Source organism: Anomaloglossus baeobatrachus, chromosome 5 (assembly GCF_048569485.1).
Source record: "Anomaloglossus baeobatrachus isolate aAnoBae1 chromosome 5, aAnoBae1.hap1, whole genome shotgun sequence".
Classification (NCBI taxonomy): Eukaryota; Metazoa; Chordata; class Amphibia; order Anura; family Aromobatidae; genus Anomaloglossus; species Anomaloglossus baeobatrachus.
Genome location: NC_134357.1, coordinates 393,947,725 through 394,091,903, shown reverse-complemented (window position 1 = coordinate 394,091,903; position 144,179 = coordinate 393,947,725). Strand labels below are relative to the sequence as shown.

At 45.4% G+C, this 144,179-nt stretch overlaps 1 long non-coding RNA gene across 1 annotated transcript; it reads right to left on the bottom strand.

The window, feature by feature from the left end:
* Window positions 1-31,292: 31,292 nt before the first annotated feature.
* Window positions 31,293-143,726, bottom strand: LOC142310190 (uncharacterized). The gene is made up of 3 exons (XR_012754105.1): window positions 143,660-143,726; window positions 130,365-130,433; window positions 31,293-31,534 (listed from the first exon to the last, which is right to left on the bottom strand). It is a non-coding gene; the product is annotated as an uncharacterized LOC142310190 (long non-coding RNA).
* Window positions 143,727-144,179: the final 453 nt, after the last annotated feature.

Below are 144,179 nucleotides of genomic sequence, written 5' to 3'. Positions count from 1 at the left end.
GGACTCGTGGGCAACCTCCTCATTGCTGTCCACAGCACCGTCCTCCCTCTCTTCGGCTCCTGCCTTAGCATTGGCCAGTTGCATAGCTCTGCTCCTGGTGCCATCAGCCATTCTTGCAGACTTTTGGTCACTGACACAGAACTGACACCTGATGCCTCCACACACCTTACAGTATCTGCACTCTGACACTCTAGTGTTGAGCTAGTCTGAAGACCCCAGCAGCCACAGCTGCTGCAGGCAGTCTTTAGTGTCTGGGAGTATGGGTCTCACACTCACACACACTATTATCTCGATCCCACCGCTATGCCACCAATATGTCACAAACCACCGGGGGGGTCACTCAGAAATCCCCCGCGCTGGCTACCAGTACGTCACAATCGGGGGGTAACAAGTGGGGGTCACCCCTCCTTTATACCTCCCGACCGACAGACAGAGCACGTGACGCGCTCTCTAGCGCCCCTCTTATAGTCAGGCCAATTATGGAATTGCCCGACAATAAGCAAGGAGGCCGCTATACTACTTATGCCGATTATTGAAGGGTCCCCGGTGAGAGTAGGGTATATATTCCCCCGACCTCCGCGGGCGGAATATATAATATCTTCCCGAATCTCACTGGCCTCCCCACAATAATCCTTGGCACAACTCGCTGCCACCAACCGCTTCACGGTAACTATTAGCCGAACACACAGACGTGGGATTCAAGATCGAGATAACAGAACAGCCCAAGATTAATTATATAATTTAATCAGCCTAAAGCACACTAGAAACTACAATATATACAATAGGGAATCTACAGAATATACATATGTCAGAGTACAGTTACAATCAAAGCATGGGTTACAAACAGGCATACACAGTTCCAGCAGTTACCTTGTTGCGTCTGGCCACAGGGGGGCGCTGTAGACCAGGTTTCCAGGAACTCCCTCACAGGTCTTTCCCAACCAGGCCCCCGAGCAGAAGAACACTGGAAAATGGCCGAAGTAGGGTTATCAACCTGGGCAATCCAGGTCCCCTCCTACCTTAGTGACCTCACAGGGAAGCACTGCCACTCCCCCTGCATGGATCAGAATTATCCAGCAAAGGGGATATTGGCCATAACTTTGCCTGGGAGCGTCGTAGGCGGACGCCAATGCTCTCATTGTGACAGTTATGAATTTAGCTACAGAACGAGGGGACTCATGACCTGTCTGCCAGTTCCCCATTGGCTGATATCACGCCTGGGGCATTTCCCAATGTCCTGCTCCCATAAAAAGGGGGTGCCGGCATCGTCCACATGCGGAGACACCATTTTTATGGTTGCCATATTTATCGGAAATATGGCTTGCGAGATATGAACCATTTTTTACTGGAGTCGTTCTGTCTGGCTATTTCCATAGCCTTGCTAACTAGCTAGCAGCTCCTACTACAGGGTGACGGCAGGGAGTCATCCTGTGTCCATTGTCCTAAAGCCACCTAATTTCCATATCACAGGACATGGCCATGGGATTTGTTGCTAAACCAGTTGTGTGAAGGAAAGGGGGGGGTGACACCAGGAGAGGGCTTCCTGACATACTTGAATATCATGATTTATCGTCATATCTCCGGATTTACCTCACATTTCCATTGTTGTGTTTGCATATATCGGACTGCACTTGGATGACATCCTAGTCCACTCCGATGATTTGCATGCAACCATAGACTTGTATTGGTGCACACTGTCTGATATACGCTGCCAATAGCAGCATGCAACAATTTTTTTCACATGCCAACTTGGTATGAGAAAAAAAAAGGTTGTTTGCCATTGCCCCATAGGTATAACACTGGGTTGGGGGCAATCCAATTAAACACTGGATAGCATTCAACCGTGCTATACTCCTGTTTGAGTGAGCCCTAAAGCTGAGAGTCTGCACTTTAAGCCCATATTGATTATATAACTGTATCTTGGATATGTGTTGGTAAACAGCTAAAATGTTAAAACTTGTGTCACTGTCGAAATATTTCTGGACCTAACTGTATGTGACACACGTACGTCTGAATGAGGCCTTAGCCAGAGTCTTTTCAAGCCACAGTTTTGGAGATCACTGGTCTAAACTATATCTAGTTCTGTAGGCACCTTACAACATGACAAAAGCAAATTACTTTTTATCTGACCACAGGCATTATCAGAAAGAAGATGCTGGTGGTCACCAAAGCATTTAATACAGCAAACGTTAGAACGTCAAAGACATGCTGATTACGGACCTTAGATTGTGATCCCCAATGGAGACAGTAATGATGTCTGTAAAGCGCTGTGGAATTAATAGCGCTATGTAAGTGAGTAAAATCTGGCAACTAAGGATTGAAACTAAAACACTGCTGAGCTATACAGATACTAATGCTAGGGTCCCAGTAGTGACCGCCACACGAGTAAACGAGTCGGGTAAGTCTGTGAAGCAGTCAGCTTTTAGATGTACACACATGGTTAAAATTGTTGGTACCCCTCCTTTAATGAAATAAAAACCCACAATGGTCACAGAAATAACCTGAATCTGACAAAAGTAATAATAAATAAAAAAATCTTTGAAAATGAACAAATGAAAGTCAGACATTGCTTTTCAACCATGCTACCACAGAATTTTAAAAAAATAAAACTCATGAAAAAGGCCTGGACAGAAATGATGGTACCCTCCTTAACTTAATAATTGCTTGCACAACCAATCAAACGATTCCTGTAACTGTCAATGAGACTTCTGCACCTCTCCACAGGTATTTTGGCCACTCCTCAAGAGCAAAGTGCTCCAGCTGTCTCGTGTTTGAAGATTGCCTTTTCCAGACGGTATGTTTCAGCTCTTTCCAAAGCTCAATAGGATTTAAGTCAGGGCTCATAGAAGGCCACTTCAGAATAGTCTAATATTTTCCTCTTAGCCATTCTTGGGTGTTTTTAGCTGTGTGTTTTGGTTCATTATCCTTTAGCAAGACCCATGACCTGTGACTGGGACCAAGCTTTCTGACACTGGGCAGCACATTTCTCTCTAGAATCCCTTGATAGTCTTGAGATTTCATTGTACCCTGCACAGATTCAAGACACCCTGTACCAGATGCAGCAAAACCGGCCCCAGAACATAACTGAGCCTCCTCCATGTTTCACGGTATGGACAGTGATCTCTTCTTGATATGCTTTATTTGTTCATTTTCATAGATTTTTTATTATTACTTTTGTCAGATTCAAGTTATTTCTGTGACCATTGTGGGTTTTTCTTTCATTAAACGAGAGGTATCAACAATTTTGACCACTTGTGTATAATTAAAAATTAGATATAAATTGTTGTTTATAAGCGTTACATTTGTAATACATTTCTTGTGTTACCGTAGACAGACTGTCACTTTGATGAAGCCGCCACATGACAGTTGTGCCTTGGCCATGTGCTAGATGTACATCACACATCAAATGAAACCCCCAGCCTAAAGGCCGCTTTACATGCTACGATTTATCTGACGATCTCATGAGTGATGTGACACCCCCAGATCGTACTTACGATTTGCTGAGATCGCTCATAGGTCGTTTATTAGCGGTCACACGTAATAATCTCACAAACGACGTAACATCGTTCAGCGATATATTGTTTGACCAAGGCGGTCGTGTGGATGTTGTTCGTCGTTGGCAGGGTGTCAAACGTACCAATATGTCTGCTGTGTTCCAAAAAAACCACAATATTTTGAAACTGAACGACGTGTCAACGATCAACGATTTTCAACCTATTTGCGATCGTTCGGAGTCGCTCGTAGGTGTCACACGCAACGACGTCACTAACGATGCCGGATGTGCGTCACGGAATCCGTGACCCCGACGAGATATCATCAGATAAATCGTATCGTGTAACGCCGCCTTAAAGCAATTGATTGTTATAGTCAATAGCATTAGCCAGTATATTGGTTCAATAAAAAAAAAATTCTCAAACTATTCAGACTAGTTTTAAATAAATAAATAAAAGAAGCCATTTTCACCCCTTCAATACCATTTCAACAAATATATATATATATATATATATATATATATATATAAAAATATTTTAAAAGCCTGTTAAGGCTTCAGGATGATGAATAAAATCGATCTGTAACCTAGACCATTCAACTCAGGCAATCTTTGCCATCTTTCATGTCTTTTAACAGTCAAAGTGAATTTTAGCTTTTCATCCACTTTCTCTAAAAATACATTTCCAGGCCTTTAACTAGCCACGAACTGTGTACAGTTAGAGATGTTCCATTATTTCTTCAATGGTGCAGAGAAAATCCCTGATTGCAAAGAAAAAGCTGACGTGATATGGCAAATAAACGCCTCAAAAGACTTTTATTAAGATGATAAAAGGCTAAGTGGAGTCCTTGGGTGACTGCTGGAATTTCTTCTTCACACACAGTCAAGTCATGGGTATACAATATTATTGTTCTTGGTTCATTCCTAGACCTCGGACAAGGAATGAATCCCTGGAAGAATGACAAGCAAAAGCCAAAAAAAAAAAATCACATCTGAAAGAAAGGAAAATCAAACTGTAAGCAGCCGGGCTCCTGAGGCTTTTAGCTCTCCCATACAACGCTGCATAGTTGCAGTCTCACGTCACGGAGAACACCAGACTTCCTTGGTGACTATAACCTGCTAATCTTTGAATTATAATTATAAGATATTCACTTTCCTGCTTCCAGCATGCAATTCCTCGATAGAGTCGCACATGGGGCAGCACGGTGGTTCAGTGGTTAGCACTGCAGTCTTGCAGCGCTGGGGTCCTGGGTTCAAATCCCACCAAGGACACCATCTGCAAGGAGTTTGTATGTTCTCCCCGTGTTTGCGTGGGTTTCCTCCGGGTTCTCCGGTTTCCTCCCACACTCCAAAGACATACAGATAGGGACTCTAGATTGTGAGCCCCAATGGGGACAGTGATGCCAATGTATGTAAAGCGCTGTGGAATGAATAGCGCTATATAAATGAATAAAATTATTAATTATTATTATGTTCTGTTCTACATCTGCAAGCACGGACAAACTGACGTTACACACAACATGAGGCAATATAAAATGGTTACCGGTATCATGTACATATATGTGGTCACTATCTCTTTATCTGCTGTGCAATGTTTATATAATTTGCTAAATAAAAGAAATAACTTCAAACTCTCTCTTATTCTGGAAGAATTGATCTAAAAATATATGCAAGTGCAGGAACGATGGGGTTAACTTGAGGGGGCCCCTGCAAATTTTCCCTACGTGAGGTCTGAGTGTCTATAAAACGCCAGGCGGAAGGAAGGCATCTTTACGATGGTGCTTTGAGGCAGAGAGAGATGGGGGTCAGAGGTCAGTAGGCCCCAAATAACTTCATACTGCTTTTTATAAAACCCAACCCAGTCCTATTATGGATGGGGTCACAACTCTTAGAGAATGAGTGGGAGAGGGGACCCTGAGAGGGGGACGTATAGGCACACTACTTGAAACACAGAGGGGTAAAGGGAAAAAAAAAAAAGAAAAAGAATCTATAAACTGGAATGCATGTATAGTAAAATATTATACAGGAGATAAAACAGGAGTCTAGACAGCTATAGCGCAGGGAATATAAACAGGAGAGCATTAAAGAACTGTCTAAGGATGTCTTTGGAGGAAAATGAACAAAAATGACCAAACTTGACAATTGTTGCTTCAGATGACTAAAAGAATAAAGAAATACAACTTTGTTATCTGATGGGAAAACCCCCCAGATAATATCCAAATAATAATGCTCTTACATTCAGTGCTGTTCTTTGTGTTGTAAACAGAATCCACAATGTAATGCCATAATTTTCCCCCAAAAAATCAGGGCTATTTTTCAGTGAAATGTGGTGGAATCGGCAGTAGAGGCTCCAGGCACAGTCTAAAGCAGATGTGAACGGAGACTAAATATCAAAAAGCATCATGGATCTCCACAAGATGCTATATGTTACTCACAGACATATAAGTAAAGTAGTAGCCATGGAAGGACAGAGGGTCCCATGTGAAATATCTGTTTTATTATTCATTCCATGCCAAGGAAAAAAATCACTTAAATATTTAGAGGTTCTGGAAAATGCGGCCGTCAGAAATAGACTGGGGAAATGAACTGCAGCCACCTACAGAAAAGAGGACACGCTGCTAGAATTGCCTTCATGTGCACAGAAGGTACAACTGTCACACTGTGCCCCCTGCCAGTATATCAATAGACGGGAGGAGGAAACGGAAAAAAAAAGCTCTCTCCCTTGTCACTCTGTTATCTTCTGCAAGTAAAGTCGCCATGGTGTACAGGAATCCTGTGGATGACACTCAAAAGTATCCAAGAAAGTCTGCAGACTTTTTTTTCTTTTACATATCAATAGTGCACGTCTGGCAAAAGCTCAAATTGTCTGAGCCCATTAAAGATTAGTTTTTGCAATGTAAGAGGCATTGATGAGATATTAGACTTATTCAGAATACTATTACATAGTGTCATGCTGGTGGGTGTGCGCGCCACAAGCAAGGTTTACCCTGGAGGGGCGTAAGTAAGTGCCTACAGGATATTCATCAGAGACTCTGATGTTGAGGTTGGACTTGGCTGCCGTTAGACACCAGGTACTATTCCAGGGCAGTCTGTGGAACTGCAGAAGCTGAACCCAAGAGTCAGGGACACAGGCGCAGAATGGCTGACGGGACAGATTCAGAGTGACAGGCAGGACGAGTTCAAGGTAAGGGTATGTTCATACTAATGTATAAACAATTGGTCCGATTTTCATCCAGAATAGTTGGTTATCATGCGAATGTCATTCCACATGTCATGTGACTGCTAATTTTTTCTCGCCTATAATAATAATAATTTTTATTTATATAGCGCCAACATATTTCGCAGCACTTTGCAATTCAGTTGGGACATGTATAGACAACATGAGACATTACAGAATAACAAAATTCTAGTACCAAGAGGAGTGAGGGCCCTGCTCGTAAGCTTACAGTCTATGAGGAAATAGGGGAGGCACAAAAGGTGAATGGGGGGGGAGCTTGTCATATATGGTCCAGCCATCCATTTAGTTGAGGACTCAAAACCAGCTGAATGTGTGGCACCTCAAGGCTTCAGTCGCCACAGGGTACTCTCATTTAAGATGTAGTACTCATCCCAGGTAAGGAGAGGTTAATCGCTGGTGTTTCTCACATTCACATAGAAAACACAGTTAGCTGCTTTCCCACCAGGGGTTGGCCTGGGGTAGATAGGGGGGTGGCCATCATGAAGCATGGGACTTTCCAGGTCACTGGGACAACCACCTGGGGGCGGGCACCACTTGGGGAAAAGGGAAGGAGCGTCTTGACACATAGCCAGTTAGCCTCGGGTACAGCTTGGGGTGAGACACACACTGGGACCTCGGTCCAATCTTCTTTTACTTCACACTTCTGGAAGCGCCATAGGACCCGTGGCTTGGAGCATACAGCGTAGCCCGGGTTCTCCACAGCTACATGGGATTCCAGGGTCTGCGGAGAGTGCAGGAAACACCCACAGCCCGTTCCCAATTCCACATACACCGGGATTGGAGGGACCCCGACCAGAAAGGACTCACAGTAGAAACACCGGCGGTGACCTCGAATTGCTCGGGATCGGCTGGGGCCCATCACGGCGGTGACCGGCATCTTCTGGGTAAATCCAGGACTGTAAGTAAAGAAAACCTTGAACCCGCAGAGACTGTGTCCGTCTGCCCAAGCCGGCGCCTCCGCCCCGCGCTTCAGCGCCCGCCATTACTACTCCCCTCATCATCCTCCCAGGGTCCGCTCCACCTGTGGGGAGCAGAAACATCTTAGCTGCTACTACCATCTGCCCCGGAGGATAGTGACAGCAGCGGCGGCTATTCCCTGGCCGCGTACTGCAGGTGGCATCACAAAATCAAACCTCCATCACCACCCCTTCCTTTATTGTACACCGGGCATAAGGACCTACTTGTGACATCCCCAGACCTGACATCACCAGGCCCAGCGATGACTAATTTAATTTGCCCCAAGGGTGCTACACAGGGAGGTGATAGGCTAGTCTAAAGAAATGCGTTTTTAGGGCCCACTTAAAGGTGTGGATGTTGGGAATTAATCGGAATGTTCTTGGTGGTGTCTTCCAGAGACTGGTGCAGCTCGTGAGAAATGTATTATTATTATTATTATTATTATAGCGCCATTTATTCCATGGCGCTTTACATGTGAAAGGGGTATACATAATAGGGACAAGTACAATAATCATAAACAATACAAGGCACAGACTGGTACAGGAGGATAGAGGTCCCTGCCCGCGAGGGCTCACAGTCTACATGGAATAGGTGAGGATACAGTAGGATAGGGTAGAGCTGGTTGTTCGGCGTTATATCAGACTGAGGGTTACGGCAGGTTGTAGGCTTGTCGGAAGAGGTGGGTCTTCAGGTTCCTTTTGAAGCTTGTCAAGGTAGGCGGAAGACGTGAGTAGGAGGTTCGAATTGTTGAGGATGTCAGTCTTAGGTCATTATGGAGGGCACGGGTAGGGTGATAGACAGAGATGAGGGAGGAAATGTAGGGCGGTGCGGAACTGTGGAGGGTTTTGTGGGTCAGAGTAATAAGTTTATATTGGATTCTGTAGCGGATAGGAAACCAGTGCAATGATTGGCACAAAGCAGAGGCATTAGTGTAGCAGTTCAGCATTCAGAATGGATTGGAGAGGGGAGAGTTTAGTAACAGGGAGACCGATTAGTAAAGAATTAAAGTAATCCAGGCGAGAATGAATAAGAGCGACAGTAAGGCTATGTGCGCACGTTGCGTACTAGCCCTGCAGATATTTCTGCAGCGAACTGCATGTTTTTACGCAACGTGCGCACATAGCCTAAGACTGTGCGCACTTTGCGTTGAGTTTGTTGCAGTTCTAAACGCATCCTCTGGCAGAAATTGTGTTTGTCAAATTTGGTTTTGACCACAAAAACGCTAAAAATACGCTTGCGTTTTGACCGCGTTTTACATGCATTTTCCCTACTTAAAGTCAGATGCGTTTCGAATACAAATACACTACTAAATAAAGTTTAAACATACAAACACTATGACAAAAATGATAACAAATATCATGATTAAAATCATACACAAAATAGCTAATTTTATTAAAATTATAACTTTGTTCTAATATTTATGTATAAAAGAACGTTAAATTATGGATTTTCACGGACTATGTGTGTGTGTAAAGGGACATATCATGCCCTTAATATAAAGTAAAAAAAGTATGCGTTTATTTTGTCAAAAAAAGCATGTTTTCTGCATCAAACTACCATGCAAAATGCTAGGATTTTGATTTCAGATGCAATTTGAAAGTTCTCATTGACTCTAATGTTAGCAAAACGCTGCCAAAATGCCAAAAACTATTCACATGTTGCTTCTTTAAGCGCAGAGATTTTGACAAATTTTCTGCAACTGAAACGCTCGTTTTTAACAGCATTGGGCGCACAAGAAAGCCCAATTTCCCATAGACTTTGCTTGAAAATCAAAACGCATGCATTTTGGCATTAAAACGCTGCAGTTCAAAACGCTGCGTAAACGCATGAAAGAAAGCAAAGTGCGCACACAGCCTAAGAGTTTATGCAGAGTCAACGGTAAGAAAAGGTCGAATTCTAGCGATCCATATGATATGCATATTTTTTCTCAGCAGCTATTATTCAACAATCATTTAGGGTATGTGAGTATTTGGTTGCAGAAATTTCTCCATCTCTTGACTGGAAAAAGGCAACGGCAAAAATGCATGTTTTTTGTATGCATTTTTCAAATTGAAGTCAATGGGTGAAAAAACACTGCAAAAACGCTGAAAGTATTGAAATAGAGCACATTCTTTTCTGCACCAAATCTGCAAGGAAACTCAACCTGTGCACTATACTTCAGCATTCTTATTGACTTTGCTGGCATCAGGATTTACTTGCAATTTTGTGACAAATCTGCATTCAAAAATGCATAAAAAACCCCGATAAAAACATGTGTGCACACAGCCTCATAGGACCAGTTACAGTGTTCTATGCTTCAGAATGGTAATATATCACTAAAAACTGGATGCCACTAGAATAGAATGTATGACGTCCGTTTTTTTCTCACACCCATTTACTTGCATTGGTGAGTCTTGTCCGATATTCAAAGTCAATCGTAGCATGTTGACATTTTTTCCTCAGTCTGATTTGAGCTGAAGAAAAACTTGCAAATCTGACCTGATTAATTTCCATTGGTCTGAGTGCAATGCATTTTTTTCTCACATTGTACTTGTCTGTTTATATGCCAGTGTGAGCATACCCTAACAGGCGGGATGGATACTGGATCACAAGCAGGACGGATACTGGAACACAGACTGGTCAGGGTCGGAGACACAGGCAGGTCACAGGATGGGTACAGGTTTGCAGGCAGGCAACGGGACAAGTTCAGATTCAGGTAGGCTACCAAACTGGTACTGGTTCAGGCATGTACAAGACGGGTTCTGGTTCAGGGGCCAGACAATAGTAGTAGTAGTCAAGAACTCACTAGGACTAAAGTTGCTCAGGCACTTCCCTACAGGGAAGGGTGTTTAAGTACCCTGTGCTTCCCAGCCATAAGATGAAGACATTTGCAGACTGCGCGCGCAACCCCTTTAAGAAGTGGAGTGTGCGCGCACCCTAAGCAGGTTACCAAGAGACCTGCGCAGGCCTTGGGAGCTGAGGACTGTGGCGGAAGCCAGCAAACGTTGGAACTGACGTTCCGGGGCGGCCGCAGAGGTGAGCATGTCAGCATAACTGCTGGGAGGAGGGAGAAAAACCATGATGCCGGTGTTACTGTACCCCCTCCTTACGCCCCCTTGTCCGCAAGCCCAAAACCCGCAAATAATCTCTTCAGGAGAAGTGGAGCATGGATATTTTTCCTAGGCTCTCACAATCTCTCTTTGGGACCAGCCAGTCCACCAAGAATAAGGTTTGCCCTCTAACTTTCTTCATGGCCAGGATGTTCTTCGCTTTGAAGACATCCTCCAAGCAGACTGGTGAAGGCGGGGCACTAGGGTCATTGAAGAATAGACTCAGGACGACTGATTTGAGGAGAGATACGTTTAATTAGGTATACTTAACGAGGAGGGAAGCTTGAACTTGTAGGAGACAGCATAAATTTGCTTGAGGACCTCAAAAGGACCAATAAAATGAGGACCCAGCTTGTAATTTGGTATCTTAAGATGCTTGTACCTTGAGGAAAGCCACACCTTATCTCCTGGATGAAAACATGGCAGATACAAGCAGCTCTTGTCCGCATGCCTCTTTATTCATTCGGACGACTTCACAAGAGTAACTTTGGTGTCCTCCCAGATTCTGAAGAATTTCTTAGTGAGAGCATTAGCCGCAGGGATGCAAGAAGTGGTAGTCACAGGAAAGAGAATATTGTACTGTTGACCATACATAATGAAGAATGGAGAACTCACTGATGCCTCACTTACATGATTGTTATGTGAAAACTCTGGCCAAAGCAAAGCTTGACCCAGTCGCCGTGGTGTACATTAGTGATGTGCCGAAGGAATTTACTCAGGATCTGGTTAACCCGCTCCACCAGGCCATTGGACTGAGGGTGGTAAGCAAAAGAGACATCCAGGCTTACATTCAAAAACTTATATGTACTGTAGCTCTCTAGAACCTGGACGGACGTGAATTGGACGCCCGTAACGGACATTATGTGAAGTGGTAACCCGTGAAGGCAGAAGGTGTGCTGAATGAACCTCTGTGCGAGCAAGGCAGCAGATGGAAGGTTGGACAGAGGAGTAACATGGACCATTTTAGCGAAATAGTCCAACACCACCCAGATGACGGAACATCTAGAGGACACACGAAGGTCCGTGATGAAGTCAATTGAGATGTGTTGCCAAGGAGCAGAAAGAACTGTCTAGACAGAAGATGTTTAGAGGTTTTGTTTCATGTGCATGAAGGACAGTCTGTAAAGCCGGCATCTCTGCCCTGCTCCATTCCCTCCACTTGGCAGAGACGCCGATGTACTCACCGCCGCAGCCACACACATGTCCCTTCTATTCCAGCTCACTGCCATAACCTCCCTGCTGCTTCTGCTCCGCATGCGTGCGAGGGCCTGCGCATTCCGCTCTGGTAACCTGGTATGGCCATGAGTAACCCTGCTTCCTAAAGTGGCAGCATGTGCATTTCAATAGACTTCTCCAGCCTATTGCTGGGAGCCTCAGTGTATTTATAATAATAATTAATATTTATTAATTTATATAGTGCTATTAATTCCACAGCGCTTTACATATATTGGAAATACTGTCCCCATTGGGGCTCACAATCAAGAGTCCCTATCTGTATGTCTTTAGAGTGTGGGAGGAAACCGGAGTACCCAGAGGAAACATGGGGAACGCAAACATGGGGAATACATACAAACTCCTTGCATGTTGTCCTTGGTGGGATTTGAACCCAGGACCCCAGCGCTGCAAGGCTGCAGTGCTAACCACTGAACCACCGTGCCGCCCTATTTATGGCACCTTCCCCTTCTGGGAGGTGCCTGTTCAATGTTAGTTGCTAATCCCTGTTCCCTGTTAGTTGCTAGTCCCTGTGTCTCTGTACCTGTGACCCTGCCAGTACCTTAACCTGTACCCAGCCTGTGTGACAGTTCCTATCCACCCTGTGTCCCAGTACCTGCCCAGTCCTTATAACTGTACCCGTCTTGTCTGAGGTCCAGCCTGTCTGTACCAGAGTCCATTCCTGCACATGGCACCGACTCATCTGCTGCAAGTCCAGACTCCCGCCTGTGGCTCTTACTCCCTCTCATCTGCTGCCAGTCGAGACTCCGGCCTATAGCTCCAACTTAAGCTCACCTGCTACTGTTTGGGTCAGCTACTGCAGACCCAGGGACTGCTTTGGATTGGTACCTGGTGTCTATCAGAAGCAAAGTTCAACCTCATCATTTGAGGTCCTGGTGAATACCCGGTAGGTACTTAGTCTCACCCCCTTCAGTGTAAGCTCAGGCCCCGTGGCTCAGTGGGTCCATATCCTGGTCTCGGTCGTTAGACTTAGGGTGGCTTGGCCCACTACGACATCGCAGGTGCGATGTCGGTGGGGTCAAATCGAAAGTGACGCACATCCGGCGTCACTTGCGATGTCGTAGTGTGTAAATCCTAGATGATACGATTAACGAGCGCAAAAGCGTCGTTATCGTATCATCGGTGCAGGCTCTGACATTTCCATAATGCCGGTGCCGCGACAGGTACGATGTAGTTCCTCGTTCCTGCGGCAGCACACATCGCTGTGTGTAAAGCCGCAGGAGCGAGGAACATCTCCTTACCTGCCGCCGGCGGCTATGCGGAAGGAAGGAGGTGGGCGGGATGTTTACATCCTGCTCATCTCCGCCCCTCCGCCGCTATTGGCCGCCTGCCGTGTGACGTCGCTATGACACCACACGACCCGCCCCCTTAATAAGGAGGCGGGTCGCCGGCCAGAGAGACGTCGCAGGGCAGGTGAGTGCATGTGAAGCTGGCGTAGCGTACCTGCGACGGGGGCGGGGAGCTATCACGTGCGACATCGCAGCATCGGCTTGCGATGTCGCAACGTGCAAAGCCCGCCTTACTGTTGCTACAGATGTAACAATATGAACAGGCCATTGATCCCGCTGACTGCATCACTCTTCCCCTGTCTCACATGTGGAACAAGGTCAAATCTTGACCCACCACCTACAGATGGTGAATGAATGTCTGCCTGCCTGAATGCTCCAGCTCCAAATGTATCTGGACCTCATCTGTCTGCCACACCACGATTCGACGGTGACCCAAAGCAATGCCGAGATTCATCAACCAGTGCACGCTGTACTTTGAACTGGCCCACCAGTTTTCTTGAGACCGGGCCAAAGTGGCTTTCTTAAAGGGAACCTGTCACCAGATTTAGGGCCTATTAGCTGGGGCCACCACCAGTGGGCTCTTATATACAGCATTCTAACATGCTGTATATAAGAGCCCAGGCCGCTGTGTAGAACGTAAAAATCACTTTATAATACTTACCTAAACGGTTGCTTTTGGTGGAGTTGGGTCATATGGGCGTCTCCGTTCTCCGGTGAATCCTCTTTCAGCCATCTTTTTCATTCTTCTTCTGAAGCCGGGATTCATGATGCATCTTATGTTATCCACACTCGCCGGCACTGAGGTCCTGCGCGGGCGCACTTTGATCTGTCCTAAGCAGGGCAGATCAAAGTATTGTTGTGTGCCTGCACGGGACCGGCGAGTGTGTATGACGTAGGACGCGTCATGCACATAGGTTGATAGGAAGCAAATCTTGCTGTGGGGGTCACCCTTCCAAATCAACCACTAATGCTGGGCGAAGAAAGAAAAACCTTTCAACTAATCATGCAGCAGTACAGTTGGCCCTCCATGCATAGGGATATTCTGGAGTTTGTTTCTTCCTGTCCGTGTTGTGCTCGGCACAAGGCTTCCAAGTTATGACCGTTATAGGTTGGGTAAAGAGGAGGGACAAGGAGGGGGGTACTGTAACGCTGACGTTTTTGCCCTGCTCAGTTTCCTCCACCTGACCATGACGCCGACGTACTCACCACTGCGGCCATGCATATGTCTCTTCTCTTTAGCTTCTGAAGCAACCACCCAGCTGCTTCTGTCCTGCTCTATTCTGTCAGCGTGCCAGGGCCTGCTCACACCACGCAGGTCTTCTAGTATGGCCCTTAGGGTGCACGTACACCCTGCTTCTTAAAAGGGCAGCTCACGCACTCCAATAATCTTTCACAGTTTATTGCTGAGAGCCTCAGTGTATTTAAGGCACTCTCCCCTTCTGGGAGGTGCATGTTCAATGTTAGGTGTTGGTCTATCCTGTGCATACCAGTTATATTGTCAGGTCCCTGTGTCTCTGTACCTGTGACCCTAGCAGTACTTTATCGTGTACCCCAGCCTGTGTTCCAGTACCTTCCCGGTCCGTGTACCTGTCTTGCTGAGGCCTGTACTAACCGTGCTGCTTGTACCAGAACCTGATCTGATCCAGCCTGTCTGTACCTCTACCCATGGTCTTGTCTATACTTGAGTCCGTTCCGCACCTTATCTGCCTGTGGTTCTGACTTCCTCTCATCAGCTGCCAGTCCAGAATCCTGGCTGTGGCTCCGGCTCTGTCACATGGTTTTGCACAAACTGTCATGATGGTGTTTAGCGCTGTTCAGCTTGCAGATTCGGACACTCCGCACTATGGTTTTTCTGGTGTCTGGGATCAACACAGGCAGACTCGGGTATTGACCTACTGTGTGCTGATTCATAGGCAGGCTAGCAAGAGTTAATCTCTGCTGATCTGATTTCTCCTTTGGCACTGGTTGTGGGCAGGCCTATCTCATCTGCTCCCCTCCAATTTATGCTGGTTGAAACCTTCTACCCAGGTATAGCTTATTCTATATTGGTCTGTGAGGTGTGGTGTCCCAGACTTAATGGTGAAAGTTGTGCTCTTTGTTTGGTGCAGTTGTGGTGTTTACCCCTGTTGTTTTGTGGCTTCCTTCATGCTCTTGTTTTTCCTCCTGAACCTCATATTGTCTTTACTTTTGTGTGTGCGTGCAGTGTGACAGAGTTAAGATTTTCCCATGTCTGTCTTTATCTGTGGGTTTCATCACACTCCCTGGGGGAGTGGGAATCAGATCAGGACAGGTGAGGAGCAGTTTCAGGAAGGAGACTCAGGCCCCTTCATCATCAGGAGTAACCCTGAGGTTAGGGATAGCATAGGGCCCCCTAGCTTGAGGGACTCCTGTCCCCTGCTATCCTATAGTCATCATAACAGTCTCATCTGCTGCATGACCAGACCCCCATTTGTGGCTTCAACTCTGTCTTGTCTGCTGCCAGTCCAGACTTCCGTTTGTGGCTCTGATTACATCTCATCTGCTGCCAGTCCACACTCCCTCCTGTGGCTCCAACTTCATCTGCTAAAGTTCAGGTCTGCTACTGCGGACCCGGGGATTGCCTTGGATTGGTACCTGGTGTCGACCAGCAGCAAAGTCCAGTTTTACAATCTGAGGCTCTGGTGATACCTGGTAGGCACTTAGTCACACCCTTCCAGGATAAGACTGGGTCCCATGGGTCCACAACCCCATTTGGCTGTTATGCTTAATTCTGTCTAGCTGTAACATAACAAAACAATCACTGATCTCGGGGAGACCAGCCAGAGAAAACACCACTGGCAGCCAGCGAGGGCGCTCAAGACAGTGAAATCCTAGGTACATTGCCCCCTGGGAAATATGCAAATCAAAAGGGTCCGTGGAGTCTCTGTTAGGAGTCTCAACACAGAAACCAGCCAGATATCCCTCCGGGAAGGGCCCGGCCAAGGGGTGACTCTTCTTAGGAGACCACCATAACCACCATATTAAGTGGCCCTTTTAGTCAATATCCAACTTTTTGACAAGTTTGAAGATATGACAAGGGAAATACCTAGGCCAGGTATCCATCCACAGACAGCCGTTTCGGGGTATTGCCCCTCATCAGTGTGGAGTAGGATTCTGGCTGGGTGGGAGCAATGCCTAGTAGACCAACAAAACAAAACAATCACTGATCTCGGGGAGACCAGCCAGAGAAAACACCACTGGCAGCCAGCGAGGGCGCTCAAGACAGTGAAATCCTAGGTATATTGCCCCCTGGGAAATATGCAAATCAAAAAGGTCCGTGGAGTCTCTGTTAGGAGTCTCAACACAGAAACCAGCCAGATATCCCTCCGGGAAGGGCCCGGCCAAGGGGTGACTCTTCTTAGGAGACCACCATAACCACCATATTAAGTGGCCCTTTTAGTCAATATCCAACTTTTTGACAAGTTTGAAGATATGACAAGGGAAATACCTAGGCCAGGTATCCATCCACAGACAGCCGTTTCGGGGTATTGCCCCTCATCAGTGTGGAGTAGGATTCTGGCTGGGTGGGAGCAATGCCTAGTAGACCAACAAAACAAAACAATCACTGATCTCGGGGAGACCAGCCAGAGAAAACACCACTGGCAGCCAGCGAGGGCGCTCAAGACAGTGAAATCCTAGGTACATTGCCCCCTGGGAAATATGCAAATCAAAAAGGTCCGTGGAGTCTCTGTTAGGAGTCTCAACACAGAAACCAGCCAGATATCCCTCCGGGAAGGGCCCGGCCAAGGGGTGACTCTTCTTAGGAGACCACCATAACCACCATATTAAGTGGCCCTTTTAGTCAATATCCAACTTTTTGACAAGTTTGAAGATATGACAAGGGAAATACCTAGGCCAGGTATCCATCCACAGACAGCCGTTTCGTAGTATTGCCCCTCATCAGTGTGGAGTAGGATTCTGGCTGGGTGGGAGCAATGCCTAGTAGACCAACAAAACAAAACAATCACTGATCTCGGGGAGACCAGCCAGAGAAAACACCACTGGCAGCCAGCGAGGGCGCTCAAGACAGTGAAATCCTAGGTACATTGCCCCCTGGGAAATATGCAAATCAAAAAGGTCCGTGGAGTCTCTGTTAGGAGTCTCAACACAGAAACCAGCCAGATATCCCTCCGGGAAGGGCCCGGCCAAGGGGTGACTCTTCTTAGGAGACCACCATAACCACCATATTAAGTGGCCCTTTTAGTCAATATCCAACTTTTTGACAAGTTTGAAGATATGACAAGGGAAATACCTAGGCCAGGTATCCATCCACAGACAGCCGTTTCGGGGTATTGCCCCTCATCAGTGTGGAGTAGGATTCTGGCTGGGTGGGAGCAATGCCTAGTAGACCAACAAAACAAAACAATCACTGATCTCGGGGAGACCAGCCAGAGAAAACACCACTGGCAGCCAGCGAGGGCGCTCAAGACAGTGAAATCCTAGGTACATTGCCCCCTGGGAAATATGCAAATCAAAAAGGTCCGTGGAGTCTCTGTTAGGAGTCTCAACACAGAAACCAGCCAGATATCCCTCCGGGAAGGGCCCGGCCAAGGGGTGACTCTTCTTAGGAGACCACCATAACCACCATATTAAGTGGCCCTTTTAGTCAATATCCAACTTTTTGACAAGTTTGAAGATATGACAAGGGAAATACCTAGGCCAGGTATCCATCCACAGACAGCCGTTTCGGGGTATTGCCCCTCATCAGTGTGGAGTAGGATTCTGGCTGGGTGGGAGCAATGCCTAGTAGACCAACAAAACAAAACAATCACTGATCTCGGGGAGACCAGCCAGAGAAAACACCACTGGCAGCCAGCGAGGGCGCTCAAGACAGTGAAATCCTAGGTACATTGCCCCCTGGGAAATATGCAAATCAAAAAGGTCCGTGGAGTCTCTGTTAGGAGTCTCAACACAGAAACCAGCCAGATATCCCTCCGGGAAGGGCCCGGCCAAGGGGTGACTCTTCTTAGGAGACCACCATAACCACCATATTAAGTGGCCCTTTTAGTCAATATCCAACTTTTTGACAAGTTTGAAGATATGACAAGGGAAATACCTAGGCCAGGTATCCATCCACAGACAGCCGTTTCGGGGTATTGCCCCTCATCAGTGTGGAGTAGGATTCTGGCTGGGTGGGAGCAATGCCTAGTAGACCAACAAAACAAAACAATCACTGATCTCGGGGAGACCAGCCAGAGAAAACACCACTGGCAGCCAGCGAGGGCGCTCAAGACAGTGAAATCCTAGGTACATTGCCCCCTGGGAAATATGCAAATCAAAAAGGTCCGTGGAGTCTCTGTTAGGAGTCTCAACACAGAAACCAGCCAGATATCCCTCCGGGAAGGGCCCGGCCAAGGGGTGACTCTTCTTAGGAGACCACCATAACCACCATATTAAGTGGCCCTTTTAGTCAATATCCAACTTTTTGACAAGTTTGAAGATATGACAAGGGAAATACCTAGGCCAGGTATCCATCCACAGACAGCCGTTTCGGGGTATTGCCCCTCATCAGTGTGGAGTAGGATTCTGGCTGGGTGGGAGCAATGCCTAGTAGACCAACAAAACAAAACAATCACTGATCTCGGGGAGACCAGCCAGAGAAAACACCACTGGCAGCCAGCGAGGGCGCTCAAGACAGTGAAATCCTAGGTACATTGCCCCCTGGGAAATATGCAAATCAAAAAGGTCCGTGGAGTCTCTGTTAGGAGTCTCAACACAGAAACCAGCCAGATATCCCTCCGGGAAGGGCCCGGCCAAGGGGTGACTCTTCTTAGGAGACCACCATAACCACCATATTAAGTGGCCCTTTTAGTCAATATCCAACTTTTTGACAAGTTTGAAGATATGACAAGGGAAATACCTAGGCCAGGTATCCATCCACAGACAGCCGTTTCGGGGTATTGCCCCTCATCAGTGTGGAGTAGGATTCTGGCTGGGTGGGAGCAATGCCTAGTAGACCAACAAAACAAAACAATCACTGATCTCGGGGAGACCAGCCAGAGAAAACACCACTGGCAGCCAGCGAGGGCGCTCAAGACAGTGAAATCCTAGGTACATTGCCCCCTGGGAAATATGCAAATCAAAAAGGTCCGTGGAGTCTCTGTTAGGAGTCTCAACACAGAAACCAGCCAGATATCCCTCCGGGAAGGGCCGGATATTTTTGTTGGTCTACTAGGCATTGCTCCCACCCAGCCAGAATCCTACTCCACACTGATGAGGGGCAATACCCCGAAACGGCTGTCTGTGGATGGATACCTGGCCTAGGTATTTCCCTTGTCATATCTTCAAACTTGTCAAAAAGTTGGATATTGACTAAAAGGGCCACTTAATATGGTGGTTATGGTGGTCTCCTAAGAAGAGTCACCCCTTGGCCGGGCCCTTCCCGGAGGGATATCTGGCTGGTTTCTGTGTTGAGACTCCTAACAGAGACTCCACGGACCTTTTTGATTTGCATATTTCCCAGGGGGCAATGTACCTAGGATTTCACTGTCTTGAGCGCCCTCGCTGGCTGCCAGTGGTGTTTTCTCTGGCTGGTCTCCCCGAGATCAGTGATTGTTTTGTTTTGTTGGTCTACTAGGCATTGCTCCCACCCAGCCAGAATCCTACTCCACACTGATGAGGGGCAATACCCCGAAACGGCTGTCTGTGGATGGATACCTGGCCTAGGTATTTCCCTTGTCATATCTTCAAACTTGTCAAAAAGTTGGATATTGACTAAAAGGGCCACTTAATATGGTGGTTATGGTGGTCTCCTAAGAAGAGTCACCCCTTGGCCGGGCCCTTCCCGGAGGGATATCTGGCTGGTTTCTGTGTTGAGACTCCTAACAGAGACTCCACGGACCTTTTTGATTAGCTGTAACATATGCAGATTTGAACTACACTATGTCTTGACACAGGGTTCACCACAAATAATGTCGCAACGTAAGAGTTGTCATTCTGCCCAACATGACCAGCCAGCTTAGAGAATCTGGATAAGTAAGTGGCGGACCAACTGCTCTGTTTCATTGACCAACATTGGTCCGAGTGCAATGAGAGATTTTCTCGCATTGCACTCGTCCGATACATGCGCTTGTGTGAGCGTACCCTCAAGAAGATTACACCACTCCTCCAAAGCCATCTTTATTGCCAACATCTCAGATTGAATAGTTGCGTTCTGGCGCAGAAAAAGCCTTGGAGAAGAAATCGCAGGAAACCATTCTCTCGGAGTGAGATTTCTGCGAGAGATCTGCTCCGGCCCAGTTCATGAAGCAGCCACTTTCAGGAAGAATTACTTGTTGATTTCTGGTCTATGCAGAACAGGAGCAGAAGAGAATGCTTGTTTCAAGTTGAGAAATGCGTTCTCAGCCTCCGGAGTCAAATGCTCAGATTGGCACACTTGCAGATCATTGCAGATATTGGGGCAGTTTGATACGAGAAGTGAAATGGATGCAGACACGTTTTCAGGATCCATTCTCAGTCCCGTGTCAGAGGTGAAGGAAGGGAAGCAAAGTCTGCTCAAAAATGCAGATCTCAAACTTGTCATACAACCAATTTCCCCTGAGTCTCTGCAAGACCTGGAGAACATTCCTTCTATGTGTAGGCAGATTAGGTGAGAAGACCAGGCTGTCGTCCAAATAAACCACCATAGAAAAGTAGAGGAGGTCTCAAAAGATGTCATTCACAAATTCTTGGAAGATGGCTGGGGCATTGCTGAGCTCAAATGGCATAACACAGTACTCATAGTGACTGTCCAGGGTGTTAAAGGCGATCTTCCATTCCTCCCCCTGGCGAATGCTGATCAGGCTGTATGCTCCACGCAGATCGAGTTTCCTGTCAGATGATCAAACAATTGCAGAATGAGAGGCAACGGATATTTGTTCTTGATTGTGATCTGATTGAGACCTCTATAGTCAATTAACATCTAGAGAGTTCCATAGTTTTTCTTAACAAAGAAGAATCCAGCTCCTGCCAAAGAGGAAGACTTCTGGATGAATTCCAATGCCAGATTTTCCTTGATGTATTTGGACATGGCTTGGATCATGCCTGAGACAGAGGGTAGACACAAGCTCGAGGTAGTGAGAATCACGATAGCAGATCAATAGGACAATTGTACAACCAATGTGGGGGCAAGGTCTCAGCTTCCTTCTTATAGAAGGAAACCCCTGCTCCTACTCTAATACTTACTCGCTGGCATCTTCACCTTTCATCGATGCCACTCTAGTTCCGAGGTGCCGTCTTATGACCGCTACTTCGAACTGTCCGGAAATCAGAAGTTATGTCACAAGTGCTCAACGCAAGTTTATGAGAGCCAGAACAAGGCCAGAATGAGGCTCTTACAGACTTCCACTGAAAAGTGACCTACAGGGCACTCCTTGAAATAATGACTAATGAAGCAGCCAAAAAAGTAAAAAACTGCAGAAGATAAACTGGAGCGGCTTGATAACAGATAAAAATACGAGAGGGTGACTATAAAGCTGGGTTTACACACTGAAACTTTCTAGCGATCCCACCAGCAATCCCAACCTGGCCGGGATCGCTACAAAGTCTCTGGTGAGCTGTCAAACAGGCAAACCTGGCCAACGACGCAACAGCGATCCGGACCTGCAGAGCGACCTAGCTGGTTGTTGGGGACGTTGTAAAGCAGCTTTTTGTAAGGGAAGTCGCTGTAAAGTCCCCTTTACACACTGAAACTTTCTAGCGATGCATGCTGCACAGCGGGAAACAAAGGACCTAAGAATGGTCCTGAACGATTTGTAGCGATCACAACTTCACAGCAGGGGCCAGGTCGCTGATGTGTTTCACACACTGCAATGTCGCTGGGGAGGTCGCTGTAACGTCACAAAACCGGTGACGTTACAGCGATGTCGTTTGCGATGTTGCAGTGTGTAAAGCCACCTTAACAGTAAGGCCTGGGACTTAGATTTAAAGTGTAAGGAAATAGACATACTGCTCCATTCCCCCTGGAAGACACCAATGTTATTGTTAGAATGTAAAGTGTAATGTGTATTATGTTGTGCATGTTGTAATGTGAATTGTGTTGTGATGCATTGCAATCTTTTGAACTGTACTGTGATGAAGCTAAATTCTGCCCAGCAACAGGCAGTGATTAGATTAGAATAAAAAAAGAGTTAAAGTTTGGGACTAGCCCTTAGGGGGAAGGGCCAGTGCAGGGACAGTGTAGAGTTTCCTATCAGAAGTTCTTATAGTGTCCAGTGTAGGACAGAGTCAAATCTAATGTCTGGGTAGTTAACAAGTCCACATGATGTGGGTGTCCATGAAGTGAGAGTAGCCCGGAGTGAGCGAAAACATGAAACAGAATATAGAAACAGAGAGAGGTGACAGAGACACAGAGTGATCTATTGGAGTCAAGTCAAATGGACTGACTGAAGGAACAAGTGAGATTGGTTGTTAGATAGGATGACTAGCAGCGAGGCCCTAAGCAGCTTACCACTCTTAAAGGTAACAGGACGGAATAGAAAGTGAGGCGAAGCGAGTTCCTCTGGGAGGGAATTCCCTAAGCATCAGAGAGCTTGAAGCCGAACTTCTTCCATATTTGCAATACAGCTCCTTTACCTATACCCTATCCCCTCCTGTGATATCTATTCCCCACACTCTCCAATCTGTATATGTGCCCCATCCCCTCCTGTGATAAATAAGCTCCAGCCCCTCCTGTGATGTGTATGTCCCAGCCTCTCCTGGGATGTTTATGCCCACAGCCTCTTCAGTAATGCATAAATGCCCCAGTGCTGTATATGCCCCCAGCCTTTCCTGTGATGTACAGTTAGGTCCAGAAATATTTGGACAGTGACACAATTTTCGCGAGTTGGGCTCTGCATGCCACCATATTGGATTTGAAATGAAACCTCTACAACAGAATTCAAGTGCAGATTGTAATGTTTAATTTGAAGGTTTGAACAAAAATATCTGATAGAAATTGTAGGAATTGTACACATTTCTTTACAAACACTCCACATTTTAGGAGGTCAAAAGTAATTGGACAAATAAACCAAACCCAAACAAAATATTTTTATTTTCAATATTTTGTTGCGAATCCTTTGGAGGCAATTACTGCCTTAAGTCTGGAACCCATGGACATCACCAAACGCTGGGTTTCCTCCTTCTTAATGTTTTGCCAGGCCTTTACAGCCGCAGCCTTCAGGTCTTGCTTGTTTGTGGGTCTTTCCATCTTAATTCTGGATTTGAGCAAGTGAAATGCATGCTCAATTGGGTTAAGATCTGGTGATTGACTTGGCCATTGCAGAATGTTCCACTTTTTTGCACTCATGAACTCCTGGGTAGCTTTGGCTGTATGCTTGGGGTCATTGTCCATCTGTACTATGAAGCGCCGTCCGATCAACTTTGCGGCATTTGGCTGAATCTGGGCTGAAAGTATATCCCGGTACACTTCAGAATTCATCCGGCTACTCTTGTCTGCTGTTATGTCATCAATAAACACAAGTGACCCAGTGCCATTGAAAGCCATGCATGCCCATGCCACCACGTTGCCTCCACCATGTTTTACAGAGGATGTGGTGTGCCTTGGATCATGTGCCGTTCCCTTTCTTCTCCAAACTTTTTTCTTCCCATCATTCTGGTACAGGTTGATCTTTGTCTCATCTATCCATAGAATACTTTTCCAGAACTGAGCTGGCTTCATGAGGTGTTTTTCAGCAAATTTAACTCTGGCCTGTCTATTTTTGGAATTGATGAATGGTTTGCATCTAGATGTGAACCCTTTGTATTTACTTTCATGGAGTCTTCTCTTTACTGTTGACTTAGAGACAGATACACCTACTTCACTGAGAGTGTTCTGGACTTCAGTTGATGTTGTGAACGGGTTCTTCTTCACCAAAGAAAGCATGCGGCGATCATCCACCACTGTTGTCATCCGTGGACGCCCAGGCCTTTTTGAGTTCCCAAGCTCACCAGTCAATTCCTTTTTTCTCAGAATGTACCCGACTGTTGATTTTGCTACTCCAAGCATGTCTGCTATCTCTCTGATGGATTTTTTCTTTTTTTTCAGCCTCAGGATGTTCTGTTTCACCTCAAGTGAGAGTTCCTTAGACCGCATGTTGTCTGGTCACAGCAACAGCTTCCAAATGCAAAACCACACACCTGTAATCAATCCCAGACCTTTTAACTACTTCATTGATTACAGGTTAACGAGGGAGACGCCTTCAGAGAGAATTGCAGCCCTTAGAGTCCCTTGTCCAATTACTTTTGGTCCCTTGAAAAAGAGGAGGCTATGCATTACAGAGCTATGATTCCTAAACCCTTTCTCCGATTTGGATGTGAAAACTCTCATATTGCAGCTGGGAGTGTGCACTTTCAGCCCATATTATATATATAATTGTATTTCTGAACATGTTTTTGTAAACAGCTAAAATAACAAAACTTGTGTCACTGTCCAAATATTTCTGGCCCTGACTGTACATGTAGCGCCTCATGGGGCAGGTATTTTAACCTACTCATTGCCAGGCTCGGGGTGCAGATCCTCTGCATCATCACGGGGTGGCCTGGCCCGGTTCTGTTGCCCCGAGACGTACAGAATGGAGGGTGGTAGGGAGGCAGGATAGAGGATAGGAGGGGTAGTGATGATTAGGAAAGTCTATTAGATGATCGTGACGCCATCTGTGGTACATGGCCAGGGATGGGGGCAGCCGCTGCAGGGTCTCTCACCGGGGCAGATATTAGGTGCAGCCGGGATAGTGTCACTCCGAACAGGTGGAGCTGGATTACCCTGGGGAAGATGACGGGGGTGATGGTGGTCCCCGTTGACGCCGTAGCACTGGGCGACGGTGCCAGTAAAGGAGAGGCAAAGGCAGGGGCTGCAGTTCCAGGTCTTTTTACTCACAAGTCAGTCAGGTGCTGCCCCACCACGATGGTCTCCAGCCGATCTCAGATCCGTGAAAGATCAAGTCCGGTGTGTCAGCCTGTGAGCGCTTTCCTCCTTTGATGCGCTAAGTATCAGACCCCCGTGGCGTGAAGCACTTGAGGGTCCCGGTGTCAGTAAAGTGTCCCGTTCTGTATGCTGATAGCGCGGTTCCGTTGTGGGACCGGTCCTCAACCCCGGATCCTATATGCTATTTGGCTGCAGACTCGTTGGGACGGGTCCGGTGACTGCTCTAGCCGTTCCCCGCGACCCTTGCAGAGTTGGTAGATAACGTAGAGTATATCTGCCCTAGGATTCTGTATCCCGCCGGTCCTGTGGAAGCAGCCGCCTGCTTCTCCCCAGCAACTGTGTTGAACGCCCTGGCCCACAGAGCTGCTCGCGGCACATCCGCTCTGCGTCTGAAGCTGTTCTTTTTTATTGTAGTTGTGTTGTGTGTGCTAAGCTGTTGCCCCCAGCTGCTGCCACCGGCTGGTTCACTACTCTCACTAGATCAACCTGCTCTTCCCACTGTATGCTCCTGACTCCCCCTGGTGGTTACTTCTCCCTGACCCTGAGTACCCGGTTCCAGTGGATCGGGGAGCCCCTGGTGCGGTGGCGTCCTGTGAACCCACAGCTGTGGTGACCCCCTACTGTGATCCGACCCTGGCCCAGTCTTTCCTGTGATGTACAGTTAGGTCCAGAAATATTTGGACAGTGACACAATTTTCGCGAGTTGGGCTCTGCATGCCACCATATTGGATTTGAAATGAAACCTCTACAACAGAATTCAAGTGCAGATTGTAATGTTTAATTTGAAGGTTTGAACAAAAATATCTGATAGAAATTGTAGGAATTGTACACATTTCTTTACAAACACTCCACATTTTAGGAGGTCAAAAGTAATTGGACAAATAAACCAAACCCAAACAAAATATTTTTATTTTCAATATTTTATATATAATAATACTTATATTATTCATTTCAACCCACTGACTGTATGTGTACAGGGGTCACTTCACTCTGAAAGGGGTGCTGGGCGCTTTTGGAGGGGGTAGGTAGGTGCACGGCCGGAGCCGTGTTTGAGTTCGTGACGCCACCCACAGGTTGTGGTGAAGTTGGACACCGCTGAGATTACTGGGCACCCCGGCAGAGATGGTGGTGCAGCAAGATGTTAACCCCTCCGTGGGTAGGGGTGATGGCCCCGGGACCCATTGGGGATAGCTGGGCGGTGCAGGGTGGTGCGCGGCCGGATGGCACTGTTGTACTCACGGTTATTGACACACACAAGTCTCTGGTAAACCAAGTTGATGGTCGTCGGTGCCCGCAGCCGGCTGCGTCTGGTCCCCCACCTGGTTCGGTGGTCTTGGCCTTTCTCCTGCACCGTGTTGTGTACTTGGGCTGCCTGCGCTTGCAGCGTCAGGAGTCCGCTCCCTGGCTTGGTAGATGTCGGGAAAGCCCTTTTGCCCGCAGACTCTGGCTGTGGGATCTCTCTGCCTGTGCGGTGGCTTTCTATCCCCCTCGGTTGGCTGTTGTCTTCAGTCGGGACTTGGGTGGGAAAGGACCTATAGTCAAGAGCAATCAGTTAATTAACTCAGTCCAGTGGATTCTGGACCTCGTTTCAGGGTCTGAGTACCCCCTTTGTGCTCCGGTTTCTGAGTCGGTTCCCTGGGTCGGTACCGGTGGGCCACTATCCTGTCCCGGTCCACCATGGTTCCACTGAGCCGTCTTCCCGGGTCCTGCAGGCTAAGGCCACCGTTTGCCTCCTAGCCAAGGTACCAGGGCTCCAACCCTGGCACCTGTCAGACTGATGCAGACCTGGGCACAGGCCTGCTTCCACTGCTGACCACTGACTACACACTCTCTCCTCTGCAACTCACAACTGTGTTTTTTCCTGCCTCAGGCCCTCTGAACTCCTCGGTGGGCATGGCCAACTGCCTGTGTGTGCATCAAGCAGTGAGAGAGGTGACTAGGGTTTAATTAGTTGGCTGATGACACCTTATTGGGGGACAGGTGTAGTGTGGGGGTCTATCTGTGACTACCTGGCTAGTCCAGGGCGTCACATATGTCTGTGTGAGAGGAAACCGGCATTGACCTTCCCTGGACCCGGGATAAGTACTACATTCTAATGGGGGTGCAGTACCCTGTGGCGCCTGAAGCCGCAGGGGAGCCACAGATATGCCCCAGACCTTCCTGTGATGTATTTGCCCACTTCATCAGCTGTTTATGTCCCCAGCTCTACCTGGGATGGTTTTGCCCTTAGCATCTGCTATGTGATGCATATACAGCAGTTCCAGTGTCTCCTATGTGATGTATATACCAATCTTATTATCACAAATAGTGATAACCTATATAAGCAGTTGTGAGAAGCAACATGATCAATATCATCTAACATCACAGCAGCACCAAATAGAAACAGTTCCTGCCACCACAGTATGGGTGAGTTACAGTGCCTACAAGTAGTATTCAACCCCCTGCAGATTTAGCAGGTTTAGACATTCGGAATTAACTTGGCATTGTGACATTTGGACTGTAGATCAGCCTGGAAGTGTAAAATGCACTGCAGCAAAAAAGAATGTTATTTTTTTTTTTTTTTTTTAAATTGTGAAAAGTTTATTCAGAGGGTCATTTATTATTCAACCCCTCAAACCACCAGAATTCTGTTTGGTTCCCCTAAAGTATTAAGAAGTATTTCAGGCACAAAGAACAATGAGCTTCACATGTTTGGATTAATTATCTCTTTTTCCTGCCTTTTCTGACTAATTAAGACCCTCCCCAAACTTGTGAACAGCACTCATACTTGGTCAACATGGGAAAGACAAAGGAGCATTCCAAGGCCATCAGAGACAAGATCGTGGAGGGTCACAAGGGTGGCAAGGGGTACAAAACCCTTTCCAAGGAGTTGGGCCTACCTGTCTCCACTGTTGGGAGCATCTTCCAGAAGTGGAAGGCTTATGGAACTACTGTTAGCCTTCCACGGCCTGGACAGCCTTTGAAAGTTTCCACCCGTGCCGAGGCCAGGCTTGTCCGAAGAGTCAAGGCTAACCCAAGGACAACAAGGAAGGAGCTCCGGGAAGATCTCATGGCAGTGGGGACATTGGTTTCAGTCAATACCATAAGTAACGTACTCCACCGCAATGGTCTCCGTTCCAGATGAGCCCGTAAGGTACCTTTACTTTCAAAGCGTCATGTCAAGGCTCATCTACAGTTTGCTCATGATCCCTTGGAGGACTCTGAGACAGACTGGTTCAAGGTTCTCTGGTCTGATGAGACCAAGATCGAGATCTTTGGTGGCAACCACACACGTGACGTTTGGAGACTGGATGGCACTGCATACGACCCCAAGAATACCATCCCTACAGTCAAGCATGGTGGTGGCAGCATCATGCTGTGGGGCTGTTTCTCAGCCAAGGGGCCTGGCCATCTGGTCCGCATCCATGGGAAGATGGATAGCACGGCCTACCTGGAGATTTTGGCCAAGAACCTCCGCTCCTCCATCAAGGATCTTAAGATGGGTCGTCATTTCATCTTCCAACAAGACAACAACCCAAAGCACACAGCCAAGAAAACCAAGGCCTGGTTCAAGAGGGAAAAAATCAAGGTGTTGCAGGGGCCTAGTCAGTCTCCTGACCTTAACCCAATTGAAAACTTGTGGAAGGAGCTCAAGATTAAAGTCCACATGAGACACCCAAAGAACCTAGATAACTTGGAGAAGATCTGCATGGAGGAGTGGGCCAAGATAACTCCAGAGACCTGTGCCGGCCTGATCAGGTCTTATAAAAGACGATTATTAGCTGTAATTGCAAACAAGGGTTATTCCACAAAATATTAAACCTAGGGGTTGAATAATAATTGACTCACACTTTTATGTTGAAAATTTATTAAAATTTAACTGAGCAACATAACTTGTTGGTTTGTAAGATTTATAACACCAAAAAAAACTGAGCTGTGACCAATGTTCAATAAACATGCAACATTAGAAGCATGTGAATTGCAGCCTCAAGACTAGAAAAAAAAAAAAACAAGGAGAAAATTGTAGAAAAAATACCCTGACTATAAATAAATAAATTGCAAGTGCTCAATAAACAGGGTACTTAGTATATACATTTTTGCAAAAAGGTAAGAAGCTGTCTCACCTCGTCACGGTGTACCCATCTGAGACAGTCCCTAACCTACTAAAGTTAAAAACATATTCTGTACCTGACTTGTGTCATGTCAAAACTTCAATATGGATGGTAAAGTGGTTAGCTGGGTCCCAGATTAAATACACAGCAAAAAGTGAGAAGCAGGTAATTGTTCAGCCTAGTCTTGAGGCTGCAATTCACATGCTTCTAATGTTGCATGTTTATTGAACATTGGTCACAGCTCAGTTTTTTTGGTGTTTTTTGTCTGTTATCTTGCTTTAATGCAAGTTGGGGGTGCAGCCCTCCTGATACTGAGGCTGAACAATTACCTGCTTCTCACTTTTTGCTGTGTATTTAATCTGGGACCCAGCTAACCACTTTACCATCCATATTGAAGTTTTGACATGACACAAGTCAGGTACAGAATATGTTTTTAACTTTAGTAGGTTAGGGACTGTCTCAGATGGGTACACCGTGACGAGGTGAGACAGCTTCTTACCTTTTTGCAAAAATGTATATACTAAGTACCCTGTTTATTGAGCACTTGCAATTTATTTATTTATAGTCAGGGTATTTTTTCTACAATTTTCTCCTTGTTTTTTTTTTTTTTTTTTTTTCTAGTCTTGAGGCTGCAATTCACATGCTTCTAATGTTGCATGTTTATTGAACATTGGTCACAGCTCAGTTTTTTTGGTGTTTTTTGTCTGTTATCTTGCTTTAATGCAAGTTGGGGGTGCAGCCCTCCTGATACTGAGGCTGAACAATTACCTGCTTCTCACTTTTTGCTGTGTATTTAATCTGGGACCCAGCTAACCACTTTACCATCCATATTGAAGTTTTGACATGACACAAGTCAGGTACAGAATATGTTTTTAACTTTAGTAGGTTAGGGACTGTCTCAGATGGGTACACCGTGACGAGGTGAGACAGCTTCTTACCTTTTTGCAAAAATGTATATACTAAGTACCCTGTTTATTGAGCACTTGCAATTTATTTATTTATAGTCAGGGTATTTTTTCTACAATTTTCTCCTTGTTTTTTTTTTTTTTTTTTTTCTAGTCTTGAGGCTGCAATTCACATGCTTCTAATGTTGCATGTTTATTGAACATTGGTCACAGCTCAGTTTTTTTGGTGTTTTTTGTCTGTTATCTTGCTTTAATGCAAGTTGGGGGTGCAGCCCTCCTGATACTGAGGCTGAACAATTACCTGCTTCTCACTTTTTGCTGTGTATTTAATCTGGGACCCAGCTAACCACTTTACCATCCATATTGAAGTTTTGACATGACACAAGTCAGGTACAGAATATGTTTTTAACTTTAGTAGGTTAGGGACTGTCTCAGATGGGTACACCGTGACGAGGTGAGACAGCTTCTTACCTTTTTGCAAAAATGTATATACTAAGTACCCTGTTTATTGAGCACTTGCAATTTATTTATTTATAGTCAGGGTATTTTTTCTACAATTTTCTCCTTGTTTTTTTTTTTTTTTTTTTTTGTAAGATTTATGCATCTGTTAATAAATCCTGCTCTTGTTTGAAGTTTGAAGGCTCTAACTTATTTGCATCTTATGAAACCTGCTAAATCTGCAGGGGGTTGAATACTACTTGTAGGCACTGTAATTAACTCTTTGACCAAATATAGCAGGATCATTTTCAAGTTGATAATTTTGTGCGGCCCCTGGAGTTTGGTAGAAATTTTCAAATGGCCCTTGGCAGAAAAAAAGGCTCCCTACCTCTGTTCTAGGTATATAATACGATCACATAACGGATAACAATAAATTACTCATAGATTAGAATGTTTAAATAAATGAAATTTAAAAAAAAAAGTCTATTTTGTTTGGTCCTTTTTTCCTAATCCCCCCAAAAATTATGGCAGATGGAACAGATGCAAAGTGAATTTAGGAAAAATTAAACCTATTCAAATGAATAAGTCCTGTATCTGAAGGTTTTATTTCCATTTTAATGCTTCCTAAATGGATCATAGAAAGGAACTTATTATGGTATGTGAACACAGCATATTGTTTAGGCAGAATTCACCTACAACCCTCTTGAAAAAGCTTAAAAATTGCAAAATAAATATGAACATATGCACTGTAATGTCAAAACGACTTGCTGTTTGTAAGCTCCATCCTTTGTCACTTCTTTCAACTTCTTTAGGCTTTGAAAAAGACTTGTCTTCATTTTTGAGCACACACAGACAGCAAAAATCATGAAAATATGAATATCTTTATGTATGGGTTTGTGTTCGATCTGTGAAAAACACATAAAGAGCACATACGTAAAAAATGAACATATGAATGAGGCTTTAGTATAATATTCCCAAATTCAAAGTAAATTTTCCTATAATTTGGTCATTTTACAAGTACAGTGCATAAACATAGTGCCATTGAATTTGGCCCACAAAGTGACTACAACAGTTTAACTAACTAAAGACTAAGGCTATGTGCCCACGCTGCGGAAAATGCGCGGATTTTGCCGCGGATTTCTCGCGGAAAAGCCGCGGATTTCCCGAAAATCTGCAGCAGCGGCACTTCCCAGCCATTTCTATGGCATTTTGGAAATGCTGTGCCCATGCTGCGGATTTTTCCGCGGCGGATTTGGTGCGGATTTTGATCCGGAAAAATCTGCAACATGTCAATTATTGTTGCGGATTTTGATCCGGATTTTGGCTTCAGAATTGGGGAAAAAAAAAAATCCGCACCAAAATCCGCGGCAATTCCGTGGTAAATCCGCGGCAAATCCGCACCTTTGAAAAGGTGCGGATTTTGCGGGAAAGCCGCGGATTTTCATGCAGAAAAATCCGCAGCAACATTCTACCGTGGACACATAGCCTAAATGTTTTTTAATGTAAAGGCATAATGTTGTAAGGGGTTAAAAATATATACATAACCCTAAATTCATAGTATAATCTTCCCCCAACCCTATGCAGGGAGCCCCTCTCTTGTGCTGCCATTCAGACCTAGGTGGGCCTCTTCTAGATCAAAGAAGTTTCGGCTCCCGAAACCCTGAATTCATAAATCTGCATCCCACCGCATCATGTCAGATCGAGAAAGAAAAAAATAGTATTTAGTCAGATCCCCCAGGACTAAAGGCCACTTTACACACAGAGATAAATCTTTGGCAGATCTGTGGTTGCAGTGAAATTGTGGACAATCAGTGCCAGGTTTGTGACTGTGTACAAATGGAACAATATGTCCATGATTTCACTGCAACCACAGATCTGCCAAAGATTTATCTCTGTGTGTAACGGGGCCTTAAGGCATAACACACAATCCAAACAGTAACAGGGGGCATAGATTTGTGTCTATAATGTACATGTGTGATGCTAGCGTGACCATGTCTGTACCTGCATTTTTCTTTGTGAGCTCATATGTGACCACAGAAACACACCTTCATTTACAAAGCGAAATGTAAAAGGATATAAGATATATCAACATCCCACTTGGCAGAGCTCCCAGAATGTTACTGCAGCAACTATGGTCAGGATTTTCCCTGATTTATGAGGAGTGTCAGGACAGTCTTATATCTGTCACCGGATTGAACTATAGTATAAATTTGTAAGAGGCTCCATACAATGCACCGTGATCTTCAGAGGACCATGATCAGAGCAGAAGTATGGATTTCCATAAAAACAATGCTAGCTTAAAGGGTTCTTCCTAATATTAAATGGCGTATTCGAAGAATAGGTGATAACTTTCGGAGAGGTAAGAGGGATATACGTAAAAAGAAAATGCTTGTAGAAGTTTGAATCGATTTGGGGGAGATAGATCGACACTCCAGGCCTTCCCACTCTGCTGTAGTTGGAAACAGGTTAGGTTTTGCCATCACATCTGACAGCAGCATGATGTAGTGGCAGAGACCCCGATTCTGGTGATGTATCACTTACTCGCCAATCTACTGTAGTTTAGATAAAATCCGTGTTTTATCTGCAAGAGGTCTACCAGTTTACTGAATGCTGAACTCTATAAAACCCTACACACATCACTGATTGAAAAACCAAAGAAGAAAATAATATAGACATATACCCTGGTGTAACTAATTAAAAGCATAGTGAATATAAATAAATATAGGGTACTTAGTAAACAACATCTTTGATCAAAAAAGTGTAAAGCCTTCCCACCGCGACAAGGCGTACTCAAATCGGGATGGTACCTACACTCTCTAATATTAAAACCTCACCATGTGTCAGCAGTTATCAATCTGTATAAGGGCTGAGAGTGGCTGGGTCCTAACTGGAAACACAGTCATGGGATGCCTAAGATGAAGTGCCCAGCTCACTGAGAAGGGGGCCGCACCCTATTTGTACTAAGTAGAAGAGACTGCAAAATAAAAAAAATGAACCGGAGTATGAGTTGGCATACATGTAGCTTGTAAGCTCATGTTCACACTGGCCATAAGACATAAAAAAAAACAAAGACGAAAATAATATGAACATATACCCTGCGGTAACTAAATAGAAGCATAATGCATATAAACTGTCCCGACTGGGTACACCTTGTTGCGGTGGGATGGCTTTATACTTTTTTGATCAAAAATAGTGTTTACTACGTACCCAATGTTTATTTATATGCACTATACTTCTATTTAGTTACAGCTGGGTATATGTTCATATTATTTTCTTCTTTGCTTTTTTATGTCTTATGGCCAGTGTGAACATGAGCTTACAAGCTACATGTATACCAACATACTTCGGCTCACTTTATTGTAGTCTCTTGTACTCAGTACAAATAGGGTGCGGCCCCCTTCTCAGTGAGGCGGGCATTTCATGTTATGCTTCCCATGGCTGTGTGTCCAGTTGGGACTTAGTCACTCTCTGCCCTTAGGCCGGAGTTACACTTGCAAGTGCCTCGCGTGTAACTTGAGCAAGTCTCTCATTGCATCACCAGTCACGGCCGCACACTCTCCGGACAGGAGCGGGTCGGTTGCATGCATCCCTTGTCTTGTCGTGGTGGGATGGCTTTATGCTTTTTTGATCAAAAATAGTGTTTACTAAGTACCCTATGTTAAATTATATGCATTATGCTTCTATTTAGTTACAGCAGGGTATATGTTCATATTATTTTCTTCTTTGTTTTTTATGTCTTATGGCCAGTGTGAACATGAACTTACAAGCTACATGTATACCAACTCATACTCCGGCACACATCACTGATTGGCAACTTTTGTTTATACTGTGCATAGGCAGAACGCTGCCAATCATTGTTGGGAGCGGAGGTATACAGAGATCATGAATATGGAGGTAGTAGGTTTACCAGTCCTCTAGTGATAATCTTCTGCTGATAAAACGGTGAAAGTTGGTCTAAAACAAGTAGGAAATGTCTGTACTAATGTATAGTTTGAATTATCTTTTTAATTTTTCTACTGGAAAAAAAATGCTGAATCATTCTTATCCAAAAATTGCTGGAACTTTTTTTTGTACTCATTTTATCAAAACTACAGCAAGCAGCCCAGTAAGTGACAAATCACTGCAATCAGGGTCTCTGTCTCTACATTTTGATGCTTTCAGTTTAGGTGAAAAATACCTGCTCACAGATTCCCTTTAAGCCTAGCAGATTTGTTCACATAACAATCAGATGGTATATAGCATAGAAAAATTGGCCTATATCTGATCACCTTTTCCAGGAATCTCATTCTCACAAGTAGAATCACATTCTCTCATTTTGGATGATTCTTCTCTATTCATTTTTTAGTCTGCATATAAATGACCTAATTCATTCCTAGTTGTCTATTTGGATATTTTTGACTAATAAAAAACAATATAGATATATGCACGTAATCAAAGTTACTTGCTAAACAATTATTGCATAAGTGGATTTTGTTGTCTCATATGGGGATGGGTTTGGGACATTACTAGATTTGTCTATTTTTGTAATATTTGGGGCTGTTGTGTCTTTTTCTTGGTTGGTAATTTTTATATGTATAATTCAATAAAACTATCCTATAAAAAAAAAATCCTGAATCAGTGAAGGTTCGATCCGTAGGGCCACTACTAATCCTAAGAACGAGGCTCTGAAATGCCATATTTGGCTATCTCCTTAAAGAGAATCTGTCAATAGATTTTTGCCACCTAATCTGAGAGCAGCATAATGTAGGGGCAGAGATCATAATTCCAGCGATGTGTCACTTACTGGGCTGCTTAGTGTAGTTTTGATAAAATCACTGATCAATCAGCAGTAGATTATCAATAGAGGACTACTTGGTGTGCTGGAAGGTAGTCCAGCATACTCATGAGCTCTGTATAACTGCTAGATCTGCAGCAGAGAAAACATTGATTTTATCAAAATGACAGAAAACAGCTCAGTGAGTGACACATTGCTGGAATCATAGTCTCTGTCTCTACATTATGCTGCTCTCAGCTGAGGTAGCAAAACCTGGTGACAGATTCCCTTTAACTCCCATAGAAAATGATTGGAACAGTGGCAGGCATTATGTTGAGACATTTCAGAGACCATTCTGAAGATTGGTGAGGACCCAAGCACTCGGACCCCCATTGACCATTTAATGTAGGAAACAGCTCTTTCAGTATTAGACTAGTGTATACAGTCACATATCTCCTCACTTGTATTCAATATTGTTCTAACTTCCAGTACTTTAAAGGGAACTTGTCAACAGTTTTTTCAGTATTGAACCAAAAGTCTCACCTTCTGCAGCTCTCGGGCTGCATTCAATGAAGGTGCACCTTGTTCCCTGACTCCCCTTGCAGACCCCATAAATAACTTTATAGAAACTGACCACCACGTATGCAAATAACCTGTTCTGGTTGGATGGGCATACTCTTGTTCTGCTCCTGTCCCCCCTCCTGCCGCTGTTTGCCATCCTCCTTTGAAGATTGACGTGTCTGACACCTCCATCATCATCCATGTAGCGGGGCTGAATCTCGCGCCTGCGCAGTCATTGCTGGCTAGTCGTGATCCTGGGCATTCTATGGGGACTTTACATTGATGTGGGACTGAAGCTGGGCTACATCCATTAGGCGTGTATACCTCGGGAACTGAGCTACCTCTATAGCATTTACACTTTAGGTAAGAAATTGAGCCCTGTTCCTTTTTGACTATTAGCCTATGTTTTAATGTGGATACCTTGACCTTTAAAAGACCCCTCACTTGGCGGCTACTTACGTAGTGTTGAGGTCATGAATCAATAATCACCATGGCTTCCCCTTACCACTGGTCGGAGAGGCCATGGTGATTTGAAGCTCAGCCCCAGTCCCCGGCATCTGTATATTACAGCATTTATGGGTCTAGTTTGGTATACTCTTCCCTCAGGCAGCACTCACCCTCATATTTTAATTAATGGTACATCAATTCTTGTCTTTATATGAGGGCTATTATGTTTTGCAATCTTATGACCCACTGCACACTTTATTCCCCTTTCTGATATGGTAGAATTCTATTTTTAATAATTCCTCTTGTGTATGTCTCAATAAAGTTTTCCAATTTTGCACAAATACTCTTGTTCTCCTGTTTCTATAGTGTATACAGTCACATATCTCCTCACTTGTATTCAATATTGTTCTAACTTCCAGGACTTTAAAGGCAACTTGTCACCAGTTTTTTCAGTATTGAACCAAAAGTCTCACTTTCTGCAGCTCCTGGGCTGCATTCTATGAAGATACACCTTGTTCCCTGACTCCCCTTGCAGACCCCAGAAATAACTTTATAAAATCTGACCACCACGTATGCAAATGACCTGTTCTAGTTGGATGGGCATACTATTTTTCGGCTCCTGTCCCCCCTCCTGCCGCTGTTTGCCATCCTCCTTTGAAGATTGACGTGTCTGACACCTCCATCATCATCCACGTATCGGGCCTGAATGTCACGCCCGCGCAGTCATTCCTGGCTTACACAGGCCCACTTTGCTCTGCCCCATTGCGGGCAGAGCCAAAAACATAGGTGTGCTTGTGCGAGTCAGTGAGCTCTCTGCGCAGACGCGAGATTGTGAGCGAACTCACTGGCTCGCACAAGCGCACCTATGTTTTCAGCTCTGCTCGCAATGGGGCAGCGAAGGCAAGGCGAAGTGCGCCTGCGTGAGCCGGGAATGACTGCGCAGGCCAGAGATTCAGCCCAGTACGTGGATGATGATGTGTCAGACGCATAAATCATCAAATGAGCCCAGGAGCTGCAGAAGGTGATACTTTTGGTTCAATACTGAAAAAAACTGGTGACAGGTTCCCATTAAAGGAATATGAAGGCCCCTTCCAGCTCTCAGCATAGCCTTCTCTACTTTTAGTTGGCTGCCATCTCTCTCTCTCCATGGCAGAGAGCGAGAAATGCTGGGAAGATGCACCCAATGGCCTTATCCCTCATTCATTACTAAGTAACAGTCTGAACATATCAGGGCAATTTCTTAGATATCAGCACAACTTAGACATTATTCATTTTGACTCCCCAATGAATAATTACAGTGGAAGCTCCGGTTAATTTTAAAGTGAATGTCCAACTTTTAAAACCACATAATTTATTATTATATCTTTACAGCAGTCAAAGCTCAAATAATTTATGAAAGTCAAACTCTCCTGCCTAGCCAGACATTGACGCTAAGAGATAGCTGTCTATAGTCACCACTAGAGGGAGTTTAGGGGATAAAGGGTTATTCCTGTGTCTAGGCTCCAACCACTGGAGGACAAGCTGAGCTGAGAGTGCCTGAGCTACACTGTTTCATCTTTGTGAATACCAGGAGCTAAAGTTCCTCAAAAAACATTGCCCACAACATCACACTGTCTACGTCAGCTTGTCTTCTCCTCATAGTGCACTTGAGGTGCACTCCGTACGCATCTACGCCCCCTCCAACCTTCAGCTGGCTGTCATTTACCGCCCTCCAGGGCCAGCCACTGCCTTTTTTGACCATTTCACCACCTGGCTACTACACTTCCTTTCCACCGACATCCCCACCATCGTTATGGGTGATTTCAATATCCCCATTGACACTTCCCACTCATCTGTCTCCAAACTTCTAACACTCACTTCCTCCTTCAGCCTCACCCAATGGTCTTCTGCAGCTACTCACAAAGATGGCCACACGCTGGACCTCCTCTTCACTCGCCTCTGTTCCCTATCTAACCTCTCTAACTCACCTCTCCCCCTGTCTGACCACAACCTACTCACATTCTCTTCCCTCTCTTCTCCAAGTATGCAACCCCCCCTCCACAAATTTTCATACCCTCGCAGAAATATCAAACACATTGATTTACACGCCCTTTCTCAGTCCCTTCTCCCCCTCACAGACATTGCATTTCTACATGATGCAGATGCCGCTGCAACTTTATACAACACTACAATCTCTGCAGCTCTCGAATCAGCTGCCCCCCTCACACACACCAAAACCCGCACAATCAACAGGCAACCCTGGCACACAAGGCAGACTAAAGAACTTAGACGGGCTTCCAGAATTGCTGAGCGCAGATGGAAGAGGTCTCATTCCACTGAGCACTTCATTGCATATAAAGAGTCCCTCACCACTTTCAAGTCCACACTCACTGCTGCAAAACAAACCTACTTCTCATCCCTCATATCTTCTTTCTCTCACAACCCTAAACAGCTATTCAACACTTTCAATTCTCTCCTCCGTCCTCCGGCACCACCTCCCTCTCCTCTCATCTCAGCTGAAGACTTTGCCTCTTTCTTCAAGCGGAAGATTGACAACATCAGAGCAAGCTTTGGCCCACAATCACCACAGCCCCTCATCATAGCTACTCATCCCTCTTCCTCCAAATCCAGCTTCTCCACCATGACAGAAAACAATCTCTCCACTCTACTCTCAAGATCACATCTAACCACCTGTGCACTGGACCCGCTCCCATCGCACCTCATCCCCAACATCACCGCAGTCCTCATCCCAGCCCTAACCCATCTTTTCAACCTATCACTAGCAAGTGGTGTATTCCCTTCATGCTTTAAACATGCCTCTATTACACCCATCCTCAAAAAGCCCTCCCTTGACCCATCCTCTGCGTCAAACTATCGCCCCATATCCCTTCTCCCCTATGCCTCAAAACTACTGGAACAGCATGTCCATCTTGAATTGTCCTCATACCTCTCCTCCTGCTCCCTCTTTGACCGGCTTCAATCTGGCTTCCGACCACATCATTCTACCGAAACTGCCCTAACCAAAGTCACCAATGATCTACTAACCGCCAAAGCCAAGCGACACTACTCTATCCTCCTCCTCCTGGACCTGTCCTCTGCCTTCGACACAGTAGACCATTCCCTCCTACTACAGATTCTCTCATCTCTGGGCATCACAGACTTGGCCCTATCTTGGATCTCCTCATACCTAACCGACCGAACTTTCAGCGTCTCCCATTCTCACACCACTTCCTCAGCTCGCCCCCTATCTGTCGGTGTCCCTCAAGGCTCAGTTCTTGGACCCCTGCTGTTCTCCATCTATACCTTCGGCTTGGGACAGCTCATAGAGTCCCACGGCTTCCAGTATCATCTCTATGCCGATGACACACAGATCTACCTCTCTGGACCTGACATTACCTCTCTACTAACCAAAATACCACAATGTTTGTCTGCTATTTCATCCTTCTTCTCTGCACGATTCCTAAAACTTAACATGGACAAAACAGAGTTTATTGTCTTTCCTCCTCCTCACTCACCTCCTCCAACAAGCCTTTCCATCAAACTTGATGGTTGCTCACTCACCCCAGTCTCACAAGCTCGTTGCCTTGGAGTAACCCTCGACTCTGCTCTATCCTTCAAGCCACACATCCAAGCCCTCTTCAACTCATGCCGATTACAACTCAAAAATATCTCCCGGATCCGTGCTTTTCTTAACCAAGAATCCTCAAAAACATTAGTGCATGCCCTCATCATCTCCCGCCTCGACTACTGCAACCTCCTGCTCTCTGGCCTCCCTTCCAACACTCTTGCACCCCTCCAATCTATCCTAAACTCTGCAGCCCGCTTAATCCACCTCTCCCCTCGCTACTCCCCAGCCTCGCCACTCTGCCAATCCCTTCACTGGCTTCCCATCGCCCAACGACTCCAGTTCAAAACATTAACCATGACATACAAAGCCATGCACAACCTGTCTCCTCCCTACATCTGTGACCTAGTCTCCCAGTACCTACCTGCACGCAACCTTAGATCCTCACAAGATCTCCTTCTCTGCTCCTCTCTTATTTCCTCTTCCCACAATCGTGTACAAGATTTCTCCCGTGCATCCCCCATACTCTGGAACGCTCTACCTCAGCACATCAGACTCTCCACTACCGTGGAAAGCTTCAAGAGGAACCTCAAGACCCACCTCTTCCAACAAGCCTACAACCTACAATAGCCCTCAGCCCAGTAGACCACTGCGCAACCAGCTCTGTCCTCACCTATTGTACCATCACCCATTCCCTGTAGACTGTGAGCCCTCGCGGGCAGGGTCCTCTCTCCTCCTATACCAGTCTGTCTTGTACTGTTAATGATTGTTGTACGTATACCCTCTTTCACTTGTAAAGCGCCATGGAATAAATGGCGCTATAATAATAAATAATAATAATAATAATAATAATAGTGCGTAAGTGATGCCCACAAATCCAACTCTCCACGTGATACAAGAGAAAAACAATTGGCCACTTTATTCCAGCATAGCCCCATAAACTTTTTTTCCCACCAATTTGGGCAGCAGTATCTCTTCTGTGAATTTGCTCACTACGAAATGAGCTTGGGGCATTTATCACCCAGGTCAATTACACATTTTTTTATTACATGTGATTACTTGTAATATTTCTGTATTTCAGTAAATTATGCCTGTCAGATTGCTCCTATCATACTTCTTGCTTATCAAAAAGGACACATCCTTTGTTCTACATCCTATAGAGGGAATGCAAAAATGGGAGAACACAGGAGTATGATACAAATTGTATAGTTTAATACATGTATAAACACAGAGACAGACGGTTAAAAACAAGAAAAAAATGTGTAACACTGCGAGGGGTCATAAATGGCAACTATTACCAGGCAGCAAATGAAAAGGATTCCTGTAAATATACAGTGATGTATTGATTTATAATAGGTTTGTAATAAAGTGCAAGTGCAGTAAATGAGGTTCCAACACATCACAAAAGCCCAAGAAAAGGTGCACGGAGTACAAAGAACACTGAATAGCATAGGAAAAAAGCTGCGTTTAAATGAATGAATATGGGTATGGTGAAAATGCTATAAAAGACAGGGAGGAATAGAGCAGAGTCAAAGAATGTCTATTACAATGCAGATAAGAATAACGACACTGAGAACAGTCATCCCAAAAGTATAAATGGTGTAAGAGTTGGAGGCATGGTAGATGGTAACAAGACCACAATACTAGTGTTACAGATGTGCAGATGGCTCCAATATACGTTTCGCTGTTTAGTTAGATGCTTTATCAGTGGGGAGGAATAAAGTAAAGTGCTGCATTCTGTGGTCTAGGGGGATATTTATATCAGCTGGGCATATCACATGACAATTGTCCCATTTTGAAAATCGCCGCTCGTAGTGGCACATGCGTCTATAACTGTCATCCCCCTACACCATCATCCAAGCAGTCAAGGTACTCAGTGCATGCCCCGGACCGTATCATCATGGCTCTCGAGTATGCTCCGACATTCGTAAGATGCCGGCAGGGAGCAGCCACAAGTCACGCGCACATCGGGATGGGTGCGGTAAAGTTATTGCAACGCAAATGCAACAATTTAAATACATGTGAAGGTGTGCTGAATGTGTGCATTCATAATATTCATGCATATAGTAAAAAAAACATTAAAAAATTAGAGATCTGACCATAGGAAAACACCACATATCAATCAGTGTAAATACTGTAAGTACTTGAATCATGATTATGAACTCACAGTTGTTTGAGCGAGCGAGGTGCTGAACTGAAGTAAAGTGCTGAATTTAAGATAAGTGCATAGTTTCAACACAATTACATAGTTTGACACAAGAACATAGTTTGAATTTATCCTTATACGTTTCCCATTGGGTTTCTTTCGTTTTTTTTCTCTTTGTTTTTCTACTTTACTGTTGATCCCCATTTGATAGGTGCTCCATGGACAATGCTACCAGGTGTGTGTCTTGTCAGATGTATGCATGCCTTGAGCAGCCGTTCGAGGGTGACTATGTCTGCACTCGATGCAAGCATGTTGCGTATTTGGAAGCCAAGGTAACTGATCTTAATAAGCAGCTTGCAACACTAAGGGGCATTGCAAACCTGGAGAGGAGTTTAGAGCTCACTGAGCTTTCTCTGGCTGGGGCCAGTGATATGGAGGAGGGTGGAAGTGGGGAAGATCAGGACCCAGAGGTAGGTAGCTGGGTAACAGTTAGAAGAAGAGGTAGGGGGAAAAGTGTCAGGGAGCCTAGTCCTGACCTGGCACAACCTAGTAAATATGCCTGTTTGGCTGATATTAGGAATGAAGGGCCTGGACTAGAGTCACTACAGTAGGATGTTGCTCCTAGCAACCAGGAAAACAACTGCTGTAGGAAGGAGGGAAATAGGAGTGCAGCAAAGCCCAGACAGATGTTGGTGGTAGGGGACTCTATAATTAGGCGGACAGACAGGGTCATCTGTCGCCGAGACCGTGAATGCCGAACAGTGTGTTGTCTGCCGGGTGCTCGGGTTCGGCATATTGTGGATCGGATAGACAGATTGCTGGGTGGGGCTGGGGAAAACCCAGCGGTCATGGTGCACATTGGTACTAATGACAAAGTTAGAGGCAGGTGGAAGGTCCTTAAAAATGATTACAGGGAACTAGGAGAGAAGCTGAAGTCCAGGACCTCCAAGGTGGTGTTTTCAGAAATACTACCGGTGCCACGAGCGTCACTAGAAAGACAGCGGGAGCTTAGGGAGATAAATATGTGGCTTAGAAATTGGTGCAGGAAGGAAGGGTTCGGGTTCATGGAGAACTGGGCCGACTTCTCAGTCGGCTACAGGCTCTATGGTAGGGACGGGCTGCACCTCAATGGGGAAGGTGCAGCTGTGCTGGGGGAGAAAATGGTCAGACGGATGGAGGAGCTTTTAAACTAGGATCGGGGGGGAGGGAGGGTAGTGGAGCAAATAAGGGGATAGATAGAGCAGATAGAGACAGGGAGACGGTAGGGGTCAATGAAGGATTAGGGGGGGATGGGACATACAAGGAAGGTAGGGAGGCTAGGAGTAATAAAGGTGTTAATAGGATTAAATGTCTACTGGCAAATGCAAGAAGTCTGGCAAACAAAATGAATGAATTGGAGACTCTTATGTCAACCATGGATTTGAAATGAAACCTCTACAACAGAATTCAAGTGCAGATTGTAACGCTTAATTTGAAGGTTTGAACAAAAATATCTGATAGAAATTGTAGGAATTGTACACATTTCTTTACAAACACTCCACATTTTAGGAGGTCAAAAGTAATTGGACAAATAAACCAAACCCAAACAAAATATTTTTATTTTCAATATTTTGTTGCAAATCCTTTGGAGGCAATCACTGCCTTAAGTCTGGAACCCATGGACATCACCAAACGCTGGGTTTCCTCCTACTTAATGCTTTGCCAGGCCTTTACAGCCGCAGCCTTCAGGTCTTGCTTGTTTGTGGGTCTTTCCGTCTTAAGTCTGGATTTGAGCAAGTGAAATGCATGCTCAATTGGGTTAAGATCTGGTGATTGACTTGGCCATTGCAGAATGTTCCACTTTTTTGCACTCATGAACTCCTGGGTAGCTTTGGCTGTATGCTTTGGGTCATTGTCCATCTGTACTATGAAGCGCTGTCCGATCAACTTTGCAGCATTTGGCTGAATCTGGGCTGAAAGTATATCCCGGTACACTTCAGAATTCATCCGGCTACTCTTGTTTGCTGTTATGTCATCAATAAACACAAGTGACCCAGTGCCATTGAAAGCCATGCATGCCCATGCCATCATGTTGCCTCCATGTTTTACAGAGGATGTGGTGTGCCTTGGATCATGTGCCGTTCCCTTTCTTCTCTAAACTTTTTTCTTCCCATCATTCTGGTACAGGTTGATCTTGGTCTCAGCTGTCCATAGAATACTTTTCCAGAACTGAGCTGGCTTCATGAGGTGTTTTTCAGCAAATTTAACTCTGACCTGTCTATTTTTGGAATTGATGAATGGTTTGCATCTAGATGTGAACCCTTTGTATTTACTTTCATGGAGTCTTCTCTTTACTGTTGACTTAGAGACAGATACACCTACTTCACTGAGAGTGTTCTGGACTTCAGTTGATGTTGTGAACGGGTTCTTCTTCACCAAAGAAAGTATGCGGCGATCATCCACCACTGTTGTCATCCGTGGACGCCCAGGCCTTTTTGAGTTCCCAAGCTCACCAGTCAATTCCTTTTTTCTCAGAATGTACCCGACTGTTGATTTTGCTACTCCAAGCATGTCTGCTATCTCTCTGATGGATTTTTTCTTTTTTTTCAGCCTCAGGATGTTCTGCTTCACCTCAATTGAGAGTTCCTTAGACCGCATGTTGTCTGGTCACAGCAACAGCTTCCAAATGCAAAACCACACACCTGTAATCAACCCCAGACCTTTTAAGTACTTCATTGATTACAGGTTAACGAGGGAGACGCCTTCAGAGTTAATTGCAGCCCTTAGAGTTCCTTGTCCAATTACTTTTGGTCCCTTGAAAAAGAGGAGGCTATGCATTACAGAGCTATGATTCCTAAACCCTTTCTCCGATTTGGATGTGAAAACTCTCATATTGCAGCTGGGAGTGTGCACTTTCAGCCCATATTATATATAAAATTGTATTTCTGAACATGTTTTTGTAAACAGCTAAAATAATAAAACTTGTGTCACTGTTCAAATATTTCTGGACCTAACTGTAATTTGCTAGATCTGGTCCTGTCAAATAGACCGGATACAATTTCAGATCTACAGGTCCGGGAGCACTTGGGCACCAGCGATCATAATATGGTAAGCTTCGACATAATATTCAATAGAACATTTCAAAGGGGGAATGCTAAAACCTGGAATTTTAGGAGAGCGGATTTCAACAAATTAAGGGAAGAGCTTAAATGTGTAGATTGGGACAAAGTCATGGTAACTGGGGATACCGAACATAAATGGGGTAAGTTTAAGGATATACTACTAGAGTCCTGTAAAAAACTTATACCCTCTGGTAATAAAATGTCCAGGAATAAAAAGAAACCACTATGGATAAATAAGACTGTACAAAGTATAATAAAACAAAAACAAAGGGCGTTTAAAATCTTAAAGGCTGAGAATACAGAAATAGCATTGCAGGAGTATAAAGATATCAATAGGCAATGCAAAAAAGAAATCAAACAAGCAAAACTAGCTACTGAAACAAAAATCGCCAATGACATTAAAATAAATCCCAAAATCTTTTATAAATACATTAATGCCAAAAGGAAAACAAAGGATAGTATCTGACCCTTAAAATATAATAACAAGTTAGTTATAGAGGACAAACAAAAGACTGAGATATTAAATAGGCATTTCTCATCTGTATTCACCAAGGAACTGACTGTACCAGGGATCATTCAACAAGTGAAAAATCAAAGTCCACCACCCGATATAATTAATTTAACACAAGATGAAGTACGCCTACGTCTGAGTAAATTAAACATTGACAAATCCCCAGGGCCAGATAGCATTCATCCACGAATATTGAGGGAATTGAGCTCCGTAATCGACAGACCGCTGTATCTCATCTTTTTAGACTCACTTGTAACAGGGTTGGTGCCTCAGGATTGGAGGATTGCTGATGTGGTACCGATATTTAAGAAAGGTAAGAGGGTAGATCCAGGCAACTACCGTCCAGTAAGCCTGACATCAGTAGTATGCAAAGTTTTTGAGGGCATTTTAAGGGATGACATGCAAAAATATATTGCAGAAAATAATATGATAACTGACAAACAGCATGGATTCATGAAAGATAAGTCGTGTCTAACCAACCTGTTGGGGTTCTATGAGGGGGTAAGTTCAAACCTGGATATTGGTAATGCAGCTGATGTGATTTATTTGGACTTTGCAAAGGCATTTGATACTGTACCACATAATAGCCTTATACTAAAGCTCCAGAAGCAAGGACTAGGGGACACAATATGCAACTGGGTAAGGAATTGGCTAAAAGATAGGAAACAAAGAGTAGTCATAAATGGTACATTCTCTAAATGGGCTATAGTCAGCAGTGGGGTGCCGCAGGGATCTGTGCTTGGACCGATTCTTTTTACTCTCTTTATTAATGACCTTGTGGATGGGATTGATAGTACAGTGTCAGTCTTTGCCGATGACACCAAACTATGTAGGATATTAAAAACTGACCTGGATAGTACAATATTACAAAAAGATCTGGATAAGATGTCAGAATGGGCAGATACTTGGCAAATGAGATTTAATGTTGATAAATGTAAAGTAATGCACCTAGGACGGAGTAATCCTATAGCTGCGTATACATTAAATGGAAGTAAACTCGGGACTACAGAACAGGAGAAGGACTTGGGTATTCTCATTACAAATAAGCTGAGCAGCAGCACTCAATGTCAAGCAGCAGCTGCTAAAGCAAACAAGATTTTAGGGTGTATAAAAAGAGAGATTAGATCCCGTGATCCCAACGTATTGTTACCCCTCTATAAATCACTTGTAAGGCCACATCTGGAATACGGGATCCAGTTTTGGGCTCCACATTTTAAAAAGGACATTCAGAAGTTAGAGTCAGTTCAAAGGCGGGCAACTAGACTATTACAAGGAATGGAAGGCCTCCCATATGATGGCAGGTTGAAAAAGTTAGATATGTTTAGCTTAGAAAAAAGACGTCTCAGAGGAGATCTCATTTATATGTATAAATACATGTGTGGTCAATATAAAGAACTGGCACATGACTTATTTCTTCCGAAAACAATACTAAGGACCAGGGGGCACTCAATGCGAGTGGAAGAAAAGCGATTCCGACACCTTAATAGGAAAGGGTTCTTTACAGTTAGAGCGGTCAGACTGTGGAATGCCCTACCACAAGAGGTAGTAATGGCAGATACTATAACAGCTTTTAAAAAAGGGCTGGATGATTTCCTCAGTACACATAACATTGTTGGTTATAAATGACTTAGTGACTAAATGTAGAACTGGTGGAGGAAGGTTGAACTAGATGGACCTAGGTCTTTTTTCAACCTAAGTAACTATGTAACTATGTAACTATGACAAAGTAAGTACATCTGTAATTAGAGCATAACATAACAATACAATTTCACAAATGTGGATTAAGGAGGTTTCCAATAGGTAGCTTGAATTCGGTATGGTCCATTTACTGCAAAATTTCATTAGAGAGATATCTTTAACACTAGAACTACTGCACTATGTATTTCTGTCGCGGGCGGAGGAGGGGACGCTGCGCTCTCCCACTGCTCGGGTCCGGCTGCTGCTGCTCGGTGGTGGCTCGAGCGGTAGGCCGGATCCCGGGGACTCGAGCGGCGTTCCTCGCCCGTAAGTGAAAAGGGGATTGATTTTGGGGATGTTTGGTTATTGTCCGTGACGCCACCCACGGTTGTGGTGATACTGGTGACACCACCGCTGCTCTGGACGGGGATCCCGGGAGCGGTGACAGGGAGCAGCTTTGTTGTTAGTTCTCCCCTCCGTGGGTAGGGGGTTGGTTGTCCCGGGGCCCGGTGATGGGGTAGGGATGGTTGGCAGGTGGGTTGCGGGGCCTGGCGAGGTGCAGGGTCGCGGGGGCAGCGCTGTGCCGCACTGCACGGTGGTACTCACTCAGCCCAATGATGAAGACACAGTTCTCGGTAAAACACACGGCTGGATGGACGGGTCCCACAGACGGCTGCGGTGTTGTTTCTCCCGGCAGGTTGATGGTGACTGCCTTTCCCTGCACCTATGTACGGTTGATGGTTCCAATGAGTTCCCACCGGTAACCCGCTCCCCAGCTTGGATATGGGCTGGAGGAGCCCCTTTTGCCCGCAGGGTCTGGCCCTGGGAAACGGTTGCCTTGGCGGTGGCGGTGTCTCCCTCCCTTGGTTGGACGGTTGCCTTCTTTCGGGACTTGGCTGCTGGGAAACCCAGGAGGTTCCCTTCGCTAACGGATTTGGCAACTTCACGGCGACTCCTAGCCTTGCCGGGGTCTGTAAGCCCCTGCCAGATGGTGCTGACTTCTCTTTGCATACCGGTCCGGTACCGCCGGGCCACCGCCCGTCCACGGTCCTTACGGTAAACTCCGATAGGCCACTCCTGCAGACGGTCACCACCATCTGCCAACCTTGCTGGACGTGCCCGGTCTCCAACCCGGACACCTGCAGTAGCTCAGCACGCTGTTACTCTCTGCACTTAACTCTGCTCTGCACTCAAGCTCTGCCTGAGATAAACTGACTACAGTTTCCTGCCTCCAGGACTGTGAACTCCTCGGTGGGCGGGACCAACCGCCTGGCCCACCCCCTGGTGGGGACATCAGCCCCTGGAGGAAGGCAACAAGGGTTTTGTGTCTGACTTCGGTGTGCCTGACCGGGAGTGTGGGGTGTGTTGTGCTGTTCTCTGTGGCCCCTGGCTTGTCCAGGGCGCCACATTCCCCCTTAGTAAAATGCAGACCGTCCGCGGGCTGCCCGTCCATCACCGGTTTTATTTTCACCAACTGAAAAGTAGAAAAACGGTAAACATATACAATTATATTAACATCTTCCCACAACGGGAGGTACTCTTACTTAAACGTTACGGTTACGGCTTCCGCTCTCTCCCACCCAAGCAACCTGGCCCTGATGCTGCCCCTAAGAAAACAGGCAACACCCCTTGACCCCAGTCCATCACAAGTTGCCCGAGCGGGTTCTGTCCTTTTCAGGGGACCCACGTCCATGAGGAACCCCTGAAACCCCCAGAGGATTGCCACCGGTTCCGATGGTGGCTGGGCCCCAGCCTACTCCACTGCGGGCCCTTCCTCCAATCTGCCTCTCCGGAGGCGGCAACGGTGAAAGCCACAGACAGAATTATTTACAGACCACAAGTTCGTGGTTGCCCTGCAAGTTCTTGGGCTTGTCCATAGTAGTCTCTACGCAAAACTTTTCAAACGGTCCCCACGGGGACAACGGTGCCGGCAACGACCGGTTTCAATCACTTTTCAATCTGGTAACTTCTACGGCTTATTCATTAACTTATCATTCTTTTACAACAACCTTCAAAAACGGTACTCTCTTAACACACACTTTTTCCTTTGTCAAAGAACAGTTTCCCTGTACCTAAGTGGGGGTCTACCTAGGTTGGGGCGAGTGGACCTCCGGGGTCCAGTGTCAGTGGGAACAGGCAGTGGGGCAAAGGGAGCAATCAGTCCCTCTTCCCTGCTATCGTGTGGGGCAGGCGGAGGCATAGGGGAGCTGGGTACAGGTTCATCCCTGGGCACTGGCTCACGGTCGACCACTTCCATCACTTACTCCTCCACGGGTTGTGGGAACAGTATCACTGGAAGAATCACCGCGCCATTCTGTGTGGGCCAGCCCGCTGGGAAGTCACCCATCACAGTGTGGATCACCTCTTTTGCCTTCTCCACCGGTTGAGGAACCGGAACTTCAGCCGCTGCCCTCAATGCTGTTGGGCCCTCTTTAGATGGTCCCGGGAAACCGTGGCCAAAGTGCCCCCTTGGTCACGACTGATCTGGTAGGCCTTCCCATCTTCCCATCCTGTGGGCTGTATGACATACGGGGTTTGCTCCCATTGATCATCCAGCTTGTGGGTCCTCCTCTTTCGCTTCAGCACCACATCTCCAGGCTGGAAAGGTCCAGCAGACGCCTTCTGGTTGAAGCGCTGCTCCTGTTGTTCACGACTTCGACTCAAGTTCTTCTCAACATATTCCTGAATCTGTCGGTACTGCACCCTCCGCCGAGCGTCCCATTCAGCTGTCGAAGGGAGTGCTTCTGGGGCTTCCAATCCCATGTCCAGATCCACCGGTAGCCGGCCGGGGCGAGCCCTCATCAGGTACGCTGGGGTGCATTTCGTTGAGCTGGAGGGGATATTGTTGTACATATCGACCAAGTCAGGTAGCTTCTCCGGCCACAGGTTCTGCTCTTCTAGCGGCAACGTCTTGAGGAGGCCCAGGACCAGGTGGTTCATCTTTTCACACATGTCGTTGGTTTGGGCATGGTAAGGTGTGGTCCGGATCTTCTTGCAGCCGTACAACTGACAGAATTCATGGAACACCTCCGCTTCAAAGGCTGGGCCTTGGTCAGTAAGCACCTTCTCCGGGTATCCATGTGGTCGGCAGAAATAAGCCTGGAACGCTCTAGTGGCAGTACGACCAGTTAGATCTTTGACTGGGACAACCACCATGAACCTTGAATAGTGGTCTACAATGGTTAGAGCGTAGGTGTACCCACTTCGGCTGGGGGTGAGCTTTACATGGTCCAGAGCGACCAGTTCCAGCGGTTGGTGTGTAACGATCGGGTGTAGGGGCGCCTTCTGGCTGGCCTCGTCCTTCCTTCTCAATGTGCAAGGGCCACACTCTCGGCACCAGGCCTCTACAGATTCCCGCATCCCACTCCAATAAAACCGCTCTCTCAATAACATTTCCAGTTTCTTCCATCCGAAGTGTCCAGCACCATCATGGTACGCTTGTAGAACGGTGGACACGTTAGCTTGGGGAATCGCCAACTGGCGGATTTTCTCATGAGTCTTTGGGTTAATCAGCTCACAGTACAACTTCCCCTCGTGAAGATACAGCCGGGTCCGTTCTCGCCACAGGCGTTGGGCTTCAGCTGGGGCAGCAGGGTCTATTCCAGCAGCACCTTGCTCCACCAGGATCTTGACCAAGCGAACAGCGGGTGCCTGGTCCTGGGCTTCTTGCCACTCCTGGCTGGGCAGCGGGTCCAGGTTTACCCGTTGTTGATAGATATGCACCTTCTCAGTCGGTGGTTGATGAAATGCGGGCAGCTTGATCTCTTCGAGGTCATCATCCTCAGGCCCTTCTTCCAGCAAGTGGGGCATCCGTGAGAGGGCATCGGCATTAACGTTGGCACGTCCGGCCCTGTACTTGATGGTGAAATCGTAGTTGGCTAGCCTAGCCACCCACCGCTGTTCCAACGCGCCCAGCTTGGCGGTGTCCAGGTGGGTCAGTGGGTTATTGTCCGTGAAAGCGGTGAACTTAGCCGCTGCCAGGTAATGGCGGAACCGTTCGGTGATAGCCCACACCAGTGCCAGGAGTTCTAGCTTGAAAGAGCTGTAGTTTTCAGGATTCCTTTCAGTCGGTCGGAGCTTCCGGCTGGCATAAGCAATCACCTTTTCTTTTCCGTCTTGGACCTGGGATAGGACTGCCCCCAAGCCTACATTGCTGGCATCGGTGTAAAGGATGAAGGGGTGGTTGTAATCAGGGTATGCTAGGATTTCTTCTCCGGTCAGGGCCGCTCTCAGCTGACAGAAGGATTCCTCATGCCTTTCTTCCCACACCAATGGGGCTCCTAGGAGTCTACCACCTTTGGTCTGTCCCACGAGGAGATCTTGCATGGGGGCAGCCATCTTCGTGTACCCCTTGATGAAGCGACGGTAATACCCCACCAGGCCCAGGAACTGCCTCACCTCCTTCACCGTGGTCGGCCTCGGCCAGTCCTGAATGGCGGTGATCTTCTCAGGGTCAGGGGCAACACCCTCTGCACCGACCACATGCCCTAGGTACTGCACTCTGGGTTTCAGCAGATGGCACTTTGAGGGCTTCAACTTCATCCCATATTTGGCAAGGGACGCAAACACCTCAGCCAGGTGTTCCAGGTGGGCTTCATATGTCTGGGAGTACACAATCACATCATCCAGGTACAGCAGGACGGTCTCAAAGTTTAGATGCCCCAGACAGCATTCCATCAGCCGTTGAAAGGTCCCAGGGGCATTGCACAGCCTGAACGGCATGCTATTAAACTCGCAGAGTCCCATAGGGGTGGCAAATGCAGTCTTCTCCCGGTCTTCTGGTGCCACAGCCACCTGCCAGTACCCAGTGGTGAGGTCCAGGGTGGAAAAGTAATTAGCGGTTCTTAGCGCAGCCAGAGATTCTTCAATGCGGGGCAGAGGTTAAGCGTCCTTATGGGTTATCTGGTTAATTTTCCGGTAATCCACACACATCCGCATGGTACCATCCTTCTTCTTGACCAGCACCAACGGGGTGGCTCAGGGACTACAGCTGTCCCTGATAACCCCTGCCTCCTTCATGTTCCTCAACATGTCCTTGGCACATTGGTAGTGCGCAGGGGGAATGGGCCTGTACCTCTCTTTGATAGGGGGGTGCTCACCGGTGGGGATATGGTGTTGGACCCCTTTAATCTGCCCAAAGTCTAGGGGATGTTTGCTAAAAACCCGTTCATACTCCCGTACCACCCGGTATACCCCTTCTTTGTGATGTGTAGGGGTCTCGTCAGTGCCTACGTGTAGCTGTCGGCACCACTCGTCTAACTCCCCTTGGGATGGGTGAGTGCTGGCAGTAGGTGGTGAGATTGGGGGAGTAGCCTCGTGGATGGTGTGGGGATCCAAGGTGAACAATTTGGCAAGGGTAGCGTACTGGGGAAGCCTGACTTCCTCCTCCCCGCAGTTCAGCACCCTCACGGGTACTCTCCCCTTCTTTACATCTACCACCCCACGGGCGGCCATTACTGTGGGCCAGTTTTCTGAGGGCAGGGGCTCTATCATGGCGGGGTAGTCTCGCCCCTGGGGTCCTACTGCTGCCCTACACCAAATCATCTCACTCCTGGGAGGCACAATCAAAGGGGCAACATCCATCACTCTCACCCCACCAATCTCTCCTCCTGTCGAGTTCACGTGTTGGCGGTACATCAGGGCTCGGATCTCACGCTGCACCGCTCTCTGTCGGCTCCCCGCCGCTGTGGCGGCCAGCTGCTGCAGTAGGGTCAGCACATCACTCATACAGTGCTCCATCACGTTAGTCCCTAGCACTACCTTCGGGTTATGATCACTGGGTTCATTCATTATCACAATCATACCCTGGTGTTGCAGTTCAGCTCGTCCCACAGTCATGGCCACTTGTTTGTACCCCACTTGGGTCAATGGGAGTCCATCAGCAGCAATCAGTGTCATACTGGCGTCTGGGGGAGCCAGTTCGTCTTTTCCCCAATACCGTTGATACAGTGTGTACGGTATAGTGGTTACCTGTGATCCAGTGTCCAGGAGAGCCATCACCGGTATGCCGTCCACGGGCACGGGGATAATAGGTCGGGCTCCGATGTTCCGGTCCTGCCAGTCTGGGGGGCCATGGGGTTCTACTCCTGAGGATTGGCCCGTGGCCCCAGGGGTTGCTCGTTTAACGGACACCGTCGGGAGTAGTGGCCGGGCTTGCTGCACCTGTAACAGATTGGGGGTCCATACCGTGAGTCATTGGCCCTCCTCCGCTGCATCCAGGGGACGTCCTCAGGGCTATCGGCGAGCTGCATCTTCACTGGGGCCTGGGATCTAGTCGGAGGCTGGAGTGCGGCGAGGATCTTAGCGAGGTCGCCATCCATGCGGCGAACCTGAGCAGCAAGTTCTTCCATTGCTCCGCTTGGGGCTGCAGGTGCTGGTGGAGTAGGGGCCACCACGACGGGAGCAGTCTCAACCGGCCATGGGGCTAGCTCAGGGGCTTCAGATGCGGGGGGTTGCAAAGCTTTGATGGCCCGTTCCTTTAACACGGCAAAGTCCACATCAGGGTGTTCTAGGGACCACAGTCGAAGTTGTTTGCGGTCCTCTGAGGACCTCATCCCCTGCACAAACTGCTCACTCAGCATTTTGTTACTGTCCATGCTGTTGATGGTGTCCACCCGCTTCAATGTGCGGAGTGCGGTTTGCAGGCGCAGGGCATAGTCCCGAATGCTATCTGCGGGCCGTTGCCGGCATTGGTAGAACTGCATCCGCAACGCTGCCTCGGTACGGGTCTCGAAGGCAGTCTGCAGCTTTTCAAAGATGGTGGCTACAGAGGATCGGTCCCCCTCGGCCCAGGTCTCTGCCTCCTGCTCAGCCGCGCCGGTTAGCTACCCTAGCACTAGCGCTGCACGTTGCTTATCAGTCAGGGGGTACAGTTCCAGTAGCGGACTAAGCTTCTTCCGGAAAACCTGCAAGGCATCAGGTTTCCCATCGTACTGCGGCAGCCAGGCAGCTCCGGGCACATAGGGCAAGGAGAACGGCATCACCTGAGCGAGGGCTGGGGCCGCGGCGCCCCCCGCCAGTGCGGCCGGGACCTGAGCGGGCCCATTCCCATCTACGGGTGCCCCTGCGGCTGCGACCGCCGCGCCTCCAGCGGCTTCACTGGGCGCAGACATCGTGTTTCCGTCCCCCTTAGTCTCTTTCCGGCCCCTCCTCTATCGGGGCGGGGTTTTGGCCTTCGCGCCTGGACTACTCGAGGAGACGCTCGAGCGGGAACCCTTCGCGCCAAAGATGGCGGCTTCTCAACTTTTCCGGCTGGACCCCTCTGGCGGTCACACAAGGCGCACTTCCACCAGTCGGTAGAACGGTAGGATCCTGTTCACAGCGCCAAGTTGTCGCGGGCGGAGGAGGGGACGCTGCGCTCTCCCACTGCTCGGGTCCGGCTGCTGCTCGGTGGTGGCTCGAGCAGTAGGCCGGATCCCGGGAACTCGAGCGGCGTTCCTCGCCCGTGAGTGAAAAGGGGATTGATTTTGGGGATGTTTGGTTATTGTCCGTGACGCCACCCACGGTTGTGGTGATATTGGTGACACCACCGCTGCTCTGGACGGGGATCCCGGGAGCGGTGACAGGGAGCAGCTTTGTTGTTAGTTCTCCCCTCCGTGGGTAGGGGGTTGGTTGTCCCGGGGCCCGGTGATGGGGTAGGGATGGTTGGCAGGTGGGTTGCAGGGCCTGGCGAGGTGCAGGGTCGCGGGGGCAGCGCTGTGCCACACGGCACGGTGGTACTCACTCAGCCCAATGATGAAGACACAGTTCTCGGTAAAACACACGGCTGGATGGACGGGTCCCACAGACGGCTGCGGTGTTGTTTCTCCCGGCAGGTTGATGGTGACTGCCTTTCCCTGCACCTATGTATGGTTGATGGTTCCAATGAGTTCCCACCGGTAACCCGCTCCCCAGCTTGCATATGGGCTGGAGGAGCCCCTTTTGCCCGCAGGCTCTGGCCCTGGGAAACGGTTGCCTTGGCGGTGAAAGTGTCTCCCTCCCTTGGTTGGACGGTTGCCTTCTTTCGGGACTTGGCTGCTGGGAAACCCAGGAGGTTCCCTTCGCTAACGGATTTGGCAACTTTACGGCGACTCCTAGCCTTGCCGGGGTCCGTAAGCCCCTGCCAGATGGTGCTGACTTCTCTTTGCGTACCAGTCCGGTACCGCCGGGCCACCGCCCGTCCACGGTCCTTACGGTAAACTCCGATAGGCCACTCCTGCAGACGGTCACCACTGTCTGCCAACCTTGCTGGACGTGCCCGGTTTCCAACCCGGACACCTGCAGTAGCTCAGCACGCTGTTACTCTCTGCACTTAAAGGGGTTATCCGGCTTCTTTGACTTTTTTTTTTTATTTCCCTATTGGGCTACATTGGGGCAGGTAAGTAGATAGAGACCACTTACCTGCCCCGCTGTCAGCCCCCTCTCCCCCGGCTCAGAGCGGTCATGTGACCGCTCCTGCCGCGATTTTGCTGCTTCCGGTCTTTGCACGTCTACATGGGCAGGGCCATGTTGACATGCAAATGTGGAGCAGCATGTCACCTCCCTGCTGGGCGACTACAGTGCGAGGAGTCACCGCCCCCCTTCCCTGCACCCTCCCACACATTCCCCTGCACCTCCAGTAACCTCCCCCTGCACTGCTGTGGGGTCCGTGATTTGGGGGCGGGGCCTGGCGGCAGCTGCCGTAGTGTCAGCTCCAGCACCGGGCCCCCTGCCCAGGATCGCACATTCAAATGTACCGGCATCACAGATCACCGATGCCGGTACATTTGAATGTGCTGATGAGAAGTCACTGTCCCTCCCGCTGTCTGTGCGCTCTGCAGCACAGCGGTGACGTCACTACTGTGCTGAAGAGAGCACAGACAGCGGACGAACGTGCAGGAGCGGCGGGGACCGAGGACGGGTGAGTATGTACTCCACATGTGTTCCCGATGGGGATGGGGGGGTTGCAGAGCCATGTGTGTGCGTGTGCAGAGCCATGTGTGTGCGTGTACAGTGCAGAGCCATGCGTGTGCAGAGCCATGTGTACGGTGCAGAGCCATGTGTGTACGGTGCAGAGCCATGTGTACGGTGCAGAGCCATGCATGTGCAGAGCCATGTGTACGGTGCAGAGCCATGTGTACGGTGCAGAGCCATGTGTGTACGGTGCAGAGCCATGTGTACGGTGCAGAGCCATGTGTGTACGGTGCAGAGCCATGTGTACGGTGCAGAGCCATGTGTACGGTGCAGAGCCATGTGTACGGTGCAGAGCCATGCATGTGCAGAGCCATGTGTACGGTGCAGAGCCATGTGTACGGTGCAGAGCCATGTGTACGGTGCAGAGCCATGTGTATGGTGCAGAGCCATGTGTACGGTGCAGAGCCATGCGTGTGCAGAGCCATGTGTACGGTGCAGAGCCATGCGTGTGCAGAGCCATGTGTACGGTGCAGAGCCATGTGTGTGCGTGTGCAGAGACATATGTGTGCGGTGCAGACCCCGATGTGAGGCTGTTATTTGCAATGCTGTAGTGATACCAGGTCAGGTGCTGGGGAAGAATATACTGACACGGACTGTGTGTGCAGGGGGCGGGCAGGGGGCGAGGCTGGACACTGGGGAGGGGCTGGACACTGAGGCTGGGCGGTGACAGCTCTGACTGAGGTTTTGCACAGGAAGTGGTCATGTTTGCTGGATCTGAATGTAAACAAGAAGCTGCAGAGAATAAAGGTATAATTCAAGAGGAACAAAAGTTAGAAAACAGAAAATAACAATGTAGGTGTGATTTATATGACAATACAGCACAGATAAACTCAAAAATTTTTGTTAAGCTAATGTCGGACAACTCCTTTAACACTGCTCTGCACTCAAGCTCTGCCTGAGCTAAACTGACTACAGTTTCCTGCCTCCAGGACTGTGAACTCCTCGGTGGGCGGGACCAACCGCCTGGCCCACCCCCTGGTGTGGACATCAGCCCCTGGAGGAAGGCAACAAGGGTTTTGTGTCTGACTTCGGTGTGCCTGACCGGGAGTGTGGGGTGTGTTGTTCTCTGTGGCCCCTGGCTTGTCCAGGGCACCACATTTCTATATAGGTGTCACGAGTCCAGTAGTTCTAGTGTTAAATCATGAAACTCCATCAACGATATGTGTGTATCTAACATAAAAAAATGCACAAAATGAATAGAAAATCCATAAATAACATGAAAATCTGAGCAAAAAGAAAGAAAAAGAAAAGAAAGAGGAAGTAACAGGGAGATAACTGAAATTGGTGAGGATTACAGCTAAAAAAAAGGAAGCAATGCTAAGTGTCTCATTGAGATCTTTAGGTTCAGGGGTGTCAAGGGTGACTATTCACTTTGTCTCCTTTACTGGAGAGACAATTTGAATATTTCTTAGAGGGGCGTGGCAGCTATAAGTCCCCTTACTTGGCAGCCAGACTGGCTTGTAAAGTCTCCTTAAGGAGAATAGTGTTCCCCCGTGGTCCCCACATAGTTTTCTCATGAGCCAGATCAGACACCCCCCATACTTTGCACTGACGAGGGGCAAGCACCCCGAAACACCGTGTCTGCAAATTGGGATTCTGATCTGGCTTATATATCCTGAGTCATATTGCAAAGGATTGTCAAATCCACTTGTGACTTTTAGGATCGCTACTTCCAATAGGTGGCGCTGTGCTAGAGTTTGTCTCCTTTACTGGAGAGCCAATTTGAATATTCACTAAAGCGGGCTTTACACGCTGCGACATCGCTAATGCGGAGTCGTTGGGGTTACGGAATTTGTGACGCACATCCGGCCGCATTAGCGATGCCGTTGCGTGTGACACCGATAAGCGATTTTGCATCGTTGCAAAAACGTGCAAAATCGCTAATCGGCGACACGTGGGTCCATTCTCAAAAATCGTTACTGCAGCAGTAAAGAAGTTGTTCCTCGTTCCTGCGGCAGCACACATCGCTGCGTGTGACGCCGCAGGAACGAGGAAGCTCCCCTTACCTGCCTCCCGGCCGCTATGCGGAAGGAAGGAGGTGGGCGGGATGTTACGTCCCGCTCATCTCCGCCCCTCCGCTGCTATTGGGCGGCGGTTCAGTGACGCTTCAGTGACGTCGCTGTGACGCCGCACGGACCGCCCCCTTAGAAAGGAGGCGGTTCGCCCGTCACAGCGACGTCGCCGGACAGGTAAGTATGTGTGACGGCTGTTGTGCGACACGGGCAGCGATTTGCCCGTGTCGCGCAACAGATGGGGGCGTGTACCCACACTAGCGATATCGGGACCGATATCGCAGTGTGTAAAGTAGCCTTTAGTCTCGCATCACACAAGGAGTATTTTCATGTTCCCTCCTCTAATTCCACTCCTGACAACATCAATCCTCCTCTCAGGGATCTTGGATCATATCCATGATGTTGCTTAAATTGTTGTGGCAGTGTTTTCAGAGGAGTATTATCGTCAATTGCCCTGGCTGTGCCAATGTCCCTCACATATTCCCTGACTCTAGTGAGTAGCTCTCTGGATGTGAGGCTCACATAAGTCAGGGGGCAAGCACATGTGACAAAATATACAACATGAGAGGTGCTGCACAAAAAGTCATGATTAATGTGGTAGATTTTAAGACCATCAGAAGAATGGAATGAATTGCAACAAAGGACATTGGTGCAGGCAAGGCAATGGGCACATGAGAAACATTTCAAAACTGGATCTTCTGAGTCAAAAGGGCTCTGTATATGTAGCCTGTAATGGCTATTAAAAAAAAGTCCTACAAATTCCTTGCGCGTCTTGCCGTCATCAAAGAGGTATCTGATATTGAGTTAGCAAGAAGCTGTACTGTCATTAGTATTAGTAGTGGGGTAATAATGGCTGTTGTCTCCTGATTTAGGCTTTTTGCGCACTGGAAAATTGAATTTTCTCAAGAAAATTCCGCAGGCATTGAAAGATTACCGCACCCGCGGTAAAAAAACGCAGCAAACTGCACCCGAAAACCGCATGCGGTATTGTTCGCGGTATTGCCTCGTGCGGGTTGGTACATGTGCTTTATTGCATTCAATGCAATAAAGCACATTGAAAAAAAAAATAATAATTTCATTCTGAGATAGATACAGTTAGGTCCAGAAATATTTGGACAGTGACACAAGTTTTGTTATTTTAGCTGTTTACAAAAACATGTTCAGAAATACAATTATATATATAATATGGGCTGAAAGTGCACACTCCCAGCTGCAATATGAGAGTTTTCACATCCAAATCGGAGAAAGGGTTTAGGAATCATAGCTCTGTAATGCATAGCCTCCTCTTTTTCAAGGGACCAAAAGTAATTGGACAAGGGACTCTAAGGGCTGCAATTAACTCTGAAGGTGTCTCCCTCGTTAACCTGTAATCAATTAAGTAGTTAAAAGGTCTGGGGTTGATTACAGGTGTGTGATTTTGCATTTGGAAGCTGTTGCTGTGACCAGACAACATGCGGTCTAAGGAACTCTCAATTGAGGTGAAGCAGAACATCCTGAGGCTGAAAAAAAAGAAAAAATCCATCAGAGAGATAGCAGACATGCTTGGAGTAGCAAAATCAACAGTCGGGTACATTCTGAGAAAAAAGGAATTGACTGGTGAGCTTGGGAACTCAAAAAGGCCTGGGCGTCCACGGATGACAACAGTGGTGGATGATCGCCGCATACTTTCTTTGGTGAAGAAGAACCTGTTCACAACATCAACTGAAGTCCAGAACACTCTCAGTGAAGTAGGTGTATCTGTCTCTAAGTCAACAGTAAAGAGAAGACTCCATGAAAGTAAATACAAAGGGTTCACATCTAGATGCAAACCATTCATCAATTCCAAAAATAGACAGGCCAGAGTTAAATTTGCTGAAAAACACCTCATGAAGCCAGCTCAGTTCTGGAAAAGTATTCTATGGACAGATGAGACAAAGATCAACCTGTACCAGAATGATGGGAAGAAAAAAGTGTGGAGAAGAAAGGGAACGGCACATGATCCAAGGCACACCACATCCTCTGTAAAACATGGTGGAGGCAACGTGATGGCATGGGCATGCATGGCTTTCAATGGCACTGGGTCACTTGTGTTTATTGATGACATAACAGCAGACAAGAGTAGCCGGATGAATTCTGAAGTGTACCGGGATATACTTTCAGCCCAGATTCAGCCAAATGCCGCAAAGTTGATCGGACGGCGCTTCATAGTACAGATGGACAATGACCCCAAGCATACAGCCAAAGCTACCCAGGAGTTCATGAGTGCAAAAAAGTGGAACATTCTGCAATGGCCAAGTCAATCACCAGATCTTAACCCAATTGAGCATGCATTTCACTTGCTCAAATGCAGACTTAAGACGGAAAGACCCACAAACAAGCAAGACCTGAAGGCTGCGGCTGTAAAGGCCTGGCAAAGCATTGAGAAGGAGGAAACCCAGCGTTTGGTGATGTCCATGGTTTCCAGACTTAAGGCAGTGATTGCCTCCAAAGGATCTGCAACAAAATATTGAAAATAAAAATATTTTGTTTGGGTTTGGTTTATTTGTCCAATTACTTTTGACCTCCTAAAATGTGGAGTGTTTGTAAAGAAACGTGTACAATTCCTACAATTTCTATCAGATATTTTTGTTCAAACCTTCAAATTAAACGTTACAATCTGCACTTGAATTCTGTTGTAGAGGTTTCATTTCAAATCCAATGTGGTGGCATGCAGAGCCCAACTCGCGAAAATTGTGTCACTGTCCAAATATTTCTGGACCTAACTGTAGATAGAGAAATAGACAGATAAAAGAATAGATAGATAGACAGAGTCCCTGTGAGCACACGCTGCATTTCTCCTGAGCGGTAATATGAGTTCACATTACCGGCCGTGGGAAATGCCCTGTGGTTACCTCTGCTGTCTCGCTGCGAGGCTGCATTCAGCGCTGTGTCTGTGTCAGTCATGGCTGGATGCCAGCATCGCAGGACGTGGATTACGACGGAGCTGTGGATTACGCCGGAGAGGTGTGTTTCGGGGGGGTTAATAAACGGGTGAACCAGGAGCTTTTTTGTGTTTTATTTAAAATAAAGGATTTTTCGGTGTGTGTGTTTTTTCACTTTACTTACGGGTTGATCATGTCAGCTGTCACATAGACGCTGCCATGATCAAGCCTGGACTTAGTGGCGGCGATCCGCCGCCATTAACTCCTTACATTACCTTGATTGCCACTGCATCACGGCAACAAGAAGAGCCGGGGACACTCCGGTACTGTCGCATAATGCATGCGACAGTCCCGGGGCAGCTACGGCTGATATTCTCGGCTGCGGGGGGGGGGGGAGGGAGGCTGGGGACATTAACCCTGCCTGCCCAGCCTGAGAATACCGGGCTGCCGCTGTGTGCTTACCTCGGCTGGAAGGTAAAAATACGGCAGAGCACATGTGTTTTTTCTCTATATTTCCGTTTGCTTTCTATGTGTAATATATATGTCTGTGATGTCTGTGTGTGTCTGTGATGTGTGTGTGTTTACTCTCTGCTCCGCTTCCTCTTCCTGGCATCCCAGGAAACCTTCACTTCCCTGCAAACCGCAGGCAGCGATGTAAATTACCGCAGTTAAACCGCGAAATACCGGAGGGGATAACGCAGAAAAATGCAATGAACCGCACAGAATTTGCTGCCTGCGTTATTCCCTGCGGGATTTCACGATTACATTGCAGTCAATGGAGTGAAATCCCGCAGCGACGTGCGGAAAAGAAGTGACATGCAATTGTTTTTGCTGCGGGAATCCCGCAGCAAAACACGCAGCTGTCAAATTCCGCATAGTGCGCACAGGATTTTTTTTTCCCATAGGATTTGCTGGTGAATCACTGCACAGATGTTATGAACATTTTCTGCAGCGAAACAGGCAGGAAATCCGCAAAAAATCCGCGGCAAAAAACGGCAAGTGCGCACAGGGCCTTATACTGTAGTATATGTGTCCTATGTGATGCAACTTCTGCATGTCTCCCCTGCCTTCTGCTTGTGATGTTTCTCCCTAACAGTTATTACAAGCAGGAGACATTGACATAAATTTAAAGCTGATGATAAAGTTGATCTCTTAGGATACACTGGTGATTCTGCATACAACATTAACAATTAGCATAGATGGGCAGTGTGTTTTGTGAATGTACTGTACTGGTGATCAGACTGGGAATCACATGGTATAGCTACTGATAATGAAGGTAGGAGAAATACATGGAGGTAAAGGATATGGAACAACTTACACAGCTGGAATATGGTGGTAAGTAGGCATTAAAGAGAACCTGTCAGGGTTTTTTTTGCACTCCAAATTAATATGATTTATGTTAAGTTGTTGTAATGCTGAATAAATCAACGCCTTCGTTTTAGCAATTTGTGTTTCCATTTCAGAGAAATCCGTTATCCGATGTTTATGCTAATGAGCCGCAAGTGCAGGGGGCTGAGCCCTGCAATTACAACGTCCTGGCCTCTCTACTCCCTTACCGCTGGCCTCCCTTTACAAGACTGACAGATCACTATTCTCTCAGTAACCAGTTTCTCCGCCTAAGATCTCTCATAAGTGCTGTCATTTCAAGGGCGGTGCAAATGCAGGAAAGTCCAGAGGATGCTGCAAAATCCAGACTATCAATCTGTGCATACACCACCCCTGGAAATGAAAGTGCTTGTGCGATATCTCGTGCAGGGGTAGCGGGTTACTGAGAGAAGAGTGAACTGTTAGTTAGATACATGAGGCTACTTGTGGGCAGAAAAGAAGCCGGAGAGCTGTAAGTGCAAGGCCAAGCCCACCGCAGTTCCAGCTCCCCACATAAAAATCGGACAAGTGAGTTCTTTGAAATGGAAATACTTCATGCTAAATGAAGATATGGATAAATGGAGCATTACAGCGACTTAACACGTATGATATTAGTTTGGCGGTATAAAAATCTGCAGCCAGGTTCCCTTTAATTGCTCAAATTTGTTGTAAATCAGTTTGCTGGAGTGCTAATTTAATGTTCAAATATACAGTATTAATGCTGTAACATACAGTATTTAATCAGTGATCTCCTGACAATAGATTGTTTATACAGAGTTACATAGTTTCTATATGATGCATATTAATCTCCTGACTATAAATGATGAAAACAGAAGTGCCCGAAGGTCTTGTACAAAATTTCAACAGTTCCAGTTCTAAAATGTAATTTATGAATAATCAGCATGAGATGTTAAAGGGACCAATCACTAGGATTTTCATATATAAGCTAAAGCCAGTGCTATACTGGTACTATCAGGCTGATTCTATACATACCTTTAGTGGTCAGCTCGGATGTATAGATTTTGAAATCCAAGAAAGTAAAGTTCATAAAATTAGCCGCTTGTTGAGTGACAGCAGTTGAGGATCAGATAATATCTGGGGGGTATTCATAGTTATCCCCTCCCTCTGTTAGAATTAGCATAAGCATTATACAAACGATTCACTTTGTCTCTTGCAGGACCCGTGTGAGGTCATACCCATGTGACCTGATATCCAGTTTTGTTAGCTGAGGCCCTGCCCCTTCTGGTCACATGGGTATGACCTCACACAAGTCCTGCAAGAGACAAAGTGAATCGTTTGTATAATACTTATGCTAATTCTAACAGGAGGAGGGGATAACTATGAATATATTATCTGATCCTCAGCTGTTGTCACTCATCAAGCAGCTATTTTTATAAACTTTACTTTTTTGGATTTCAAAACCTATACATCCGAGCTGACCTCTAAAGGTATGAAGAGAATCAGCCTGATAGTGCCAGTATAACACTGGCTTTAGGATATATACGAAAATCCTGGTGATTGGTTCACTTTAAAGGGAACCTGTCACGTGTAAAAATGCTATTAATCTGCAGATATGGTGTTAATCTGCAGGTTAATAGCATTTGAATCCTACCAGAACCCTGCTGCCGGGAGGAAATGAACTTTAATCCTCCCGGCAGCATTTGGGTTTCAGCCACAGGAGCGCCGCTGGTTCAGTGTATGGAGAGCAGTGGCTGTTACAAAGCTCCCTGCACTGCATTCATTGATAACTGCTCAGCATTAGAGGAAGTTGTCAGTCAGTGCAAAGTCGCCACTCTCGATACACAGAGCTGTGACTAAACCTCTGCTAGGACTACTCCCATGACTGAAATCCAAATGCTGCCGGGAGGATTAAAGTTTTAAAGTTAATTTCTCCTTTCCTGGCAGTTCAATGTGAAGACGCCGGGCATGTTTCAAATAACCTTCAGATTAACCCCATATCTGCAAGTTAACAGTGTTTTTGCACATGACCGGATCCCTTTAACTGGCATGACTAGGTATTGTTAGACGCTCAGTGATGCTGCAGTCCCCTCAATACATATATGGGAACCCAAATGTGTAATGCATAATAAAGGGGTAAAAATCGTCAGCCAAGATTTCCATATTAAAATAGTGTATTAATTAGGTTTTAATGTAACTTTAAGTAAATTGCCATCCCAGGTTTAGGGTTTCATTACCAAATGACAGCTGACAACACTTTTTCACCACAAGTTAACTCTCTCGCCTCTAAAGTGCAAGACTTCAGGGCTTGGCAGTGAAGTAGTTACAGTCTGTAACATAAAGCAGTGCAGGAGGAGTGATATCACTGCAGAAGCATGCAAAAACACAACTCCATTTCCCTCAATTAGCATAGCGGTTTAGCTACACATATTTCCAGAAAGCGTCTAATCAATTTTTGGCTGGGAGAGAAGAATCAGACGCCAGTTGCTCTGAGTTCCAACATGCTAATCAGGACTCGTGGGGAATGAAGACTGACGTGAGGGATTGAGGGAGGGGTGTGTGCAGAATGAAAAGTACATAATATATTTTATTACACATCAAGCCCAGAGCAGTGGACAGTGTGCTCTCCTTAGTCAGGGAGGAACTGTGGACAGAAAGCACTCATCACTTTTGTATATTTCTCAACATGGCATCACCTTGTGTGGATGAAAGTTCAAAGAGTCATTAATTGAGTCAATTATAAGGAAACATTCACATCCATGAATGGCTTTAAGTGATGCAGCTTCCTCACTTGGCTATGCCTTATGTATGAGTTGGCACATCTTGCTCTACTTATAAGAATGGGTAGCATTAATATGCCCACCCACTTGTCTCATGGAGCACAGATTTAAATGCTTAGGCACAGGTGTCTCGCTTAATATGCTAGAAGTAAAAGAAAATGGATTCATTTAGAGGAACAAAACATCTGTTGTGACATTTTTACAAGCAAAAACCCCGTGTCACCACTAGTAGCTAGTTGTAATACAAAGTAGAAAAACGCAATGACATTAGGCTCGGAAGCCACCATTTGCTAATTAAATGTTGCAGAGGCTAGTAAAGCATCGTGCCAGATTTCATTTCTGATGGCCACATGAATATCCACTATAGTCAAAGGCCGCCTTAAAATAGTGCAATCAATAGACTTACTATCAATCATGCAAAGACTTTAGATAACCCTGTGGGGCAATTTCCAACTCAAATGACCACTTAATTGCAGTTGCACAGTGAATTAATGTTAAAGTAGAACTAATCCTAAAGTCTTCAGATCACAGCAAAGTTTATAAGCAGAGCTGTTAATATCACACATATGTATGGACATATTCTTGGAGGTTTACAGAACTAGAGACAAGTAAATAAAGCAGTGATGATGAGGGTAGCAGATATTTTCCTGGACTCGTCAATAAGGATACTGTAGATATGGATCATGAATCAGTCTGATAATTTGCACTCAACTGCACAGCTCATGTATGTACGATTCAACTTTAGCATTAGTGCCCTGACAATTTAATTAAAGCTACTCTTCATCCGGACATTAAATGTGATCATACAATTCTAATGCATAGTCGCTATACTTTGTGTCATCCATGGAAAGTCAACACCACAGCTCCTTTGAATATCATTGGTTTGGAATACGTCATCACGAATGACAATGATGCTGTAACCATTCTAATGGCTCGGTTCCACACGGATGAGTGCAATCCGATAAAACATCGGATTACACTCGCACCAGTGCAAAACTATGGGGCAGTGTCCATCTGCGATTGATTTCTCATGCCATATCGGCATGAAAAATCAATCGAAGCATGGTGCGTTTGGCAGTGACTCTCGGCTCACATGCACCCATACATGTCTATGGGTGCATGTTGAAAAAACAACTGGCTAACACGGTACCAAAACCTTTTTCTTTTAACTAAATATGGGTGCATGTAAAACATTGCACTGCACCTGCATGTCATCCAAGTACAGTACGATGTACGCACAGACAGGCAGCAGACGAGATGGAGACAGTGTTCCCTCCCTCTTCTCCGTAGCTGTGATCCGATCTCAAGATCGGATCACAGTCACATGACCCTCGGCTCACACTTACAGCAGCAGGTCATTAGCATATCGCTTATGATGCTCTGGCATTGGAAGCTATGCGCAAGTGGAATGAACAAGTGAGGCATGGGGCAGATTTTACATAGTGCTATCCATGTCTATGGATGCAGTCATTTTTGGGGAAAAAATTGAGACGACACTGGAATAGATGACATTAGGTGTGGTGATCATACATTAGAAATGTATAATCACATTAAGGGCTCATTGAGTCAGTGATTTTTCTCGTATGAAAAAAGTGGCCTGAGTTTCATCAGTTTTCACTGATAAAAAAAAGGTTTCTCAACCTTCTCCTATCAGTAATTGGAAAACAGACAGCACAAGGATGGCATCAAAGTGCTGCCTGATTTTTCATGGGCCCATAGACTTTCATGGCTGAATCTGATTTAACACTTGACATGTCTCAGTGAATTTGACACGCGAACAGTCCCACAGACTTTCATAGTTATGAGTGCTAGCCATCCAAAAAAAAAACGGAGAGCACTTCTACATGAAAACTGAAATCTGAATGGGCCCTTAAGTGGCAGTTTTAACTATCAGAGTTTGGTCAAAGTTTCCTTTGTTTTTCTCGGATGAAAAAAAATTGATGGAGGTTTCTTAAAACTTCTTAAAATAAACAGTCCATGAAAAATGGAGAGCACATGGACTGCATCCAAGGGACATTTTCATGAAACCATAAGCTTGTATTGGAAAGGTTGACCTGGGTCTTGGATCAAAATCCGACATCGGACAAGACTTCGTAATTTTGTGCGGACCACTAGGTCTGCAAAAATACATGAACATGTGAAAAGCATAATAGAATATAAGGCTGTGCGCACAGGTTGCATTTTTATAGCGTTTTCTTAATGCGTTTTTGAATGCAGATTTGTCACAAAACCTAAAGGGAATCTTGATGCAAGCAAAGTCAATGAGAACCTGGAAGTGTCATTCACACGTGTACAGTGCCTTGCGAAAGTATTCGGCCCCCTTGAATTTTTCAACCTTTTCCCACATTTCAGGCTTCAAACATAAAGATAAAAAATGAAAATTTTATGGTGAAGAATCAACAAGTGGGACACAATTGTGAAGTTGAACGAAATGTATTGCTTGTTTTAAACTTTTATAAAAAAACAAAACTGAAAATTGGTTAGTGCAATATTATTCGGCCACTTTAGGTTAATAATTTGTAGCATCACCTTTTGCTGTGATTACAGCTGCAGTCGCTTGGGGTATGTCTCTATCAGTTTTGCACATCGAGAGACTGAAATTCTTGCCCATTCTTCCTTTGCAAACAGTTGGAGCTGAGTGAGGTTGGATGGAGAGCCATTTGTGAACAGCAGTTTTCAGCTCTTTCCACAGATTCTCGATTGGATTCAGGTCTGAACTTTGACTTGGCCATTCTAACACCTGGATACGTTTATTTGTGAAGCATTCCATTGTAGATTTTGCTTTCGGTTTGGGATCATTGTCTTGTTGAAAAAGACAAATCTCCGTCCCAGTCTCACGTTTTTTGCAGACTCCAATAGGTTTTCTTCAAGAATGGTCCTGTATTTGGCTCCATCCATCCTCCCATCAATTGTAACCATCTTCCCTGTCCCTGCTGAAGAAAAGCAGGCCCAAACCATGATGCTGCTACCACAATGTTTGACAGTGGGGATGGTGTGTTCAGGGTGAGGAGATGTGTTGCTTTTACGCCAAACATATCGTTTGGCATTGTGCCCAAAAAGTTCGATGTTAGTATAAAATCATATCAAACGGACAGCACATGGATAGCATCCAAGTTCTGTCCATTTTTTTCAAGAACCAATAAATTTGCAGAGGAGAATTTGATTTGAGACTTAGATCAAAATCCGACCTATCTCTCTGATTTAAGTGGACCACTTTTCTGTAAAAAATAGATAGATAAGTGAGCTGCCCCACAGGTTTTAATATAGTGCCTTGCAAAAGTATTCACTCCTTGGCATTTTACCTATTGTCACATTACAACCTGTGTTTAAATATTAATGATTACATTTTGTAATCCAACTTGTGTGTGATGCATCACCATTATGTAGTGTAAGTTTGAAAAGTGAAGTGTGAAAAATACAGGCAAAAATTTAATTTATGGGATAAAATAAATAAAAATTGTGTGTATGTTTTCACCCCTTTTGCTATGAAGCCTCTAAAAATTTCCAGTGCAAGCAATTACCTTCATAAGTCACATGCTTCGTGAAAGGCAATATACAAAAAAAAAACACAAAGAAAATCGCTCCTGTGTGAATCCGCTAAAAGAATTAATGAGAATCAATTGAAAGCAGCTCACCAATGGTGGTTGTGCATCCATGAACAACTCCGGTTAGCATGAATATAGTGAGAGCAGACCGATCCAGCAGCAGCGGTATTACCACAGGGACGCCACAATTCAGCATACAAGGAAAACCAGAGGGGATCCTCAGCAGCGCTCACACCCCAGGGAGACAGATTTCTCATAAGACTTGAGAGTTAGCGCTGACACCGGCAGTAGCAATCAGGTAAATTCCAGAGTGAATGTTTGCCGTGTCGGCGTGTGATGCATGATCCGGTAAAAAGTTCAATTGACACTGGTGCTGCACTCAAAGCCTCTCACTTGCAGCCGCAGGAGTAGACAATGCATATGGGGGGAAAAAATAGAGGCTTAAATAGGCTGCAGCGCCTCTTTTAAGCCTCTATTTTTTTTCCCCATATACATGCTTAGAGAAAGGAATTCAACCTGTATGCAATCTTAGTTTCTCATGATGTATATACATACCCTTTCTGAAAGGCTAGAGGCTGCAACATCATTAAGCAAGAGGCTCCACTAACCAAATAACACCATTAAGATCAAGGAGATCTCCAAACAAATCAGAGACATAGTCATTGAGAAGTACAATTAATGTTTGAGGTCTAAATGATGATTCCTCGGAGCAACATCAAATCCATTACCATCAAATGGAAAGAACATGGTACCATAACAAATCTGCCAAGAGAGGGCTACCCATCTAAACTCTCAGCCCGGGCCAGAAAGGCATTAATCAGAGAAGCAGCACAGAGGCCAAAGGAAACTCTGAAGGAGCTGCAGAGTTCCCAAGCAGAGACTGGAATTTCTGTCCATACAATCACATTAAAACGTACACTCCATAGAGCTGCCATTTACGGAAGAGTAGCCAGAAAAAAACTTTACTTAGAGCCAAAAACTGGAAAGCTCATTTTGAATTTGCTAAAAGACATGTGGGACACTCCCTAAATTTATGGAGGAAGGTGCTGTGGTCAGATGGGACCAAAATTTAACTTTTTGGCCACTGAGGTAAATGCTATGTTTAGAAACAAACCAACGCCGCTCACCACCTCAAGAACACCATCCCCACAGTAAACATGTTGGTGTTAGCATCATGCTTTGGGGATGCTTTTCGGAAGCAGAGACAGGGAAAATTGGCGGTGCTTAGAGAAAGATGGATGGTGCAAAATATTGGGATATTCTTGAGCAAAACTTGTTTTGATCTGTCAGTGATGTGAGACTGGGATGGAGGTTCACCTAACAAAACAATGACACAAAGCATACTGCTAAAGCAACCCTCAAGAACACCATCCACACAGTGTAACATGGTGGTGGCAGCATCATGCTGTGTTTTTTGGCAGCATGGAAAGGGAAAATGGTCCTAGTCGAGGGGAAGATGGATGGTACGAAACACAGCAAAATCTGTTTCAGTCCGTCTGTGATTTAAGACTGGGCAGAGATTCACCTTCCAACAAGACAATGACCCAAAGCATACTGCTAAAGTAACACTCAAGTGGTTTAAGTGGAAACATGTAAATGTATTGGAGTGGTCTAGTCAAAGTACAGACCTTAATCCAATTGAGAATCTGTGGTCAGACTTGAAGATTGCTGTTCACCAGAGGAAACCGTCTAACTTAATGGAGCTAGAGCAGTTTTCTCTTGAGAAATGGACAAAATTCCAGTGGCAAGATGGGGAAAGTTCACAGAGACTTATCCAAAGTGACTTGTAGCTGTAAATGCCGCAAAGTGAGGCTCTAAAAAGTACTTATTTTAGGGGGTGGATAGTTATGCACACTGAAGTCTTCAGTTATTTTGTCCTATTTGTTGTTTTATTCACAATAAAAAGAAAAACAAATGATCACAGTTGTAGTCTGTTTTTGCCCGAGAAAACCAGATCCACTAAAAAGTGGTGTCATAAGGGATGGTAAAGTATATAGCCAGTATGCCGAATGCATGGTGAAACTAAAAGATAGCCTTTTTGAGATTTTCAGAAAAGTTGCACTGTTGAAATGAGCAGCTTTTATTATATCTATTTAAGTTATTACAGAAGACATGTCCTCATTCTTGACATCTCAGTTTTACTACACACCCATATTTCACGTGATGTTTCCTTGGTTATTCACACAATTCTTAGAGGAATATCATAAAAGACTAGCAAATAAAGTTGCTCCACCATCATTATCTCATTGGCAACACAAGTACTTACTAAGACAATGTAGGAAGAGCAGACAGTTGTCATGGCCACATTGGGAGCTATAGTTTTCCAACTGATGGAGAGTCATCGGTTGTAGATCCCTGGTATGAACTGGGGGGGCAGGGGGTACATTTAACTGGATATTCCTACAGCTGGGACGAAAGGTTAAATCCTGACTACAAAGAAGTTTCTGGGATCAAACAGATTATGTGCTTTCACAGCTGGAAGCACAAGAGCAGGCTAAATGAGCCAAGCGTGAATTATCTCTCAAATTCTTAAATTCTATGTTTAGGATCTCAGTTCCCTGCTAAGGCAAAAATAATCTGATAAGCGTGCACTTGGCCGGTCTTTCTATAGGGTATCTAGTTTGCCTAGCTGCAATACCATGAGAGATGACTACTCACTTGTATGGTCCTTGCTGTCTGTTGTCACGGTAACTCTCGCTAAGGATACTGCGTGGGAGGATGTGAATGCTGCCGTCAGTGGCTCGAAGCAGACAAACAAACTCTGGTGACCCCTTAGGCATGATTGTGGGGAATGGAGCGCACTACCTGACACCCCAGCCCTAATGTAATGCAGTTCACCCACAGGCCCCTCATATGTTTAGGCATTATGTCTGCATCACATAAAGTGTAATGAGATGCTGAAGGAAAGAGCTGTGAGCGTGTTCATTTCCATGAAAGTGATGTTAACGAGGTATCTGTTGATAATCAATATCAAACCATCAGATCAAAGCAATCCCAAAATGCTCCAGTATTCACTTCTGGGGCCAGAGACAGCAGCTCCGTCTGTGATTCTGCAGTCTCAGAGGTGCCCACGTTAATACACGCTAATTGCCCTCGTCTTCCTCTTAAAGTTTACTGCAGGTTCGAGGACAGAGGATGTGGCTATAATCATTGCAAGCCTGACTCAAAGGTTTTATTCTTCATGCAATTAAAGAAGAAAAAAATATTTCATTCGCATTGCTGAGACTGCTCCTTGGAAGAAAGTCATGAGCTGTTAACTCAATAGTCTCCAGTTCAGAATGCTAAGAATAAACCAAGTTACTTAAAAATGGGTAAAGTCAAGAGGCAAAATGTTTATTACAATAAGAAACTTTGCAATTTGCCACTCACCGTTCTTAAGTACGGAGGTATTTTTGTATTCTAAAGTTTAAATGTTGTTGCCAAGGTTACTGGCCAGCTCTGCAGTCTATCAGAAGTGGCCGGTGTCATGGGGAAGGAGCACATGCTTACAAGCTGTTTGCTAGTTTGATGCAATCAGCTTCAGTGCCTTTGATCCTCCGATGCTGCAGAGTAAATCTGCCTCTATAATCAGCATTGCAGAGAGCTCAGCTCAAGCCTATGAACTAGTAGTGCGGCTTGTCCAAATAGTCAAGCATTAGGAGAGCATTGCCCCTTGACAAACATGAAGCCAGGAGGCTCTCAAAAATAGAATCCTCGAACAATTCTTTTTGCAAAAAATGTAGGAGCTATAATCAGGCTGCATTTTACCGTTCAATTTACAGAACTAAGGCGGGCTTTGCACGCTGCGACATCGGTAACAATTTGTTACCGATGCTGCAGCGATAGTCCCGCCCCCGTCGCACGTTCGATATATAGTGAAAGCTGCCGTAGCGATTATTATCGCTACGCCAGCTTTACACGCACATACCTGCCGTGCGACGTCCCTCTGGCCGGCGACCCGCCTCCTTCCTTAGGGGGCGGGTCGTGCGGCGTCACAGTGGCGTCACACGGCAGGCGGCCAATAGGAGCGGAGGGGCGGAGATGAGCAGGATGTAAACATCCCGCCCACCTCCGTCCTTCTCATTGCAGCCGGCGGCAGGTAAGTTGAAGTTCCTCGCTCCTGCGGCTTCATACACAGCGATGTGTGCTGCCGCAGGAGCGAGGAACAACATCGCACCTGTCGCTGCACCGGCATTATGGAAATGTCAGAGGCTGCAGCGATGATACGATAACGACGCTTTTGCGCTCGTTCATCGTATCAAAAAGGATTTGCACGTTGCGATATCGACTGCGACGCCGGATGTGCGTCACTTTCGATTTGACCCCACCGACATCGCACGTGCAATGTCGCAACGTGCAAAGCCGCCCTAAGACTCAACATGTGCCACACGGGTCAATGAATGTCTACCAGCTTGATGAATTAGCATTAGGTCCAAAAAAACGCTATGAAGTGCAGTTTCCTCAAGACGATGACTTTAGTGCAGAGGTCTCAAACACGTGGCCCGCGGGCCGCATACGGCGCCTCAGGCTGCTTCGTGCGGCCCGCAGGCCCATGCCCCTGTTGACTATCGCGGCCGATGCAGGGGCCGCAGCCACTGTCTGCGCTTTATGTCAGATGACAGAGCGCTTTATGTCACAGTGCCGGCAAAACATTAATCTGACATAAATCATTGACAGTGGTTACTGCTCCTGCACCGGCCACGATAGTCACCGGGGGCACTGGCCTGCAGACAGCAAGAAGCAGAGATGAGGCAGCCGAGGGAACGCGGGACAGGTTAGAAGAATGGTGGGGTTTTTTTTGTGTGTATGTGAAGGACGGCACATAACCCCTTAGCGACCTATGACGTACTGTGTACGTCATGGCTCCCTGGTACTTAAGGACCCATGACATACCCAGTACGTCATGGCGAGATCGCGGCCACGGTGGGTGCGATTGCTTTGCAAATACCTTAGATTCGGGGAGGAGGGGACCTCTGCCTGACCTCAGGAGGGGTGGTGTCTCCTCCCCGGACCTACGGAGGCTGTGATTGGCTGATGAACGCCGCTCAGCCAATCACAGCCACTGTAATGTTTCAGCCATTGAATATGGCTGAAACATTGAAATCCAGCCATGATCAGTGCAGCTGTACCACCTATCATTGGCTGGAGCTGGGTGATCGCTGTTTCACCCGCCCCCAGCTCTGATTGGAGAGACCAGCCTTGTGACCGATGTGTCCAATCACTGTGGATCTGGGGCCGGAGACCGCTCCCCTCAGCTTCACTCCGGCGTCTGTGAAAGCAGAGTAGAGCGATCGGTAAGTTATAGCCACTGCCCCCTTTCAGCCGCCACTGCCCCCCCTTCCTCATTACTACAGGATCAGGACATGACTATAGAATAGGGACAAGGTGGGCACATTACTATGGGATGGGGATAAGGCTGGGGACATTACTATAGGATTGGGACATTAGGATGGGGACATTACAAGGATGGGCACAATATTATTGGATGGGGACATTACTATAGGATGGGGACAAGGCTGGGACATTACTATAGGATTAGGACATTACTGTGGGATGAGGATAAGGCTGGGGACATTACTATAGGATTGGGACATTAGGATGGGCACAGTACTATAGGATGGGGGCATTACTATAGGATGGGGACAAGGTGGGCACATTACTATAGGATGGGGACAAGGCTGTGGACATTACTAAACGATTGGGACATTACAAGGATGGGCACAATGCTATTGGATGGGGACATTACTATAGAATGCGGACAAGGCTGGGAACATTACTATAGGATAGGGACAAGGTGGGCACATTACTATAGGATGGGGACTAGGATGGGCACAGTAATACAGGATAGGGACATTACTACAAGGGGACAAGAATGGGAAACATTACTATAGGATAGGGATAAGGCTGGGGACATTATTATAGGATGGGGACAAGGATAGGCACATTACTATTGGATGGCGACATTACTACAGGATGAGGACAAGGCTGGGGATATTACTATATGATGGGAACAAGGTGGGCACATAATAGGATGGGCACATTACTATAGAATTGGGACAGTACTATAGAATGGGGACATTACTATAGAATGGGATGAACACATTACTACAGGATGGGCACATTACGATAAGATGGGGACAAGGCTGGGGACATTACTACCAGATGGGGACAAGAATGGGGAACATTGCTATAGGATGGGGACAAGGATTGGCACATTACTGTAGAATGGGGACTAGGATGGAGCACAATACTACAAGGGGACAAGGATAGGCACATTACAACAAGATGGGGAGCATTACTAAAAGATGTTGGTCAAAATTTCTATATAGTGCTAATTGTAAGACTATTAGTTATAAGAAAGGAATAAAATGTAAAAAAAACTCAAATTAAGGCATAACATTTTTTCTTTTCTTACAAATCAATTTTTTTTTTATATATGTAAACAAAGAAAGTGCACATTTGCTATAATAAACAAATGAAAAATATTCAAAATCAGTGATCCGAAGGTGTGTAAAAAAAATAAAAAATAAAAAATATTATATATATATCTATATATCTATATATATATATTACATATATATATATGGTACCAATAAAAATGTCACTTTGTCCTGCAAAGAATGAGGCCCCCCAAATTTTTTTTTTCCTCTGTGCGGCCCATACACCCAGCCGAGTTTGAGACCCTTGCTTTAGTGAGTAGCCGACACACATAAGAGCAAGTCTGGATGTGAGTATACTGGTCTTGGGGGTTTAGAGAGGAATTAAGTATAGTAATCTGGAAATAGGAGGATACTGCCAGTCGGAAGAGGTGCTTGAGGTTGGATGTAATAGTTTGGAGGGAGTGCTTCATGAGAGAATATCGGGGTAAGGTGGGAACCCCTGTATATAAGCATACTGTCTCCGTCTAATTTCTGTGGGAAAGCTTTGGCTGTCATTATACTGGTTATGGGGGTTTGGATGTCACTAGTTTAAGGAGGGTGAGAGCAGAATGTCATTAATCTAGAGGTGGGGTGTGTCTGGATGTAGCTCGCTACCCTTTCTCAAAGCTGAATGTGGCTCTCCAGGTAAGAAAAGTTGGAGATCGCTGGCCTCTGCAAGCCTTTTTTGATGATCAAAGCTAAGTTTAGAAAATTGCAAGGTGGTTAGAGATTCCAGCAAATACCTAGGCCTTCTGAACTGGCCAAAAACAGAAATTATTTGCCTTCTGACCAAGTAAGCAGGATTAAATGGCAACACAATGTCCAGAACAAACCAGACAATCTAACCACCAAGAAGACCAACCTAAAATGATTTGTGCGAAATAGAACAGTGATCACTTCTTTTGGTTTTCCTCCTCTCAGTACAGAGTATTTTTCTCTTTAGTTGGAGGTCCTGGAGATTTGTGGTACATTCTGTGGATAGATCATAAATGTGATGGAAGTTTATATTTTTATTTAAAGCTTTTCCAACCAGTGTTTTGACTCCTTAAGTTTTGAAGAGAAATGAAAAATGACAAGAGGATGGGCAATGCTGCGTGCAAAATCAGAATAAAAGAGAGTGTGAAAAACATAAAGGAAATGCTTGAGGAGGAGGCAATGACACGGCAAATGGGGAACAAATCAAGGCAGGTGGCTGAAATTATGAGAAGCAGAAATGTGAATAAAGAGTGATCCAGAAGTGATGAAAGAAGAAGGGAACGGATCCAGAAATAAAAAGAGATGTGGGAAACGGGAAATGAAAAAGAGCAGACCCAGACACTTGTCAGATGACAGTGTGTGCATGTCTGTGATAGGAAGAGGTGACAGAAGCGAGAAGGAAAAAACCTGGGAACTTAATGCTTAAGTCTCAGGAAGGTGTGTAGGAGGATGGAGGCGCAATATAGTGACACGTTATGAGAAAACTTCAGTAAGATACAACACAAAATGTGACAAAGTGATAGACAAAAAAGAAAGGTACGAAGAAATGTCATCAAAGTGCATCTGTCATCACAGTACAGCTTCTCCGTGTTCCTGCACAGATAATTTAGGATAAATGTATTCAATGCTGTGAGGATTATTTTTTCATATATCTTACACCGACATCCTTCAGAATGCTGCATTATAAATATCTATTAGAGCAGAGGTCAGCAACCTGTGACTTTATATGCTGACAACTGACCTTTTATGCAACCCCACTGATGAGTACCAATTACTGGGATTATTTAAAGGGGTTGTCTTATAATTACATCTACTCATTTATCAAAGCATAAGTGATAAATGTCTGATGGCTGGGGGTCCCACCAATTATGAGAACAAGGCTACTGCTTCCACATTTGAATAAAGTGGTGGTTATGCATATGTATCGTTACTCTATACTCAAAGTCTTCGATTGGTCACTTATTACCAATCTTGTAGACTAAAGGGGGCTTTACACGCTGCAACATCGCTAGCGCTGTTGCTAGCGTTCGCACCCGCCCCCGTCGTTTGTGTGTCACGGGCAAATCGCTGCCCGTGGCGCACAATATCGCTAGTAACCATCACACATACTTACCTTCCTAACGACGTCGCTGTGGCCAGCGAACATTCTCTTTTCTAAGGGGGCGTTTCGTGCGGCGTCACAGCGACGTCACACGGCAGCGTCTAATAGAAGCGGAGGGGCGGAGAGCAGCCGCATGAAATCCACGCCCACATCGTTGCCGGAGGATGCAGTACGGTGTTGTTCGTCGTTCCTGGGGTGTCACATGTAGCTTTGTGTGCTGCAACAGGAACGACGAACAACCTGCGTCCAAAATCAGCAACGACATTTGGGAAATGGACGACGTGTCAATGTGACGCCCTGGACCCCAGGGGTCACAAGTCACAACACTCACCACATACACCCCCACACTAGAAAGGTACCACCAGTCAACCACAAAGACCTGATTGCCTCCCTCAGAGTCAAACAGGTACACCAGGTGGGTGGAGTCAGGCAGAAAGACACACCCCCGAGGAGTCTGCTGGCCTGAGGCAGGAAAACAGTAAACAGACGGTTCAGACAGGGGAAAGTGACTGGAAGAGGCTGCACCGGCAGCGGAGTTTCAAGAGTGTATGTGGTAGCCCGTTGGCTGCTGAAGTGCCCGTCACCGTTGGGACTGATGTTGTCCCCATTTCCCCCAAGGACAAGGCTGAGAAACTTGCAAGACACCCAAAAAGTATTGGGCTTGTAAATAGTGCCCAACTGCCCCTCCCCGCAATTGCCAGTCCCCGGAGAGGCTAGTTAAAGAAAGGACCCGAAGCAGAGCAGGCTGGGGTCCGGTCACCATCAGGACCGGTGACCACCCTCCGGGTCAGGGGTCCCCTTGGACATGGGGCCTCTGAAGGACTGCCGGGTGCGTAGCACCGTTCCCGCTTGGGTGGCCTGGGCCAGTTCCCGTTTTCCGGACTGGGGAAAAGGGGTGCTGCCTGTTTCTTAGGGGAAGCATCAAGGTTCAGTTTGCTTGGGTGGGAAAGCGGATGGACCCATACCCCGTTAATGTTATTAAAATGTTTTCCCGTCTGCAACGGTTCAAGTGATGTGCCTCCCGCAAGTGAAGAAATAAAAAAAAAATGCTTTTGAATGTTTTTACTTGTTATTTATCATTTCAGAAAAATAAAACCGGTGTGGACGGGCAGCCCGCGGACGGTCTGCATTAAACCAAGGGGGAATGTGACGCCCTGGACCCCAGGGGTCTCAGGTCACAACAGTCACCACATACACCCCAGACTAGAAAGGTAACACCAGTCAACCACAAAGACCTGATTGCCTCCCTCAGAGTCAGACAGGCACACCAGGTGGGCGGATTTAGGCAGAAAGACATGCCCCCCGAGGAGTCTGCTGGCCTGAGGCAGGAAAACAGTAAACAGACGGTTCAGACAGTCAGTGCAGTGGAGTCAGAGAGTTCTGTTCAAACAGTCAGGCAGGCAGACGGCAGTGGCCGCCTGCAGGAGACCGGGAATACGACCAGCGGAACCGTAAGGGACCGGGACAGGGTAGTGGCCCGCCGGAATCGAACCGGGGAGCTAACTGGATACCGGAGCACCAGGTAGGGTACTCAGACCCCGACTAGGCTATATGCCACCACCATAGCCAGATTAATTGATTGCGGTCTGGACCTCAGAGGTTCATTCCCACTAAAGTCCCGTTTGAAGGCAACAGCCCAACCCGTCCGGATAGTAGCCACCGCCAGAGGCCAGAGATCCAAGGGCCAGCGTCTGCGGGCAACAGGGGCTCCTACGACACATACACGCCGGGGAGCGGACTACCAGTGCCCAGGCACAGTGGTCACACTACAAACACAGGTTCAGGAAAAAGGCGGACATTGCCAACCCGACTAGGAAGTTGCAGCCGGCTGCGGGCCCCGTTCATTCCTCCGTTTGGTTTACCAGTGACTCTGTATGGTTTAATCGTGAGTACAACAGTGCCATTAGGCACTGCACCGCAACACTGCGCCCTGCACCCCTGCCCACAGCCCGACCGGGCCCCGGGACCAACATCCCATACCCACGGAGGGGTCAACACCTAGCTGCGCCACTACACCGCTCCCGGGATTCCCCGTACCTTCACCGCAGCGGTGGTGCCCACCATCACCACAACCCGTGGGTGGCGTCACGAACAATCATCCCAAAACCAAATACCCGCATCCCCCGTGTGTAACGCCAACCCCCCTTGCAGAGCGACTTGACCCCCGGGTCCGTGAGAGGCTCGAGCCACCACCCGTAGAAAGCGAGCATGGATCCGAGCGGCTCGGCGGCCGCAGCCGAGGCCGCGGGGCGGTACATCAACAATCAACGATAAGGTGAGTATTTTGCATTGTTATATGTGTCACACGCAACGACGTCGCTAACGAAGCCGGACGTGGGTCACAAATTCCGTGCCCCCAACAACATCTCGTTAGTGATGTCGTTGCGTGTAAAGCGGCCTTAACTCCAGCTTCTACAGTAATAATTAAAATTTTCTATGAAACTGTGCATAATTACACAAACAAGAAGTGTTATTAAACTAAACCCTTAAAGAAATTGTCATCATTGTTATCAGAATATAATAATTCTAACTCCTAAAACAATGGAGGATGTTTATATAAAGGATCACTAAACAGGGAAAAATATTTTACTTCCTTTATATTCCATCAAAAAGAAAGAACTCTTCCCTGTATATATCACGAGTTTAGCCATGTTTCCCCTTCTCCCCTTCATTATCTTGTGTGTGGCTCTAAGACAACTGGCTGCAGCAGAAGCCTCCAACCTCTGCTCTGCCTGCACTAATACAGAGAAGATAAGGGACACTCCCTTTGCCCCAAGTGACTTCAGGTCCACAAATAAGACATTGTATGATTCAATCATTATGTGGAGTTCACATAGTATAGTGGAGAACCAGAATTGACAGGATAATTCAGGAATAAAGTAACTGATAAGTAAATTAACCTCATTATCGTATCGCACAACCACATATAAAGATAAAAATTTTAATGTTATGGTGAAGAATCAACAAGTGGGACACAATTGTGAAGTTGAACGAAATTTATTGCTTATTTTAAACTCTTGTAAAAAAAAGAATAAACTGAAAATTGGAGTGTGCAATACTATTCGTCCCCTTTACTTTCAGTGCAGCAAACTCACTCCAGAAGTTCATTGAGGATCTCTGAATGATCCAATGTTGTCCTCAATGACTGATGATGATAAATATAAGCCACCTGTGTGTAATGAAGTCTTCGTATAAATGCACCTGCTCTGTGATAGTCTCAGTGTTCTGTTTAAAGCACAGAGAGCATCATGAAGACCAAGGAACACAACAGGCAGGTCCATGATATTGTTGTGGAGACGTTTAAAGCCGGATTTGGTTACAAAAAGATTTCCACAACTTTAAACATCCCAAGAAGCACTGTGCAAGCGATCATATTGAAATGGAAGGTGTATCATACCACTGCAAATTTACCAAATATACCAAGACCCGGCCGTCCCTCAAAAATGTAATCTCAAACAAGGACAAGACTGATCAGAGATGCAGCCAAGTGGCCAATGATCACTCTGGATGAACTGCAGAGATCTACAGCTGCGGTGGGAGAGTCTGTCCATATGACAACAATCAGTCGTACACTGCACATATTTGGCCTTTATGGAAGAGTGGCAAGAAAAAGCCATTTCTCAAAGATATCCATAATAAATCGTTAAACCCTAGAACACCTGGAGCCTGACAGGCCTGCTAGGTTACTTGTTTTCTAAGAAAAATTTCTATTGTTGCGCGTTCTAGGGTTAAAGTTTGCCACAAGACACCTGGGAGGCACACCAAACATGTGGAAGAAGGTGCTCTGGTCAGATGAAACCAAAATCGAACTTTGGGCACAATGCCAAACTATATGTTTGGCGTAAAAGTAACACAGCTCATCACCCTGAACAAACAATCCCCACTGTCAAACATGGTGGTGGCAGCATCATAGTTTGGGCCTGCTTTTCTTCAGCAGGGACAGGGAAAATGGTTAAAATTTATGGGAAGATGGATGGAGCCAAATACAGGACGATTCTTGAAGAAAACCTGTTGGAGTCTGCAAAAGACCTGAGACTGGGACGGAGATGTCTTCCAACAAGACAATGATCCCAAACAAAGCAAAATCTACAATGGAATGCTTCACAAATAAACGTATCTGTACCGCCCCAGCAGTGGTCGAACCACTCGGATCCGGGTGTTGCTACTCGTGGCTCAAGGGTCTCCGGACCCGGGGGTTCAGGGTCACTCTAAAACGTGATGGGGGATTATTTACAGGGGATTAGATAGTTCGTGACGCCACCGTGGTGTGCGGTAACGGGGAGTACTGCCGCTGCCAGTGGGAGTACCCAGGCTGATGGAACGGGGGCAGCCAGATGACGTTACCCTCCACGGGTAGGGAAGGCCCCGGGACTCTGGTTGATTGGGGAGATTGCAGGGGAGCGCAGGCTCACTGGGAGCAGGGGTGATCAGGTACTCACTAAGAAGGAAAGCAGACGCTGACAACGTAGTAAACCACGTCTCTGTGTGCCGCTGCCCTATTGGGGGAGCTCGTCCGGGTCTCCGTCCCCTGCAGTACTGCCTGATGGTCCGGAGCCTGCCTCCCTGCACAAATTTAGTAGTGTCCAAGTGGCCCGTAAGCTTGAAGCTGTCCGGGCCCCGCTCCCCACTTTTTGGTGTAAAGGAGCTGTGCTCTTAGGAGCTCACGCTTGGGATTTCAGTGGGCTGCTTTGGATGGAAAGCCCTATCCCCCTCGTTACGCTAGTGCCCTCGATCTCTGAGCTTCGTGGGGACAATCCATAAAGGCCCTATCCTCCGCAGGTTAATTGCCGGGTTGCTTGAAGCCTCCCCCCGACCTAGGGTGCTTTCGGTCCCAGACCGGCTATTGTGCTTGAGCTACCAACCGTCCTCCAATACTAAAGGGTGCCTTACACGCTGCGACATCGCTAGCGATTGCTAGCGATGTCGAGCGCGATAGCACCCACCCCCGTCGTTCGTGCGTCATTTGGTGCTCGCTGCCGTAGCGAACATTATCGCTACGGCAGCGTCACACACACATACCTTTTCAGCGACGTCGCTGTGACCGCCGAAGAATCCCTCCCTCAAGGGGGAGGTGCGTCCGGCATCATAGCGACGTCACTGCGTCGTCACTAAGTGGCCGGCCAATAGAAGCAGAGGGGCGGAGATGAGCGGGACGTAACATCCCGTCCACCTCCTTCCTTCCACATTGCCGGTGGACGCAGGTAAGGAGATGTTCGTAGTTGCTGCGGCACCACACAACATCGTACCTGTGGCAGCAAAGATATTAAGGAAAGGAGCGACGTGTCAACGATCACCGGATTTGAACGATTTTGCGATCGTTGAACGTCGCTCCTTGGTGTCACATGCTGCGATGTCACTACCGGCGCCGGATGTATGTCACTAATGACGTGACCCTGACGATATATCGGTAGCGATGTTGCAGCGTGTAAAGCACCCTTAAGTCTAGGTACCCAGTCCCAATATCCCGCGATCGGGTCTCCGACTGCTCCGGGTCCAGACCACTGTCTGCAACCCAATCTTCTCCTCCCCGGGAGCCACACGCTCCCTCCTAGCTCCTCACTGCTTGAGGGCTACCAATCAACTCTCTTCACTCCCCTGGAGCCAACTCACTTGTCACCTCCCACCTCCCTGCCTGACCCCTAGGTGGGCGGCCCTATTCCAGCTTAGCAGCCCACTGGTGTGCCTGACAGGGTGTGGTGCGAGGTGTGATTGGGATTTTTGGATGCTGATGGAGGCAGTGCTGCAAGTTGGGAACCCGGAACCAAGAGGGGTTGAGTCCTGCACTAAGAATAAAGAGTGTGCAGTCCACTGTGACGCCCTAACTAGTTCAGGGGGGTCACATATCCAGGTGTTAGAATGGCCAAGTGAAAGTCCAGACCTGAATCCAATTGAGAATCTGTGGAAAGAGCTTAAAACTGCTGTTCACAAACGGCTCTCCATCCAACTTCACTCAGCTTAAACTGTTTGCAAAGAAAGAATGGGCAAGAATTTCAGTCTCTCAATGTGCAAAACTGATAGAAACATACCCCAAGCGACTTGCAGCTGTAAATCGCAGCAAAAGATGGCGCTACAAAGTATTAACTTAAAGGGGCCGAATAATATTGCACGCCCCACTTTTCAGTTTATTATTTTTTATAAAAATTTAAAATAAGCAATAAATTTCGGTCAACTTCACAATTGTGTCCCACTTGTTTTTGATTCTTCACCATAAAATTTAAATGTTTTACCTTTATGTTTGAAGCCTGAAATGTGGGAAAAGGTTTAAAAATTCAAAGGGGCCGAATATTTTCGCAGGGCACTGTACCATTTCTCTTAAGTACATTAGAATCTGACAATACAATAACATTTTCATGAGTGTTTCTTTCACAATCATGCGGAAAATGCTGTAAACCAATAAACTGTAAGGCCAATTATATCTCTTGTTTATGTTTCTAATTAATTTCTAGGTTTAGTCTTCGGAGAGTCTTGACATGGAAAGAAAGGTGCAAATGAGATGCAAGTAAGAAAAAAAAAAAGACTCTAAAGCAATTTCCTGCAGAATAAATTACCTTGGCAAAAGCTGGTAGTTGTCCTCCTAAGCAAATTATTTAATTTTCATTATTGCAGCCATCTTGGCATAAAGGGAATGTGTCATCAGAAAATTACCTATTGTTTAAATTAAGTTTTTACCTTAAGCATATGTATTTAAAAAGTTGTTTCTTTCAATTTTCCATATTACAAAAATAAATAAATTAGAAATATTACAAATTTCACACTGGCCTCCAAGCCTTATGCTAGACTCACACCTGGCCAGAATCCTACTCCACACTGTTGAGGGGCAATACCCCGAAACAGCGGTCTGTGGATGGATATCTGGCCTTGGTATTTCCCTTGTCATATCTTTAAATTCGTCAAGAGCTGGATATTGACTAAAAGGGCCACTTAATAAGGTGGTTATGGTCAGGGCCGGATTAAGGTTGGTGGGCAGAAAATCTGGTGGGGGCCCCATAACGTTAACCTTTTTAGCCATAACAGTAAAGCGCGAACTGTAGCATTTAGATATAAATCCAATGAACATGTGTCTTATCCTGTTCTGCCACATTCAGATTTACAGTACTACAATACAGACACAGTCCAGGATCACTCACAGCTGTCCACTTACACACAGAAAGATCGAGGATCGCGCTGTTCCCTGCCGCCATCGGTGGCCCCTTGACACGATCACGGGAAGTCGATAGTTGCTATGGTAGCGGCGGGCCATGTAATGACCCCTGTTGCTATCATGATATTTTCTGTCACAGTCGATAGAGCGCCGACTCACACAGGAATGCTGTATTTCTGCTAATCAGAGCTGTACAGCTCTGATCAACAGGGATGCACAAGCGATCAGACTGCTGTTCCTTATAGCTCTCAAGGGGACAAGTAAAATAAATACAAAATGTAAAAAAATAAATAAAAAGTTCAAATCATGCCTCATTCGCCCCACTGAAAATAAAACAGTTAAAAAAATATACACATATTTGATATCTCCGAGTTCAGAAATGCCCGATCAATAAAAATATAAAATCAATTAATCAGATCGGTAAATGGTGTAGCGACAAAAAAATCCAAATGCCAAAATTATGTTTTTGGGTCGCCACAAAATTTTTAAAAAGATCCAATAACGGGCGATCAAAAAGTAGCAACTTCATAAAAATTGTATAATTGAAAACACCAGCTCAAGACGCAAAAATATTAGGAGTCACTGAGCCTCACATCCCAAAAAATTAGAACACTACGGGTTTCAAAAAATGGCACCAAAAGCACTTTTTTTTTTAACAAACTTCTGAATTTTTTTAACCCCTTAGATAAAAGTAAGAGTATACCTGTTTGGTATCTATGAACTCGGCATCATACTGACATGGTAGTTTTACAATATAGTGAACATGGTGAATAAAATAACCCAAAAACAATCGTGCAATTGCACTTTTTTTGCAATTTTATCGCACTTGGATTTTTTTCCCTGTTTCCTGGTACAATATATGCTAAAACTGATGATTTCACTCAAAAGTACAATTTGTCACACAAAAAATAAGCCCTTATATGGCAAGATTGATGGAAAAATAAAAAAAGTCACGGCTCTCAGAAGAAGGGGAGAAAAAAACCGGAAAATCGGGGTGAAGGAGTTAAATTTTGAGTACTATAATATTATGACAAAATTTTATGAAGTCAATATGAATAACAAAACTGATAGCTGTCAGTGAATGGCACTCAGCAATACGTCTGGCACATGTACATGGAAAGAACACATTAAACTCCGGGGGGGCATCATTTTACTGCAAGGGGTGTATGTAATTATACTCCAGGAGGCGGTTATATCACAATAAGTTAGTGTATGAATATACTCAAAAAGGGGATAATGATTATAGTCAAAGGGATGGGGGACATTATTCTATGATTATACTCCACTCTAGGGAGGGGGCTTTATTTTATGATTATACTCCATTAGTGAGGTGTTTTACTCTATTATATTCCAGGGGAAGGGGGGGGGGGCATTATTTTATGATTGCTCTCCAGGTGAGGGGAGTGTTATCCTATGATTATACTCCAGTGGGGGAGGGGGCTTATTGTATGATTACAATCCAGTGGGGGAGGGTGCATTATTGTATGATTACAATCTAGTGGGGGAGGGGGCATTATTGTATGATTACAATCTAGTGGGGGAGGGGGCATTATTGTATGATTACAATCTAGTGGGGGAGGGGGCATTATTATATGATTATAATCTAGGGAAGGGGCTTAAGGGGTGTAATTAAGGAGGTGTAGGTAGGTTTAAACAATGATGGGTGGCAGTGACTATACTGCAATACAGTTAGGTCCAGAAATATTTGGACAGTGACACAAGTTTTGTTATTTTAGCTGTTTACAAAAACATGTTCAGAAATACAATTCTATATATAATATGGGCTGAAAGTGCACACTCCCAGCTGCAATATGAGCGTTTTCACATCCAAATCGGAGAAAGGGTTTAGGAATCATAGCTCTGTAATGCATAGCCTCCTCTTTTTCAAGGGACCAAAAGTATTTGGACAAGGGACTCTAAGGGCTGCAATTAACTCTGAAGGCGTCTCCCTCGTTAACCTGTAATCAATGAAGTAGTTAAAAGGTCTGGGGTTGATTACAGGTGTGTGGTTTTGCATTTGGAAGCTGTTGCTGTGACCAGACAACATGCGGTCTAAGGAACTCTCAATTGAGGTGAAGCAGAACATCCTGAGGCTGAAAAAAAAGAAAAAATCCATCAGAGAGATAGCAGACATGCTTGGAGTAGCAAAATCAACAGTCGAGTACATTCTGAGAAAAAAGGAATTGACTGGTGAGCTTGGGAACTCAAAAAGGCCTGGGCGTCCACGGATGACAACAGTGGTGGATGATCGCCGCATACTTTCTTTGGTGAAGAAGAACCCGTTCACAACATCAACTGAAGTCCAGAACACTCTCAGTGAAGTAGGTGTATCTGTCTCTAAGTCAACAGTAAAGAGAAGACTCCATGAAAGTAAATACAAAGGGTTCACATCTAGATGCAAACCATTCATCAATTCCAAAAATAGACAGGCCAGAGTTAAATTTGCTGAAAAACACCTCATGAAGCCAGCTCAGTTCTGGAAAAGTATTCTATGGACAGATGAGACAAAGATCAACCTGTACCAGAATGATGGGAAGAAAAAAGTGTGGAGAAGAAAGGGAACGGCACATGATCCAAGGCACACCACATCCTCTGTAAAACATGGTGGAGGCAACGTGATAGCATGGGCATGCATGTCTTTCAATGGCACTGGGTCACTTGTGTTTATTGATGACATAACAGCAGACAAGAGTAGCCGGATGAATTCTGAAGTGTACCGGGATATACTTTCAGCCCAGATTCAGCCAAATGCCGCAAAGTTGATCGGACGGCGCTTCATAGTACAGATGGACAATGACCCCATGCATACAGCCAAAGTTACCCAGGAGTTCATGAGTGCAAAAAAGTGGAACATTCTGCAATGGCCAAGTCAATCAACAGATCTTAACCCAATTGAGCATGCATTTCACTTGCTCAAATCCAGACTTAAGATGGAAAGACCCACAAACAAGCAAGACCTGAAGGCTGCGGCTGTAAAGGCCTGGCAAAGCATTAAGAAGGAGGAAACCCAGCGTTTGGTGATGTCCATGGGTTCCAGACTTAAGGCAGTGATTGCCTCCAAAGGATTCGCAACAAAATATTGAAAATAAAAATATTTTGTTTGGGTTTGGTTTATTTGTCCAATTACTTATGACCTCCTAAAATGTGGAGTGTTTGTAAAGAAATGTGTACAATTCCTACAATTTCTATCAGATATTTTTGTTCAAACCTTCAAATTAAACGTTACAATCTGCACTTGAATTCTGTTGTAGAGGTTTCATTTCAAATCCAATGTGGTGGCATGCAGAGCCCAACTCGCGAAAATTGTGTCACTGTCCAAATATTTCTGGACCTAACTGTATGTAGCTCCTATGTAGGTCGTTCATACACACTTCACCTCTTGCAGTAAAATGACCCCCCCCCCAAACTCCAGGAACAAAATGTACACCACTTGCAATAAAATGTCCCTGTCTCCACCTTTCATGTGCAGCTATATGCAGTTATTCCCCCTTACTGATAGCTCTGTTTTGGAGTTACTTGGAGAGCACTGTAGCCTCCTCTACACCCCCCTCCCCCTGCCCTGCTGAGTGACCTTACTCTCACAGCTGACATCGTCCTTCTATCACAGCCTGCATCTCTCATGGACGGTGCAGGCTCTAGCTGCATCCACAGCAGCAGAATGGCCGGTGACACATCAGAGACGATGAATTTCCCGCCCCCACAATCCTCTCGGGCAGATAGCAGCGGCAGAGAGGAAACTGAAAATCAAAATGACATCTGTCTCCCTGCACCGCCCCCCTCTGGAGCCTGGCGGACGGCACACTGTGCAACTGCACTACTACTCACATATAGATAAAGCCAGCTATGATCATGGGGGCCGCCAACACAGGGAGCCGAAGACAGCTGGTGGTGGGGGCCCCCTTGGAGGCTCTTGTGGTGGGGGCCCCTGGGCGGCAGCCCCGCCTGCCCTGCCTATAATCCGGCCCTGGTTATGGTTGTCTCCTAAAAAGGAGCCTCTCCTTGGCTGGGTTCTTCCCGAAGGGATATCTGGCTATTTTCCGTGTCGAGACTCCTAACAGGGGCTCCACAGACATTTTTTGATTTGCATATTTCCTATTCTGAACAGAATATGTTTTCCACAGTTTCATTATCATCACAGACAGGATAACAGTAAACGGTAACACAACACTATATACAGTGAATCAAAATGGATCCACCATTCAAAATAGGTAGTAGTCCTAGCTCTCCTCCTCTCCAACCCTGTAGTGGTGTCTCCATAGATCAGAGTATGTCTAGATTGTTTGCCTGTAGAATGCATTGCGTTAAAACTGACTTTTTAGCAGCTGTTACTGATGAGATTCTATGGAGAAGCAAGAAAAAGAAGTTAGCGACAGAGGGAGGAATTAGAGGCAGAGGTAGGAACTAGAGGGGGGACCCAGAGGCAGAGGGAAGAGCTAGAGGGAGGAACTAGAGGCAGAGGGAAGAGCTAGAGGGAGGAACTAGAGGCAGAGGGAAGAGCTAGAGGGAGGAACTAGAGGCAGAGCTAGTGGCAGAGGGAGGAGCTAGAGGGAGAGGTAGTAACTAGAGGGAAGAGCTAAAGGCAGATGGAATAGCTAGAGGGAGGATCTAGAGGCAGAGAGAGGAACTAGAGGCAGAGGGAAGAGCTAGAGGGAGAAGCTACAGGCAGAGGGAGGAGCTATAGGCAGAGGGAGAAACTAGAGGCAGAGGGAGGAGCTAGAGCTCCACCACTCCTTACTCTTCTAGCTACATAGAATCTTATCAGTAACAATTGCCATCTCCTATCTCAGTAATGGGAAAGTCTTCACTGAATACAGATTTTACCTCAGAATTGAGAATTTTGATAATGACTGATCAATTCTGGAAGAGAAAAAAGCAAATTTATCTGATAAGCTATATTACAAAGTTGCTTATTTTCATGTGTAATATTAAACATAAAAAAACATCATTTTCTGATGATAGATTCACTTGAACAGCACAAAAGTGCCAAAAATGACTGATGACCATTACATTGTAAATCTTTGTCAGTGCAAACCAGGCAATCATAAAGCACCATGATTAACTTACCCACTCCTCTGGCTTCACCTGTATATAGTTTTAGAATCTTATAAGTCCACCGATTTTAACCTATTACCTAAAGTGTTATAAAGGAAGGCAACACCTTAAAAAGAGTGTTAAGCGGGATTTACACGCAACGACATTGCTAACGAGATGTCATTGGGGTCACGGAATTCGTGACGCACATCTGGCTTCGTTAGTGACGTTGTTGCGTGTGAAACGCCGGAACGACTATTAATGATCAAAATGACTTACCTAATCGTTGACGCGTCATTCCTTTCCCGATTATCGTTGCTGTTGCAGAACGCAGGTTGTTCGTCGTTCCTGCGGCAGCACACATCGCTACATGTGACACCGCAGGAATGAGGAACATCACCTTACCTGCGGCCATCCACAATGAGGAAGGAAGGAGGTCGGTGGGATGTTACGGCCGCTCATCTCAGCCCCTCTGATTCTATTGGGCGGCCGCTTAGTGACGCCGCTGTGACGCCAAACGAACCGCTCCCTTAGAAAGGAGGCGGTTCGCCGGCCACAGCGACGTCGCTAGGCAGGTAAGTATGTGTGACGGGGACTAACGATATTGTGCGCCATGGGCAGCAATTTGCCCATGACGCACAAACGACGGGGGCGGGTGCGATCGGCAGCGACATCGCTAGCAATGTCGCTGTGTGTAAATTGGCCTTTAGGCTATGTGCGCACTAGAAAATGGACTTTTCTTAAGAAAAATCCACACCCTCCGGCAGAATACCGCACCTGCCGCAAAAACCACAGTAAAACCGCACCCGCGTTTTTGCCGCGGTTTTGCTGCGTATTGGTCCCTGCGTTTTTTTACCATTATCTATGGCAAAAACCGCAGGTACACGCAGAAAAAAAGTGACATACACATTAATTCTGCAGCGGAAATTCCACGGGTAAATCCGCATGTATAAAAAAACCGCAGTGTGCGCACAGCATTTTTTCATACCCATAGGTTTTGCTGGGGAATGACTGCAGAAATGTTAGACACATTTTCTGCAGCAAATCCGCAATAAATCCGCAGTGTGCGCAAATAGCCTTAAATGGTTATTCCCAAAATCACAATATGGACTTATAATAATGTACACCTATATTAATTTGTTGAAATTTAACTAAGTTTTAAATCTGCCATTTTGCACATACTTCAAAATGATGCCTCCACAGGCTTTATGTACTCTGCAGTTGCCGTTAGAAATGTCCTGTTGTAGATACAGCTCATGTTTTCTCGTGTGTAGTTCAGTCTCTTTTAGGATATGTACCCACGTTGCGTTCTATTACGCAGCGTGTAAGTCACTGCATGTGCGTCTCAGAATGCAGCCGAAAAGCTGCGTTCTGAGACGCATTGTAACTGCAGAATTCATGTGTTCTGGATGCTTGCTCCGCCATGGGAAAAGCATCCAGAAAGCACATTTTTGGCAGTGCGGTCCCACTCGGCTCTGCTGCATCCCCATAGACTTGCAGCAGAGCCAAGTGGGACCGCATTGTCAAAAAAGCATGGTTGGCTGCGAGACAGCCGTGCGATCAGAATGAACTCGGACGAACTTCACCCGACTTCATTGTGATCGCGCGGCTCTGTGCGTGTGCCGCGGCTTGATTTGCGATCACAGATGAAGGTCTCACCAGTGACCGCAAATCTCCTGAGTGACTGAAGTGAGCCACACGATCACCGGTACCGTCACTCAGGTTACCCGCGGCCAGCTCGAGTCCTCCACCTGAGACCTGTGGCCACGGGTAACCTGAGTGACGTCTCCGCTGACAGTGCGACACACTTCAGTTGCTACGTGGAGCTGACAGGAGCGGCGGTGTTCTACTGCAGCTCCTGTCAGCTTCATGTAGCAGAGCCGGATGCGTTGTGGGATCTCGTGAGGATTACGCCGGACCTGGAGGGGTGTTTGGGGATTTTAATAAAGTGGTGAAAGAGGGTGTTTTTTTGTCTTTTATTTCAAATAAAGGATTTTTTTGGGTGTATGTGTTTATTTACTTTCACTTACAAAGTTAATCATTGGGGGTGTCTCATAGACGCCTGCAATGATTAACGTAAAACTCAGTGGCAGCTATGGGCTGCCATTAACTCCTTATTACCCAGATTGCCACTGCACCAGGTCAATTCTGGATGAGCCGGATAGAGTCCCGGGACTGTCGCATCTAATCGATGCGGCAATTCCGGGCGGCTGGTGGCTGATATTTTTAGGCTGGGGGGCTCCCCATAACATGGGACTCTTCATCCTGAGAATACCAGCCTTCAGCCATGTGGCTTTATCTTGGCTGGTATCAAAATTGGGGGGGACCGCACGCCCTTTTTTTTTAATTATTTATTTATTTATTTATTTAATTGCACTACATAGACCCGCCCCCCGACGGCTGTGATTGGTTGCAGTGAGACAGCCGTCACTCAGCGTGGGGGTGTGTCTGACTGCAACCAATCATAGGCGCCGGTGGGCGGGGGAAGCAGTGAATACGAGATGGAATAATAAGCGTCCAGCATTTTCAAAAGCTGGAGAAGCCGCCGCAGTGTGACAGCCGTGCAGCGCCGCGCCGGTGATCCGTCAGTGATCGGTGAGTATGAGAGAGAGGGGGGAGAGAGATAGACCGACAGAGAGAGACAGAGACCGACCAACAGGGAGACAGAGAGACCGACTGACAGAGAGAGAGACCGACATTGCAAGCAAAACGCACAAAAGAAGTGACATGTTGCTTTTTAGAATGCAGCGTCTTGGCAGCAGCCGAAACGCTGTGTTCTAAAACGCAACGTGGGGATGGAATTTGCACAATCTTCATAGATTGTGCTGGGGACGCAGGACGCATGAAGTTACGCTGCAGTGCAATACGCAGCGTAAGTGCATGCAAATACGCATTGTGGGCACATAGCCTTAAGGCCGCTTTACACGCTGCGACATCGCTCAAGCGATCTCGCTGGGGTCACGGAATTTATGACGCACATCCGGTCGCTTTACTGACGCTGTTGCGTGTGACACCTTTGAGCGATTTTGCATCGTTGCAAAAACGTGCAAAATCACTCATCGGTGACATGGGGTCCATTCTCAAATATCGTTGCTGCAGCAATAACGAAGTTGTTCCTCGTTCCTGCGGCAGCACACATCGGTACGTGTGACACCGCAGGAACGAGGAACCTCTCCTTACCTGCCTCCCACCCGCAATGTGGAAGGAAGGAGGTGGGCGGGAAGTTCGTCCCGCTCATCTCCGCCCCTCCGCTTCTATTGGGCGGCGGTTCAGTGACGCAGCTGTGACGTCGCTGTGACGCTGAACGAACCGTCCCCATAGAAAGGAGGCGTTTCGCCGGTCACAGCCACGTCGCAGGGCAGGTAAGTAGTGTGACGGGTCTGGGCGATGTTGTGCGCCATGGGCAGCGATTTGCCCATGTCGCACAACCGATGGGAGCGGGTACCCACGCTAGCGATATCAATCACAATATCGCAATGTGTAAAGCGGCCTTTAGGGTGTGGGCACATGCTGCAGAAAATTTCTATACCTTAAAAACTGCACCTTTTGACAAAAAAATGCATCTTGTAGCCAAAAAAGGAACAGAAAAGCATGCGTTTTTGGTATGTTTCTTGGTGCATTTTTGTGCCATCAATTTTTTTAGTGTATTTAAAGGGCAAAAAAACGCAGAACAAAAATGCACAGAGAATTGACATGCTGCTTCTTTTTTCTGAACCCAAAACTACAAGGAAAAAGGAAGCAATGTGAGTGTGATGCCCTGGACTAGCCAGGTAGTCACAGATAGCGCCCCGCACAACACCAGTCCCACACTAGGTAACATCAGCCAAACACATAAACCCTAGTCACCTCCCTCAGAGCGTGATGACCACACCAGGGGGCGGAGCCAGGCGGTTGGCACGCCCACCGAGGAGTTCAGAGGGCCTGAGGCAGGAAGTGCAAGTCAGTCAAGTTCAGTCAGTTGGCAGTCAAGTTTGAGCAGTAGTGGAAGCAGGCCTGTGTGACAGGTCTGCAACTGACAGGTGTGAGGGTCGTAGCCCGAACACCGTGGCTAGGAGGCAGACGGTGGCCTAGCCTGCAGGAGCCGGGAAGACGGCCAGGTGGAACCATGGTGGACCGGGACAGGGTACCGACCCGGGGAAACGACTGGAAACCGAAGCACACAGGGGGGTACGCAGACCCTGAAACAAGGTCCAGAAGCCACTGGACTGAGTTAATTCACTGATTGAGGTCTGGACTATAGGTCCTTTCCCACCAAAGTCCCGACTGAAGACAACAGCCCACCGAGGGGGATAGAAAGCCACTGCACAGGCAGAGAGATCCCACGGGCCAGCGTCTGTGGGCAAACGGGCTCCTCTGACATATACAAAGCCAGGGAGTGGACTCCCGTCGCTGAAGCACAGGCAGTCTACACATACACTACACGGTGCAGGAGAAAGGCAAAGACCACCGAAACGGGTGGGTGACCAGACGCAGCCGGCTGCGGACACCGACCACCATCAACTTTGTTTACCAGAGACTTGTGTGTGTCAATAAGAGGGAGTACAACAGTGCCATCCGGCCGCACACCGCCCAGCTACTTCTCCTCAACGGGTCCCAGGGCAATCATCCCTGCCAACGGAGGGGTTAACATCTTGCTGCATAATCATCTCCCCCGGGTGCCCCGTAACTGCAGCGGTGGTGTCTACACCTTCACCACATCCCGTGAGTGGCGTCACGAACTCAAACATGGCTCCGGCTGTACACCTACCTACCACCCCCCTGTTTAGTGCTGTAGTACACATTTGGTGCTGGCTTTTTTGTTTTTTCTTCATTGAATTGGTCGGTGGTTGACCTCCACCTTGCTATGCACCCCAATTTGGGATGTATTCCATCTGTCTGGATTTTGGCGGTTGGTGACTGTTCACATTAAGTCATCAGGCTTTGTCCACAGGCTATTTACTTCATGCAGCATTTGCTTGGACCTGTCCCGCCCACAGCCATGACTCAGTCATGGGTACGGGATTGAAATAGACCAGGTGAGTGCTGCTAAGAGCAGTTCTACTATTCATATGTGAGGCCGTATGGCACATTTTATAAAAATATTTTAGTGTAGGACTGCTTCAAATGAGATTTGCCGTGACGTGGCGAAGCAGCTCAAGAAATTGCAATTTTTTGCCAAAAATCTCAAAAATTTTTTTATAATAAGTACAGTTTGGAATGTTTAGTGCTGTAGTACACATTTGGTGCTGGCTTTTTTGTTTTTTCTACCACCCCCCTACGTAGCGCCAGCATCCTTTCAGAGAGAAGTGACCCCGGGTCCGGAGGCGCTCGAGCCACCCACCAACGAGCCCGGATACGAGCGGCTTGGTTGCAGCCGAGCGCGGGGCGGTACATGAGCACAGCATTTCTGAATTCTCATAGACTTTCTGGGAGACGGAGAGACATGCAGTTTTGGGAAACAACTGCACCAAAAATGAGGCAAAAAACGCAGCATGCACACAAGGCCTTAGCTGGCCTCCTGTTAGCATAAACCGGGAACATATCTAGAACGGAGTTGTTCCTGTGAGGGATGATGGTGAATGGAGCCTTCTTTATTAAAGAGCCGAAAGCTCACTTCAGGAAGCATTAGTGTGACCATGTGCTGGAACCTAAGAAAAGTGATGTACTGAAGCATAAACTGTATACAGAGGAGCTGAAAGGAGAGATAGACTTCATGATGGGGCTGTACATAGGGTATACAGAGTGGCTGAGTAGAGTTATATACTACAGGATTGAGCTGAAAGGAGATACTGCAGGATGGGGCTGTGTATAGACAGATAGTGAGGAGTGATATACAGTAGGATGGTGATCTGTATAGGGGGCAGAGAAGAGAGACCTACTGAATAAGATAAACATAAACAAATAGCCAGCTCATTGTAGTCCAGGTCTGGAGTGTACCACGTAGTCCGCACGTAAATCCCAGGTAAGGAATGTGCATGGTATCCATGAATAAGACTTAGCAATATTTTTTCTGTCGAAACGAGTTGGTTCATATGTCTTGTTTCTGTCGGATGCCATCTGTCATGAATTTTTAAAGTAAGAATAAAAAGGATGTTTTAACCCATTCCTGCCTGAGATCCACTGGTTTTAATTCTTGTCTTGGATTCTGAAGAATTTAATTGTATATTAAGAGGTCTCGAGCAGTTGAGATGTGTTTGTTGCCCGCTGCTCAGAAATAAGTGATATGAAACTCCAAATGCTGCTCGGTTGATGCAAATGGCAGAAGATAATTCTCCACCATATTCATCAACAGAGCACCATTTGCACTTCACATTACTGATCTTTTAGTGATAAGCAACAAACACAGCTCAGTTTGTGTCTCATTTCTGCAGCGCCTAGTTATCAAGCTCAATTGTGGAGGAGTGTAGGAAAGTGAGAAAAACAACTATATAAAATCACACAAGTAGCTATAATAATGTAGATGGAAAAAGATAAATGCAGCCAGGCAGAGTACTGTAGAGTTGCAGACAAAGATAAAGAACCACTGAGGCTTTTTTTTATTAATAATATTAATAATAATGATAATAATAATAATATTATTAGCCTCTCTATTAGCAACCAGTAAAATGTGTTTATAGAGTGTATTAAAATACTTACCAGTAGAGGTCTTTTGCCGTTTCCAAAGCCTCTTTGGTCTTCTTGTGGACCTGCCGGCTCAGACAGGACCTTGTAAGACTCTCTGGTATCATTCTGAGTCTCATATACTTATAGAGAAAGTGATCTTTTGCAGAAACATAGTATGCCTAAGGTGTCCATACACCATTCTAACAGAATATGGGGTATGGACTCAGAGATTACAGATTCTACAGGAGCTGCGCTTGTAAAGGCTGCTTTACATGGTACGACCAATTGTGCGATTTCACAATCGATCGTACCCGCCCCCGTCCTTTTTGCGTCACGGGCAAATCGCTACCCGTGGCGCACAAAGTCGGTATCCCCCGTCACACGTACTTACCTCTCGTGCGACCACGCTGTGGGTGACGAACGTCCACTTCCTGGAGTGGGAGGGACGTTCGGCGTCACAGCGACGTCACACGGCCGCCGGCCAATAGAAGCGGAGGGGCGGAGATGAGCAGGATGTAAACATCCCGCCCACCTCCTTCCTTCCACATAGAGCCGGCGGCTGACGCTGGAGGCAGGTACGCGATGTTCATCGCTCACGTGGTGTCACACGGAGCGACGTGTGATGCCACGGGAACGATGAACAACCGGCGCCCGATTTCAGAACCGATATTATGGAACCTAGCGACCAGTACACGACTCACGATTTGTGAGCGATACTGCGTCGCTAGGAGGTGTCACACAGGCCGGCATCGCCAGCGATGCCGGATGTGCGTCATAAAAACCGTGACCCCGACGATCTATCGCACGATAGATTGTCTGGTGTAAAGCAGCCTTAAGAGTGTTGTTTTTAGTGATTGGTGGTAGTCTCAAGACCTAGATCACCACTGATCAGCTCTTTGAAACCCCTATTATAAATATAATTTTTTTTTTTTTTTTAAAATAATACTTACCCTTTAAACATGTTATTTCAAGAGATGCAGCTACAAACACTACATTTTCTTTTACCTCATTTGGTCATTACCCTGAGCAACATTATAGTGCGGCCCCAAAAAATGCAGAGCAAGGAAAGTTTACACTGCATAATCTGTACCAAGGTGAGCCTGCTCTTCAGGGTTGGCAATCATGGACATACATAAAAATACTAGTGTAGGTCACCTTGTATGTAGTAAAAAGTCTTAGAAGTATTCTGTAACAGAATTGCACAGATAATAGGACATGATAATTTGATGGAAACGTTTATATTAATCCTAGGACTGTAAGTCTCTATATCATAACTGTTGGATAAATCTCCCTGCAATCTTACATCTGTTACCTGCAATAAAAGGGTCAGGCTCCATTTGGGAGGGGTATGTCACAAATGCTGAATTAATGGCCTGTGATTACATTTCTGTATGAAACATTTTAAACAAAACCTAAATATACGATATTAACTGTTCTTCCTGTCCGAACAGTATAGAGGACAGATGTTGAGAATCACTTTCAATGACAATCTTATTAGTACTTTGTGTCAGTATAAATTAGGTCTCCCGGCATGTCCTTTAGGTACAACCTAAGAATAAGCTGGGCTCCATGGACAGATTGCTGATTTTCCAGATTATATGACATCTGAAGACGTCCATACACATTAGATAACTAATCATGCAGCAATTAGCCCTGAAACTCTCAATACCAAGTACATTCAGTTCAGCCAAATGTGTTATTGTAAAAGTCTGGGAAGGGGGGATGAGGGGCTGGCAGGCATCTTTTTGGGAAATAAAAATCCATCTTGTCCTATCTATCCATGGGACACAAAGGACATTTTTCTATAAACCACGTGGGCATTAAAAAAAGTCTTCTGAGCAAAAGACTGTGAACCAGAAATGGTTCCAGCTTCAGTATATAACGAGAAATTGGCTGCAAAATGAGCATCTACCAGAATATTAAACGCCTGTGTGGAAATTCAAAGGAAAGCTATGCTTTGTAGAGCAAATCTACAAAAAATTCTCACATGTCAGAATCACACTGTTGGTGATCAAAACTCTTCAGATTTTCAGAGCTAGACTGTGCTCAACATCCTTCACATCCATTCAGAGATTTCCATCACTAAAGATTTTTGACATAACATTAAAAACAAATGTGAAGTCACATCAATCCTGCTTTGGTTAGATTGATTTGTCAGAGGTTTCCAGTAGATGGTCGCTAAGTGGTGACAAAGAAATGCTGCCTGAAATCAATGGTGGTTCAAGGACTTGACTGATCTGCTGAAATGTATCTACTCCACTTAGAAGGGGTTTATTCTTTCAGAACCCCAGTTCCAAATTTGGGGATGGTTTCTCATGTACGAAAAGGTTTCTCAGAAATTTTGAGAAAAGAGAATTTGCCCTACAGTTTCTGTATGTAATAAATAAAAATTGGTATTATTAGATAAGGCATCACACATGTTCCCGTGGACTTTATAAGGATCTGTGCGGCCCCATCTCTCATTTAAAACAGATTAGTCATGACTGAGTTTTAATCTAGCCTGTGAAAAATGCCAGTGTTTCAGTCTGACATTATGGAATATTTTACAACTCAAGTGGCATAATAACCAGACTATAATCTCCTACATAAGAGCATTTCACGCTATATTAGCCAAAGTGGTACAAAAATATTGTGGTGTTGTGGGAAATCAAAGAATACATTAGGGCCGATTTTAGCTGAGATGAGCCTGTCCAGCAGAATCCACATACTCAGAAATGGAATAACTGACAAATTAGAGATTGGTCCTCTATCCTGCCACTTGTGAGGTGGCCTTGTGGTTGCATTCCCCCTGAAAACAGCAATATAGTTGTGATGATATATGTTGTATAATGTCAAGTGTAATGTGAATTATGTCCTGCTTTATTGTGCAGTGTAAATTGGGATGCGATGCTTACATATATACTGTGCTGCACTGTACTGTGAGGAAGCCGAGTTCTGCCCAGCAGCAGACAGTAAGGGGAAGTAACAGTTAACAGCTGGGACTAGGCCAGTGGTGGCAAATAGTGATGGGCAGTCCGGCTCTTTTTGGTGATCCGGTTCCCATGGCTCCGCTCACCAAAAAGAGTCGGCTCATTCGGATCATTCTCGGCTCCTTATTAAATATGTGTTCACCCGAGGTGAACACATATTTAAGATTATAGTGACGCTGCTGAAACCACGCCCACCCGCAGCTAAACCCCACCCACTTTCAAGGGACCAATTAGATCACGGAGTGGGCTGGGTTTAGACGTGGGTGGGATGGTTTCAGCGTCGAAAAGAGCCATTTAGCGATTTTAGTGGCTCACGTTGGTGATCCGGCTCCTGTCAGTCACTGCAGGGAGCCGGATCTTTGTGTCGGATCGTTCGCGACCGACACATCCCTAGTGGCCAATTAGTTTTCCCAAGCCGCCACATAAGAGACCGTGACTGGTGTGGAGGGCTGAACCAATAGGATAAAATGAATGCTGTTCAATGTTCATAATAACATATTAAAAATAATTTAATATTAAACTGTATCACTTACTATGGAGCAGAATTAAGTATGCCAACATCCTCCTATGTACAGTAGGATCCCTCACACAGCCCTCTATATACAGTATTATCCCCAATAAGGCCCCTATAAACAATATGAGTCCCCATATAGCCTCTTTGTGTACAGTATGAACCCCACGTACATATCAAACCAAAGAAAAAACCTCTAAAACAACATGTTTATTAAATCCATTAAAAATAGTCTTTCCCAAATATGAACACTTGGGCCATACCCAATAGTGAAGTCACTGACCAATGTCGTGAAGTGCATAAAAACAGGTGAGGTTCTGGATAGGGCAGTGGGCAATATAAGCGTGCGATAGTGCCGCTCCTATTTAGGCGCCGTCAAATAGATGAATAATATATCACAATATTCAGGATAGAGGGCCTAATGTTCCCTAAAGCTGATCCCTTCCTAACAACGGAGGTTAGATTCACCTTAATGTTTTGGGTGCCCCCGTTCCTCGGCGGCTAGTCCTATTTGCCCCGGTCAATATCACATAACCTGAACCACCACTAAGTGCAATGTGCTGAAGTGATTACACAGTCATATGTCATAGATCATAATCCAAGGTTAGACCCTGATCCCATGTAGAGTATATCAATCCCCAATTGCAGAGAATACTATCTGGCTATGATAGATGGGGGATACGTCAGGTTAGGGTCCTAACCTACAAATATAGATGATAGGCCTGAGAGTCCCAGTACTTATCTGCCAGGACTGATGTTGATCCCATAAATAGGAGCGGCACTACCGCACGCTTATATTGCCCACTGCCCTATCCAGAACCTCACCTATTTTTATGCACTTCACAACATTGGTCAGTGACTTCACTATTGGGTTTGGCCCTAGTGTTCATATTTGGGAAAGACTATTTTTAATGGATTTAATAAACGTGATGTTTTAGAGGTTTTTTCTTTGGTTTGATATAGTTGACCCTCTTTACTATACACTATATGATTTATGGTTTTGATGAACCCCACATACCCCTATATACAGTATGAGCCCCACATAGCCTCTCTGTATACAGTATAAGCCCCCACATACCCCTATATACACAGTATGATCCCTCACATAGCTTATTATATACAGTATAAGTCCCCACATAGCCCCTCTATATACAATGTGAGCCAACACATACCTCTATATACATGAGCATCCACATAGCCCCTCTGTATACAGAGTGAGCCCTCACATAGCCCTTCTATATAGTGTGCCCCGCATAGCTCCTTTATTTACAGTATGAGGCCTTCCAATACAATATGAACCCCCAAATAGCTTCCTGTATACAAAATGAGCCCCCACACTCTCCTAAATACAATATGAGCCCCACATAGATTTTTATATACAGTATGAGACCCCACCTAGCCTCCTGTATAGAATATAAGCCCACATATCCTCCTATTTACAATATAAACTCCCACATAGCCACATATATACATTTTGAGCCCCAAAAAGTCATATATACAGTATGAGCCCCATATAGCCTCCTATATATATTATGATCCCCACATAGCCTCCTAAATACAGTATGAGCCCCCAAATAGCCTCCTATATACAGTAGGAGCCCCATATATCCTCATATATAAATTATGAGCCCCACATAGCCTCTTGTATACAAGAGCCCACATAACCTCCCATATACATTATGAGCCCCACAAAGTCTCATATAACCAGTATGCGCCCTATATAGCCTGCTATGTACATTATAATACCCACATAGCCCCTTATATACAGTATGAGCCCTCTATAGCCTCATAAATACAGCATGAGCCCTCACATAGCCTCCTGAATACATTATGAGGCCCATATAGCATCCTATATACATTAAGTGCCCCACATAGCCTCCTATATAAATTACTGAGACCCATATAGTCTGCTATATACATTTCTGAGCCCCACATAGCCTCGTATATGCATTATGAGCCCCATATAGCCTCCTATATATATTATGAGCCCCACAAAGCCTCTTAAATACAGCATTAGTTGCCACATTGCCTCCTATATACATTTCTAAGTCCCCACATAGCCCCGTATATACATTATGAGCCTCCACATGGCCTCCTACATACATGCAAATATGCTGTACCCACCACATGCTCCCCTTGCTCCCGTTCCCCCCGCGCTCTGCTCCAGCCTCCAGTGCACTGATAGTTTGCACAGCACACGTGATGTGACGTTATCACGTCTGATTGATGGAAGATGGAGCGAATGGCACCATCCTCCGTTAATGTGTTCCCCGCTGCCTGCAAGATGTCGATGCAAATAGCTATAACACCGGTAAGCCAGTGACGGCAGATGAGCGACAACAGACGGGCGCTGGGGGAAAGCATGGTGTGGCCCGTGGTCCACTGTTTTCAGCCTCTCGGCTGTCTCAGTCTGTGGGCTGGGTTGGAACAGCCAGAGGGCTGGATGTAGCCTGTGGGCAGCACTTTGCCCAGCCCTGGACTAGCCCATAGTGGGAGGAGTTAAGTTAAGGTGTACGGACAGACAAAGTTTCCTTCTGCAAAGACCAAAACACTCATTAGCAGAAAGAATCAAAAGGCTAGACTCACCTTTGGTGAGGAGCATATTGTGTGGACAGAGAAGAAGTGATCCACAGTTCATTGTATTGATGAAAGCAAGTTTAATTTATTTGGGTCTGATGGGAAAGAAACATTATGTTCGTTGACAAACTAGGGAAAGACTGAACCCAAAGTGAGTTAAAAAGTGAAAGTGAAAAGTGGTGGAGGAAGTGTGATGGTTTGGGGAATGTTTTCTGCAGCAGGAATTGGACCTCTCATACAGCTACATGGCAGAGTGAATGCAAGTGTGTATCAGAACTTTCTTCAACAACACGTGGTTCCTTACTTGTGTTCATCACAGCCAGCAATTTTTATGCAAGTCACTGCCCCCTGTCACACCGCAAAATGGTAAAGCAGGTCCTTAAAACAGAAAACATAAAACAATGAAATGGCCAGCACAGAGTCCTGATCTAAACCCAATAGAAAACCTCTGGAAAATCCATGGTGACAAAGGTATGGCCAAGAACCCCACAACAGTCAAAGAACTGTGGAAGAGACTGGAAGAAGAATGGAACAAAATCACACCAGAGCAGTGTGAGAGACTACTGATGTCCTGTGGCCGCAGCAAAGGCCTGTACACTTCCTATTGATTGGTTACTGCTACCTTCCGAAAATTTACTTAGAATCTTTCTCTGTGCTACAGTAATTGTTGTTCTCTAATTATGATCAACACATCTTGGGCAAAATAAAGGTTTTAGGTTGTTAAACTTTGGATCTTTTGTAAAACACTGTTCTAGTGGCATGGTGTACCCCTTATAAAGAAAACCTTTTACAATTTGCAATTTTTATAGCTCTCCCTCTTCCTGTTATCTTGTTGTAAGCTCCATAGAATTCAGTGTGACATAGTAAATAGTCAAGTGTATGTAAATACAAACTGCATGTTCACCGCTTCCCCTTCCCACCTCTCGGTGCTGGCATCAATGATCGTAAATCTGAACTGAATTTGCACTGCTGCCCCCACCCATACTCTGTCTCACCTCTCAGTAGTGATAGTGAATGCACTGAGAGGTGGGGAGGGGAGCAGTGAGTATGTCAATTTTATTTATATACACCTGACTAGTGTACATGAGACACTGAATTCTACTTACAGCAGGATAACAGGATAAGGTAGAGCTATCAACTTACTGATCCTGAAAGGTCTCCTTAAGCCCTATTTAAAGATAACATTAGTACTGTGCTACAAAATCACCTGACAGATTCCCTTAAAAGTGATGGTGATCTCTCTTCTTGAATGAAATGACATATTTTCCTTGTTAGCCTCATGGAATCATACAGTCTGCACGGGCGTATCGCCCTCATGACACAAGTCTACACACCCAAACAGGGACTCATCTTTCATTTCGCATGATGGGATGCGAGAGACCAGCACCTCGCCCAACTACTGCCCTGCGCTACACTTAAGCTAAGTTTACATGCCCAGTATTCATCCATTAGAAGAGCCAGCAGCAAGCCATTGTCAAAAAGTTGTGTAGACACATTTTTTTGTCTATTTTTAATTAACTGATTGCAACTGGATCCATTTTTAAAAAAAATAGCATCTGTGGAAAACGGATCTGTTAACGGATTGCTATTTAATCTGTTTTTCTTTCATTTGTAAAGGATCCATTTTTTTTGCTTACTAGATCAGTGTCAAATGGAAGATAAATAGCAATCTGTTAACAGATCTTAGCCTTCTCTGGCAAACCACATCCTGTGGGGAGCATTATGAGTATGTGGCCATAGAGGGGAGCTCTATTACTATATAGAAACCAAGATAAGGCACTTTTACTATGTGGAAGTACATATGGGGCTCTACTGACATATGGAGGGACAGAGGGGGAATCTATTACTATATGGAGACAGAAGTGTCTCTATTACTATATGGAGGAGCTATTACTATGTGAATGCAGAGTAGGGTCTCTATTACTATATGGAGCCAGAGAGACACTATTATGTGAAGTCGTAATATTGAACTATTACTATATGGAGGCACAGAGGTGGGCACTATTGCAAATGAAGACATAGAGGGACACTATTACTATATGAGGCACTATTTATTATGTTGAGGCACAAAGGGAGGGTTTACTATATGACAACAAAATGGGGGCACTATTATTCTACGGGGATACAATTGGGGCACTATTACTATGTGGAGACACGATGGGAGCACTATTAGACTATGTTCACACACTGCATCTTTTACTGCGTTTTTGAGGTCACAAAGATGCACCTAAATGCATGCATTTCCTTCCCCCAGCAAAGTCTACAGTATAAGATTTCTATTTTGCTGTTCACACTTGGCATCTTTTTTTGGCTGCGTTTTTGAAGATGCAGCATGTCAATTCTTTTTGCATTTTTCCAGCGTTTTTGAGACCTTCCAGTCAATTGATTTGACTTAAAAAAAAACGCACTGGGCAAAACGCGGTAAAAACGAATTGCTTTTTTTATGCATTTTGCCGCGGGTGCATTTTTTGGGCCAAAAACACTGCATCTTTGTGGTATAAAAAAAAAAAAAAAAGAAGATGCCGTGTGTGAACATACCCTTACAATGAGGAAGCACAGAAGGGGCACTATTACTATATTGTGGCAGAGAGGAGCGCTATTACTGTATGGAGGAACATATAGGACATAATTAATATGTATAGGCACAGGGGTGTACTGTATAGGGAACTATAGATACTTACAGCACTGTATGGTTTGTGTAGGGGTGGGGAAAAGTGGTGAGGGTGCTGAAAAAGCAATCAACTAAACATGTCTGTGTCTTACATTCTGCAGAGATAAATGGTGAATGAAATATATGAAGAGAAGGGAACATTAACGACGCCAATCAGAGATGACATCACTAGTGAGTCACTGGATTTATCTGTACACGATAAACTTATATGAGCTAGCCTCCATGTAAAACGGATATTTACTATGATTTGGTCACTGTATGGTGGTAATATTGGTCTTCGACAGTGGTTTTTGTTAATGATCAGTAAGGTGGTACTATTCAGTCACTCTGTGGTGGTAATATGTAGACATAGTGTGATGGTATTATTTGTCCCTTATACAGTGATAACCAACTGGTAATGCTCGTTTTGGTATACTGGAGTTTGGTGATCATATTTGTGGATTAGTATTATTCATACACCGCCCTGATACATAACCCACAAGTGCACATCCGTATTTCACATTCTCCAGGCCGCAAATGGGCCTGTGTGCTTTCAAATGCTCAGGCTGAATTTCAGTCCCAGGGCAGCACTGCATGGAGGAATTCATCACTAGAAGAATATTTGCTTGTCACTGCGTAGCCTTTGTATCAAAATTATCAGTGCTGCACTACATGTTCAAAATTTAACAACATACGTTTATATATAAAAACACTCATGTCTAAAGCAATTTTTCCATATTTTTTACTACTTCCCTACTGGAGCGAGAATTGTGGCTTTTTTTGTTGCAACTTTTAAAAAAGTCAATACATCTGGTTTAGGCTTATTTGTTCAGATAACCATGCCTGCTATTCCATTCACACTTAAAGGGAATCTGTCAGCAGGTTTTTACTACCTTATCTGAGAGCAGCATCATGTAGACAAAAAGATCTTGAATCCAACGATTTATCACTTAGCTTATTGGGCACAGCCGTTCTGTCACATTCACAATTTTTAGTTTTAACCATCTAGCAGAGCAGAGAGCTGTTATGCCCACATCAGGCTCTCTATAGATTGAACATTGACAGTGTGGTGTCAATCAGAGGAGGAGGCGTGCTGGACTGCCCTGCAAGTGACTTTATAGTCCAAGCAATGATAAGCCCTGCTGGATAAACTAACATAGCAAATAAACAACAGATTGGATCTTGACAAGACAGGCATCCCTGGTGATGGTGGAGTAAAACAAAGAAGTGAAAAAATAATGTGAAACAACATTTGCAACTCTGTGATAGCCAAACTGGAGACAATGCCTTAGGCTATGTGCCCACGCTGCGGATTTACCGCGGATTTTGCCGCGGATTTGCCTCGGATTTGCCGCGGATTTCCCGAAAATCTGCAGCAGCGGCACTTCCAAGCCATTTCAATGGCATTTTGGAAATGCTGTGTCCATGCTGCGAATTTTTCCGCTGCGGATTTGCCGCGGATTTTGATCCGGAAAAATCTGCAGCATGTCAATTGTTTGTTGCAGATTTGGTGCGGATTTTGGGTATAGAATGGGGAAAAAAAATCTGCATCAAAATCCGCGGCAAATCCGCGGGTGCGGATTTGCCGCGAAAGTCGCGGATTTTCATGCAGAAAAATCCGCAGGTACATTCTACCGTGGACACATAGCCTAAAAAGGAAATCTGTCACCAGGATTTTGCTCCCCCATCAGAGAGCAGCATACTGTAGGGGCAGAGATCCTGATTCCAGTGATGTGTCACTTACTGAGCTATTTGCTGTCATTTTGATAAAATCAATAATTTTCTCTGCTGCACATCTAGCAGTTATACAGAGCTCATGAATATGCTGGACTACCTGGTAGCGGGCGAAGTAGTCCTCTAAAGATAATCTACTGCTTATTAATCAGTGATTTTATCAAAACTACGTTAAGCAGCCCAGTAAGTGACACATCGCTGGAATCAGGATCTCTGCTCCTACATTATGCTGCTCACAGATTAGGTGGCAAAAACTTAGTGACAGATTCCATTTAATAAATTACCCCCATAACTTAAATGAGGGAGTAGCACACAGCTCAGGATTAATAGAAGAGTCACAAAGATATGCTGCCCCTATATAAGATGCATAGTCTGGTGACATATGCTTTAATTTCCTATTTCCAAAGACTAAGAAGCAATACACAACAGATGATGTTAGTCAGCAAGTGAAATAAAGTATAGTGGAACCTTGGTTTAAGAGAACAATCTGTTCTGGGAGTGTGCTTGTAAACCAAAGCAAAGCAAAATTTCCCATAGGAAATAATGCTAGCTCAGACAATTCATTCCACAACTTGTTCAATGTCCCATCCTGGTCCCCTATTGTGCCATTCCACACATGCACAAACACACACAAACACGCACCCACATATATTATGTTCACCTACCTTCTGTTCCATCGCCGGACTCCCGATCCTGGAGGTAGTTCGCCGGTACAGGATATGTATCGGGTAACCATTGCGATCGATGCCGGAGCTTCCGCTGCTGCCAGAGCGCTGACGTCAAAGGCAGGAGCAGCTTGCCTCTGATTGGCTAACGCGCTGCCTTTGAGTAGCGGAAGTTCCTCTATCGTTGCGATGGTTACCCAATACACATTCTGTACCGGCGAACTACAAGAACCGGGAGGCCGGCGATGGAACGGAAGGTAAGGTGAGCATAATAAGTGTGTGTGCGTGTTTGTGCGGACTGCAAGAGCGGGTCAGAGCGCGGTTAAAGTACGGAACCAGAAGTGTGTTCGGTGAGTATTTGCTCGTACAGCAAAACTTGCTCGTAAACTGAGTTACAAATTTACAGCAAGCTTTGCTCGTATAGCGAAATACTCGCAAACCGGGTTACTTGTAAACCGAGGTTCCACTGTACAAAAATGGAAACTGAAGCATGCAAACAGAAACAAGACATGTAAAGGCAGAGAGACATACAAATTAAAGGGGGTACCCAGTCTGATAAAATAACAGGATCCCCCACCAATCCTGAGATTGAAGGAGACCTGTATAATGACACTCCAGTCTACCTGGCTGCACAGAGAACTGTTGATGCGAGTTGTATAGGTCCGACCTCTATGACCATGAAGTGATAGCATATTCTAGCAACATATCATAATGTTTTTTATATGGGAATATCTTATATAACAATTAGTTTTTTTTTTTTTAAGAACTCACATCTCTATTTTTTTTATTAAATGTGTGTATGTACATGTAATAAAATGTGAGTGTATTAATACAGATGTCCAGTGTCGTTCTACTCCACTTATCAGTGAAGTTACTGCAATTGTGACAAGATGACTTAGGGATACTTTACACGCTGCGATATCGGCACCAATATCGCTAGCGATCCTACCCGCCCCCATCGGTTGTGCGTCACAGGCAAATCGCTGCCCGTGGCGCACAACATCGCTAACACCCGTCACACGGAGTTACCTGCCTAGCGACGTCGCTGTTGCTTGTGAATCGCCTCCTTTCTAAGGGGGCGGTTTGTGCAGTGTCACAGTGACGTCACACGGCAACCGTCCAATAGCAGAGGAGGGGCAGAGATGAGCGGCTGGAACATGCCACCCACCTCCTTCCTTCTTTTCCGGTGGACGGAGGTAAGGAGATGTTCGTCGCTCCTGCGGTGTCGCACACAGCGATGTGTGCTGCCGCAGGAACGAGGAACAACATCGCTACTCACCAGACAACGGTATTTGGACGACCTCTCCAACACCAACAATTGTAACCACTTTTGCGATCGATGAAGGTCACTCGTACGTGTCACACGCTGCGATGTTGCTAACGACGCCACATGTGCGTCACAAACACCGTGACCCCGACGATAAATCGTTAGCGATGTTGCAGCGTGTAAAGCACCCATTAGTCTATACTCTATGCGTAAGCTGGAAGACTCTAACAATGAAAGTCTCTGGTGCCACTTTCCGTCACTCCATAGACTTATATTGTAAAAGTCCCTTCCAAGTCATGCAGAGTGCAGTCTGACCTGGACAGTCTGCAGAACAGTGAAATCAGCAAGAAGAGAAGAAACACCGAACTGGACACCAGAGAGAGCAGCGGTAAGTGAGTATATTAATATAAGCACAAATTTAATAACAAAAAATAAATAAATAAATTATATATATATATATATATATATATATATATATATATATATATATATATATATATATATATATATACATACACACACACACATATACACATACAGTATTAGAGTATATATTATATATATATATATATATATATATAAAAATAATGGGAGTGCTTCTTTAATAAGTAAATGATGCACAAATCAATTGCATCTTAATAAGTGCTTCCATTTTTTACACTATCTGTTAGTGGTTGAAAGAATAAAAAAAAAATCACTATTTTCTATCCACATCATTTAGCGAAATTAACAAGCATTGCATGACAAACTGCTCCACTAAAGCACGAGCTACGATTCTGCCTCCTGGGTATTTTCCCTCCATATTACCAAGCAAAATGTTATCTGACCTAGACAGAGATATGATACCCAGAGTGTGCCTGTCTGCCCGCCTCTCTTGTTATGCTCCATTTCCTTCACATGTCTACGATCGTCTCATACGCACCCTGAAGGAATCCGTAACCCAGAAAGGACAGAGCAATATTATTTATAGGGAAGAACCCATGTGCAGCAGAAGGAGAAGATCTATGGAGCATTATAGGATGATGATAGATAACGATAAGATGCTGCATGGAGTAATATAGGATTATAGAAAGAGCTATGAGGTATGGAAAAAAGAGGTTAGATGGAAATAAAAGCAATGAAAATATTGATTCTTGTTAATGGTGTAGACCATGTAAGATCTTGTTACAGCCTTCACAGCAATTTCCATATCTGCCCTTACGCATAAAATTAAAACCACTGGCTAATATTGAATAGGTTTCCATCATGCTGAGAAAATAGCTCTGACCCACTGAGGAATAGAAGGAAGCAAGACCTCTAGAGGTATTCTGTGGTATCTAACACCAAGAAGTGCATAGCAGATCATTTCAAGTGGATTTATTGCCAGGTGTCACAATAAAAACAACATAAATGATCTCTATGACCTGATGAGAGTGGTGTACTTATATCCAAACGGCGGTATAAACATTTTTGAAAGTCTTCCCGCGAAAAAAAGAAATAAAAGTGTTCCTGCCTAATAATAAAATGATTGTTTTAGGAACGCAGCTCCTGGTGCTATTGTTACATCGATTTCCAAAGTACATCAGCCTAAATGTAAGAGATTCATTTAATAATGTGTGCAACTTAGGTTTCGCTCACATCTGCGCATAAATACACTGAGCGTAATCAGATAGGAAATCAGATCGCACTTGCACCAATGTTAAACAATGAGTCAGTGCTGATCTGCGAGTTTTTTCATCAGCCGTTTTAAAACCAATGTACAGTAAGTCTGTGGCTGCGAGAGAAAAAAAAACAAAACAGATGGCACAGTGATAATCTATATGCCGTCCATTTTTTTACGGATGCATTACCATTCTGTAGCAGAGAACACTGTGAATGGTCTTGTAAATGATTGCTGAATAATAGCTGCTGAGAAAAAAAATGCATTACATACAGATAACATATGGATGCTAGGTAAGAAAAAAAACCAAAAATCCCTCACCCAACTTTACTGGATGAAGATCGGACCAATTTTTTATACACAGATGTGGGCAAACCCTTATATTGTAAAACACAAAGGCAAATTTTCTTGTGTGTTCTGAAAGATTTGAGCATTGTTGGGTTTCCTTGGATCGGACTCAAGGGGGCTTTACACGCTACGATATCGTTAATGTTTTGTCGTCGGGGTCAAGTTGTTAGTGACGCACATCCGGCGTCATTAAAGAGATCGCAGCGTGTGACACTGACCAGCGACCTTAAGCGACCTCAAAAATGGTGAAAATCGTTCACCATGGAGAGGTCGTCCCAAACTCAAAAATCGGTAAGGGTTGTTTATCCAGGTGGTTCATAGCTCATGCGGCAGCACACATCGCTATGTGTGACACCGCAGGAGCGAGGAACGTCTCCTTACCTGCCGCCGGCCAAAATGTGGAAGGAAGGAGGTGGGCAGGATGTTACGTCCTGCTCATCTCCGCCCCTCCGCTTTGATTGGCCGGCCGCTTAGTGACGTTGCGGTGACGTCGCTGTGATGCCGAACGTCCCTCCCCCTTGAAGGAGGGATTGTTCGGCAGTCACAACGACGCCGCCGACCAGGTAAGTATGTGTGACGCTGCCGTAGCGATAATGTTCGCTACGGCAGCGATCACAAACAATCGCATGCGCAACGGGGGCGGGTACTTACACGGTCGCTATCGCTAGAAATTGTTAGCGATATCGCTACCGTGTAAAGCCCCCTTCAGTCTTCAAGCACATCGACAGATGCAGGATCAATAGAGATCTGGGGAATTTGAAGTCAAGGACTTTTTCACATTTCCTTCGATATATTCCTGTGTAGTTTCTGCAGTGTGGCAGGCTCATTATCATGTAGAAAAGAGGCCACTGCCATTAGATAATACCACTACCCTGAAGGGGTTACTTACTGTGTAACGCTATTTATGTTGATGATATGCATCTAAGTAACATCCACATAAATCCTAGGACCCAAGCCCGGAGCATCACACTATCTCCACCTGTTTTTCCCATATTACACACACACACACACACACACACACACACACGCAAAACGGGATTATTCCGACCAGGTCTCCTTCTTCCATTGTTTCATAGTTCATGTTAAGCTGTGTTCACATTTCCGTTGTTGTGCATCAGTCACAATCCGTCGCTTTGAGGAATTACGGTATCCTGCAAAATATTTTGCAGGAATCCGTTTTTTCCCCCATAGACTTCTATTAGCGACGGATTGTGACTGATGGCCCTGCGTTGCATCCGCCGCCTGACAATCAGTCGTTTACTGACTGACCGTCAGGCGGGAGCACCGCTGAATGTAACATTTTTTTTGTACAGCGGATCGTTTTTTTACTGTGAGCATGAGCACAGTAAAAAAAAACATGATCCACTGTAAATGCAGTCCCAGTTCCAGCAGCCTGAATGATCAGCTGATCGCCCTGCAGCTGGCTTTTGTGAGCAATCAGCTGTTCGCCTGGCGTCCGGCTGTGACGATCAGCTGCTCGCCCGGGTGTGAATGCGCTGATCGCTCAGAAAAGCCGGCCGCCGTGTGATCAGCTGATTGGCGGTCAGCTAATCGCTCAGAAAAGCCGGTGGTAAAACAGTAAAAAAAAAAAAACAAAACCCCAAAACGGATCTTTGTTTTGCAGCATCAGTTACATCAGTTGTGTCACTATCTGAAACGCATTCGTTGCATCACACAACTGATTGTGACTGATGCAAAACAACGGAAATGTCAACATAGCCTTATTAAAACTCATTTAAACAGTGTAGCCTTTTTGAGGATAGACATGGTATTCTGTGGCTATGCAGCAAGCAATGATGTGCGTTATATCACCTTTCCATTGTAAGCAGCATTATTTTTTAAGCAATTTGTGCTACAGTGGTGCTTTTGTATGAATGATCACAACGGCTAGCCATGAACTTTTATTCATTCATGCATTGTCTTGGACTTATTTTTGGAAGGTACAAACCACGATATACTGAGAACAACCCATAAGACCTGCCATTGTGGAGGTACTGTAAAGCAAAGGATCAAACCAAAACATTTTGCCTTGTGAAAGAGGTTCAGAGCCTTAGACCCCTGCCTATTTTTCCTACAAATACTTTGAGAGGCTATTTATATAAATGGTTAAATAGGATAAATTGTTTATAAAAAAGAAAAAAAAAAAGCAACTGTGCAATGTACCGATTATTAAAAATTCTCTCTGCTCTTAAGAATGGAAGGCTTTTTAATTGTATAGTTTATTGTTCTAGGTTACCAGCGACCTCTGCAGTCTTTCAGAGGTGGCCGGTTTCTAGGCTGGGCTCCTCTAATGCTGCAAAACCAAAGCTGCCTCTGCTTGCAACATCAGAGAGCACAGTTTGGCCAGTGACATGATCATGCCTGTTGGTCTGAGGAATAGAAGATGTGATAACCCCTTTAAGAAGCAACTGATGCCTAGTAAATGTAAGGCATTGACAACTGCCATTGTTAAAAGAAAATCAATGTTATTTACTTCATCTACCTACCATTTTTGTACACCCCTATGATCTTACCATCTGGCTTGGTGCGACATTCCTTCATGGTAGATGGTATAGATGCCATGCCAATGAAACCCACTCCAGAGAGCATAACAAACAAGTCCAATTTATTAGAAATAGACCAGTACACAATATTGTCCAGGCACAGCATGGTTGCAATGGCTTGTATATTGCTCTGCACACCGCTTTACGTTATATCGCTACAGAGAACAAAACTTTATGTACACTTTTTTGTTATGGCTGATCAATGTATATCTAAATGTAGGAAACCCCTTTATGCATAAATATTTTACTATGAACATTTATCAGAAATGGCTAATACGGCAACAATTTATTAAAACGGTTATGTGTGATCTTCAGTCTCCTCTCCCTTGTTAATCAGAAGAGAGTGATGCCAATGACATTACGACCCCCAAAATACCTGCTGAGATATGTGCATGTGTCACATTCATTAGAATAGGACGCGTCTTGACAGATGTGTGTACAGTTCCTTGCTAAAGTATTCACACACACCCCTCCCCCCACATTTTATGTGTTTTGTTACCTCACAACCTGGAATGTTACCGTTTTTTGGATGGTTGCACCAGATCGTATAAAGAACATGCCTACAACTGTGAACATTTGGTTTTCTTTTCATTGTAAAGAAAACAACAAAGGACAAAATAAATGAAAACTTTAGTGTGCATAACTATTCACCCCCTAAAGTCAGTACTTTGTAGAGCATCCTGTTACCGCAATTACAGCTGCAAGTCGCTTTGGATAAGTTTTTATGAGCTATCCCCATCTTGCCACTGGGATTTTTCTCCATTACTCAAAGCAATACTTATCCAGCTCCTTCAACTTAGATGGTTTCCTCTTGTGAACAGCAATCTTCAAGTCTGACCATGGATTCTCAATTGAATTAAGGTCTGGGCTTTGACTAGGTCACTCCACGTTTCCACTTAAACCACTTGAGTGCTGCTTTAGCAGTATGCTTTGGGTCATTGTCTTGTTGGAAGGTGAACCTCTGTCCTAGTCTCAAATTAGTGACAAACTGAAACAGGTTGTGCTGGGTTTTGTACCATCCACCTTCACCTTGACTAGGACCATTTTCCCTTTCCGTGCTGCCAAAAACATCCCCACAGCATGATACTGCCACCACCATGTTTTACTGTGGGGATGGTGTTCTTGAGTGATAAGCTATGTTGGTTTAGTGCCATACATAGTGTTTACCTTGGTGGCCAAAAAGTAAAATTTTGGTCTCACCTGACCACAGAACCTTACTTCATCAATTTGGGGAGTCTCCCACATGTCTTTTGGCAAATTCAAAACAAGCCATCCAATTTTTGGCTTTAAGTAAAGGCTTTATTTCTGGCCATTCTTCCATAAAGGCCAGCTCTATTGAGTGCACGGCTTATTGTTATCATATGGACAGATACTCCAGTCTCTGCTTGTGAACTTTGTATCTCCTTTAGGGTTATCTTTGGTTTCTGTGCTTCCTCTCGCTGATTAATGTCCTCCTTGCCCAGGCTGAGAGTTTTGGTGGGCGGTCATCTCTTGGCAGGTTTGATGTGGTACCATGTTCTTTCTATTTGATGATAATGGATTTGATGGTGCTCCAGGGGATCATCAGCAATTGGGATATTTTCTTAGAACCAAACCATGAACTGTACTTCTCAACAACTTTGTGTCTGGCTTGTTTGGAGATCTCCTTGGTCTTCATTGTGTTGTTTGGTTACTGGTGCCTCTTGCTTAATGGTGTTGCAGCCTCTGTGGCCTTTTGAAAAAAAGGTGTGTATATACTGACAGACCACAGGACACTTAGATTGCACACAGGTGGACTTCCTTTCACTAAGTATTTGACTTATATTAGTAATTGCTTGCACCATAAATTTTTAAAGACTTTATAGCAAAAGGTGTGAATACATATGCACAGGGCAATTTTTATTTATTTTATCCCATAAATAAAATTTTCGCCTATATTTTGTCACTTTACTTCCCCCAGCTTAGACTATTTAGTGCTGATGCATCACACACAAATCGTATTACAAAAATATTTCAACACAGGTTGTAATGTAACAAAATAGGTACAAAGCCAAGAGGGGTGAATATATGACAAACTACATTTTAAAATATTTTCTCTTCACAGTTATCACACACTGGAACTGACCAAAACCACCAAAGGAATCAGGCAAAGAAAACAATAAAAAAAGTGGCTCCAGATTGCAAATAAGAGCCTCATGAAAGTCCTTTGTTTTTCACCTACAGGCTACCGAGGCTCCTAGCCATGTTTCACACTTACTAAGACGGAAGCAAGTGGAAATTTTCCACTAAGTATATATTAAAAAAGCAGCCTTTCCATGGGATAAAAAAAATTGTCTTTCAGCTTTAGGAATCTGTCCCTGTGGATATTATGCAAATCAATGATCTGTGACTGCAGTCAGAAAACTGAAAATACAACAGAAAAACCAGACAGTGTAATATAAATGATAGGAGGTCCTGGGCGTCTCCACCCTGGCTCACACTTTTCTTGTGCCCACTTCTGTTTGGGGACATTACTCATAGCCAGTTGTCAATGGAAACCAACAAAATATTAAACTGCACAAGAAGTTACATACATTAAAAGGGCTGTCCACCTCTAGAGACATTTTTTTTTTCTTCTTGAATGCATATATATTAGGCTAAAAATTCATTTTTGCAATCTGGTTTAATTAAAAATGTTGCTCCGTGGGGGGCGTGGCCAGCAGGCAGCATGAGCGGTCGCATCTGAGAGCAGCTCCCCAGTCCAACGCTGATATATACTATTAATCCTGCCGAAATTGGTGCCTAAATACACCTCCGGATTACCTGTGGTGCGGTGAGCATTCGGATTGGTATCATGAGCAGAGGTCGCAGCGCAGCGGCGGTTGAGAAGCTGAAGAAGTTTGCTCGGGACTCCCAGCAAGATGGCGCCGGCAAGCAGGCAGAGCGGGAATCCAGTGAGGCGGAGGAGGAGGAGAGCATGGAGGCCGGATCCAAGGAATCGCAGGAGCTAACCTTACAGCAGGTTACGTCGCAGTTACTTGCAGCGATCCAGGATTCAAAAGTGTCTCTGACGGGCAAGGTCGAGGAGGTTAAGATTGATGTGGGTCTCCTCCGGCTGGACTTGCAAAACCTGAGAGAGCGGGTAAAGGAGACCGAGCAGCGGATCTCCACGCTGGAAGACGACGCAAGAGCGACGCCGGGCAGACTGTCCTCTCTGGAAAGCGCGGCAAATAACTGGGCGCAGAGGGCTGATGATCTGGAAAATCGCCTGCGTCGCAATAATTTGAGAATTCTGGGGATGCCGGAGAGGGCAGAAGGGAGCGACCCATGTAAGTTCATGGAAAAATGGCTCTCCGAAACCTTCCCTGATGCAACGCTGTCGGCGGCATTCGCTATAGAAAGAGCTCATCGGGTACCGGCCAGACCTCCTCCTCCGGGAGCGCAGCCTAGACCTCTCCTGGCCCGACTTTTGAGCAACAGAGATAGAGATGCGATCCTTGGTGCGGCGCGGCGCAAGGGCCCGATTTTACACAACAACGCCACCATATTGATCTTCCCTGATTTCTCTGCGTCGCTCCAGAAAACGAGGGCATCCTTCATCCAGGTGAAAAAACGCCTCAGAGAGCATCATATTGCTTACTCCATGATCTTCCCAGCCCGTCTCAGAGTGGTTCATCAAGAGCGATCCCTGTTTTTCACTTCTCCTGCGGAAGCGGATGACTGGATCAATACATTGAAGAGGAAACGCTGATGCGTCACGGTCACGGGCGCTGCCTGATGGGTCGCGGTTGTGATGGCGTCGCGGTTCTGATTCACTTATTTCATCCTCTTCGGAGCAAGGTCGGTGATGCGACTCCAATCCTTGGGACGTTGTGTTTGAAATCACTGTTGAGATCGCTTCAGGATCATCCTACGTAGGTACTCGGCGTCCCTCGATTCTGAAGGCGCGACAGATTCCTGTTTGTTTTATCCCTCCTGGCATGCGAGTGGAGCGGGACCGCAATTGCGTTCGCGTCCTGATCTTATGATCCCTGTTGGTTGAGAAGCTAATGATCTTATCCGGAGGCGCAGGTGCGCCTGTGACCTTTCCGGAGGCATGAGAGTTTCCGGATGTGTCCATTATTGGTTCCCCATTGAGCCGGCCTCCGGGTTTGGCCCTCGTCGGAGGCGGGTGGCTTGGGGCCGCGCCTTCGTATGGGACGGCTGCTGCGTTCTCCGGGATCGTTGCTTAGCCTGGTCTGTGCTCTGGATTACTCGTCGCTGATGGGGCCGGACCGTGGTGACACCGGACGGGACATAGGTCAGACCGCTGTTGCGATGCTCTGAACTCCTTCATGCGATCTTGTTTTATCCTATACATTTTTGGATCCAAATTGGAACTCTACTTTGGGCTCGCAGTATTTGGCAACGCACTTCAGTTCATAATGTTGAATTCTGCTCTATTACTGCTATATTAAGTTTATGAGGTTACCATATATTATAATATTCTAGAGTCTAAGATTACCTGCCAATCCTCCTTATCTCTTTCACACACCCACCTCTTCTTCCCCTCTAACCCTCTATCAGCTTATTCCACATTCCCTTTCACCTCGCCCCCCTACCTCCTCATTGTTCTTTTTCCCCCTTTCCCTCAGTCCCCCCACTTTCTTTCCTTTTCATATCTCTATATTCCTCCTCTTGCCCCGCTTTCTCTCCTATGCTAATCTCTCCCCTTTCTCTCTTTTTCTTCTACCCTATCTCTCTCTCTCTTTACTTCTTTCTTCCTCCCCCCCCCCCTTTTTTTTTTTCTCTCTCTCTCTCTTTCTCTCTCTTCTTCTCTTCTCCTCCACTTCTTCTCGTTCTCTATCCTCTTCTCTCTCTTTCTCTCTTACTTCTTTCCCATCTACTCTTGGTCCCTTCACTTATGCGTGATTAAAGGCTTAAGCTGCAGGGTAATTCATTTATTGGACTGCAGGAGAAGCTCAAGTCCTTGTTTGAGGACACCCCCGTACCAAGTACGCCATCTAGCCACGTTGGTTCACCCTAGTCGTTGCTGGGGAAAATCTCTCCTGGTCGCACTACTGGACCAGTTCTTGTCGGTTGTGTGTGCGCAACCGACAATTTGTATTTAAGGGTACGGTTACCCAAGTTCTACTGTAGGTTAAGTTTTTGATATCTTTCTAGCAATTCAGCAAGGGGCATCTCTCCATGGCTTTAAACTTGATGACATGGAATGTTAGAGGACTGGGCACATCCAGGAAACGGGCGGCAGTATTTGCTCATATCAAAAAATCCAAAGCTCAGATTGTATGTTTACAAGAGACCCATTTATTGTTGGATACCACTAGAGTGCTTCAAAAGCCTTGGGTTCAATGGTCAGCTCACTCTGTTCATTCATCATATTCTAGGGGAGTATCGATACTGGTCCACAAAGCATTGCGGTGGGACCCGGGTAAAATTTTAAAGGATACTGATGGGAGGTATGTGTTTGTCCAGGCTCACATCGATGGTGTTATGATAGTGGTCTTAGCCATATACATCCCCCCTGCAACGGGAATCTCGATTCTATATGAGGCGGCTAAGTTTGCCTCACAATTCCCACAAGCCTTGGTGCTCTGCATGGGGGACTTCAATTTGATTAATAACACGGGACTGGACAGATTCAACACCCGACAGGTCCCGATCTCCCCCACGATACAGACTAGATTGAGTATATTCTTACAGGAAGTGGGATGGTACGATATGTGGCGGTTTTTTAACCCAGTACTGAGAGAGTATACATGTTATACTCCAGGGAAAAACTCATTATCTCGAATTGATTACATCTGTGGAAATGACCGAGTCTGTGCCCATATACAATCGGTCTGTCATTTGCCTAGATCAGTATCAGATCACTCTCCGGTATCTGTAGGCATTAAATGGGAAGGATGTAAATCTCATAAATTGTCAAGGAAAATTAACCCTTGGTGGCTGTCACTCTTTGGTGCCAATGACAGGATTCCTGATCAGCTTGGGGCATACACGGAAATGAACTCCGTGGAAGAGAATCACTCGGCTTATTGGGACGCGCTTAAGGCGTATCTGAGGGGATGCTGTCACTCCTCTATTTCCTATATCAAGAAACAGGCGGCCAGGGAGGAGGAGGAACTGGCCACCCAAAATAGAGTGCTTGAACATAGATTCACCTCGGACCCCTCTGAGGAAAACAGATCTCAGTGGCTTCAGGCTGGGAGGAAATATCTATTGTATCTGCAAGACAAGGCTAAGAGACATATATTCTTCACGAGCCAGAGGTATTTTGAGCAAGGGAACCAATCCAGTAGCTTACTGGCGTTCCTGGTGCGTCAATCCAATAGCTCACCTGCTGTCCTTAAGATTAGAGACCCTCGGGGAGAAACAGTTACTTCCGTCAATGGTATATTGGAGGTATTTTTGGGCTTCTACAAGAACCTGTATGAGTCCAGGCTGACCGTGTCAAGGGAGGAGATTGCCGAGTACTTACGAGAGCTGGAGTTTCCCAGGTTGACTTTGGCTCAGAGATCGGCCTTGGATGAGCCCATTAGTATGGAAGAGATGGTGGAGGCGATAAAGACCCTCAATAAGGGTAAGGCGTCTGGGCCAGACGGACTCCCGATTGAGATCTTTGACAAATATCGGGGGGAGCTGGCTCCAGCCCTCCTGGAAACGGTTGAAGCCTCGTTCCGCAAGGGTCGGTTGCCTGATTCCTTTTATGAGGCAACCATTGTCCTGCTATTGAAACCAGATAAGGACCCATTGGATTGTAGCTCGTACAGACCGATCTCTTTGCTGAACTCTGATTACAAAATTCTTACCAAAATTCTAGCAACTAGACTCAAAGTGGTCTCCTCTATAGTACATGAGGATCAGTCTGGATTCATCCCGGGTAGGAGTACCTCGGATAATCTGAGGAGGGCGCAGGTGATCTTACAGATGGGCACCAAGTTAGAGGAGGATTGGGCTCTGGTCTCCCTGGATGCAGCCAAAGCCTTCGACTCTATAGAATGGCCATACCTGCTGGAGGTGCTGCGGGCATTTGGTTTCGGCAACGAATTTATCAGATGGATAGAGATCATATATAAAGCTCCATCTGCTAATATTCAGGTGGGCGGTGGTGTGTCGAAAACTTTCCCTTTGGGGAGGGGAACCAGACAGGGATGTCCCCTATCCCCTCTCCTGTTCGCTCTTGCCATGGAACCGCTGGCGGTGCGCATTCGGGCGGACCCAGTCTACCGGGGGGTGAGACATAGTAAGGGAGATGAACGGTTATCTTTGTACGCAGACGACTTGTTGCTGTTTGCATCTGATCCGGATTCCTCCATTCCTAGAGCCGTGCAATTGATTGATCGATTTGGGGAGTTCTCCGGTCTGTCAATAAACTGGTCAAAATCGTACCTTCTCTTTTTGTCTCGGAACAGAGAGGAGCTGGTGCACGACCACGTATGCAGAGTCCCGGTGGTGGATCATTTCAAATATCTCGGAATTATACTGGCGGGAAGCCCTGCGGAGATGATAGCGAGAAATATAGCCCCCTTACTAGCGTACTTCGGGGAGAAATTTAATAGATGGAGCCAACTCCCACTATCAGTGGCGGGAAGGATTAACCTCCTTAAAATGATAGTGCAACCAAAGTGTCTCTATATTACCCAGCATGTATTTGTACAGATTCCTCGCTCTTTCTTCCGGTCCCTGGAATCTTTAATGATTACCTTTGTCTGGGGTTCGTCCAGATCAAAGGTCCAATTAGCCAAATTACAAAGACCCAAGGATATGGGGGTATGGCCCTTCCTGATCTTTATATTTACTATCTGGCCGGACAAATGAAATACTTGGGACCATGGACACTTCACCGGGTTGGGGGTTCTCCGGAGGGACTCCTGGCAGAGTTCACAGGTGTGGACCTCCTCTGGCCGTTACTGATGGATCACAGGAGGGCCCCTGAGGGTCACGTCCTCCCGATACACAAATTGGGGGCCAGGATCTGGAAAAAGGCTAAAGCCGTATTTGGATTTTATGATGTACCAACCGAGACGCCCTTATGGGATAACTTGGACCTTCCACATTTTTGTGGGTTGCCGGGGTTTGGTGAATGGAGGAATCGCGGAATAATCTCCCTGGGATCACTGGTCCGGGATGGTGAACTCCGCCCCTTTGCGCAACTGCGGACAGAATTCGACTTGCCGGAATCTCATGGGTTTCAATATCTCCAGATTAGGCACGCCTTCCGAGCTCAGTTCTCTGGCCGTGGGGTTAGATTCTCTTCCTTCCCAGTCATAGGAATTATTAGATCACAAGGCCCTGGTGGTCTTATTTCTAAGCTTTACTCCTCCCTCATTCGGGCCAAGGCCATGAATAATCCTCTTTCTGTTCGTGAGAGGTGGAGTGCCAGGATCCCTGAAATTGATGATGTAGTGTGGGACGACATTGTCGAATCCCACACTTTGGTCTCTCCTGCTGTTAACAATAGACTGATTCAATTATATATAATACACCAAAGTTATATTACTCCCCAGAGACTGAACAAAATGAAAAAACTGAATAATTCGGTGGGGATGGGCTGTCCGAGATGCGGGAGAGACGGTGCTGATTTCTGGCACATGATATGGGATTGCCGGGTCATTCTCTCCTATTGGAGTGAGATTGTAACGACTCTTTCCGCGATATTTCAAAAAGCTGTTGCTATGTGCCCAGTCCTGTGTCTATTTGGGGTGGTAGATGTACACTCCTGGTCCCAAGATGAGAATCTATTGCTAAAGAAAGTTCTTTTTCTGGCCCGGAAGGGCATTATACTAAATTGGATGAGCACTCATCCTCCAACTAGAGCCTCTTGGATTGCATTGGTAAATGCTATAATCCCGTCTGAACAATTTGTTTATAAGACGAGAGGCTCTTCAATTAAATTTGACAAAATTTGGGGTAGATGGATGAGGTCGCCCTTGACTGGCGGATCTCCTGGTTCTCTTGCTGATAACCTACAATCAGTATTATCGCAGCCAGTAGTGCTCCGGTGGGCAAAGAGAAGACACATATGATTCATGATACGCTGCCTTGAGTTGGATGTGCCTCGCGAGCTAACACCTTTGCTAAGTTCGATGCTCTATAGATATGCTGAGAGTAATGGATGCTGATTTGATTGTTGATACTTTATTATCCTGATGACCAACCAGTTTACATGTACTCTGTCTTAATGTACAACTTGCTGATTTATTCTTTAATGTAATGTTTTACTTAACTTTCAATAAAACTAGTTTAAAAAAAAAAAAAATGTTGCTCCGTTTTGATTCTTTTGAATTACCTGCACATTCAACCTTGTTGCGGTCTGTGGTCAGAAATCATTTGAAAGGAGCTATATTTAAAAAAAAGAAAAAAAAAAGTAGCACCCAGACCCAAAATATAGTAAATTTAAATTATACTGACAAGTAGGTGCCATAAAGCAGATTCCTCAGGAAAGTCCACTTCCTCCAGATAACCCCCCCCCCAGAAACTAAAATATTATAAGCATGAAGCTGAAGCAGATGAAATACGTATTAAACATCACCAATTTAATAAAAAAATAAAAATATATCTACAGGTGCTATTGACATGGATTTCTCATCAGATATTGGTAAAAACACATCCATCCACACAGGCAAAGAAACCAAGCCAGAAATGTCAGGTGCATTCCTCAGATCAGATTTTGGTCCATTCTTCCACATAAACACTCTTGAAACCCTGAAGGTTCCACGGGGTCTTTCTATTAACGGTGAGCTTTAGTTCCTCCCATATATTTTCTACTGGATTCACATCAGGTGATTGGCTGGGCCATTCTAGCAGCTTTATTTTCTTTTTCTGAAACCAATTGAGTGTTTCCATGGCTGTGTGTTTGGGATCATTGTTTTCCTGAAATGACCACCTTTGTTTCATCTTCATCGCCCTAGTAGATGGCAGCAGATATTAATCAAGAATGTCTAGGTACATTTGTTCATTGATCCTTCCTTCAATCATATGAAGTTTGCTAGTGCCGTATGCTGAAAAATAGTCCCACATCATGATGTTCTCACCTCCAAACTTCACTATTGGTATGGTGTTAAAGGCCTCCAAACATGGTGTATTATGGCATCCAAAGAGTTCAATTTTGATCTCATCTGAACCTATTATATTCTCCCTGTAATTCATAGGCTTGACTAAATGTTGTTGACAAACGTTTAAAAACGCACTTGAACATGTTTTTAATTTAGCAATGGAGTCTTTGTGGTGAGCCTGCACACAGGTCATTAAGGTTGCATGCATTACTTATTGTCCTGTTTGAAACAGTTGTACCTGCTGATTCCATATATTCTATAGCTTATATAGGTTTATAATGAAATTATGTTCTTTCCACTTCTGGATTTTGGCCCAAACACTGCTCACTGATAGCTTCAGTAGTTTAGAAATTCTGAAACTAATGTCATCAGTATATTTTGCAACAATAAGGTTAGAAAGGTTAGGAGACTGCTCACTGGTCATACCCATCCCGAGATGTTTCTTGTGTGGCACCTTAGGAATGAGACACCTTTTTGTAGGCCATCAATTGAGCCTGTTGAACTTACAGGATATCAGTTAAAGAGGCACTATTGCTTCATAGTTACTGATTAATTTCAGCTTGAGTCATGACATTCCATGACTTTTTGCATTTATTTTTTTGCAAGTGTGCAATACTTTTTCCTGGTGTCATTTCTCTTTATTACATATAACTTAAAGAGATATTACAATCTCCAAGAACCTATCCGAACAAGTAGTAGATGTAATAATAAGAATATTAGCAAATACCTCCAATTGAAACTGTAGTATAAGTCTTCTAATTCTGTGGCGCCCCTGACCTGGTCAGGCACCACTGAGTACTGCACCCATGCTGGGTCAGTACTTCCAGGTAATAGGGTGTGTACGCACAGACACATAGCAACCAGGTCTCCCCCACCTGAGAGGGGACCCTTGGGCAGACCCAAGAGGGGGCTTGCCTCCACATCTCATCAAGAGGTGTAGGGGAGGGGCTGGAAGCTAGGTTGCAGCGGCTGTCAGGAAAGTAGGAGGAGTTAGCCAGTCTGGTAGCGAGAAGCGCAAAAAGTGGCCAGAGAAAAGAGACGCGCGCTGACACGCTAGTCAGACCCTGCACGTGAAGTAGCCGTTAGCGGGGGAGAACGGTTACCGGCCAGTCAGTCAGAAAGACGCTGAGGGAGTCAGTTGGTCGAGTACGGGGACTGTTGGTGACTAGGCATGCACGAGGAACAGGTCCCTAGAGTAGACGTCCATTTATTGATCTGCTAAACCTGCCGGTGAAGGGAACTCCAAGTCCCTCACCAACCATCTAGAGTCTGAGCCTCAGCAGCAACGAGTGGGCCCATAAGGGGGATCGAGCCTGGAGCCATCTCCCTTAGTCCACGCTGCCGGTGAACGGTCCAAAAAGCGGAGAAAAGGCAGCAGCGACTTCCCTGGATGAACCCCACGGTATTTCAAGTCAGTGGTTATCCCAAACAAGAAGTGCTAGGAAGGCGAGTTAACGGTTACCCTTAAGGCCCTGTCACACAGAGAGATAAATCTTTGGCAGATCTGTGGGTGCAGGGAAATTGTGGACAATTAGTGCCAGGTTTGTGGCTGTGTACAAATGGAACAATATAACCATGATTTCACTGCAACCACAGATCTGTCAAAGATTTATCTCTGTGTGTGACAGGGCCTTTAGACCAGCCTAAATGATACCTGGTTCCACCTTGTTTATCTCAGCATCGCCCGGGTTACCTCACGATAAAATCTAAAAGTGAGTAAAGAACAGTTGAAAGACATCTTGGACTGAGTTATTCTGGGACCTGTTGTTCCACACAACCGAGCCCCTGGGGCCAGCCTCACTCACGGGAGGCCATACCATCAGACTGCAGACTCCATCAGACCCAGACGCTCATTAAACCTGCAGTGGCGGTCAGCCATATCCCTGACCGCAAACTGTGAGTGGCGTCACGACTCCTATACACATACAGAACCAACATACCTGTTGCCAGAAATACCAAAGTGAAGACCCTGTGGTGTCCCTGAAGGTGGAGTGACGTCCCTGAGGCGACTGCTACAGGTGGGCACCACAATTCACTATGTTGATAACCTCATGTTCACTGCATTGCAGGACCTTAGGTATCCATGGTTACGACCACACACATAGTCACAGTTAATTATTTAGTTGTATGTGGTTGTTAACATGGATACCTACGGTCCTGCATATGAGGTAAGCAACATAGCTAATCAGGAGAACTATACTACATTTCTAATTGGTGATATTTGCTAATAATATTATTACACTTATTACATATTGGGATAGGATCTTGGAGATGGGAATACCCCTTTAATGTATGGCCATCTATGGCTTGATTTTTTTTCACCTGTGTGAATTGGATGGCTAGTTACCAACATCTGGAGAGAATATTCTGTTAATAGCAGTTTTAGAAATATACAGTGTATAACAAAAGAGTACACTCCTCACATTTTTATAAAAAATATATTTAATCTTTTCATGGGATAACAATGAAAATATGACTAAAGATGATCGAACCCTAGGTTTGATTTTTGAACCAAACACCAACTTAAAAATACAGGGTTTGGGATCGGAGTTCAGATACTCTACGTGCAAACTTAACTCGCGCGAACAACGCTGTGCTCAGTACGCTTGGTGCTCAGCCCTGTGTGAGCCCTTGCAGTGATTGAACTGCTTCCTCTGGGGGTAACAAGAGCGTGATCAGATGTGGTGTGTAACAAAAAATAAAGTTTGAAAAAGCCTGCCCACCTTTCCCCAGAAGTGATCTGCTTATGGCTGGCTGTATGTGGACAGAGACTCAAACTGCCAATCAGTGATTCTGAGCCATCTCATGCCAAATTCAGACCAGTGGAGGTTCAGTTCGCTCATCTTTAGATATGACACTGTGATACATTGTAAATTAGTCAGTGTACAGTTTGTGTAACATGGTAAATTTGATGTGCCCTCTAAATAATTCAAACACACAGCCATTAATGCCAAAACTGCTGGCAACAAAAGGGAGCACTCCTCTAAATGAAAATGGCAAAACTGTGCCCAAAGTTTCAATACTTGAGCAGTCATCATTTTTTTTTCAAGCACAGTATTAACTCTCTTCCCTATGGAGTTCACTAGAGCGTCACAAGTTGCCTCCTCTTCCATCCTCCATGATGACGACTGTGGATGTTCAAGACCTTGCGCTCCTCCACCTTATAATTGAGTAATACCCACAAGTGCTCAATAGGGTTTAGGTTTTGAGACAAGCTTGGCCAGTTCAGCATCTTTACCCTCATTGTCTTTAGCAAAGCAGTGGTCGTCTTGGAGGTGTGTTTGGGGTTTTTATCTTGGACCATGAAGGGAGGGGGATCATGCTCTACTTTTGTATGTGACAGTACATGTTGGCATTCATGGTTCCCTCAATGAGCTGTAGCTACCCACAATCAGGAGCACTCATGTAGCCCCAAGCCATGACACTTCCACCACCATGCTTGACTGTAGGCAAGACACACTTGTCTTTGTACTCCTAACCTGGTTGCCACCACACACCATCTGAACTAAATAAGTTTATCTAATCTCATCATATCACAGGGCATGGTTCTAGTATTGAATGTTGTATTGCATGTTGTTAGTCTGTTTTTCTTCAGCAAACTGTTTGGGGGCTTTCTTGTGCACCATCTTTAGAAGAAGCTGTCTTCTGAGATGACAGTCATGCAGACCAATTTGATGCAGTGTGTGGCATATTGTCTGACGACTGACAGGCTGACCCCCCAACCCCTTTAACCTCTCCAGCAATGCTGGCTGCACTCATATGGCTATTTTGAAAAGACAACCTCTGGCTATGATGCAGAGCACGTACACTCAAATTCTTTGATCGACCACAGCAAGGCGTGCTCTGAGTGGAACCTGTCTTGTTAAACCACTGTATGGTCTTGGCCACTGTGCTGCAGCTCAGTATCTGGGTGTTGGCAATGTTCTCATAGCCTAGGCCATCTATATGCAGAGCAACAATTCTTATTTTCAGATCCTCAGAGAAGTCTTTGCCATGAGGTGCCATGTTGGACTCCCAGTGACCAGTACGAGAGAGTGTGTGAGCGATAACATCAAATTTAACACACTTGCTATCCATTCACACCTGAGACTTTCTAACACTAATGAGTCACATGACACCGGGGAGGGAAAACGGCTTAGTCTGCACAATTTGGCTATATTCACTTAGGGGTGTACTCACTTTTGTTGCCACCAGCGGTTTTGACATTAATGGCTTGTTTGCTGAGTTATTTAGAGGGCACCTCAAATTTACAGTTATGCAAGCTGTATACTGATTACTTTTGATTGTATCAAGGTGTCATATCTTCAGTGTTGTTCAATGAAAAGATAGAAAATAATTACAAAAATATGAGGGATGTACTCACTTTTGTGATATACTGTATTTACTTAGAGAATTGGGACATGTTAAATACTTATTTCACTTGCTGCATATATTGTAAAGACGTCCAAAGGACACGTCATGGAGGGAAAATATGTACCACGGAGGTGGTTATTATCTTCTGTGGTGTAAGCCTGGAAACAAACTCTAGTATGTATAGTACTGAGAAGGCTACTATGGCTGACAAAGGCTGGGTTTACGAGTAGTCGGAGAGATGAGTGGGACTGGCTTCTCACAAACGCTGACAAGCAAAGTGGTAACAATGTTTTGAACTATTGACTTGCAGGCTCCATATCTCACCATCCACTACAGCTTCAAATGTGAGACGGTCTTCATTTTATAGACAATCACCTTGGCCATCTCATACATACATTTGACTTGCAACTATTTAGCATATAATTTTTTTATGCTGATTTGTGTCACGTCACTGCATTGTTACTGTTTTGCTCCTGGTGGTGGATTTTATTTTTCTTTCTCTATACTACAAATTACAACCTGTTCTCGCACATTCTTTAATAGCTCAGTGTGTTATTAACTTTATGCCTTTTAGAGATCATTCATTTTTACATGCCACTGTGTATGTATAATATGTACAGTGGAGAAAATAAGTACCGTATTTTTCATTTTATAAGACGCACCCCAAATTTAGAGAGAAAAAAAATGAAAAATAAAATATGGGGTTCGTTTTATAATCCGGTGGTGTCATACTGGGGGCAGCAGCTGTGGTGGAGTGGAAGTCACAGGAGGCCGCGGCGGTGTCAGAGTACGGCCGTGCTGTGGTGGTGCAAATGGTGGCCTAGATATTTACTGGGGAATCCGGTACTGCTCTGTCCTGGGGAAACTGGCGCTGCTCTGTACCTAGGCAGCGGGCGCTGCTCTGTTGTGCGGCGGGCAGTGAGATCTCTGCGGTAGGCAGCGGCTCTGTCTTGTGGTGGGCAGTGAGGTATGAGCCATTCTGAAGATGTCGGCGGTGCGGGCTTTAAAGAAATAGCGGTCAGAGTCGGCGCATGCGCAGATGAGGGCTTGAGCTAGGGGGCTCCATCGGCACATACGTCGACTCTGGGCGCCATTATTTGAAGCCCTCACTGCCGACCTCTTCAGACTAGCTTGTACCTCAATTCCCGCCGCACAGACTTCGCTGCCCGCAAATACAGTATTTGATACACTGCCCATTTTGCAAGTTTTCTCACCTACAAAGAATGGAGAGGTCTGTAATTTTTATGGTAGGTACACTTCAACGGTGACAGACAGAATAAAAAAAAATCCAGAAAATCACATTGTATGATTTTTAAATAATTAGTTTGCACTTCACTGTATGAAATAAGTATTTGATACAATAGAAAAAAAAAAACAAACACAAAACTTAATATTTGGTACAGAAACCTTTATTTGCAATTACAGAGGTCAGACGTTTCCTGTAGTTCTTCACCAAACTTCACACACCCTAGCAGAGAATTTGGCCCACTCCTTCATACAGATTTTCTCCAGATCTTTCAGGTTTCAGTCCAGTTACAGAGTAACATTTAATTTCAGCTCCCGCCAAGATTTTTTTACTTGGGTTCAAGTCTGGAGACTGGTTAGGCCCCTTCAGGACATTGAAATGCTTCATACTGAGCCACTCCTTAGTTGCCTTGGCTATACGTTTTGGGTCATTGTCATGTGGGAAGACCCAGTCATGACCCATCTTCAATGCTCTTACTGAGTGAAGGAGGTGGTTGGCCAAAATCTCGTGATATATGACCCCATTCATCCGCCCTTCAATACGGTGCAGTCATCCTGTCGCCTTTGCAGAAAAGCCTCCCCAAAGTATACTGTTTCCACTCCCATGCTTCATGGTTGGAACGGTGCTCTTCAGGTTGTACTCATTATTTTTCTTCCTCTAAACACGACGAGTGGAGTTGGTACCAAAAAGTTCTATTTTGGTCTCATCTAATCACATGCCTCCTCTAGATCATCCAGATGGTCATTGGTGAACTTCAAACGGGCCTGGACATCTGCTAACGACCTTACGTGCCCTGGAGAATTTTAATCTATGACGTTGTAGTGTGTTCCTAACTTTAATCTTTGAGACTGTGGTCAAAGCTCTCTTCAGGTCATTGACCAGGTCCTCCCATATAGTTCTGGACTGATTCCTGGCATTTCTCAGAAACATCCTTGCCCCATGAGGCAGGATTTTGCATGGAGCCCCAGACCGAGTAAGATTGACAGTTAACTTGTGTTTGTTACACTTTCTAAAAATTGTGCCAACAGTTGTCTTTTCACCAAGCTGCTTGCCTATTGTCCTGTAGCCCACCCCAGCTTGTTCAGGTCTACAACTTTGTCCCTGGTGTCTTTAGCGCTTTGGTCTGAGTCATGGTGGACAGGTTGGAGTGTGATTGATTGTGTGGACAGGTGTCTTTTATACATGTAAAGGGTTCAAACAGGAGCAATTAATACAAGTAATGAGTGCAGAATAGGAGAACTTCTTAAAGAAAATATAACAAGTCTGTCAGAGCCAGAATTCTAACTGGTTGGTAGATGATGAAAATACTTTTTCATGCAGTAAAATGAAAATTATTTAAAAATCATACAATGTGATTTTCTGGATGAATTCTGTCTCTCCCAGTTGAAAATTACAGACCTCTACATGCTTTGTAGATGGGAAAACTTGAAAAATCCGCAGTGTATCAAATACTTATTTTCCCCACTGTATGTAGCTAAATACTCAAAATACAGTGAGTGTAATCTTAATTTTCCTTACTGATTTAGTACAGACCTCACTGATGCTAGACTACAAAATGTAGTAAGGAATCACACTGTAAAACCGTTCTACCACAGGATAGACCCCCACAAGGAAGATGGAGCCTGTAGTGTTGCAAGAATATATGACAAATAAATGGTAGACTGAGCTGCAAACCCTGAGTGGGCAGAATTATTCAAGGAGGAAAAGGACAGACTAATTTCTTAAGCCAATTACTTACCAACTTGAAAGAAGCTTACCCTTATTGGTACCCTGGAATTGAACCAGAATCTGTAAGATTGTCTCCTGTCCTCGGTGGTCTACACATGCTGAAGAAAACACAAAAAATGCTTACTCTCACATTGAAAAGAATCTTACCTGAAAGGGGTATTACCATTTCCAAGTTCCTATCCCAGTATGCAGTAGGTGTATAATATTAGCAAATACCTCCAATTAGAAATGTAGTATAGTTCCCCAGATATAGATATGTCTCAACTCATGTGCAGGGCATTGCAGCTTAGGTATCCATGATTAAGTCCACTCATATAGTGACAGTTATTTGCACTTAACCATGGATACCTAAGCTGCAATGCCCTGCGGCTGAAGTAAGAGACATGGCTATATCAGGGGAACTATACTACATTTCGAATTGGAGGCATTTACTAAAATTATTATTATTATTATTATTACTACTACTACTACACCTACTTCATATTGGGATAGGATCTTTGAGCTGGGAATACCTCTTTAAGTAAGAGGGTCCAAAGAAATGAAAACTTTCTCAAGAATACCTGTGGTAGGTACAGTAATAGAAAAGGCCTGTATAGCACCTACTCTCCTAGCTTCCTAGCTGATGTAATGGACAGATAAACTATTTTAAGAAATGCCTTCAGTAGTTGTGTAAGAACAAAATGGTTTTCAATAAGAACAGATAACACCAAGTGAAGAACTCTGAGTTGTACTGACCTTAAAGGAAGATCTAAGTCTACCAGCAATATTAATAAGGATGTTCATCAATACGGTAGTGGAAACACCAAGCTCAATGAACAGCACCATTACAATTCTAGGCTTTAAATTCTTAGGGCTTATTCACACATCCATGTTTTTCAAGTCTAATGGGTGAATTCAGATATTCCTTTTTTTATTGCAGGCCAAACTCAGACATGTATGAATGATCTGCGCAAAGCTTTGCATCTGTGTCCGGTCTTATAAAATTCGTGGATGGTTGAGTGGGAGGGTTTATTCAGACAATTCATAAGTTAATAAAGTACCAGAGAAGTAGGGGCACTAATGTCAGAGAAAAGAACAAAGGATGAGAGAAAAGTTTATTTTCTGGGAGAAACCAAGGCCAACAAGCATCAATCATAACAGATGTGGAGTCTCCCCGAATATCTTGTGGCTAAGGGGTACTTTGCACACTACGACATCAAAAAGCCGATTGTAGCGATGCCGAGCGCGATAGTCCCCGACCCCGTCGCACATGCGATATCTTGTGATAGCTGCCGTAGCGAACATTATCGCTGCGGCACCTTCACACGCACTTACCTGCCCTGCGACGTCGCTCTGGCCAGCAAACCGCCTCCTTCCTAAGGAGGCGGGTCGTGCGGCGTCACACATCAGGCGGCCAATAGAAGAGGAGGGGCGGAGATGAGCGGGACGTAAACATCCCGCCCACCTCCTTCCTTCCTCATTGCAGCCGGGACGCAGGTAAGGAGATGTTCCTCGCTCCTGCGGCTTCATATACAGTGATGTGTGCTGCCGCAGGAACGAGGAACAACATCGTACCTGTCGCTGCGGCAACATTATGGAAATGCCCGACACTACACAGATCATACAATTTCGACACTTTTGCGCTCGTTAAAGGGGTGGTTCACCCATTTTTTTTTGTCCCCAATGATTGTCACTTACCATTGTATGCATCTTCTCCATTGGCTTCTGTTTCCAGTTCTGGCACTGAGCGGCGCTATCCTGCACGCTCAGTGCCTGTCACATGACCCCCTGGAGCTGTGGCTGCCGGCATCCTCTGACGTCCCGGCATTTCCGGGGTCTCAAACAAGACGGGTACGTCAGAGGATGCCGGCGCCACTCACACTGATTGACTGGGCTGTGGGCGGTGACTACCGCACGTCACAGCCCAGCCTCGAGGGGAGGAGCCGGAGGACGCCAGGGTGGAGCGGTGAAGGCAGAGCGCGCTGCTTACCCTCCGTCAGCTATGGGAGGTACGGGCTCCAGTGTGGAGTACAGGGGGGGTTTCCTCCACTGAAATCCCCTGTCACGCAAGTATGTGATCACACTGTCCACCCGCCCGCTGTGCTCAGCTGTCAGGAGAGCGGGCGGTGTCGGCAGTGTGATCATATACTCCCCCCAGCAGCACAGGTGACCGGACGCTGCATGGGACCAATCTGCTCCACTCTGTCACCTGCACAACAAGTCCCAGAGTGGAGACAGTGACATGCTCTGCTCTGACACATAGTGTGCTGCATGTCACTATCTTTCTCCACTCTGGTACTTGTTGTGCAGGTGACCTGATGCTACGTGTCACTATCTGTCTCCACTCTGGGACTTGTTGTGCAGGTGAGAGTGTATACAGTTGGTACTATGCAGCACAAATCACAGAGTGGGGCAGTTAGTGACATGTAGCATCCGGTCACCTGCACAACAAGTCCCACAGTGGAGACAGTTAGTGACATGTAGCATCCGGTCACCTGCACAACAAGTCCCATAGCGGAGACAGATAGTGACATGCAGCATCCGGTCACCTGCACAACAAGTCCCAGAGTGGAGACAGTGACATGCTCTGCTCTGACACATAGTGTGCTGCATGTCACTATCTGTCTCCACTCTGGGACTTGTTGTGCAGGTGACCGGATGCTGCATGTCACTATCTGTCTCCACTGTGGGACTTGTTGTGCAGGTGACCGGATGATACATGTCAATAACTGCCCCACTCTGAGACTTGTTCAGGTGAGAGTGTATACAGTTGGAACAATGCAGCAGAAGTTACAGAGTGGAGCAAGTTAGTGACATGTATCATCCGGTTACCTGCACAACAAGTCCCAGAGTGGATACAGTGACATGCAGCACACTATGTGTCAGAGCAGAGCATGTCACCAACTTGCTCTGCTCTGTCATCTGCGGTGCTGCATGTCACGTTTTTGCCGCGATTTGGTGCGTTTTTTGCTGCGTTTTTGCTCACTGCGTTTTTAATCAGTGCACAATGCCATTAAAGATTGTTGATGAAAAAAAAAAAAAAGTCTGATGTCATTTCCTTATTCAAAATGTTCATTGTATGCAGGAGAGCAGACAGCAGCTGCAGAACTACAAGGCTCAGCATCCTCCATTCACTAGTGTATGCAGGAGAGCAGACAGCAGCTGCAGAACTACAAGGCTCAGCATCCTCCATTCACTAGTGTATGCAGGAGAGCAGACAGCAGCTGCAGAACTACAAGGCTCAGCATCCTCCATTCACTAGTGTATGCAGGAGAGCAGACAGCAGCTGCAGGACTACAAGGCTCAGCATCCTCCATTCACTAGTGTATGCAGGAGAGCAGACAGAAGCTGCAGAACTACAAGGCTCAGCATCCTCCATCCAGGACTGTATGCAGTTTTTTACCCAAAAAGAAAAAAAAAAATGACATTTTTGTATCTTAGCCGGGTACAGCAGGCAGGTACGGGCTGCCCCCAACCCCCAGCTGCCTATTTGTACCCGGCTGGGAACCAAAAATATAGAGAAGCCCTTTTTTTTTTTTTTTTAATTATTTCCTGAATTTCATGAAATAATTTAAAAAAAAAAAAAAAAATGACGTGAGCTTCGCCTAATTTTGGTGTCCAGCCGGGTACAACTAGGCAGCTGGGGATTGGAATCCACAGTGAAGGGTGCCCAAGCTTTCTGGGTACCCCCACTGCGAATTGCAGTCCGCAGCCACCCCAGAAAATGGCGCTTTCATAGAAGCGCCATCTTCTGGCACTGTATTCAACTCTTCCAGCTGCCCTGATGCTGGGTGGCTAGCTGGATAATAATGGAGTTAGGGCTAGCTGTATATTATCAGCTAGCCCTAAGCCCGAAATTCATGGTGTCACGCCAATATTAGACATGGCCACCATGAATTTCTAGTAATGATAAAAAAAAAAAACACAACACACAGAAAAATATTTTTATTAGAAATAAAAACACAACACAATTAGTGACTCCATCTTTATTGAAATAAACCCCCCTCCGCAGTAATCCTGGGTTAGGGTCCCGCGCAGTCCAATCCGGATCCAATATCATCTGATCGTTTGCTGGAAGGCAAAGCGATCAGATGATGTGTCAGGTTCAAGGATGTGAATCACATGACACAGCAGCTGATTGTATAAAAGCCGATTATACAATCAGCTGGTGCATCAGTAGAAAAAAATAAATAAATAAATAAATAAATACATACTCACTTATGTGCTGATTACCGGCAGCTCCTGCAGCGGAGTCTGATCCTGGCCCATCACTGCAGGAGCTGCCAGTAATCAGCTGATGAAGTCCCCTGACGGCAGGATCAGCTGATAGCCGGCCGGGCGCGAAAAAGCCGGCGACACCGCGAGAATCGATCAGCTGATGCGTCAGGTGACTGCATCAGGTGATCCACCGCCAGGTCCTGCAAGCTTCGTACGTGCCCCGGGGAGACTGCACACAGCCAGAGCGGCGGTACCGAGACAGGGGCTGGAAGCAGGCATGGCACCGGGACCCTGCAGACAGGCGAGTATGACATACACACACACACTGTATATACACACACACACTGTATATACGCACACACACACACTGTATATACGCGCACACACACTTTCTTCCCCTGGCTGTGTAGAGCTGCTGTTGTCTCTGTGTGATTGCTCTCAGGGCATCCACTGGGAAGAGGCAGGGAGGAGACTTTGGGTGGGAGCAGAGTGGGTATATTAGACACAATGGGTGTGTTAGATAAGCTAGACACCGCCCTAGAGCCACAAAGAATTCTGGGACTTGTAGGAACTGAACACAGGAAATCAGAGGAGAGATTAACCCCATCAGAGCTGGAGCCAGCAATGAGCATGTGCTGCTGGTGCACAATAAAAGGTAATTTTGCTGAAAAAACATAATAGATGTGTTAAGGGGCACATATTAGCAAGATTTATCAGAAAAAAAAAAATCAGTTTTGGTAACTGGACAACGTCTTTAATTGTAGTATAAATGATTCACATACTCCGATGTCGACAACGACGCTGGATGTGCGTCACTTTCGATTTGACCCCACCGACATCGCAGCTGTTATGTCGCAGTGTGCAAAGTACCCCTTAGAGTCCTATAGGGGAGTAAAGGGGTACAACAGATCGTTCTTACATTACCAAGGGAGAATTAAGCATCTATCCCTGAAGAAAGATGCAAATCTTCCTGCCTTCCTGTTTTCTATTGTGATAAAAAAAAATCTGCCAAGGAAATCTACGAGAGGCATCACACAAAAAAGGCAGCCATATTAAACAACACTAATATACAATATTAATGCACTGGAGGATTCAGCAGACCCCCATAATAAGGAATGAGGCAGCAAAGGTGTAAAATACTGCTGAAACTACTACTCATGCTTATCATTTATTGAAGCAGTGGTTAGAAATACACCATTCACACAGAAAAGTGTAGTACACAGTGTCTAGCTCATAGCCTATTAGTGACATCATATTTTAGATCAGACAGGCTGCCAACACTATATAAAAGTGCACTCCACAAGGACAGACATCCCAACTCCCTAAGTACACATTAAAGGGCCTGGTTGCACTCTGGAAAAGATGAAAAGTGTGCAGCAAAACAGATGAAACGGATGTATAAAATGCCTGAGGTATTGGTCGATATTTTGGCCCAAATCCACAAGCTCACCACCCATGTCAAGGGTCCTCATTGTTTAGCGAGTTCCTGCACTAAAATTCAAAGTAACTCATCAAAAAGGACATTGAGATTTGAAAATCCATCACAGAAAAATGTCAGCCCACAATATTAAGTGCACTGTAGAATGCAGGAGGCCCCTATGATAAAGGCTGAGGTAGCACAGGTGCAAAATACTCAGAATACTAATGAAACAACCACTCACACTTACCACTCATTTTGTGTCTTGGTGTTGATTGCCTTTATTATCTGTAACATTAAAATTTTATATACTTTAAAGGGGGCTTTACACGCTACGACATCACTAATGTGAACTCGTTGGGGTCACGGAATTGGTGACGCACATCCGGCCGCATTAGCGATGCCGTTGTGTGTGACACCTATGAGCGATTTTGCATCGTTGCAAAAATCACTCATCAGTGACATGGGGGTCCATTCTCAAAAATCGTTACTGCAGCAGTAATGAGGTTGTTCCTCATTCCTGCGGCAGCACACATCGCTCCGTGTGACACCGTAGGAACGAGGAACCTCTCCTTACCTGCCTCCCGGCCGCTATGCGGAAGGAAGGAGGAGGGCGGGATGTTATGTCCCGCTCATCTCCGCCCCTCCGCTTCTATTGGGCGGCGGTTCAGTGACGCAGCTGTGACGTCGCTGTGACGCTGAACGAACCGCCCCCTTAGAAAGGAGGCGGTTCGCCGGTCACAGCGACGTCGCCGGGCAGGTAAGTAGTGTGATGGTTAATCACCAAAGTCCAGTATCATTTATACACACTTCGATCAAGCTTAACAACCACCACTTGGCATCGGACGTAACCTACCAAGAAGAAGTCAATCAACACCAATTACTAGTAAATCTTAAATATTTTATTTCTTATTTTTAGTAAATTTTTTAAAAAAAAGAACTATCACAGGTACCATTGATGGTGGCGAGAAGGTCACAAAACGTACGTGACATCCTTGTTCACAGCCACTACGAGACTGAGTCCAATACCAAAAAACCTTTGAACAGGAACCCTCTTAATGGATTTTATCCATGTGGCCTTTGTAAGTCATGTGGAAACTGCATTAAGACTAACGTGTTCAAAAATTTCGACGGTTCTAGAACATACAATATAAGAAAGATTCTAAATTGTTCTTCCAGTGGAATCATATACCAGGCGGAATGTCCATGTGCAAAAATCTATATTGGCTTGACGACACGAGAATTTAAGGTCCGAGCTTTAGAACATCTTAAGGACATTCATAATACACAAACAGCCAAGGATATATCCACTTTAAAAACAATACCTCGCCATTTTTATTTGGCGCATGGATGTAATTCTAGAGGGTTGAAATTTCGGGTTATTGATCAGATTAATTTGGGCCCAAGAGGAGGCGATTTAGGCCTTGCCTTGGCGAGACTTGAATGTAAATGGATATACCGTCTTGGTTCCATGGCACCTCAAGGGCTCAACGAGAGCAATGGTTTTGGTTCTTTTTTATGACCATTTGAGTCATGTAGTCGTGAGAAGACATGGTCCTGGGTGTTAAGTAATTAATCTATGTCATTTCCCCTCCAACGTTATGATGAGTCAATTGGTGACAAGTAGTTAAAAATTTCCATCCTTCAGTAATATAAAATAGGTAAAATATCTCGGGGACCTTAGGGTATTGGAATTAGGTTCAATATACTCCTGTTGTCAGTGGTTGTTTTTATGGGAGGGATATGTTTTTTCGTTTAATATTTCTTTATTATTTCAAAAGTTTTCATATAACAGAAGATAAGAAATGTATAAGGGTCTTTCATGTTACCCAATGTTACAGCATATGAAGATTATAAAATAACCTATGTCTTTAAGTCTCGTAAAACGTATGGTACTATGAAATGTATCGCAAATCATGTGGAAGGTAAAATCTGTATAACATCCTATAGAACTTCTTAATTTTAACATGTAATAATCTTCTATCTTTATATTTATTCCGTGTAAAGTGTTAAAGGCAACTTCCTTCTGTATAGTCTGGTTCAATAGGTATGAAAACATGACCCTATGTATATCAATTAGGTGAGAAAGAGATATAGAGAGAGGGAGAGAAAGATAGGTAGAGAAAAAGGGAAGGAGGGGAAGACATGAGGAAATGGGGGGGAGGAGGAGAAGGTCTGTATTGTGATGCCGCCCAACTTCTGTGTCCGGGAGCCCATCCCGGCTTCTTGAATATTTATTGTGATAGAGCGCCTGTGAGTAACCAGGTTTGAAATTGCTGTGTTTCTCTATACTGAAGCCACGGGTACCAAACCGAGAAACACAAGGAGTCTTTCCCTTCGTCAAACGCTCTCAACTCCTCCAGACGCCGCAGGCCATCCATAGCCTCTACCCAGTCTGCTCTCCTCAATGTACAGGGGGATCTCCAATGCCTCGGTATGATTTGCCTCATTGAAATCATAAAGTACGAGAGCAAGCCTTTCTTCGCCTTGGAGACTGCCCCTGTATACATTGATAAGAGGGCCACTTCCGGTGAGGGTGTCACTTCCGTGTGATGTAAATGGTTATAGAGAGCAAAGACATCTTTCCAAAGACCCTGTATCCCTGGGCAGGTCCACCAGATATGTAGCATTGTGCCCACTGAGGTCTTGCACCTCCAACAGGCGTCAGATACCTCTGGGAACATTTTATGTAGTCTGGCGGGTGTCCTATACCACCGTGAGAGGATTTTATAATTGAGTTCCTGCATTCTACAAGAAATGGTGGATTTATGTGTTAGGTTAAATGACTTACACCATTGTGCCTTGGGAAAAGTCTGGCACAATTCTGTTTGCCAATGTCTAACGTAGTCAGGCAAGTCGTCTCCTCCATCCCCCTCGGGCACTGCTATGTTGTAGATTATTGAGACTATGTGAGGGGGTGTTTCTCTAAGGAAGCATAGTTTTTCAAATGGAGTCAGATCCTTATGTATCTCAGATCCCGGAGCCAGAGAATCTATGAAACTACGTAGTTGTAGATATTGGAACCAGTAGCCTGGTTCCCGTGGCCGGTCTCCAAGCAGGGATATCAGTGGTTTGCATCCCTGTTGGGTAATTACGTCTTTAACTCGTGGAATCCTTCCCATTGGCGTTGAAATCAGTCTGGGATGAGGTTCGTGAAACCAGCATTGAAACGCGGGGTTGCCCACCAGAGGCGTCATAGGACCCGGTTCTCCTGTCAATCTATATCGTCTATTGACTGTCCTCCACGCTGTAGCCAGGGACAAGAGGATCGGGGAAACTCCCAGGGTCCCAAGGTTAGTTCTAGATGACAACCAGAAGATTCCGTGTGCCATATTCGGGCATAGGTCACATTCAATCTCCACCCACAATTTTCTGTCTTTACTGTGCAGGAGATCCAATATGCAACCACCCACCGCTGCTGCGTGATAAGCTTTAAGATCCGGGAGCCCCGCCCCTCCGTCCCAGCGAGATTTAATCAGCATTGAGTATTTCAGTCGGGGTTTGGTGCCACGCCATATAAAATTGCTGATCATCTTCTTTAACTTGAGGAAGACATTTTCTCCTAGGTTCAGTGGGATAGTTTGAAACAGGTATAGTATTTTAGGTAGGACATCCATTTTAATTGTATTGACCCTGCCGAACCAGGAAATGGGGAGGTTATGCCATGCTATGAGGTCTTTGTGGATATTTTTTAAAAGGTCTGGGAAATTGTAATTATATAGATCTTGGTGGTTGGGAGAAACCCTGATCCCCAGATATTTAATGTAATTGCTGGCCCACTTAAAGGGGAAGGCGGGTTTGAGAGTATTCTCTTCTACGGATGGTAGCGATACATTTAAGATCTCTGTTTTTTGTAGGTTTACTTTAAAATTGGAGAGTCTGCCAAAGATCTCAAACTCCTGCAGTATGTTGGGCAAACTAGTCTTCGGCTGTGTCACATATATCAAGAGATCGTCCGCAAATAGTGCTAATTTATGAGATGTTTGTCCTATCTGTATCCCTTTTATCGAAGGGTTTTCCCTGAGTGCATTTGCTAGGGATTCCATTACCAGGATGTATAGGTATGGCGATAGGGGGCATCCCTGTCTGGTACCGTTTCTAATATTAAATGGAGCTGACAGGCGTCCGTTCACGCCCACTTGTGCCGTTGGTTCGTGATATAATGCTTTTATCCATTGTAGTAAGCGCGAACGGACGCCGATTGCCTGCATCGTGGCTTCTAAAAAAAACCAATGGACTCTGTCAAATGCCTTTTCAGCATCTACTGTCAAGAGGCACATTGGGATTTGACGCTGACGTGCCTGGGCCACTAGGGACAGGGTTCTAATAGTGTTGTCCCGTGCCTCCCTCCCTGGGACAAATCCCACCTGGTCTTTGTGGATTAGTTTGGGTATGAGGGGGCCTAGTCTCAGGGCTATCATTTTAGAGTACAATTTAATATCCACATTTATTAGTGAGATAGGTCTGTAATTAGAGCAGGTCAGTGGGTCCCTGCCAGGCTTGGGGATTACAGTTATTCGGGCTTGGAGTGTCTGTTTAGGGAACTGGCATGTGTTGGTTATGGAATTGAAGGCTTTCAGCATTATAGGGCTGCAGGTCCCTCCACATATTTTGTAAAACCGGGGGGTTAACCCATCAGGACCAGGGCTTTTACCCACTTTAAGGGTTTTAATGGCATCGCTTAGCTCTGTGTCTGAGAAATCCTCGTCTATGTCTTCAGCTACCGCATCTTCAAGGGGGTCTGGGGCATATTTGTTTAAGTATTCCCAAATGTCGCGATGTCTCGCATCAGGTGATGGGGTATGTGGGGATGGGATGTTATAAAGTTTTGTATAGTAGTTTCTGAATTCTTCTAATATGTCAGGGGTGGAATGTATCTGGGTACCTGTCTGTGAAGGGATATGTTTTTAAAGTGTTTTTGTTTTTTACTAATTTCATTCTTGTTTGATTTATCTCAGCCATAGGACCGTTGGCATTGATTGTATATTATGTGTGCCTATGCACATTGACAGATGTGATGATGAATATAACCATCTACAATATCTGATACAAGATCCAATACACTTGAACAAGCTAATAATGAAATCGGAGTACAAAGAAAGAAAACAAAAGAACAAGCATGAAATAAATGTTTTATGAATGAACATGGTTGATTATTATGTGACTTTAATGGGCAAGGATGTATCAGTTCATAAATTCATAAGTACATAGATAATGGATGTATATATAATAATTAATTGCTTTCGATGTCGCTATTGTACTGCCTATAATGTTTAAGTTACTGGATGTATGTACATTTCAAGTGTATATAATTCATAACTTGCATGCTGTCTACTAATATACATGATTTATCTTTAATGCCACGTATCTATAATAGGTCTTGCGTACGCAGATATCATATGTTTTGGGCTGGCTGCCTTATCAAAATGTACGGTATAATTTATCTCTCTAATGTATAACATCTCCACCGGTTGTGCACATGTCCTGTTATCCGCTCCTCGGACTTCCTGGTCTGCGTGCATCACATGACCCAGAGCTTTACTATGCTTGCGGGTCAGCGCGCGCAGCCTGGAAGTCCCTTTACAAGAGTGAGGCGGCAACAATAACATGCGCCTACGTCATACCGGAAGTGAGGTTTTTCACGTAATGATTGACGCACGCAAGCGGTTTTCCATTGGCTGGTTAACAATATTTAAACACGGATGTTCCCTCACCTTGACACGCCCCCTTTTGATAAAGCGAGCGGCGAAACGTACGTCAGGGGTGGCGGGACGCAGGGCCAGGCAACCTATTCATTAAATGTAAGTAGCTTTGTCATTGTGTGATATGCTAATTATGGCATTGTTGTACTATAAAGTGACCGTGTTTTCATAGTCGGATGGGCGGTTGTATTAGTCTATGACTCACTGAGTTGATTGCCAGCTGGTGACAAATGATGTACCAATATACATAGTTTATGATAACGGTAATTGATTTGCATTCATTTATACCTGCCTGTGAAGATGGGAAACAAAACGGGAAGTATTTGCAAAACAATCCCTTAGTATACCATCATATATATGTCATCATTTTACCCCAGTGAGCATCACCATTTAGGGGTAAGGTGCTGGAACGGTGGCAGGGATATACCATTGAATACATATATGCCAGTATTTATACTCTAGAATATAATACGACTACTGTATGCGCTATATGCTATGATGGTGGTGAATCATGCCACGTTCTAATACCTCACGGTCCCTTTACGTTTTATCAGTGAGAAATCTATTGACATGTGACATTAAATATTATGCCCTACTGATATGATGTATGGTCACTTTCTATGATGTTGAATAATGGACGGGATATTAAATTTTGATAATTCTGGAACCATGTGCCCCCCAGGTGGCTCTCTTGTTTGTATATTTATTGAATGAATTTACTAAAAATAAGAAATAAAATATTTAAGATTTACTAGTAATTGGTGTTGATTCACTTCTTCTTGGTCGGTTACTTCCGATGCCAAGTGGTGGTTGTTAAGTAGTGTGACGGGTCTGGGCGATGTTGTGCGGCATGGGCAGCGATTTGCCCGTGTCGCACAACAGATGGGGGCGGGTGCCCACGCTAGCGATATCGGTACCGATATCGCAGCGTGTAAAGCGGCCTTAAGTTAGGCTGCTTTGAATTTTAGAGTGGAGATTCGCAAGACAATGGATACCCTTGACGTTAGCTGCAAGCTTTCATATTTTGGCCAACACGTCGACCAATGCCTCGTGTATTTTCTACATCTTTTTTGTTAGATCTTTTGAGTGAGCGGCCTGCTGCATTCTGCAGTGCATTTAATATTTTTTTAAAATGTTATTTCCTTTTTGGTGAGTTGCTTGGGAATCTTCAAGAGGCCAGTAATCTGCGCAAATAAATCATGGAACTCAGGAATGCCTCTATTAGGTGAAATATCTCAAAGAGCAGACACATGGGAAAAACTCTGAAGTCACAAGTGAAGATTCATTACAAGAAATCTTTGTCTAGGAAGGGATAAACAATTCAGCCTTAGACCTTACTTTATAACATAATTTATCCAAGGACTGGCCAAGATCTTCTGCCACTTTGCTGAATTTAGAAAGGCGTCTCCCCACAGGAAACCTGGCGTCATTGCTAGGAGCATATTTAGAGGCATCAGACTGGAATTAGAAAATAAAACCCTTGTTCTTCCTGTGGTTCTTCCATTTTTTTCTATTTCTCAGGTGCTTCATAGTCCTCTCTTCTGCCCACAGCTCAAAAGGACTTTCAAGAAGTGGGAAAATTAACTGTAGGAAATCATTTGTTTTTACTCATTGCCTTCCCCAACAGTGTTCACATTAAGGGAGAGTCTGCTGAGGCAAAAGAAATAAGTACTATGCCCCATATAAGGTACTTAACAAGTAGAAATAGCAATAGAAGATTTTAAAGCCTAGGTAGCAGCTCTCTTATTTGTTGCTCAATTCCTACCCATCAACAAATTAGATTAATCCTTACAACCCTGTTCAGCAGCAGTGGCAATACTATCGGCATCACCACTATGAGATTCCATTACAGATTTTGCAGTCTAGTAGTAGAGGATGCTCTGACTCCTCAAAACTCCACCTCTGAAATAAACCGAAGAGAAAAAAAAAAAAACATTTGATAGCTGATTGGTGACCAAACTCGGTAAAAGGCTCTAGCAGAGAATCACACAAAGCAGAGTATACTCACATGTCCCATTGTAATCTTCTGGGACCCATCAGTCTTGAGGAAAATGAACACAGCAATGCTGCTTTCTATTCCAAAGAACAGAAAAAAAAGAATTAAAGGGGTTGTCCACCACTATGACAATTCCTTCTGATTCTTCTTGTATCCCCAAATTAAAATAAAAGACCCTCTACAACTCTCCCATTCTGGTACCGTTCCAGCACTATCGGTAACCGTAGTTCGAAACTCACATGACTTTGTGACGTCACGGAATTCCTGAGGCCAATCCCCGCCGGCTTCTCTCTACCCGCCATCAGACCAAATGAGCAGTCAACAGGAAATGAGTGGCAGCTGCAGAATCATTTCCTGCTGATTAACTGGGGGAAACAAGTGGAATCAGAAGGGGTTGTCTTAGTGATGGACAACACCTTTAACACTAGAAATCCCAGAAATTTCGAGCTCCCCCTGAAGTCCCGAAAGAGGGTCAAATGACCCTTAGTCCAAACTGAATAGAACTAACTAGAAACTAAATGGCTAAACTCAA